Source organism: Drosophila sechellia, chromosome X (assembly GCF_004382195.2).
Source record: "Drosophila sechellia strain sech25 chromosome X, ASM438219v1, whole genome shotgun sequence".
Taxonomy (NCBI): domain Eukaryota; kingdom Metazoa; phylum Arthropoda; class Insecta; order Diptera; family Drosophilidae; genus Drosophila; species Drosophila sechellia.
In genome coordinates, this window is record NC_045954.1 from 7,258,084 (window position 1) to 7,384,876 (window position 126,793).

Below are 126,793 nucleotides of genomic sequence, written 5' to 3' on the forward strand. Positions count from 1 at the left end.
ACTCCGTTTAAGCCGAAATCGGGACGGGTACAGGCCTCTTTGGAATGACATTTTTATGATGCTGACGCGCGTTCCTCAACACGAGACGACAACTGCGAGCAGAGTCCGTGATTTGCATGCTTAAGCAGCCGACTGAAACAAGCTGGTTATGTTCCTTAGGGTGTGGGGTTTTTAGGGGTTCTGTGAGAGTTGCGGTGGAGTCAACAAGGAGTGGCCGAAAGAGGTTTCTAACTCCACCCAAAACTTCTATATCAAATTACATTTCGTTCATATAATTTAAAAAATTTGTCCATCTTTTTCATTTCTTAAAATCGATTTATTTTAGAGATTTTTTTAATTTATCATTTCATATTGAAATCCTTTAAGTGCTCCTTAAAATATTTTTCCGCTATACCTGTGTTAATTTCCCAAAAAGCTGTCACCACCACGTAAATTTAGGTCGTCCAGCCGCGAAACACGTGATTGAATGTCCCAGGAAACAGAAAAAGATAAAAGAAGACGAGGAGAGACTGACCACAGCGAATTCGATTTGGTGATGGAAAAACTCTTGGACGACAAGAGTCACACTCTGTGAAAAGAAGAACTGAAGTACGATTTGGGGGCCCCCACAATAAACAATTTGTAGCGCCTGAATGCACAAATCTGGAGTCGTTAAAAATTAACTGCAGAGCACTCCTCTTTCTCTTCCCTGTTGCTGCCCCCCTTGGATTTCAGTCCACCTCATTTGGCGGCGTTGCATAATTTGCATTTCGATTCGATTGGAACGCTCGCTGGGCTTTTAGAGGCGCGTGTCCGCCGACACTTTTTCGTGATTTACCAGGCCAAAGACTTTGACTGTCGTTCGGTTCTAGGAAATCACAATAAAAATTAACGAAATTCGTTCTAGTAAACGGCTTCGACGGCACCTTGCCAAAGCCCCAAAGACTACAGCTGGAGCTGGAAATGGAGAACTGGTACCCAGAACTCAGAGCTCAAAGCCAAAACCAAAACCAAAACCGATGCCAACCCAATTCCATGTACGTGACACGATCACTGGTTGATACTCTCTTATATTTGCTTTGCTTGAGCGATTTGTTTTGCCCTAACCTCAAGCCAAATCACCAGGTTTCATAATGGCTGGAGCCTTTGATTGATTCGACTATGGCAAATCTCTGACCAAGATCGCCGGGCCACGTCCAATTGTGATGACAAATCAATTGTCAGCGCCTGCGGTCGGTACGTGGGATCGGATCAGTTCAAATCGGTTGAATGGCGCTGTGGATGGGTTGCATTTGAATCAGACAATGAGGAGCGTATTCCAAGCTTTTGGTCAGTAGAAACACAGAGACATGCGCAAAATCTGAGCTCAGCCAGGCATACTAGCCAATCCCAACATAATCATCCCAGTCAAAACCAATCAGAGACCTATGACCCTTTTAACGACCAGGCGAAACCGAGCAGCATTATTAAGTACTCAAGCCACATAAATGTTTATCCCTTTCATTGTTCGATGTCTGCCGGAGCGGAAGTAAAAGTGTTGGACTGTAATTCTTTCGTCCTGTTTTTCCATCAATCAATTAGTCGAAATGAATTGAGTTATCGGCTAATAGGGCCGCAAACCCAACGTACACGTTGCCATCATTAATAACGCTCAAAGTGACGCCAAGTAGTTCCGAATCCGATTCCCCCCGATTTTCACCCACCCGGGAATCTGGCTGGGGAGTCCCATTCCGGCGTGGCCGATCGCCGTGGATTGAACAGATCAATTACCCGCTGACTGCTTAGCTGCTTGCCCGATGCTCCAATGCTTTTATGCGGCGATGCCAATATGTTTCCTTGCATCGATGATGCTGCGCACAGAGAAAAATCAGGGGCATATTTCATTAATTAAGATGCCAACAAGATGGAGTATATATATTAAAAATGATTTTAGGTTATACAATTTTTTTTTTTAATTATCTGTACATATACAAAACTGTTTAGTCAGTACACGAATGCGTTTTAAGTGTTGAACCTGAGTTTTCTTTCAGTGTGCGCCGCATAATCAGGAACACATAATTTTATGTGTTTTCACCTCCTGTTCGTACTTATTTTTTTTTTCTTTTGGATAAATCACGCAGGGTCCAACGGCTGAAGCAGAAACATCGGCAGCACGCCAGCAATAATCTATCACCTGTCAGCACCTGTCATTCAAGCGTCGCAGCTGCGATTGGCAGGCCCAACATGCACCTACTGGAAGTCGGAAGGGGCATCGCCAAGAGATTGGTGCATAAGCTGGGGGACTGGGAACCGAGGATGAAGGACGGAGAATGTAGATGGAACAGCCAGAGAAACGAGCCGAGTTTGCCTCAAGTGTCAGTTTGACATCATTAATCATGCGATTAGTTAAATGGGTGTTCGCTCATACGATTTTGGCCGTGGACCGGCGTTTTTGGTGCGATCTGCTGCCTGAAATCAGTTCCGAGCTGTTTAATTTGACGTTTGGACGCATGATTGCATTCTCAATTTGACATCGACGGCGACAGCATCGACAACGAACATCGACGGAAGTTGAAGGCTTCCTCCGCCGTCGCTGTCAAAATAATCACACGTACAATTAGCATGACGACATGCCCATCAATTTGATTGCCCTGGACGATTGCCAGGTAGACGAATTGATTGGTTTGCTAGGGAAATTGGGCGTAAACGATGGGAAATCAGGAAGTTAAGAGATTGTCAATGAATGGAAAAACTTAAATAAATGGGTATTGCAACTTGTTTTCATAATTTATGTTTTATAATAACAGATTAAGATTGAGTATTGACAAAATAAAGTGTTTTTTTTTTCTGCAAAACAGCTATCGGAACTTATACTCTTTTGTACTTGTGGTGAAACCAAATAAACTCAATTTTAAAGAGCTTGCTGAAATTCCTTCCCTTTGGAACACTTAACCCCAGCTGACCCCCATCAATCCGTACCTCAACTCAACTGCCGGCGAAAGGTGAATGAAAGCCACACTCTGGTGACCCCAACCCCCCTGACCAAAAATCTACCAAAGCAGCGACTGCAAACTGACAGCATTCGGTGGCCGTGTGCCCATCAATTTTGCGCATCATCATGGGCATCAGCAGGCGCGTCTAACGTGTGGACCACCAGCCAAGCCCATGCAACACCTACAACGACACCTCATAGACCATCGAAGCATCGCAGCATCGAAGCAACGCAACAGAAAGCACGAAGGCAAAAATGAATTGAAGCACGTCGGTACACTGAGACAAACTTGTATCACTATATATAGAATGTTGTGTAACATAAATATTATTTATAAAAATATATTTAAAAAGCATAGAAACCAAACAATATTTGTTTTATATATACATAAAATAAAGTATTTAATATGTATTACATATATTATATATGTATTAAACTTATTTTTTTTTTATTAATTTTTAAAAACCTCGTGTCCTCTTATTTTCCGTCCAGTGCATGGCTGCTTCGAAGCCAGCAACTTGAGCGAGTATCAAGTGTGTAATTAATGTTTTATTAATACAAGCGACAAGCGATCGCTGCCAGCTTCGACTTGGACTTCATTGGCCCTCCGCTGGGAGACAGCAAGGGGCCGGTTCCTCCAGCTCCACCATAATCCTTCCGATCTCCCCATACCCCAAACCATAATCCTCTTCAATCCGCTCCTCACCTGTTGCTCGCCCGGCAAAGATGAACAGCAGTCGAATTGCAATCGATGCGGTGAGGCAGCGGCAACCGACCAAGAGATTCATATGCACAATGCCATAAAATATGTTCGCCGGGCGACTCCGACTCCGATTCCGACTCCTCCTCCTCGTTTGCATGCCAAACCAACAGTGGACTTGGTCTCAACTGAACCGAACTGAACTGAACCAAACTGACTAGCTGGGATAGCGGCTCAGTTTCCTGCGCTTAAATGAATTACCAGATTAATGGACGGCATAAATCACATTATCGCTTCACTTGTGGACCAACTGGATGCGGTCGCATTTAGAAGCTGCTCATCATGCGGCCGGGCGGCCTTTGTGGGCGGCCCACTGTCTCTGTCCGCTTGTCCATTTGTCCGTGTCCGTGTCCGTTTGTGTCCGTGCTTGTGTCCGCGGACGGTTAATGATGCTGCCAAGTGCGTTGGGAGCGAAGAGAATTTATTGAACCATTGCCTAAAAGTCCATTCAGCCGACACCAGTCAAAAGCCAGAACCAAAGATACACTAAGCTAAATTTCATTGAATTTGCCTTTTTTTTCGCTGTTTTTTGGAATATTAGTGTAAGTAATCATATTTTTCTGTATCCATCAAAATGTTAATTCTAAAAATATTCATATGATAAATTGACTCATAAATGAACAATTTATTACTTATCAACATATCATTTTCTTTGTGTGCATTGAACTGCCTCCTGATGCATGATTCACTCAATAAAAAATAAATGCAAAGATTGGCAAGGGGAATGGCAGGGTATGAAAGAGAGCGAGCAGGACTGTGATCGGTACAAAGACAAATCACACCTTCTGCATTTGTTGAACAAAATAAATCTCGTAATGAGTTACGATAAGACGACGATTTCGACAGCTAAACAAATCACCTGCAATTGATCTTGTGTATGCAAATCGCAGAGCGAGGAGCCCTGGCAAGAGGAATGCCAGCGATTTCGAATACTGGAGCACCACCTCTCTTTTAAAGGGAAAACGGGTCTTGGGTGCTTTTGGCTTTTGGCTGGTATAGTGTGGTGTGGACAATCAACAACACAAACATGACATTTATTGACTGCTTGGCTGGATGGTATAAATTACAAATGAGTGGCCCAGGAAGAGCCCAACCAGACCATGTGCCCAAGGGTCGCTAAAGTATCGGATCGGTTCGGTTCGAATTGAATTGGATCGAATCGAACCCATCCAAAAGCATAGCAACGGTGCAACACAGCAGGACATTGGCTCAGTGCACGCGCGGAGGGCATAACTCACTTTCGCCTCAACAATTCATCCATAGAGAGGGATTCCGATTCCGATTCTCGTTCCGGGGACCAACCACAGCGATCTGGGCGAGATGAGCTGGGATTACAGCAGCAACAGCTCTCGACTTCGACTGTGCGTGCCGTTTCTCGGTAGGGGAATATATATTGCGATAATGATCATGACAGCCTATATAGTCGCTCGAATGCTGCCAAATGACATTTGTCTCGTCTCACGCGCCCAGACACACACTCTTCTTCATCTCGCGGACCTCTCGCTGTGTTTTTATGCCTGGCAAAATCAAAACCAGTGGCTAAATTGCAATAATAAGCCACCTTTATAAATCGACCAGCGCGCGCCTCTCGCCCATCCACTATTTGTCTATTGGCCAGTCCACGGAAAAGTTGGTGGGAGTGCTATTGGTGGTGCGATGGAGCTGTGGGTGGGGATCCAGAGGTTTGGGCTCGGATTCTGATGCGGATTTGGTTGTGCTATGCGAGGAACGCCCTCAGTAGGTGGGCGACTACTGATGGCTACTTTCTGATCGGGACGGACAGTATATAAAGAGGCGGTGTAAAATATGTTTGGCGCCAAAAGAGGGGCCTTAAAAACCATATTAATCATTATTAAAAAACAAAATAATACATAAATAACTTAGTGAGCTCTTTAAACGATTGTATTCATTAAATTAATACATCCTTGGCTACCTAATGCTTCTGTCGAATTTGTTATGTGTTTGTGTAACATAATGCACTTTTAGCCCTTGACCACCTGAACCGCTCCTGTTTTCGGTCTTGTGCTTGGCTTGGCGTGGTAGACAGTCAGCTCGAACTATAAATTTTTGACAGTTTGAAAAAATTGCCATTCATTGTGACCCCTATTGTGTAGCCGCGCCACCGAGCTGCAATCCAGCGATCGCTGATCATAGACCTGGAACTTGGAACTTGGACTGGGGATTCTCGGCCAGCGGTTGTAACACGAGCCAGAAGCTCCAACGTCTCGCTTCATAATGGCACTTTTGGTGGGCCAACGACGACGACGGCGATGGGGTTTCCTTCTTGTTGTTGTTCAATAGAATTGTTTGCCAGGAATTATGCTTTATTGATGATGATAATGATGTCCTTGGTGGCTCCTTGCGGCCCACACCAAGCGATGCAACACGAGTATAAGCCTGAAAAATTCCCGGAATGCCGCTGTAAGCTTCACAAAAAAAGGGGTTCGGGTAATAAAAATGCCATAAGTCAATATCAGACAGTGGAGAGAAGAGAAGTTGAAAGAGTTGGGCATGCTTGGTGTATGCTTAATGAGTGCCAAGATGGGTATTGTCTTTGGGGTCAAGTTGGACCAGTGCAGCTGCCCAACACTGAAAGAAAATACCATAAGTAATGAAATCAACATTATCCTTTAAAATGACTTTTTTACGACGTAACTTATGCTTTGGCAATTCTTAATTTTAAATTCCAGAAAAAGTTCCCAGGACACAGTATTTTCGTCAGTGCAGACAAAACGATAATGTGCCAATGCGGACACTTCGGTTTGATATCATCAATTAATGCAAAGATCTGATGCAAAGGGACGCGGGCGAGGGCGCAGTGATCGACGCATGAATTATGTTTGCTCAGCAGTTAGTTTTAATTGAAAGTGACATTTCAATAAATTGGTAAGCCAGTGCAGTCTGCATGGTATGGGTAATATATGAATATGAGTATGAATATGAGTATCTCATCTCATCGCCGATCATTAATGCCAATGATGATCGTTCCACTCGGCCTAGTGTTAATATGATCAACGGCAGCTCATCAGCATCTTAACTTTGTTTCTTTTTTTGTTGTTGTTTGACTCTTGTCAATGCGATCGTTGGATCGCCAATCGTGAGGCAAAAGGGCGTGTGAATGCTTCAATTCAATTGAGTGTGGAGAAATTTAACTTAATTGAAAATGTTTCTCGTTTTTTATTCACTTTGAGAGTTTCCGTTAGGGAAGAGGAGGCCGGAGGAGGCATGTTCAACTTGTTAAGTGATCACTTGATCGCCTTGGATATATGTACGTATAAGTCATGCGGATGCTGAATATTTGATTATGCCATGAGGATCAATTAGTGAGGCGGAGAGACAACAGCAATGATCATCGGTTAATTAGATTAGATAGGTTTGATAGTGGTTTACAGCACGATTACAACTCCGATTGTTCGGATTAACAAATGTGGGCTGAATGTGCGTTTCATTATATCGAGATATTTCATAAATTTTCAAGCAACTATTTAAAAAGTTCAACGACTAATCCATGAAATGCTATCAAAACATTCTGAATCAAAAAATCATAATATTTTACGGCCAGGATAATTTATATGGAGTAGGTTTAGATCAAGTGAGGTCGAGCCCCAAATTATATCATTAGATGATCAAAGGTTCATTGGATCGCTAATAAAGATCATCCGTGTGGCGCTAAAAAACGTTGTGTTGTCGCAAACGCCCCCAACTCCCTAGAAATAGTTTCGATGTATTTCATGGATGGAATGGATGTAATGGATGGGATATGATGGAATGGTATGGGTGTGGGAATGGCCACCAAGGTGGTCCGAGCGGCTGCCACCAGCACCACCGGGTGGTGCAACGCGGTCGTGTCGGCTGCAATTTTTTATGATTGTTTCTCTTTTTACATTTTTATATGTTTATTTGTTGCCATGCTTTTTTAGTCCAACTTGAGAAGGGGATATGGGATATGGCTCGGTGTGCCCATCATTAACCCATTAAACTTCCGATTTGCCGACAGCGATAAACGCCGCCCGACTTCATCTATCTATATATGTATTCTTCTTTTGTGTGTTATGTGAGTGTGTGTGTTTTTAATGACATATCGTAAAGATTTGTTAAATGCCGACACAAAGATCTTCAAAATACGTTGCGCTTCCTGCATTTCATGGGTTCAATTTTAGTTGATGCGTGCAAACATATCGAGAGTTGGAGATCTCTAAAGAAATGCCTGAGATACGAGGAGAATGAGCGGAAACTATACTAAACGTAATGCAAGTACTCGACTCGAATGCCACCTGTGAGTTAAGCGCCATCGAAATTGATCAAATTTTCGCTATAAATTATGGGCCGACAAATCCATAAAGAAAAACCTCAAAGTATTGGAACGTGATCGAATCGGCGTGGGCCACCCAAACGGTTAACAGTGCGTTTCATAACAAATATGAACTATTTATAATAAAAATCAATAGGAACTATTAAATAAAGCATAAGTAAATCCTTGATAAAAACATTATTTTTAATCGGTTGGAATCATTTTATGCTTACACTTCTAGCTTTATCCTTCGACCTTACACTACTGATCCTCAGTGTATCTGAACACCGAATTGATGTAACCGCAATGCTGCAAAGTAATCAATTTTGGTTTCGTTTTTTCCAACATTTTTCCGTTGTATGTTTGTTCTGGCCACGACTTGATTGAAAATTGCAAATAAATTGTATAAGCGGTGCCAGGCTAAATGCAAATATTTCTGCCCGCGTTTGCGGTGGTCCAGTGGTTTGGTTGGGGTCTCCAGTTCTTCAGTTGGTCGTTCGGTGGTGGTCAGCCGGGCAATTGAGCAATTTGCAAACGCACACATAATTGTGGCACGTTCGCCTTTAATGAGTTAAGGTGGAGCCATGAATCCGTGAATCTGAGGATCCCTGTACCCACAAAGGGATCATGGTTGGGATTCTGACTGGTTCATTTCGGAAGCCGCATACGAAAACCGCAGATCCCAACGTGATTGCCAGACATTCCTTCATATCGGCATATTCCATACGCTCATATCTATATTCGTTTACCAAATTGTCTTCGTCTTTTCAGCTGTGATCTTCTTTGGTCAAGTGTTGGATCGTTTAGCATAGTTTCACAATGACTGCCACCGGTCTTGGGTTACTTCTTGAGGTTGGGTTTAATTTAGGTTAGTTCAAAGATCGCCTTGCTGTCGCCGGTAATTTAGTTATTTTACTTTTTTAGAGACTTCTTTTAGAGACTGACAAATAATAACGGGTAATATAACCTGTGACTTTTGATATGGTCTTTGTGTAAATTAGAAAGCAACTCAATTAAGACAATTTAAGCATCGAACATCAGATTTTTATGGGTTAGCTAGCTTGTGAACCCTCTAAACAACCTATGAACATATTTGCGCAACAATAGAATCCCTAAAATATCCACGCGAATGCCATGAACTGTGATTACCGATCGGAGTGAGCTTCTTGCCAAGACCAATTGCTCCAATCAGATCTTACAGGTCTCTCAAGCCTAAAGATCTTGGTACTGGCTTATCGGTTACCGATCTATGCTGACCCTATAACTCTGGGGCCCCTAAGAGGCGCCATTGAGGGCAGGTTTTATGTGATTTTTTACACACTTGAGAGTCGATGATGATCGCGAATTGCAAACGGTGGGCCGCAACCCCAAAACAAATGAAATGCGAACGAAAATTAAATTAAAACGCCGCTGCAAAATGGTGGAAATGGAAATTGGTTGGCGTGGAAAAAGGCAGCGATCGCATGCGAAAACAAAAGACGACAACGCTAACGACGATGACGACGACGTTGAGCGATCATCAGTGGCAACAGCCAGCCCAAGTATATAGAACCGATACATATGTACGGATATAGGCACTGAAACACAAGCTGTATGTAAAATATATTTATATTACCATTTTAAAAACAAAGTTGCCACGCACTACAGGTACACCATATATAGTTTATGAAATAAATATTCTTTCATATTCATTTGCAACATTTGTATCCTACTCATATTTTTTCAAGTGTAGCCCTTAACTGGAGCTCAAGTGTGGCAAAGTCTTTTCGCAGAGCTTCAGTAGTTCCCGCTGCCTTACTCCCAGACCCCTATCATCCCCTTCCCCTTAACCCTTGGCAGCCGAAACCCCCCGTCATCCCCCTTACCCTTCTGGCTTAACCCACGGCAGGCACCCTCCCTCTTTTGGATGATAACTCGTATGTAACAGGAGACATGCTCTACTGAACATGAGGTTCGATTAAATGTTAATGTTGGTTAACTTTGGGGTTTTCCTTTGGCTTGTTTTTATTGTTGTCCGTCCGTTCGTCTAACTAACTGACGGAATGGTAGTGTTGTTGTTGTTGCTGTTGCTGTTATTGTTGCTGCTAGTGCCTTTTGTGTGACTCGGCGACCGTGTATTTGTGCATCTATTTAACTACCGAACTTGTCTACGTTCACACATAAAAATCGCATACATATCGGCCTCAGTTACTTCTTTATTGTTGTATATTTTTCTCTCCAGAGTGTTTTTTTTAAATTTTTTTTTTGGGGTTTGCTGCTTGGTTGGCTGGCGCACTGAAACGTAATGGGCGACTCGACTTCTTGCGACTGAGATGCGTACTCTCACTAGTCACTAAGCAGCCAAAAACGCATGAGAAACACCTTGCACTCAGTGCACTGACCAAAATGTTGGTGGAAACATATTTTTATCACGAAATTAATTAGTAAAAATTCTTGAACATTTTAAACGACCTATCCTATGCGACACACTGGGGAAGATTAAACACAAAAATTCTATTAAAAGCTTAATTAAGCTATAACGTAATAAAGTAATAAAGCTTTTTTTGAAGTCCGTATATTCCTTTTTTTCCTTATTCCACCACCAGACTTTTGTGTACCGTTGTAAGTCTTTTTTTTTTTTTGAGTGTACTTTGTGCTCTCCCCTTCAAAGTTACCTCCCTTTTTCTCCGCCCACACATGCGCAAGCGCCTTCGACTGCGCTTTTGGCTTTGCGCAGGTGGTTCGATGTTGGTGTTGCGATGTAGCTGCTGCTGATGGGTTTTTATTTCTCGGCTTCTTGGTGTTTTTTTTTCTGATTTTTGAGAGGCTCATTTTGAACTCGGCAGCTATTGTTGTTTGCCTTTTGCACTTCACTTCACTTCAATTTTGCACCGCTTGGATGCTCCGCTCAGTTCAGTTCAACTTGGCTCAAAGCTCGGTTCAAGTTGGTCTATTCGTTTGTAGTTTTTCGGTTTGGGTTTTGGTTTTGGTTTTGGGGGGAGTCTGCGGGTCGTAAATTTCCGTAGGCCTCGTCTGGCTGTTGCCTATTAAAGTGCGATTTGTTTAATGATTTTCTACAACTCGCTGTATAAATTTCCCATTTGAAATTACATACGAAGATGTTTGGGGTTTTCTATTATTTTAGTTTCGCTGGCTTTTTTTTTTTTGACTTCTTTTTCTTTTTGGAAATGCTCATAGAAATTAAGTGTTTTATTATGCAAAAATCAGTCGGCCAATGCGCTGATTACGCTTATAGACCCCTTTGGCCCCGCATTACCCCCATTTTTTTGAATCCACTGGTTAACTGAGTCACGGCTTTGGCTTTTGTGCTTTTCTGAACTTTGTCCAAAGTCTGGCTCTTAATTTCCATTTTGGCTTCGGTTTGGCGTCGGTTTGGTTTTGTTCGGTTTAGTTGGTAATATTTAGTGGTTTTAATTAATGGAGTAGCTAGCTGCTCTTCATTTCCGTCTTACCGTTGGGCAATAAGGTGATTTGCATTGAGTTCGCCATGAGAAATTGGCATTGCGTTGTAATAGGGCTTACAATGATATTACGCATCGCTACCACGGCCGGTCCGGATTAAACGGCGTCTCGAAATTGTAAGCCAAATGTGAGAAAACATTTCGAAATATGTATTTTGGTTACAATACATTTGAATAACAAAAATCATATAGATCAATTTATTTATTTACCCTTAAATTGTTAATTTGAATTCATCTTGAAAACGTAACCGATCTCAAAGGCTTACCAATATATATAAACCTTGTAGGCAACCCGTTCAATCAGTCAATGCCCCCGAAATGAAGGCACCATCTTTACCACCCCGCACTTTCCCCTTAATACCACTCAGGTGAGGAGTTGTCCCAATTGCCGCTATTTACCACACACATTACACGATGCGAGCAAACCAAACAACGCCAATCTATATGGCCAACAGCAAACCGATGATGATGATATATAGCTCGGATATGGGTGGGTATATACGTACGTACGAGTATGTGTTGTTTGTGTATGGCGCTTGGCTCGAAGAAGTTGGCAATCAAAGAACCGAAGCAAACAAGAACAACACCATCGTCCAATGCTAATAATTCAAAATGCTGCACATGCGACGCCAAAAAGTAGGGGGTCGGTTCTATGTGGAATAAGGTGTATAAGAAAGTAAGGTGGCAACTTCTGATTTATGCGCAGAGGGCCCATAATGACTGAAAGCAATGGAGTATGCATTATATGGCCACAAAAACCAGAAAAGAACGGAGAGATGAAGGGGAGGTAGTTCGAACCCCCAGTTTCTTATAGGCCATACATCAAGGTGGGGACCTCCATACCATAACATACGAGTACCATAGCATACCATTCCATCCCACAGACTATACCATCACAGGTCCAATCCCAACCGAGTGCCGATTCGCGTGATAGAACAATGTAAAAATTATGAACGTGTAAAATATGGGCAAAAGTTGCCATACCCCATAAATATGCATGGGATTTATAGGAAGCTTTCGTAGGGAGTGAAGTGGATCGGAGTGGAGTCGAATCTATGACGGCGATGAGACTTCTACGAAAATAATTGATAAGCCAGCGAAGAAGAAAGGAAAAGAAAGAGATTACACATGGAGTATTTTTGATAACCAAAATGATTGATTGTTCATATTTCCAATAAAATAGATATATAGAAATTGATAATCCATATATGGTGGATGGCAATTTTAAGAGAGGATAATACTTCTTTTAAATTCTTTGGAATTCTACTTTCCACATTGCAGAAGTTATGCTCCATATTTACAGTGTAGTTATGGTCCCAACTGCAGCTATAGCTATATAGATTCCATTATGATTCAACTTAATAAGCTGCACGCCCGGGTGTTGATGTGGTTGAGTGGTTTGATTTAATGGTCCCCGCTTAGGGCTGCCGCAAAGATAGTCCACCGCGTCCAGAGTCTCGAGCCACATAAAACCACGCTACTGAAAGCTGGAAACTAAAGCCACGGCATCGTCTTCGGAGCGCCGGAAAGCAGACGAGTCATGCTGATGGATTGGAAATCAAGACTGAAGCCCGCGGATTCGGATTCGGTGGTAAAGCTGTGGGAAGAACGCTGGGAAAGAGGTTTTCCTCACACACACGCTGGTGCGCTGGTGGCCATGGCCACCATAATATAATGTTGGCACACAATTGCAGAAACACTGCCGGAACCACGAGGGTTACGACTTAGGGAAAGCTTAGGTCCCAACTGAATTTAGTTGATATTAAATCCGTTGACGGAGATTACATGCACGTAGCTTCCATGGAAACTTGGAGTTTAATTTTTGAATGAATTTCAATGTAAAGATTACGAAACATTTGGATTTAATTAATAAATAAATTAGTTTAGAACTTTATATTTTATGAAAAATAATAGCGATTCATATTTATATTTCCTAGTAACTCTTGTTACATTAGATACTTAATAGTTAATTGGATTAGTAAATGGCAAAACAGCTTTTCTCATTTAATTTCTATAACAGCCATAAATCGCGCAACCATAAACTTAATTTCATTTGTTGGCATCTTAAAACCATTTCCTGTCCCTTTGGAAATTCCCGCATTTCTTTTTGGCTCAAGAAATCGGGCTAAGCCGACTTCCAAACCTCTGAATTTCTAGAACAATGGATCATAGATCATATTTTAATGACTCTCGACTTCAACTCGATGTCGTTGTCGTTGTTCTTCCGTACAACGAACTTTCAATATGAATATTTTACACGAAAAAAAAGTCGCACATTTTCACCATTTTTGTGATGCGTTACCCATTTTTATATACGTCTTGAAATCTTCTTCCTATCCATCCATCCATCTATCTTTTCATATATCTATCTCAAGCGCTCCTACCTAGCCGTCTCTGTCGCACTTTTTTTATGTTTTTTAATAATTTTTTGTTGCTGTTATTATTTTGTTTTTGTCCCTCTTGCTGCTGTGTTGTTGTTTATTTGTTTTTTATGGCCCACAACGATGGCGGCATCGTCGACGACGGCGCGTCTTTTGATTGGTTCAAGTTGAGCGTTTTTAACGAGCTCTGATTTCTGCTGCCACCGAAAGATAGAGATAGAGGCTGGAAACAGAGGCTAAAACCCGAACTGGGGGTCTGAGACTTGGAACTTGGAACTGGGCGATTATCTCGCCAACGATCAGCGGCTGGCGGATCCGAAGTTCTGCTATATATCTGTACGACTTTTATATCATAATTCACCTATACGTTGACGCGTCGCAATTAGGGTTACGCCTGGGATAAACACTTGGATTTAAGAACATCAAACAGCATTTAAATAATACTTAAATTATAAGAACTAAAACCGAAAATCGTATGCTAATTATAATTAAATAATACTTAAATTATAAGAACTAAAACCGAAAATCGTATGCTAATTGATTGGCTTACTAAGACAAAACTCTATTTTTCTTGTGCGAAGCAAGTTAAAGTTGTATTATACAAAAATATTAAACAATTAGAGCAACATATTAAGAATTTTTAAGAATGCGTTGTAATATGATAATTTTCGTTAATTTTGTGACATTTAGGCGAGTTCTGACCCCTTTTGCTTTGCGTGTATGTTCATAGAGAGACTGCGTGGTTGGCTTTGGCGACGTGACTTCGATTCGCTGCCAAAGATTAGCGGAAGCTAACTGGGATTGGCCAAGAAGTGCATCTAAAAGCGGCCAGATGGATGTACATAGATGTCAGCTGAAGGACAGCAGTTCCTGGATACATCTGGCCAGCTGATCGACACTGGTAGATAACCGGGAACTCGGCTATAATGAAGATCTCCGCCTAGTCGGATCTTATAGATGGCCTGGGAAAGTTTTTCGCTTTTTTGCAGATCACGAGTGGCCACTTAGCCGGGTCATGACTTGGCCAAAAATAATGGAAATGGAAGTAAAAACCCAAACCCGAATTATGAAATACAGAAGCAGCTGCCGAATGACTTTATTGTGCCGATCCGATCCCATTCGATCCCATTCGATTCACATTTGAATGGCACCGATGGATCGATCAAGCGATCCTCCGTTCGATAGGCAATGCCCAACCCCTCGGGGAAGTTCCTAATTACATGACACAACCGCAGGTCAAGTTACCTGGTGTCCGTTCGCACCTGTAGCTCACCTGAATGCAAGGAGAAGAGGAAGAGGCAGCACACGACCCCAAGTGGCATTTTAATTGAAATGGTTTTACTGTCTCTCGTGTTTTTGTTTTCCTTTCCTTGGCCATCGAGGGGTATATTGTTTTTCAGCCTGTCTCTCACGGCCTTTATATAATCATATAAAAATATCTGAATACGAGTAAGTACGTTTTATAACATATATTATTATGTCTAGATTATATTTCAGCGTAAAATTTCCATGTTTAATGTCCTATAAAAGTAATAAAGGGCATTTATCAAGTAAACATTGCATATTCCAAAACAACATTAAATAACAGGGTATTTTGTAATCGCATCCGTTTGCAGCTCTCATCATTTTTAGGTTGTTCTTATTTTTAGACCGCGCTTGATTGATTTAGAGATCGGCACTGACCCGCACCAACAGGACATTCATTCCGTTAAAAAGGAAGGAAACAACCACCACCACCAGTGGCAGGCACCACATCATACTAGATGCAGCACCACCATCTAGTTTCCATCAGGGTTCCTGCGTTTTGGTATCTTAGTAGTGCTGCACCTGCCTGCCCGCTGGCCAAGAAGTCTTTGGTACGGGCCATCAACTGGCAAGTCGCATAATGGAATTCCGAGCGGCATGCGATCGACACTCACCTCACCCTCTTGTTCCCCCTTTGGAAGCCCACGAAGAACCCCCGCCCCTGAACATATATTTCCCTCAACCGGGTGCACCAGTGCGATCTTGTCCGTTGATCTTTTTGGTGCATTGGCTAAGTTAATTGGTTGTAAAACAATTTTTCGAATTAACATAAAAATGTTTCATCGGAAAAAATATTTATATGTGCATATATACTATACGTTGGTCTCTTTCCCCGGGTGCAATTAACATTGGGTCTTCGGTTGGAATCGGTTCGTTTGCGGTTCCGATTGCGCCCGCATATTAGCAGGAAACTATATGGAGGGTATCTTTTGGGTAGTGGGAGTTTTTGAGTACGTTCCGGGTTATTCGGAAATGTCTATTAATGTTTGATATATGATGAATGCCCAAATGCATGCAGAAACATCGTTTGACAAACAGGAAAGTCAATAAGCCAGCTTTTTTCATAAGGAAGAACTAAATTTTAACTATTGGAAAGTTTTTTCCAACATTTTACAACCGAACGTTATTACACTGAATAACAATTGAGTTATATAAACTAAATTCGAATGCAGATCTGTTCATTATTCGGGGCAGAACGAGTACAACGGAAGAGTCGCTCAACCGTTCATTCTACCAAAGTTCGTCATCGTCATTGCGAATGCTATCGTCATCGAAACTGCAATCGTCATTCATTGTCATTGGCAGCGCTATTGTGAGATGTGTGATATGCAATGTACCGCGACTGACGAACTGCGGATGGAACAAGAAAGCCAACACCGAATGCCCAACCAGCCAGACAATTGAATTGTTTCGGCTCTCCAGTTGACTCTCTTTTTACGTCCACCCCCTACCAAAAATCCCCTCTGAAAATGTCCCTCATTCCACCCCCACTAGTGGCACCCGCAAGACCATTCAACCATGAGCTGGCCACAAATGCAAATTGAATGAAATGGGAAATGGAAGTACAAGTGTGAGTCCGCGTATGGTGTGCACTCAGAGAAAACACAAGTGCAACAAAATTTCATCTACATTTGTCTATCAAGTAAATGTAAGAATTGGATCTTAAAATATATGTTAATCATTAGCAATATTATGTAAGAATGCAAACAAACTTTTTGATAGTTTGTTTTACAATTAAACATTGGCAATACGTTTTTTTTTTTTTAAGTGCACACGAGCGCAGGCTGCGCAGAGACCCGCGCAAATAAAGACAATGGGAAGGCGACTTTTATTGGTTCCATTCGATGATCAGAGCGCGGCTTCAAAGGCCGTCAGTTGTGGCGTACTTAGTGACACCATTAACGCCGCCAGTACACAGTTTGCCTCTGTTCCCCATAACCCCTTTGAACCGCCTCTCATTTTGTGGCGGTAGCTGCTGGGCTACCAACACATCCACATCCGGCGTGCGCGCATGCGCAGCCCGTCTGTTTGATTGATTTTGTTTCAATGCAAGGGTCGCCGCTTTGCTAGCCTTTCTCTCCGCTCGACTTCGAGTTTATTGTTGGGCCGCCTGAAATGTTGAATGTTTATTGCAATCGGTGTGAAATTTCACACCGCAATGCTTAAATGATTCCCGGTCGCAAGTCGCTTCCTCTTCTTTTTCCCGATTATTCAGTTTCTTCTTCTTTTTTTGGCCCGCAAACGGCAAACAAGGCGCAAATGGGCTTAAAATACAGAAGGTGGGCTCAAAAGACGGAGGTGGAAGTTATATAAGGAGTCCACCGAGCCATGGCCACAAATTAAAAACGGGAAAATACATATTTTTGTAATACAGTCAAAAATAAAAACAATTGACAAAAATTTAATTTTTTCTTATGCGCCCCAGATCAAAGTACTCATTGAGCAGAGTAGCTGAAGGTATAACATTCCATGATCCGCCTGGTTTTTGCCGAGTTATGATCTGCCATTTATGAGCTTTTGGGACTGGACATATTAACCTTGGATTAAGGTGACCCAAAACTGGCCTTGTAGCAATCATAACTTTCTTTATTGACTTCCGATTTCAAAGTGGCATACCTCTAAAAGTTTGTAATTGAAATTTCTAAAAATCTGTATTCAAATTTTTGATTTCGATTTTTTTAAATTTTTCAGCAATTTTTTTTTTTATAAAAAATATAAAAAAAATTGACCAAAAATTTTGTTTTCTGATATTGACACCAGATGAAAGTACTCATTGAGCAGAGCTGCGGAAGGTATAACATTCAATGATCCGACTGTTTTTATCCGATTTATCATATGCTGATTATGAGCTTTAGTGAAAAATTGCCTTTGAATTAGAGTGACCTGAAACTGGACTTGTAGCAATCATAACTTTCTTTATTGACTTCCGATTTCAAAGTGGCATACCTCTAAAAGTTTTGAATTGAATTAGCTAGAAATCTGTATTTACACTTTTGATTTTGGTTTTTTAAAATTTTTTAGTAATTTTTTTCGTGCTATCCCCAAAAAAAAAAATTTTTTTTAAATTGACCAAAAATTTAGTTTCCTGACATTGACACCAAATGAAAGTACTCGTCGAGCAGAGCTGCGGAAAGTATAACATTCCAGGATCCGATATTATTTGGTCGAGTTATGATACGTTTAAGATGGGCTTCGACTGACAAATTGGCTTTGGATTAGGGTGAACCGAAACTGGCATTTTAACACATATATCTTTTGTTAGTGATACTGAGTGGCATAAGTCTTAAAATCTTTAATTTAATTATTTTTATAATAACTATAATGTCAAAAACAAACCAAAAATTAAACGAAAATTGTGTAATTAGATAATGATATTAAATAAGAGATCTTGTTGGACTGAGCTGTGAAAGGTGAAATACTCAATCATTACACTTTTAATTACCCAAGTAATGCTGCGCAAAACAAATTATGATGACATTAAGAAATAAATTGGTCCTTTTCTAAGGAGTATTTACTTGTTTCAATGGGCTTTAATATACATAGGACTTACACCGAAACTCTAAATTCAACACATTAGTGCAACAAGTGTGCACTAATATATGACCCCGTTTTTCCCTCCACAAAGTTGGCCATTCGATAGGTTCCTGGGCTGCCTGTAATTGCAAGCCCTTCAAGTGGCGAGACCCCCTTTTCCCTGACGCGCCTGGAAATGCAACTGAAACTGCAACAATTGGCGTCACGCTTGGCTGGACTATTGCATACGACCAGAATAAAGAGGGAGAGAGAGAGCGAATGAGAGAACAGGACAGAGAACGCAGAAGCTAGAACTGGGAACTCGGAATAGGAACCCTATATAAACCATATGTACATACATGTATGTATGTATGCGATGCTATGGCATAGGGCTGATTGAAAGATTATTTTGCACTGATAACGCTAAAAACGTGTGGATGGATGGCCCAACCACCAACTTGCAACTTCCAACAACCACCGAGCGCAGCAAACAAACAAACAAACAACAAAAGTCAAATAGAGCGAGGCAAGAGCGGCACAAAAATTGCTGTTCAAAAATTGTTGCGCTTTGGGTTTGCGTGTTTACAATTTTTGCATTCATTGTCCGCTGCTGCTGATGTCTGCGGTGGTCGTCATCGTCATCAATTCGCAATGCATTTCCCACAGACCAGCGACCATCATCATTAATAATATTGAAAAGCCCTAATTACGGTTAAGTGGCCCAAACGAGGCAAAAAAAAAAATAAAAAAAGAAATGAGACACAAGAGAAGGAGGACCGACAGGGGGGCTCCGTATTGAACTTTGCAAAGGGTTCGGTTCCGTTCGGTTCGGTTCAGTTTGGTTCAGTTTTGGGTTTCCAAACTCCCCTTGGCGTTACTGAAGCGAATCATCATCATCAGAACTGTGTGTCCCGCTCATTGCGTAAATCATTTTTCCCACCCCTAAGCCAAGTGAGGACGACTCACCTGCCCAAGGTGCACTAAAACTTGCAGGTGCATCAACCTTCATTCCTGACCTACGACGACCCTCGATGGTTCGCTCTCGTCTTAATGAAATCATTTATAATTTTTCTTCCTACCCTGTGTGATGTCTTGCGGTTGGGTTCGCTGGTTTTCTTCCTGGCCCTTCGGTATTTTTTCTCTTGTACCTCTCTTCCCCGTTGAGTTTGTGTTTTCCTCCTGACGCTTGATTGCTCATTTCGAGGCCCATTGATAGGGGATAGTTTCAGTCTTAGCACGTGGCTACTGGTGGATCACCTGCTTACAGCGAGTTCAGCTGCCCAAGGATCCGCCTAATGCTTGATCAAAAGTAAGAAACACGGAGCCACCTCAGCAGGCATGGCAATTTCAAGCACTTAGGCGCCTGGTAATACTTTGTTAAATATACTTTTTAAATGCTTTTTAGCATAACTGGGTAATCTTTCAGTAAACGCAAGCATTTTCATTTTTACAGTACACTTCAAAACCTACGGGCATTCGATTGACAGATAAAAAAAATTGAAAACAAAATTAGAAAACACACAAACCATACACATCATATTATATAGTTTTAGTAAACCAGAACAAGCTCCTTTCGGCCCACGTTTAAATTAATTGTTTTCGTTGCTATTACTGGAAGACCATCTCTATCCCCACAAATCCATTTCCCGAAGGAATGCATCAGAGTATATGGAGCGCGCCGCAGGTAGGTGGTTCTGGTGGCGCTTTGAAGGCCTTGGCCAGGAATGTTGCCAATCATCTGAAGCTGAACCGCAGCAATATGAAACGAGTGGTGGCCCAGGTGGTCGCAGAGCACCATACCCTCGGGGAGGTGGCCGACTACAAGGGTCACATGTACTTTGCCAAGCCGGATCGCTTGAATTTTCACGAGCTGATTGCCCAGTCCAAGGAGGCTTTCGATGATCTGTTGCTCCACGAACCGCGATCTGCGAAAAAGCAAGCAATCACGAAACGTTCGAAGTATCCGACCAATCCTAACGTTAAACTACAGATGACAGTATCACCACCGCAATTAGAAAAACCACAAAAGAAGCAATCAACTATTAAAAAGCCCGGTCTTCCAAAAAAACATTCAAGGCCAAAAATTGGAAGTCGGAAGAAAAGTTCCACCACCATTTTTCAGCTGGCGGATGCAGGTCGTCGTAGTCTAAATGGTGTAATCATTGACGAAACTCATTTGCCGCTCGATGGTGAGCAAAGGGAGATCCTTTTGCATGTGCCCCCGTCGCTAGTCAAGCGGTCCCGAAGGCGTCTCCGATCTGCCCAGACCAAGGATACATCGGAGAAATGCCCACCGCAGAAACCGGACAAGGATCCCGATCAGAAGAAGACAGGACCACAGAAGGATGGCGAGAAAATCACCGAGGAGAAGATTCTTCAAGTTCAAAAGCGTCAACCCGAGAAGAAACGCAGCGAAGAACCGAAGCCAGTAACGAAAATGCACGAAAACCACCAGAAAGAGCTGATTCGGTCACCTTCTCGCCCCCGATCGGGGTCCCCTTCGGTTCCTCAGGCCCGACGGTCTCCTTCACCAGTTCGTTCACAAAAAGTGACATCTGTTCGGAAAGCGAGCAAAGCACTTCGCTCACCACCCCACAAGACAATAAATGTCAAGAATCATGCCTTGAATCAACGCATTAAGGCGGGAGACACCAAAATGGCAATTTCCAAGCCTGCGGAAAAAAAGAAATCGAGATCGATGCTAAGAACAGTCAAGAAAAAAACATTGCCGCAAAGAAGCTACGACAAGCCGTGGATACTGAAACGCTCTCAAAAAAGACGCTTGTCGGCGGGAGGATCTCAATTAAAGAAAAATCTACAGCGACCGATGAATAGCGATGTCAAGAGAAAGGAAAAGTCCGGTAAGGGAGGGAAAATCCAGCATTCAGCGAGAAGCACCAAGGTGGAGCAAACAAAAATCTCTGCCCAGATTAAACCCACATCACATGTTGGACGCCAAATGCAAAGGGTAAACTTCCCGTGGTATACTCCATATCAATTCCAAGGTGCCGCCGGAGCAACCCAAATACCAAATGCCGGGGTCGCCATACCGCCGTGCCAATTGCTAAAAGAAAAAAGCCGCAAACTCACTCAAAGACTATCGGTAACCCAACCAATTTCCCAAATGAAACGACCCAATATCACCAGTCGCCAAAGGCACAATCTCCGTATGCGGGAGCGTTTGATAAGAGATTTGCAACGCGAAGAGGACATCGATGATCCACTAAGCAATGGATCGGGGGTTCTTCGCCGAGCCCGCGGTGGAATGCAACCATCTCAGCAAATTAAGGAACCTGAGCAACCGAAAAAGGAGCAGGATCATCGTTCTGTGGAGCGCGTGAGCTCGCGAATCAAGCGTTTGCCAAAGGGAAGACGCTATCGCCAGCCCATCGCCACCAGCGAGCGGATCATGATCCCGCCACCGAAGGTGAATAATAATAATAACAATAATAACAAATCGATGTCTCCAAGTCGCCCCAACTTCATTCCACGAGTCCGTCGAAGATTCCGATCCGTTCTGGTGGACAGCAGTCTGGGAAGTATCGCCTTAATGGGTCAGCCGGTGCAATCAAAGCAAACACTAACTCCCGCAAAACGTCACCTTACCATTGCTTTTATGAACAAGAGATCAGAACGAACCAATGCAGCCGTTCAGCCCTGGAAGTAGAACTCCTATACTCCTATTCAGCAAAAACATATTCTTTGGCACCCCACCTTTTCAACGATGCTGTATTATCTATTGATACTGTTCATTTGTCGGAGCTAATAAATTATCAAGTTGGAATGCCAATTAAATGGCGTCGTTTCCATGTTGAGTATGCTTTATAAACACGTAGTTTTTATTATTTTGAAACATGGGACCTCCGTCACATGTTGCAACACAGGTGGGTTTTTTCCTGATTAAATCTATTCTAAATGAAAGGGATTGAAGATCTAGCGACGAGGTCAGGAATCAAAACCCAAAGGCTGAGCGCTTAACCCCGTGTCAAATGTCTTTCACTCGTATTCCAATATCCTTGCCTTTAACCCACATCTTCCATCCCATCCTCCTTGAATTATAGCAATTTTTTCATGCATGCAACAAGACAACAGCGCCAAATGCCATGGGGGGTCAAAAGTCAGGCAGTCGATGAGCTCAACAGAAAACTGACAACAGCGAAACACAACAAAGTACGTATATAACGAATAAAAAAGGAAGAAATAATACGAATAAAGACTGAGAAGCAACAACAAGACCATAATTTAAGTCTCTAAAGTTTTGCGCCTTTTGTTCGCCCGGCACAAAAGTTATTGAAAATCGCGCAAGGGTTGAGTCGAAAGGGTTCGAAATTGAAAAAGAAAGCGAATGTCAGGTGGTTGAAAGTTGGAGGTTTTTTGGGTTGGGTGGCTCATTGGTCGTTGGTGTGGGTGATTTAGTGTTAAATAAAAACTTTTAAATTGCCATTTGATCGTTTGTTTAGCGACAATAATGTCGTCGTTGCCAGTCTTGTTCGCTTTTCGCTTCCATTGAATGGAACCTGGGTCCTGTGACAGGTTTATAGGTCGCTTCCTTCGCGATATTTGTGCGAGTATTCCTTTAAAAAAGGGTGAGGACTTCTGCTCGAGGTGGGCCACAAGGCAAAGGACCTCGGTGAGGGCGTCGTGACAATGACATTGTTTCGCTGACAGTTGTAGCAAATTTATTGAGAAGGTGTTCCCTGGCATTTGTTTCCCTTCGTTTCGGTACGTTACGTTGCTATACTTTTTTTTTGTACTTTTCGTTAGCTGTGTCTTCGGGAATTGTCAAAAATTTATTGATATGTTGAAATTGCTTCTTGGCCTGCCATAAAAACTTTGACAGCTCCATTTTTTCTTTACCATACCATTGGTACGCTCATTGTAGTAAATTTGACAGCAATTGTTTTGTTTGACAGTTTGTCGTCTCTGGCAAAATGATGATGTCAATATGCAAAGCAGTTTTGCGGAATTGCGAGGGTGATGCCAAAATACCCAATCGAGGGTTCTCAGCTAGAATGAATGCATGTATAAACGACTGAATGAATGGGTTATTGGCGAGTTGACAGCAGACGTTGACAGCTTGCAGAATTTTTTTTGCTTGAAAAGAGATTTCTTTGTCATTGAGTTATTGATTGCAGTAGCTTTGGATAAGAAAGAAAAAAGTACTTCTTACAATTGAACTTTAAACCATTGCCATTGAACTCTGCCTGACCAAGGCTATCCGCAATTTGCGTTTCAATTCGAAATTCAAGCACCAAAGCCACCATTTTCCCCACCATTTCCACTATATTTATGTACGAGCAAAGCAAACACAATCGCCAGAGTGGGAGAGAAATATTTTTTATGAGACTGTTTCGTTTTTCGCTTAATCACACTAGAAAATCTCTAGAAATGGTAGAAGGAAGATGGGTTAAGAAAAAACAAAAAAAAAAAACGAGGCGAGCGTTCAACTTGAAAATATGCCAAAAGACAATTGGTTGTCGGGTGGTTTGGTTGTTTGCCTGTTCGGAACGCTAAGGGCACGGCCCAGTCACCAGTCAGTTTTCAGACTTCAGGCCCCGGAGATTCGAAGACTCTTCTTCCGACTCCGGTCTAAGTCGCAGTCTTAAGTTTTCTTCAATGTTAAGCGAAGCGTGAATAGTATTAGAGAGCCCAAAGTGGAGGCTTCTTCGTCAGAGGGATAAAGGGTGGGCAGGCATTTATTAATAATTACCACACCGACTGGGAAAGAGCGAGATAGATCGAGAGAACATAGTTGGAAAATTTATTTGTTATTTATCTTTTTGGCATTATGCATGAATGGCAATAAAAAAATACACACACACTCACACATACCGAGGGGTATAGTATATAGCTTTATTCTTGCTGCTGGCATAAATAGTTAACCAGAAATATGCGGCAGCAGATCATAAAAAATTATAACAATCCATTCGCTTGTAACTCTCCAGTTCTCAGGTGTACCATCGCTGCTCTCTGGGAGTTCAGTCAATAGATTTAGATCACTTTCTGCAGGGGAACACGAGGCGAAGATGGGACACAGTCCCGGCACAAAGAGCCATAAAAGTAATGAGCTGGGCACGACGGCGATGGCGATGGCGACAATCATGATGTAGATGATGAACAGCAAGAAGTCTTAACTAGGCAGAGGATACCGGGCAGTGCGTACCATTAAAATACGGCTCATCAACTTTATAATTTAGAATGCGAACTCGCCCACATAAATATATCCAATTAAAGATATTTAAATACTTGATTTTAAGCTTTGCCCATGAATCAGTCGAAATCCCCTAATCAACAGAAAAAAGTATTTATTATGATACGCACTTTACATGCAATCACAATTCAAGAACATTTCATTATGATTTTGATAATGATGATGTGACGTATGCTAATCTTATTAACTTTCGCAACTGTACTAACCACATGTCAGATGCGAAGAAAATAAAATAACAACCTTCATGCTTGTATTTTTTCTTTTGGTTGAGCTTCCACTTATTTGCGGCTGAGGAATTCCTTATCGCAGGGCAAACAATGAAATAATTTCTATGATTCCTAATGTGAAGTGTTATTATTGTTAAGGCATTTGCTCTATTTACTTATTTGTTCGGGGGGACAACTTCCCCTTAAAAAGGCCCAAAAAAAAAAAAAGAAAAAACAAAATCACAAGTTATTCTAGGAAAATTGGCCTCATGGCTTTGGCATGCTGCGGTTAGCTGATGAAACCTAAGCTGAAGCTGAAATCCACGACATAAAAAAAAAACTAAATGCCCAGGAAGGCAATGAGTTTTCGGTTCTATATCTTATCGCTCTTACCGGAGACACATGCATACAGAGACCAAATAAACCGAATGCCGAACACCCCCGCAATTCACGCAAGCCGGGTCTGATAAGTCGAAAACACAAATGAATCTATGGCTTATCAGTACCAGAGTCCGGAAAATGTGTACCTTCTACCATCCTCTACACACCTCCCTCCCTTTGAAACAGGGTGTGTACATTGTCAGGGATCGCATTGTTCAGTGTGGAACTATTTCATATTTGCATAAGAACAACAGGTGCCAGCGAAGCAGCAGCGTCAGCATCTCGAAACTGAAAGATGACAGACGTTGCGCAATGATCATGAGATCTGGAAAGTGGACCAAGTAATATCGTAAATTACGTTGGAAATGTTAAAATTAATAGATACTTAGTATCCATTCTGCACAACAATTGTATAAATAACGGTGTAACTGAACCTTTTTACACGTTTTCCAATCAGAATTAAATTTATTACACATTAAACATTCCATAAGCTTTTACATTGCCATCCATCCACATTGCGTTCAGTTACGGTCCTCTTGATTAACACAATTTTCCCATGGAAAAAACCCAACCAATCGCACTAATCACACAATCTTCAACCGATTTCAACAACACCAAAACCCAAAACGAAAAAATCTCATCAAAAGTTTTATAAGTTTTATAAGGAAATACGCACAAGTGCCTCTCTCCAGAGTCCCCGCACTTCCCCATGGGCCGTTGCATTCGAGAAATTTCAATAATTGCGGCTCATTAAAAGTGCCCGGATAATGGGAGCCCGCCGCAAAGTACACACCACATACTCTCGGAAAACACTTCAGCCCACCTAACACTTCCGATTATGAAATTTGTTCATTTGACAAAATGCCATAAGCGAGTCAGTCAGCTGTCGTTGGGTGTTCGTCTGCTGTTCGTCTGCTGTTCGTCCGTAGTTCGACAGACAACGGTAATCACAACATGGAAATATCTATAATGTAATTACAATTACGACCAGATCGAGGTGACTGTCGGTAGTTGTTGAAGAGAATCAAGTAAAACGCTAAAGCGATCACAGAGAAAAAGGCAACCAACCAACCAACCAACCAGCGAAGACGACAACGACAGCGACTAAGACTCATTAAAACAATTTTAAAAAATAATACAAAATAATTACAATAAATTATGATTACGCTTGACAGTGACAGTGGACGCGGACTCCATGGATGGTGGTTTTTGGTGTCTCAGTGGAGAGTAGAGAGTACTGAGTTCCGAATACCGAGTACCAAGCACCTAGTGCCGATTACCGCCACAGGTGCAACCGAGAGACGGCGTCATCGACTGGTGACGATGAACAGACAACCGCCGAAGAAGCCCTGAAGACCAGAAGACCAAAGACGATGACGACGACACCCAAGAATCACTCAACTGTGGCCAAAAAGTTCGTTGTTCATTTGCGCTCGACTCCCGGCTTCATTATGCTGGGTAAGCGGAATAGTTAAAAACGGGTATATCAGGCCAAGCCGGAGTGTATTGAAGTTAGTCTATTAAATAACATTAAAATAGGGCAAAGGGAGTTGCCAGAAAAAATTTTAAGCTGTTAATATATATAAATAAAGTTAAGAATGCAAGCAATTTGTGCATGTGAAACTAATGGAGTGGAGCTATAGAAAATAAAGTATTTCCTTTTGCCCAGGGTAGGCGTACGTCGAGTTTTCCAGTCTTGAGACCCATTGCCTGCCCTGATGGTTTCTGCCATTGCTTTCCGTGTGCACTTCACCTCTTCGCTTTAATTCAATTCAATTTGGCCACAGAAATAATTACAAGCTGTCCAGGTTAACGCGCAGCGTGTGAGCGTCGCAAAGTGGCGCCGCCCAGCGCTGATGACATGTACTACCCGTTCCAAGGGCAACTATATGTATATAGTCATCCCGGTTTTTCACATCTTAGAGGAGTTCTCCAGGGAGTTTAGTAGACTACGGGGGCGCCCCGAGGAAGGGGGGATTTATCAAAAGGCCATTAAAATCAAATTGAGGAGCAGACAAGCGACAAACAAGTCCAAATAAATGAAGAGATGGAGATGTCGAATGTGATGGACTGATGGAATGATGGACATGTGTATTGGGCCCATACATCTGACGAACTCGATGCTCTGTCAAATGCATTTCTGGCGACATAAAAATCTCCTCGAATCGTTAAAAATGCATCATCATCAATTTTTGATGCATATTTAATGTAACGAGAGGCTCGCGAGTATCTTTGTATCTCTTCGATGGCATCTGTGCACTGAGCAGGAAATGTGACTGCTTTTGTAGTACTAAAATCATAAAATTTAAAATCAATTTGTTTAAATCAAATATTTTCGTATATTTCGATTGTAAAATATCAATTTATTCAGTTTTTACTTTAAATAAATTTGTTATAAAATAATTTTATCTATATCTAAAATGAAAACAAATAACATTTTTTAGTGTAACTGTGCGCTCCTCCAACATTAACTGCAAAGTGCGGCATAAAAATTGATTTACTCTCAACGCTGCGTCGGCACACGAAAAGCGAGCATACCGAATGGCTTCGATTTTGGGGCCATATCGAAGACATTATAGCTCAATTAGAGGCGTTAAGTCCCTGACCAGTAAGTGACGATGACGATGCCCCATCCCCGGATCCCCGGATATCCTAGGCAACAAGATTCCAATGATCCTGCCACTCCTTTGTCGGCATTTAAATTTCAAGGTATGTACCTGTTTGGCAGGTTGTCGGTTAACCTCAGGTCTGGTAATCTATTGAGCCTATTATTGTGTGCTTACAATGCCCCTAAATGCGACCACAACAAGTAAACGCGAAATTTCACAGGCAAACACAAATATCCGCTTCCCGGAATCCTCAGATCCTTGGGTGTTTTATTATTATGCGGTCGGTGAAAGTTCTTAGGGAATCTGTATCATATCAGAAAAATAAACTAAGCACACACTTCGATGGAAGTCCATGTGATGTGGAATCCGGCTAGTTCCATATATTTGCCTGCGAAACACTTGGCTGCTTTCCGGTGGTCTGGTCGCTCCCCCAAAAATACAAAAAAAAAACAAAAAAAAAAAAAACTGAAAGAACCGAAAACCCAAAATTAAAGTCAAGTCAGACCAACTTTCATAAATTAGTCATTGAACCCGGCAAATGGGCAGTCACAATGGCGGCGTGAAATATATAAAATCATAATAGTAATAAGCTAAATGCGAGCATAACAACAAAGAAGGGGCTCAGCTAATTTTGTTACAGTGTGAATCTAGCGCCAAAAGCCCACTAAAACAATATATGGTATCCGCATCAAGCTGGGTCTACGCTTTAATAACTTTCAGATCTTTTGGGTTCGCTACATCACTTTTGGGAGAGTACATCGGCTGACGAAGTTAGTTAAAAAAAAAAATAATATTTTAGGCAGGTTTACCGAGGAATACATTTTGTAATCGAACTCAATTCATATTTCATAATTTCATAATTTATGTATTTTTTTCTTCCCTAACAAAACTCAGTTTAAGTGCACATTCTTGGCGTTAGAATAATAATTACGTTACCATTACACATCTTTCATCTTAAGACCTAAACCTCTTACCCTATCCTACACCCCCCATTCCTGACTTTCCTCCACCATTTGCCATGGGCATTCCCCTACAAACTCTTGAGATTCCCGAAACGCTCTTGGCTCACCTTCGAATGCCCAGTCAACTGGGCCAAAAAGCCACCCAACGGCAAATGGCCCAACCGAAAAATATTTAATTTATGCAAAAAAAAAAAAAAAAAACGACTAAAACCTGGATATGGATATGGATGTGGGATTATGTGTGGCGTAGGTACTACGTGTATTCAAGGGAAACTTGACTTTTGCTGCGGGCGGAGGCCGAGGCATTTCCATTTCCCAGGGGCTACGCTAATTAGCCAAATACAAGAACCCAAAAAAATAAAAAATGCATAACTAACAATGAGCATAAAATTTGAAAAATGTTTTCATTTCTTTCCCATTTTCTATGTTCTTTTTTTTTGGTTGAGATATATATATATTTTTTTTTTTTGTTAACTCATATTAGAGGCATTCGTCCAGAAAACGAAATTCAAAAATGGCGCACACTCGAAAAAAGAGCAGGTGGAATTTGAGCAGCCACCGATAAGAAAACTTGAACTCGGAGACGCTTGGCTGACCGACTGACTAACTGGCAAACTGACTTAATGACTAACTGGCGAACTGACAAGCCGACTGAATATCTGACTGATTTTGGCTTATCCGCAACTGTACGCTGTATTTTTGGACTTTTTTGTCTTGGCTTTTTCGTATTTTCCTGGGCTGTGATCCATGACCATCGCCATTTTTATGATTTGCCAAAATAAACAGAAACTTTCTATCCACCTTAGGTGGGGTCGAAGATCCAAGAGATCGCCGGCAAGCTGCCTGGAAATCAAAGCAGCGATCAAAGTTCACCAAAAGTAATTGCTGGGCCATGGAAAGTTTTGAAGAAAAGCTGTAACATAATACAGCTTAAATGGGACTTTTATTATTATTTAATAAAAAAAATCATTATAAATTCTGTTGGCAATTTACAAAAACTCCAAGTAATAGATTGACCCATTTTAATACAAACTGCGCACCAATGAGGTAAAAGAATAAGCACGTCTTTTAATTTTATTTGATTGTCAGGTTTCTGTTTTGTGGCGCCAGAATTCAACAAAAACGGATGCAAGTCACAGGATGTCTTCAATAAGCAAATGATCTGCATCAGCATACGTATTTGTATCTTTAAATGTATCTTTGCGGTTCTGCATCTGAATTTGAAGCCGCGAGAGCATTAGCCTACAGCACACACAGTGCAATGCATTTTTAGTGTAAGCAATAAAATTTACTTTTATTAAAGAAAAACGAACCAAATTCAAAAGAATTTTTCGCGACTTGTTTTGGCGTCGACAACGACAACGACGACCACATAAATTTAAAACCACCTACACATAAATTTTTGCTAGATACAAAAAATAAACTGCAATAATCATTGCAGCAGCAACAGCAAAAGCAAGTGCAACTGTCAACTATTAAATGACATTTAACATGCCCACGAAGTGTCGCAGGGTGTAGATCTAGTGGGGTAGTTGGTGTGGGGCGGGGTGGAGTGGGGTTTTGGGGGTGGATAAGACAGGCCACCAGATTCCCGCACCACCAGGCATTAGTTTCTTAAAATATCATTTCAAATTTGAAATCAAGTCATCAACGGCACCGTCTCTTTTCGTTTCGTTTCGTTCGGCTTCCCTCCTCCACTTGTCATATATATCTCGGATTCAGATTCTGATTCGAGGCAGCGCTTTTTATCAGTCAACCAGTGTATGGATAATTTCAATTATAATTTATATGCGATCACAGTGCTATTTTTAGACAAGTGACATCTCTGCCATTTCCTCGGCTGTATGCCGAACGTCATTGCATGAGGGAAAAACCGGACTTTATGGAGAATGGTGAAAATGCCTTCTAGTAGTCCAATCTATTTTCCATTAGATAATACCCTCGATCGTGGCTACGTTCATTTTCAAAGAAAAAAGGTACTAATGGTGCTAGTTTATATGCTTACAAATTTAGAAATGTGTTTTTATTTGAACTACATTTTTTTACAAAATTTGAGGTATTACGCAAATTATTTATTAAAATATAATTTTATATTAAAGGATTGAGGAATTGAGATATTATTCCTTTTATTTAGACCTGCCATTAGAATTTTTGTTGCGTTGCTCCAAAAATTTAGATTCCTTTAGATCCAAAACACTTTGCATAAGAATTCCATTTTTCTGGCGCTCCACACGCAATTCCCTGGCCAACTTATTAACCTCCTTGGCCAATTCTTTGGGATCACTGACCTGTTCGAGGAGGGATTCGGCACAATCATACCGTCTTTTAATGGGTTGTTCCGAACCGAGAACTGTGGCCGAGATCTTCTCAGGTCCTTTTGGCCAGCATGATATTAGTTGCTGCAAATCCAGACGAAAATGTAAGTGGAATACTTATTTTGTGCTTACCGATTTCCAAACGAAATGTTATAACCGATACTTTGTGTAAGCTAAAACTAGTGCTTTACGTGTGAAAGGCACTGACTGAATGAGTGTGAAAGTTTTCAACTCGCCTATGACAGCAGGAATTAGAATGCAAGGACTACTTGGGACAGAAAAAGGTATAAGTCCCCAAAGCAGCTGGTTGAGGGGATGGTTGCTTAAACTTGCTACCATATGGATTTGCGGCTTGGTATAGAGCACGCCATATGAGCATTACCACCCCACTTTGTCCCGAAATCGGGCACATTATTCATTATTCCGAACAACTTCATCAGCGAGGAAGAAAATGACGGGGAAATTCTTGCATGAACTATTTGCCACATATACACATTCGATGAAAAATTAGATTTGCGTTTTGCATACAACTAAGGGCTCGAACTTCCCTCATACTAAAATACAAAAAATAAAGTATATATATATATATATATATATATATGTAGAAAAACATAACAGTTAGAAGTCGCAGTCGCATTTTGATTGATTTGAATGTTACGTTGAGTGCGCAGCTCAGCTCCGCCTTGGATGTGTGACTGATGATTGATGGACTTGCCAGTACCCTGCACTCCCCCAACTTCCAACTACCGATTGCCAGACGACCCTCAAAAAAAATATATATTCTCTTACCCAAAAAAAAAGACCAATGTTTCCTTCTTTGAGAGGAAAAAAAAATACGAATCGGAGAGAAAAAATAAATGTAATTTCCAGGTTCTGACAGGCATATGTCAAATTCGACGACATGCGAATTTTAATAAACAACAAATTGGCAACAAAAAAACTCAGAAAGTTTAACAGATATTAGTCAATATAGGAGCAGAAATGGCAAAGGTTAACACTAAACTATTAAACGTGCTTTAGTTACATTTTAGTATCCTAATATTATAGCTGCATGAGACCCATAGCTATCCTTCAACATTTTACACATCATTTCCCACAGAAGTTCACACATTTCCCACAGTCGACGGTTAAATCCTTTTCAAAGTGCCAAGTGTCAAGTGAATGACCGAGGCAGTGTTCTGGATATTATCTTCAAGTGATAACTGGCCCTCCTGCTATCCGATTTTGGCCTGACCCAGTGAACTTTCTCTTGTTTTCCAGTAGCTCCAGAAAGCTCACGTGTGTGGGAGCCGAAACTCAAAGTCAAGCCAAAGACTCTGACTCAAAGTCAGCTCTCTACTTCCCCAAAAGACGAGGGCCGGATGTGGTTGCGTAGAAAGAGTCGTGGTGGTGGTGTTACTGTTTGTGCCGGTAGTGGTGGAGTGGCGACCCCACCAAGTCGGCCTTTCAAGAGCCACAAAAAAAATATATCAAACAAGTAAAAAAATAAAAAACAAAAAGAACCAGAGAGCCAGCCGCTGAAAATGTCAGCGACAGCATGCAATGCGGACTTTCTGTTTGTCTAAGACCGCTCCAGGTAACTAAAATAATAACAATAATAGTACATAATACTAAGTCAAAATGCCAACTTCCGAAAGACGAACTCCGTCATTACTCCATTTTTACCACAATTAAAAGGTGGATGTTGTGTCTTGAGTGTCTGGGTGAATGTCTTTCCTATCTCTCCCCACTCTATTTCATTTCGTTTTATTTATTTTTTAATTTCCATGTGTAGACCTTTCATCTTGCCACTCTCTATGTTTGTCTTGTTGGTTGGTTTTTTTTCTTTTCTCCCTGGGCATCATCACCCAGGCTAATGTCAACTTCCGTGGAGTGAAACCAAAACGAAATAAGGGAGTGGGGCTCGAAAAGCTTATCGGAGCCAAAGGTTGAAGTTCAGATTGGTTAGGAATTAGTTTATTTATTAACAAGTCATTTGTATATATTACAATAGCTAAACAATAGTTTTGAAAAAATGCAACGAATATTTATATATCGCCTTAAAACATTGACTTAACCAAAAATCCATCAAGTGATGGGAAGTAAAATGGGGAAACACACGCATCCATGGGATAGAGATAGGCCTTCTCTGTGGTTTCCCATCGCAAATTATAAGCCACGATGGGAACCCAGCCGATCCATCCAGTCCCAGCCAATTCAATCGCAGTACCAAGTACCCAAGTATCATTCCAATCCCTGGGTTTCGTGCGTGTAAAGTTTTGCTTTTGTCGCGGCATTGTATTTCGAAAGTCGCTTAACTGACAATTTAAGCGAAAGATAGATAGAAATGGTATAAAACGCGATCCGTCGCACGCAACAAAAATGGGGGATTTTTTAAGGTGGGCGAAAAGTCTGTGGAAAGTCTATAAAAAAAAGGATTCAATATAGAAATTAATGTTGGGCCGCCTTGCCAGGAATCGCTCGACAAATGGAATGGGTAACAAGAATGCCAAATGAATTACGATAAGCAGCAGGCGGCCACCCACCGAAAAACAACAAGGATAAACAAGGAAAGTCCGAGGGCGGGAACGTGGTGAAAGAATTTCCAGGGGGCCGCCAGCGAAAGGGGCGAAAAATTTCACCAAAAATTAATAAGGAGCCGGTTCACAAAAAAAGTAAAAAAAAAAATAGACTTGTGTAACAAAATCTTCGGCTGCAAGCTGCACACACAGCACAACAATTGTTTGCCGGTGTCGGTTGCGGCTTTCTTTCTTTCTTTTTTTTAACTACAGCAACAGACGGTGTCGCTGGGGTTTGGGGGGCAGTAGAGGGTTAAGACGGCGTCAACATTGCTGGGCGGCATATTGCAGCCTTTGATTCCTTTTCATTTACTTTTCTCCGATTTTTTTCCTTGCCTTAGTAAAGGATACAACCCACAAGAAGAAGAAAAGAGAAAGGGGAAGTAAATTTTATTGTTACACCAGAAAAATAACAACAAAGCAGAACAGAACGGTGAGTGGGTAAAAGGGGGTGTTGGGCGACAGCAGGGCGTCGCGTTTTGGCTACGTTTCCGTTTCCGTCGAAGACGAAGTCAAAAGTCCAAAATCCCGAAGTCGAAGTCAAGGAATATCGAAGACGATTACTGGTAGAACGAGAAAAATGCAAACAAAGCAAAGTGGGGGAAATCCTTACATACACTTATATATATATATAAATATATATATATATAGGCAAACGGTTAAAGGCAAAAAAGGAAATTATAATAACTTTTTCTTTTCTTTTTTTTTGTTTTGCCTGCTGGTCAACTGCAGCTGGTGGCCAAGAGGGGTTAGGGGAAAACTCGGTGGGTTGAGAGGCCAGCCGATTGTTAGTCCTGCCTAAGAAACACTGTTTACATTTTTAATAATGCAAAAGCAACGGCTGAAAGAAAAAAATCGAAAGGCTAAAAAATTATGCATTGAACAGTGTTGAAGGAAAGAAGCCGTCTACACTCAGAAAAAATACTACTTATACCGTTGTTAATTGTGCAATCAGAAGCACATTTTTGTGTCTCAGAATTAGAGTTATAAGTAATATAAATTGTAGTAATTCATTTAAATAGTGCACTATTTTTCTGAGTATACGAATTATTAAAAGGAGTTCAGCTAAATAAACCTGCAATGGCCAACCCCCTCCCATCCCTTCGAGCAACTAATGATTGAAGTCTATATACCTCCCTGACTACCTTCTTAGTTTTTTTTTTTATTTTGCTACAATTTACAATTTTTATTACCCAATTTCTGAGAGTCAAATTAAAAATTAATTATATACATCCAAAGGGGATGGCTGGCAAAAAAAATAAAAAGGAACCAAAACGAAAATCAAGCAGTGAAATCTTTTTGATTTCTTGACGATTTTTTTCCTTTTCTTCAGTATTACTGTTGTTGTTCGAAATAATTCAATTAAATGACGCCACACGATGATTGCCCCAAAAGGCGGACGGAAAGGGGCGGTCGGTAATAAAAAGGGGGTGGAAGCAAGTTGATATGGTTATGGTTAGCTGCCAGTTAAAACGCACGACGCAATTAAAAACTTCCTGATTAAAGCCCCAAACGAAGGCAACAAAATAATGAGACATCGCAGAAACAAGAGTAATACTAAAAGCGCACACAGAAACCGAATCCGAATCTGAATCGGAATCGACTACTAAGAGCTACGAGATCGCCACGGCACACAACAAAAAGATATCAATTAAGTGGCCACATGATGAGTAAGTAAATGTGAATTTCGACATTATTTGAATTTGAATTTACGATGCAACTGAACTGGCAAACCCAAATCCCGCATTTCGTCTCCAGTGTCAGCAATTTGAATAATCAAGTAACTCAATTAAATTGAAGGAAGTAAAATCATAACTTAAATCGTATGATAGGATAAATGTCATTTAATTTTTTGAAAAAAAATTTGCTGTGATCCTTAATTGCAAATTGTAAGGTAACGACATAAATGTGTCTCAATTTTTAACGTTAGTATACTATACAAAATACAACACGAAGCCTATGATTTCACCATGATCCCCTTGAAAATGATTTCCGAAAACAAAATCACATGCATACAATACCTTTGTTTGTTGGAAACTGAGGCAACATTTTCGAATTAATCATTTAGCAGGTAATGCAATAACAATAAAATATTATTATTAACAACCAGTTTACCCGGCGACTATTATTATTATTGTTATTGTGATTGCTGCTGCTTTTTTTTTTTGAGCTGTCAGACAAAAAGTACAGTCCGGCCCAAAAGTCGCCTTGAATTCAATAGGCAAAGGCTTTCGGTCTTGTGGTCAGTTTACTTTTGGCAGTCAGTGTATACGGCCGAGTCATGAAAATAAAGCAAATAAGAGTGGAAAAAAGTCACCAGTTTATGACAGCAATTAAGTAATTTTTTAAACACTCTCCGCACTTGGCCAACAGCAGTAGCAGCCCAAAAAGGGGGGGAAAAAACACAAACCTCCCAAGTAAAACAAATATGGATCTGGTATCTGGTTATAACTTTTTTCTTTTGTATGTGAGTATCTTACTTAAGCAACAACATAAGCAACAAAAATTGTCATAAAACTGCCAAAAATATACGTTAATTACCTTTTAAAGGTTTTTCAAATTAAACTCGTTAAAATATGATTATTCCCTCTCTGTCTGTCCCTTTCTGTGTGCAAGAGAGACGGCAAGAAAGCACCGTTCCAAAAAGATCGGAAAGGGCCACTTCAGCAGAGACATTGCATATATAACGTGTGAAGTTAATTAAACCTGTGTACAAGTTTATTACAAAATATGATTTTAGTTCACACACAACCAACAAGAAATCTTAACGAGTGAAGGACAGTGATAGTTTAGAGCGAGATAGACAAGTTAAGTCAAAGCTTTTTAATATGGCGCACAATATGGCGGCTACCTTTGAGGTTTCTTGTTTTTACCATTTAATCAGTACGGGAATTCTGAGAAACTTGGGTGTCCAGAAATTCTGTGGGAACATTTCTTTAGTGAAAGAACAGAAAAACGATAATTAAATGCGCTAAATAAGTAATACCTTTATTACAATTCGTTTCTTTAAAAGTCACTTAATAACATAATAAACAAGTTGGTCTTTACCTAATATAATACGAGCCGATAAATATTTATTATTTACTTTGTATGAAAATATATTACAAAGGGAACGTATATGGAATAGGGTGAGGATACTGCAGGCAACACATGCACTGATGTATGAATACCAGTGTTATTAATAAATGAATTGCATGTTAACAATAAAAGTTAAGAGCGGTGGCCAAAATGGAGCAACATGGGAATGAAAAGCAGCTGAAAATCCGTGAAAATGACGCTGTGTATGGGAATATGTGTGTGTACTTCCTGCCGGGTTCCGTTCAGTTTTCGGTTTCGGGTATCAGGTTAAAGCCAACCGGCAAACAACAACCGCGAATAGTTGGTAATAATAATGAACGAGGCGATATGAAACGAATGAAACGCTTGGCTTTTGGCTCCGACTCACTGGCTCCTTGCCCTTTTTCCCTTAACGGCGGAAAAAAGTAGATTAATATCTCCCTCGAGTCCTTTTAGTCAAGTTTATACCTTATATATTTGGGTCTATATACATTTCGGTGTATTCAACTTTCTTTGCATATTAATTATAAGCGCTTCACATGTCCCAATTTAGGCAACATTGGAATCATAAAATTCATTGAAAAATTACCTTCAACGGTGTTCATTCGGTTACATTTAAATTCAAGAAATATGATCATAAATATCGCCGAAGGAAAACCAAACTAACGGGCGATCAATATAATAAAATCTATTATTTTGAACACATATTCCAGAAAAATCCCACTGTGGTGTGTCGCAGCTAAATTTCGGACTTCTTAAACAAAAGCCAACGAATGAGTTCTCACATGCAATGTGTCTGAGTTCGCCACATCGACTTTCGTCATCTATTGGTTCCATATGCAAACACAATACACCTTATGTTAATATACACACGAAATGTAAGTTTATATGCGATACATATATACATATATATAAACCCAACTATAACCGCAAACAGAAGTAGAGAAGAAATACTAAAATGTGGGGCTATCAGTCAACAAGAATGAGGATGATCTACCATATATGCCATTCATTTTTAATTCTGGCATCACATACTACTTTTAGTTAAAGCCCGAAATAAAACCCCTTGATAAACTACACCACTGATCGAAACAAATATACTATAGCCAACAAAGAAAAATGTCCCACACTGCCGTCGTTGACTTTATTCGTATTAGTTTTAAATGAAAATTAATTTATGCGAATCGATAAGCCGTCGGCTGGCCATTGGAAAAAGAAAAATAAGTTTGCGGGAGTTGTGGAAAAACCCCCTTCGAGTCCCCTTAATGGCCGCTAGGTGGCGCCACGATCATTTAGGTCGCCAACAGGCCGAACAACATTACATTTCATTTCAGGACCTGTCAACCCTTCAACCCCTGTAAATACGGTGTGCGTGTCCTGCCAAGGGAATGTTTTTTACCACCACCCCTTCAACTAACCATTTTTTGGTTAGTCACTGGTCAGTCGAATGGTTAATTGAAGTCATTTTTCTAGCCCTCGTTTTGGGCTGGCTAACTTGACTCCTCGACTGTTGCCACCAATTGGTCATGTGCATTTCATTATTGAAAGGTGATAACAGTCCTTCGTTGGACAGACGAAAAACGGGGGTGTTAAATGGGGTTAAGTCCCTGGCAATTTTGAATGCATGTCTGGGCATACCAGTCGGTATTAATGGAGGTCTCTCACCTTTCGGGCTTAAGGTGAGATAGCCCTTTTTATCACCTTAAATGCTAATTTTAGTTGAAGCTATCAATCTTAGGGAGTGAACTGCAACCGAGACAAAGATTTAAGGCATCTCCTAAAGTGTATACGAGTATTAGTACGTTTCATAGAGCTATCCCAATGTTGTTCGCTTTGTTATTAAAATTAAATTTTCTGGTTTAAAAAATCCGATTTGTGATCCAAAATGAAAGCTTAGACAATTTGAGACCAGCCCAACCCAATACTATGATTCTCCTCATTTTGCATCTGGTCCCGCAAAGAAATTATCACGATTTGGCACGTCGATCGCAAGGGACAATCGTTAACCCCGAAAATCGATAGACATAGAATGGTTTTAATGATCTCGAAATAAAAACTCATAGACCGTAGAATGCCGACACGTGCCCAAGCGATGCCAAAAGCTCGGAACTTGAAGAGTTCTGCGTAAAGATTTCCATCATCATGAGGCGATGATCATGGTGATGATGATACGTCCCAATGCAACGCACGCATAAGTCATAAGGGAGAACTGAAGTGCGGTGGGGATATGGGGGATGGGGACTTGATAAAAATTATTACACCTTTATGGGTGATCACGTACGCAGAGCGAACAATAAATTTCAGCTAGAAGAAGCAAATAAGCTGATGATGGAGCGAGATGACAGATAAGGAGAGTCCCATAGAAGTCAAGAACAAGCCTCTCCAGTCTCAACTTTTGCCCTTAATTACTAGGCATAGGGGATTGGTAGGGTATGTAATACACACACAGAAAGGTAAGTGGGGCTCTATATAAATTTTGAAGTGTAAATAAAAGTATAAATCAAAATTTATCTTAAAGATTTTTGTTTTTTCTAGCAAGGCTCTAAGCTAACGTGGCCCAAAATAAAAAATGTCTTAGTTTTTGGTTGCTTAAAGAGTGGAAGTGAAAGGTATTGTGTCACGTAATGAAAATCCTCCCCGATGGCATATGTTTAGCCAGTAATAACGTAATAAATATTCAAATTACACTATTCCTCTCCATTCGAGCGGCCATTTTTCGCCCATTCGAATTTCCATTTCTCCACCTGGCCAGCGGACAAATAGCCAAACGTCAACATTAACACAACTAAATGTATATATCAAGAGCCACATAAACAAATACATATAGACGCGGGTCGCGGTAAAAGGTCGCGGTATTGGTAAAAAGTAAGCTATATCACATTTATAGTTGCATTATGCTAATCAAATGACACCCAATGGTGGCATATCGAGTCCCCGGGCTGGACTTTCGACTGACCCCTGTGTTTTTTGTGGGACCCTCGGGTTGTACAATTTTATATATGGGGGTTGCTCGCCCGGTCGCATTTATTTTGACATTCAAGTTAATAGATCGGTTTTGGCCATAAATTAGCATTTTATATAGGCATATAGGTGTGTAAGGTTCGTTATGTACTATACGAATATAACTATATACGAATATGTGTACAATAATATATCCACCTTTATAGGTTCGTGTGAGTTGTCAAGTGTGGCGGCCAAATGGGTTTGTTCCCCGGTGGCGGGTTTTTCTTTTAATTCTATAACAAAAAAGGTATCGCGACTTGAGGGAGTTGTCGACTTTGCTGTGGATAAGCGATAATTATACCGAAATCGAAATGCGGTAGGAGTTATTCAAATTTATCATGTAATTTGGTGGCTTTTATATTAAACAGTATACTGAAGACGTAGTTTTCCTAATGTCATTTGCTTATTGATCCATTCAAAAGTTAAGTTTTGTGTCACAAATCAACCTAGAGTGCTTGAAATCTTAACAAATCGTATCCAGCTAAAGGTGTTTTATCGCCAACAAGCCAAAATAATATCAATTTAAATTATGCAACGGATGGAACCTGAAATTTCACACATTTTTTATCTCGTTGTGTGACCATCAAGTGGCATTGATGATCGCTCGGCTACCTTTATTTCACCTTTATGCGGACGAAATTCAGCTGCTGTCTGGTATTTACATATGAAACAAACTGACGAAACTCCAAAAAACTTTTCGGGTAGAAAGGAAGGAAGCAGGGATCAATCAATAAGAGTTTTGGTTATGTAAATGACGAGGAACCGAGCATACATACCAACATCACATATTTTCATTTCCATCCGTAGACCCGAAAGTCTAAAATATCGACACCGACTCAGAAATGGGTCTGCATTTATAATTATGAGAAAATCGCGCTGGCCGAAAAGCATCGATCGGGCAGACATCTGCACCCATTAGAAGGTAACAGGGACTGGCGAAATCCTAAATAAGAAATACCCAAAATAATGGAAATAAATAATATCCGCTGGCATTGATATGCAAATGATCGGCATCGGAAGTGTATTGAAATCGGAATCAGGGAAAGGATCGAGGTCGAGATTTGAGATTTGAGATTCAGATCAACCCTTACCTTGGACTTGCCTCAAGATTATGATTATGCAAATCGGACGTAACAAAAAATGCCGCATCTTTGGGGGTTGAAATATTCCCCGATAATATATCCGCATCCTTTGAAGAGCTCAGCTATTTGGCAAATTTGCCAAATCAAATTGATTGTTCGCATTGTGCGATTTGCGACAATTTCGAGTGGCATTTTGTGGTAATTGATACAAGTCCGAAAACCATTATCGAACCCATACCCAATCCCAATCCCAAACCCAAATCCTTTTTGTGCGAAAATTTGCCAGCTCTGAGAATGGAAAGTTGGCAAAACAGCGCAAAACATTTGGCGAAAGGGTGAAAGTGCCTAACCCTTTTCCCCGAAAAAGGCAATGTATCATGTAATGAGATCAACTTGGCATCGTTTACCGTCGTTTTCGGGCATTGTTTGCTAAAGTTAATATGTGAGATCCCAAGTGCCAAACAATAGATCCCGCTGGGACTGTGTCGTTTTCGGGAATTAATCTGCATTTATGTCGACTGACTTCTATATAGCAGATTAAATCTGCGAGTGGCCAATTTTAATGTGATTTTACGGAATTAACTTATTAAGCATAGCTTGGAACTAGATAAATATACTATAATAATGGAATATATATATATATATAATAATATATCATTCAGTGTATTGTAGCTATTCAACAAGATATTTGGGTATTCATTCCATGACAGCTTTGGCACTTACTTTGGATACTCATACATACTATTCTCATCTGGATCTCACCCTATTTTTGAGATTATGTATATCATGGTTATTCCCCACTTTATTTGCTTCGCTTTTATCTTTATCTGTCCGATGAGGAATGCCAGGCATTACGAGATCCTCATCTAAGATTTTTTTATTGCTGCTCTAGATGCATCCATAACCAATTTGGTTTCAAGATCATCTGTCGATAGAGAACTCTTGATGAACTCTTGAACGTGTGTGAATCTTTTCCGCAATTCAACTTTTATTGAGTGGATCAAACCAGAGTATGCGTGCGTGTATGTGTGGAGGGGTTATAATACCACCACTATAAAGCCAGGGCTATACTACGTATATCAGGGGTTCACGTTAGCTTCTGTGGTCGCAACTGTTTGTCTATTGTTCTAGACAACTCCGACTGTTGCACGAAAATTAATTTCCAACGGCAAGTGCAATGGTTCTATGCTGGGTTTCAGCGGGCTAAGGGGCTAAAAGAGGGGGGTGGCATTGTAGGGGGCCATTGCAGATTTACCAGGCACTGATAAAAACCAGACGCTAAGGCTTGAAAAGGTCGTCGTTTGCGGCTGTGTGTGCTGCATGTTGCTGTTGGGTATGGTGTTGCTACTACTGCCACTACTACTGCTAATGTTGCTGCTGTTGTTGTTGTTGGTGCAAAGTTTTCGCGGGCCGCATAGCAAAATGCACCGTTATGCGAACGGCAAACGGCGAATTGCTAACCATGTGCCCTGCGTATCTATGAGATACAAATGGGCAAAAAGGCAAGTTTACATATGTGCCGCATCTCAACTGCCATGCCTGAACCTGCTGCTGCCACGCCCCCACTGGCAGCCCATTCCGGCCGCCCCATTTTGGCCAATGTTATTTAGTAGTTAATAATGAGCATGTTGCCGCTGTCGTTGTTTGCTTTTCGCCCTCTTTGTTTTCTTTTTGTTCATTCGATTTTAGCTAGGGTATCATGGGTGATCCAAATTGCAAAGGGCTCGCAAATTTTAGAAAAGGTTTTTACCGGTATATAATGTAATGCCCAGAGTTCAATATGCTAAATTTTAAACTTACAATTTAAACGTTTTCAATAATTTATATCGGGCAAACACAAATGTACATACAATATTTCTTCTTATATTTTTAATGTGTATAAAACGCATATTTTCTGTTACTTGATAATTAGCATAAAGGATATATCTCGAATGCAACCCTGCATCGAATACCTTCAGCACGCACTTGTTGCCCTCCTTCGCATATCGATGCGTGCATCTAATGCACTTTCTCCCCCCATTTCTCGTTCCCTCTAATCCTGCTCTAAATTCGCAGGAGGGAGAGTCCTGGCCTGCCTGACTGCCTGTCCTGGCATAATGTGATGTAGGTTGTTGTTTTCCGTGTGTTTGAGTCTGTTTTGCCAGCGAGGAAGAGAGGAACTCAAGGACATGCCGCTTCTCACGGACTCACAAACTCACCTCCTGAATGGTTATGCAAATTTGGAGCACCAGATATATATAGCTATAGCTATACCCATGCCTACGATGCATTGTGCGATGGAATTCCCACAGAATAAATAGATAAAGTTGGGTACAAAATCAAGAGGGGGCCTTGAGGTTTAGTAAAAAGGGAGCCCATTGATTGGCTCACGCACTTGTTGTTCGGGACCATTAATCAATAGGCCAAACGAGATGACGTCGGTGGTTTCTTTATGCTAATGTCCTGGATTCTTGAGTTTCTGAATTACCGGAAAATAGGGCAGGCAGAGAAAGAGAGACTTTTTGCTAAATGCCAGAAAATGCCAATAAATCACATACGAACGAGAGAGGCAGTTGCGGTTTTCTCTTCGCTTCACTTGTCAGCGGTATCATTAATAATCCTTTACTTGCCCCGTAGCCTACTTAACGGCGGAAAAGTGGAGAAAAGTCTGGGTGGAAAAAGCAAACGAAAATCTAACAGTGAGTCTGAAGTGGAAGAAGGTAAATGATGCAAATAAACAAATGTCATATGCGTTGCGCATCTGCAGACGGTGGAAAACCCTTTTCGACTGCTGTCAACCTCAAAAATGTCATTAGGCAGGACGTGCTCTCTCCTTTCTCCACTTTCTCCTTGGATCCATTTCCCAGCCTTACAAGCCTGTCACACATATGCTCAATTCGTGTAATTCGATTCAAAAGGACTCGCATTCCTTGATTCGGAATTAATGCAAATTAATGATGCCCAAAACGGATCCCAACATCCTGTGTGAAATCAAATGTTTTTTTGGCCCGAGACGATTGCAAATAGTTTTTTAATGATTTCTCTTCTGGGTATTTTTCCTTTATGTTTTATAGTATTTTTGTGGCAAAAAGTTTTATGGGAATTCCTTGGTGAGAAATAAGTTATTTTAAATATTAAATATATACATTGTTTAGCTATTGAGCTTTTTCAATAGCTGTTGCGAATAATAAAAAACCGAAGAAAGTTTGTTTTTATGACGACAGTTTTTATTTTGCGAATTGTTTAAGGCAGCTAAGGCCTAAGCTAAGTCTTTTCCGAAACACGACGAAATGGCAATTGGCGGGCAGGCAGCCGAAATGCAGCGCCCAAGCTTAACGTAGGTAGCTAACAACAACAAACAAGGGATGAGAGCCGTACAGATAAATGCGTGCGAGAGCAGCGGTTTGCACTATGGGCATCGCAACTGCTACCACTGACTAATTTGGCTTAAATATTAACAAGTATGAGATTAGTCTGCACAGTTTTGGCGGCTGCATGACCCAACATACATGTTGGTGGCAACTCTTCTTGGCCTTCTTTTCCCTTACAAAATGTTCAATATCTTCGAATCTAGCTTTAAATCAACATTAAAAATTCCCCACACGTCTGCCAGCAAGTATCTAGCAATTTTGGCACTTAAAAATTAATAATCCACCTGCCATCTGCCCTGGCAACAAGAAATAAAGATCTCGAGTCAAGTACAATTGACTGGCGAGTGGCACTTAAGAGTGATGGAAACCGAACAATCAAATCTGAATTATTATACAAGCCGTAAATGGGAATTAACAGAAGCTGAAGCTGAAACTCGAACTAAAGTTGATACTGGAAATGAAACAAAAAACTCGAATGTGCGAACGTATCAAAGTCTGAGCGTACGATTTATAGTTTGAAGCTGACAATCAAGGTGGGCAAGGGAAAAATCTCTAGCTTTATTTTTGGAAGCTGAAACAATTTCAAGAAGTCCCATTAACCTCAATTAGTGACTTCGGCCACGAACGAGATGCAAAACAATGGCAAACACAAACCAAACGCAAACCAACAAAAAAAAAAGAAAATACAAAACTCGAACTGAAACTGCTAATTAAAATAATGTCAATAAAATTGTTGTCCATTATATGCCAGCCGAAAATTGCATCCGAACGCCGGAGACTTGGATTGCCAAACGCTGAGAGGGCCAAAAGTCGAACAAGTAAAAAATAACAAATACAGAAAAAATAATTCAACACAAAACAGAAAATAATCACAAGTTGGCCATAAAAGTCAAACTCAAAGTACAAAGCATGCCATAAACGAAAAACGAAAGATGAAAACAATAAGTCAACGAGTTAACTTATTTACTCACACGCCGACCACAGTGCGTGCCATTAATGTAGAGCTACGAATTCGGGGTAAGAATGAGTTCAAGTATAAGTTATAAACTAAAAATATATAATTACTAATTATTAACTATTATTTCCATTATATAACCAAACACAGCAATTTTATTTTGAACATCGGAAATCCCAAATAAATACTATTCCTAACCGCTTGAAAATCATTGTATGGTTCACCATATAAACTGAACAATCGAACAGGAAAATATTCCCACAAATTTCGTAAGCCCACAGTCTGCAATTGTGGCTGCTGGCAAAGCTAATTATTAGTTAACTTGTATCTTTAAGGTACGCGCGACTCAAGTCGCAGCATTGCTTAATAGACCAGAACTCCCCTTCTTCTTCTTGCTCGGTTTTCCTTATGCCCAGTAATAGTAATCTGAAGACCCCGAGCCCCTAACTCCGAGATTCCCGCCAAAAGTCCGTTGGTCTGATGGCTCCATTGTCATAACACGTTTCCGTGCAGTTCGTCGCTTAGAGGTTTTGTATCTCATGGATGCACACACAAAGTCCATCCAATAGTACAATTCATTGGCTTTCCCAGCACTGTCAAATGCATGATTTTCACATGTATCTATTAGATACGTTTGTATCTCTATGATTTTTTTTCCTTTTTCATTTTTTTTTTGGCGCACTGAGCGTGTCAATGCGTAGCAAACGACACAGTTTACCTCGCCAGCGGGCACGCCCACCCCTTGAACAAAATTATATAGTCCATGTACTATATATAACTGCAGCTAGTTGGTAATTTTCCAAGAAAGATTTCTCCCCTGTGGGAAGAAAAAAAGGTATCTTAAGAGGTACGAGGTGGCTCTCTAAAAGCTAACAGCTTGCAGAAAAAAAATAGGTAAGCGATCAGCGTTCGAAATTCCGAAATCTGCATAATTAAAGGCGATAGCAGGACATGGATACTTTACATTGCACAGTGGTGTGTGACTTTGAAATAGGGTAGTATAATTATTTTAGCCAATTTTCTTCTAAGAAAATACTATTTATTGGCTTAATAATTATGCTTAAGAAATACCCTTCAATATTTGGTACTTGTGTAATTCAAACGCCTTATTTTGTATTAAACCCTGTTTCTAACCACTGTTCTATGGACAAGTAACAAGGGTTGAGGGTGCTGTTGGGCAGACTGATTAGAAAAAGGTCAGAAGTGGGTTGGAAAAAATCAAACATTTGTGCAGTTGATGTTCCCGCAGGAATCGCCGCTATCTATAATGCGTTATGTCTATCTGCGATTGGCAATTGTATATACTTGTATACTCAAATATTTTAATGTTTCCAGTCGGTGGCATATGCAAGAGTCATAAATCTGCTTCGAAATGCTGATGATGAGCTATGCGTTTTCCATGCAAATTGCGACGGGGGAACGAGCGAGGCTTCTCAGTTTAATTGAAATGCAAATGCAGGAGATTGGCAACTGGCGGCCATTGTGGTCAGAAGATCACGCTTTCAAAACAATTCCAAAACGAACCCAAAACAAATTTAAAACACGATCAAATGCTAACGAAATCCGAGATCGCTGACGTTGGTTCTATGCACATTGTATCTATATATCGCTCAGTATCTCTATCTGTATCTACAACTCGGAGGCCTTTGCTTTTGTCTTCTGTCTGTTTGCCAGCTATCCAATAGCCCAGCGCAATTCGCAATTCACAATCCGCAAGTCACAAGTCCAGGTATCGGTGTCCATTGGACGTAATTAGAACGAAAAGCTCAAAAAAGATGAAACGGAAATTTAGTGTGCGACTGAAATGCATCTGGCGGATTCTAATTCCAATTAAAGAGGCGCTTACCCAGGCGTTGAAGGATGTTTACCAAAGCGTAATGCGATCTCATCTATCAGCAGCACTTGAAGAAACAGGAAATCGCAAGATTTGGAAATGGTGTGTTAACCATGTTAAATAAATACAAGGTTCAAGAAATCGAATTTTCTATGAGTACTATTGACTATCAATAAGTAAGTTATATTAACTAATAATCTTTAAATTTTCCCATAATCTTTCGAATTTTCCCATTTCCTAATTTGTAATCCATTTGTCAAGGCAATTTTTTATGCAGTGCAGCCGCGTGATCATTGCGATCGAGAGCAACGTTGCCGATTTTCACGGCAATCGAAACTTGAGGCAGCTGGCATCTTCTCGGCACCCTGACACCCTAGACTCTAAACTCGCCACCCTCCCCCCGCTTGATTATAATAATTTAAGCCGAATAAGAAGAAACCGAACCGAAGAAAGCGCCTTCAACAAAGGACAAGGAAGAAAAATTACTGCCTAGGAAGTGGAAGTGGGATGGTTTTAAAGGAGCTCCGAACTGCGCCTGCAATATGCAAATTAGCACGAGCCGAATCGAGATATGTATATATATATGTATTGTGTGTGTATGAAAATACACCCGGCTGTACGGCGGGCACCCTTTCGATTTTTATAAAGAGCGGACAAACCCTTGAATCGAAGGTGAGTCCAAAGTTCCGAATTCCAAGTGAGGCGAGTAATGAGCAAAGGTGTTTAATTGTCGGCTGGCAGGACGAGGGAATTTATTTCTTCATTTTTTATGCATTTATTTTTCAAAAGCAGCTGGATAGCAAAAGCGGTAGCTTCGCAACATGTAGCAATTGCCACGTAATGGCTAACTTTTTGAGTCGCAATTTTGATTGTGTAGAAATATCAATCGCAAGGGGGTAGATTGAATAAAGTGTCAAACGGTTTTTAATGGTCTTGGAAATGTGAGTACCTCAGTTTTATTTAGAAGGCATATGTTGTTTAAAAATATATAATAATAAACTAGATATTGCAAATGACTTAAACAAAAAATGCTCAATCAAAAGAATGCTTGTCGCGTTTTAAGGAGCACTTAAATGATATAAATTCGCCCATCTAAATACCAACGCCCGCATTAACTCTTGCATTTAATTTCACTCCATCGTTTTGGCCTGCGGCCGTGTAAACAACAATTCGCGAATCATTTATCTATTACGCAATTACGGCGGGCGCAACAATTGCTGCCTGTTGCTCCTTTTACCCCCTTCGGTGAAATTACCCAACCCTCCGATCCTTCTGGTGGAAATTCGCATTGCTAAATTTGGTGTAATTTTTTTTCGCAGCTTTTTTGTTTTCCAAACCACCAACAATGTGCAGGAGCAACAATGGCACGCACTGTTATTACCCCCGTCTTGAAGCTACCCAACCCTTTGCCCATTTTCAGGTTCACCCCTCGCTCTCGGCCGCCTTTCAACCCCTTGCAGTTGCAACACCTTTGCGTACTAGCCACGCCACGCCACAGCACACCACCCTCTCCGCCTATTGCCATTCCCCTTTCTCCACGGACTCCTTTCTCCTCATGTGTGCAATTATCGCGCATTTATTGCGAAACGATGCAAAATACACGGCAGCAACAGCCAAGGTCCAGTTCTATCAACTGTTGCTCTACGCGTATCTTCTAAGGCTCACGACTTTAAATGGGCTTAAACACAAGGAAAATGTGACTAAATGTGTACGTTGGAGAATAGCTCAGTTATTTAAGATCAAGCAACAAAAGGGAAACTAATTTTACTCCGATAACTTCTATTTTTTCTCTCTGTATATGTGTGTTATGCAATTTGCTATTCTTTTTTTTTTCTTTTTTTGGCAAAAAGGTCAAAAGGCAACCGATGTCCTGTGGCGCTGCTGACGCCGGCAGAGGTACTCCTGTAATTGCTGTCAATCTGCAGTATGGTTGTTGTTGTCGTTGTTGTTTTTTGGCAGCGAAAGGGAAAGCATTTTTTGTGAGATTTTTCATGTTTACGTCTAATTAACAGTAATTAACGCATTAAATGGGCGTTTGTATGGGTATTCGACGATATGTGTGCGTGTGTGTGCAAGTGAAAGTGTTTAGCAGGCCCTTTGAAAAATTATACAAAAGTGTGTGAAATTCAATCAGAAAAACCGCAATTTTGTAAAGAACAGGGTAAAAGAATTTTCACAACTAGAAAATATAACAAGTTCTTACCAAATAAGAAATTAAAATAGGTTTGAGGTCCATACCTGAAAATAAATAAATTAATTAAATTAAATAGAATCGAATTATTGAAAATAATAATATTCATCTGAAATATTTATAGTCGCTTGCAATCTAGTGCCGTAATCAAATCGTTTAGCGTACACTGCTCAAAAACGAATCGATTCGTTTGTTGCCCAAGAAACCCGAAAAAAGTCAAAACAAATCAAATCAATTTGCGACGCGCACACACACATGCAAGCACATGTCGAATCAGCCAACCAAAAACAACGCTAATATGACACTTTAACAGTTAGGCCAACACACACACGCACAACTAATAATAAAAAATCATAATTTCAATCAGCGACAACAACAACAACAATGAATGCCACCAAGTGAGAGGGAGTACGAGATAGAGAGCAAGAGCATCATCGGCACCTGCATATCGCTCACTCCCTTGCACTCGTGCACTCACATTGACGCAGTCGGCAGCGCAGTCAACGCAAAAAGAAATAAAACAAAAATAATAAAAGTAAAGCAAGAGCAAAAAAAATCACTCAAAATCCAAAAGCGATGAGAGCGCCTGCGCGCACCGACAGAGAATGAGTGCGAAAATGAGTGAGAGAGAGTGGAAGGAGAGTGAGTTTCTAGAGCGAGCGAGAGCGAGAGGGCGCGGTGTGAGCGAGCAAGAGGCCAGAAAGTAAACTTGAAAGCCGAAGAAAAATCAAAGCCAAAAGCTGTTCGAAAAAAAGTAGGAAAAAAAACAGAAATATAAAGAAGAGACATTCAATGGCGTTTGGTGCGAGCGAGATACAAGGAGGCAATTGTTGTTTCTCTCTCTCTTTCTATCTTCGTTATTCTTTGATATTTTACCATTAGTATTAACTGAACTATTTACCTTTGAAGGTTGAATATGTCATACAAAAATTTAGAATATTTCCCTTGCTTTTAGTTAGAATATTATTGAATTGCTTTCCTTTAAAATATTTCTTTAACTAACTAATTACATTTTTAGTCCTTTGACCTCCTATAATTACAATGCATTTTCGTTTACCCACTTTTTGATGAGATCAGCAAGATTGAAAACTATGAATTTTGTCTCATCAATTTCAACAAGTCAATGAATTACTTAACATAGTTCTGTGGTCTTATTTGTTTTATTCAAGATCAAATTTTTAAATATATAAACTATTTTATACACGTAAAAATGAAGGTACGCTGCATTTATAAATATACCACTATTAAATTTGTTGTTAAATTAAATTTTTCGATATTTTATATTATTTATATATTAATTAGCCATAACTGTTTAATTATTTTAAATTTATAGAATTATTTTATGTCAGATTGATTCATTTTGAATCAGAAAATTTTGTGATTTTGTAATTCGCATGTGTATTTTTAAGTCGATACTTAATCCATTTCAACAAATCCAACAAAACCCTTTAATTTTGCTTGTCTTAAAATTTTATTATTTAAGTTTCCTTACAAACTTTATAATTCCTTGTTGATGTTTTTAAGTTTTGGGGAGAGCAACAGATATTGGATGCCCCTCGCAGGTAGCAGTGCCGTCGACGTCGACTTCGGCAGAGCCGCACACAGTCGCACACGTGTGACATACATGAGTATGTGTGTTGTCCATTGACGTTGTCGTCGTCTGCTTTTCTGTTTTTCTGCTTTTCTTTTTGCTCGCCAATCAAATGGGGCGGGGCTTAAATCGTTTGCTTCGCTTTTTTCTTCTTTTTTTGTCAGTCTCTTGCCCTCTGCTACTGCCGCTGCCTCAGTCGGCGTCTCTGCCACGGCGTTTCTTCTTCGACTTATTATGTGACACTTGGCTATGTGTGTGCGATTTGGTTTTTATTATGCGAATTATCAAAAATCGAGAGCGGCCTGTCTAAATGAGTGCTTTTTGGGGTTTGAGGGAGCTAGTTTTAATTTATTATTTGATTAATATTATTTAATATATTTGATTCAATTATTTTCAAACCACAAATTCATCCATTTAATATAAGAACTATTAATATTACCGGAAACTGAGTCAAAATCTAGCAACCTTCTTCACTAAAATGAATTTTTAATAATTGTCCTGGAAATGTACACTATATCTAGCAAATCGAAACAATAATAGATATTTTAAAAGCAAATCAAGAACATAAACAACTTAAAAACATAAAACAGAACATAGAACAGGTAAGGTAATCAATTTTTAATAAGTTGGATGTCTTGATGGAAGTTCGAAAATATTTCGAAAACGAGTTCGAACCCCTAGCATTTTCGACTCAAAGACAGGAGAGCGAGTGAGTGAATATCTTGTGAGTATTTGGATTGAGTGGTTTCTTGAATTCCGCCGATTTTAATCCAGTTGGAATTCTGCTGGTTGGCGGACACTTGTTTCTATATGGGCGATTTGTAGGGGTCTTGAATGCACTTATAATTTGTAATATTGCATAGTTGTGTATATTTTAATATTAAGAATTTAAAAGTGAGTTTTTTCACGTCTTATCATTTTAAGAACGAATCTTTCTTTGAACTTTATAACTTTTACGAATTTCATCAGTCATTTTTTCATGAAAATTATAACAAGCAGTGATAATTTTTTAAAATTTGTATTGTATACTTGCATATTGTATTTTGTTGTATATAATCGCATAAATAATGTATTAAAGAAATTATATAAAAATCCCTTATTGGTTTCCCCAATAATATGTGGCTAAATTCCCTTACCTTTGTGGGTGGGGTTGGTGGTTGGGGGTAAACTAGGAGCAATAAAATGAAATGAGTATTTTTTTCGGGGTGAGTACATTTTTCGACGCCGACGGCGGAACCGAGCATCGTTTTTTGTCTTCGTGTAGTTGGCGCTGCCCTTTCTCTCGGCTCTCCCGTTATTTTCGTTATTTTGCAAGCCGACGACGAAGTCCCCGAGCAGATCCAAGTCCCCAATATTCTCCGTGCACCCCATTTACCAACAATTTTCCACCCAAATCCCTACCGCTTTTCAACCGATTTTCCTCTCAGACTGCAGCAACGCATCTGCGACTGCGACTTGGGTTCTCAGTCTCAGTTTAGGTGTAAGCCATAACCCCTTGGAAAATCCCAACCACATCGCCCCTCCCCACCCAGCAGAAATCATGGGGTTTAGTGGAAAAATGGTGGTGGGGGGTGAGAAAACCAAGGGGGCGGGGGCGTCTGCATTGCACTTGGCGCTTCGATACAATTTGAACTTTTCTTTATGCGAAAATCCCGCAACGGGACTGCAAATTCCAGGGGTTTGCGGAAAAACACAAAATACCAGGAGGCTGAGAAGGAGCTTACTCTCCAATTTAATATTCCATGGATTTTTGAAGAGCCGAACAGAGACAGCCAGCCAAGGGACTTAAGTTGGGAATGCAATTTAAGGTGCATCATAAAGTGGCGAAAATTTGGAAGAACAGATTGTTTTTAAAAGTTACATTTACCTCTAAAAAAACATATAAATTAAAACAAACCAAAAAACATAGAATTGTTTGTCGGATCTACATTTAGCTTTTTTTACACTTCCTATTCAACTTTGTCACTTTACATCGCTTTCTAGTATGTCTACTATGTTATAACATTTTATAAATATATCGGATGCTTTTAAGGAATATTCTATTGTTAAACTAGTTTAAGAATGTGTTTTCTAAGACCAATCTCATCGAACTTTGAGTTCCTAACTTTAAGCCTTATCAATTTCAGAATAATACTTGAATTCCAGGTAAATCCTCCCAAAACCAAAAAATATTACAAGTTTCCGAAATATCCTCAATCTCAATCCCTCCGCCGGCGTCACAGTCGACGTTGCACTCAATCCTGCGCTCAATAAGCAACAACAACAAATAGTAGTGGAGAGAGGCGAGCGCCTGGCTCTTTCGTTTCCAATAAGAAAAGCGATGTGCGAGCGGGAGGGCTCTAGCCAAAGTGTCTGTGAATGAATGAATTTCAATACATGCAACTGACATGCGACGGCGCAGAAAAATGCTCAAAAATAAGAGTAAAAAAAAAGCGGAGAAGGAAAGCGCAAAAAAAAGTGAGAAAATCAAAAAGCTATTGAAAGAAATCAAAAGCAGTGCACGGGAATTGAGTGAGATTCTCTTGCGCGGAGCGTGAGAGAGCGAGCGAGAGAGCTGCGCTGCATGAGTGTGTTGTGTGTTTGTGGCGCCTCTGTCGCTGCCAACGCCGCTGTCGGCGCTCTCTGCGGCAGAGGGTTGTCGGCGCTTCGTTAACGTTCGATTTGTTCAGTCATCAGCAGCATTCGTGACTGGCAACGTCGTTTCGTTCGTCCGTCGCCGAAAGAAATCGAGAATTTCAGAAGATTTTTGGATTCTACTGCCCCACAAGGCAGTGCAGCTTCTTCTTATTAGCCGCGGCGCGGGTGTGTGTGCGTGTGTGCCCCTCTATCTCACTGTGTGTGTACGTCGTGTGTGTGTGTGTGCAGAAGAATCCCCCCACCCACTTCATACAAAAAATTCATAAAAAATAATTGCAAAAGAAAGAATCTCGCTTGCCAAGAAGAAGAAACGTATTGATCATATTTATAAACAAATAGCACACAGCCAAACAAATCAAAAAGGACTAAACGAACGTATAATATAACTGTTTATTATTTTTTTCGAGTGCATTTTTGTTCGCTAAAATATGTGCGCGTGTATGAGTGTCAAGTGTAAACAACAACAGCAACATCAAAAGCAACAACAGCGACAGCAAACATGTGCAAAATAAGCCACATCCAAAAAGCAACAACAGCAACAACATAATGATAATGGCTTGAAAAAATCACACACACAACAACAACAGGCAACAACCAAAACAACAACATCATACCATCACCATTCAACAAACAACTACAAAAAAATCCCCCACACAACAACAAGAAGAAACCCCCTTCCAAGAAATCAAAAAATTCTTTTTCGGAACTAAAGTGAACAAAATACAAAACATAACATAACCATAATAATAATAATAACACACAGAAATTGGCTTATTTATGAATTTTTTTGAGCACGTAACAAGAAACATACTACTTAAGGTGTAAATGTGATGACTAAAAACGAAAACCATTAAATAACAACTAACTAACAAGTAAAATCGAAACGACAACAGAACATAATAATGCCAGGCCTTATTAGCCCCAAATTGGTAGAATCCAAAAACTGAAAACCCCAAACAAAAACCTAAGCAAAAACTGACTGAGAATTATTGAATTAACCCAAGAAAGCTCACGAATGCAGCCAACATTGCCACAAGCCGCTGGGACAGCCGATATGGATCTGACGGCTGTTCAATCAATCAACGATTGGTTTTTCAAAAAGGAGCAAATTTATTTATTGGCACAGTTTTGGCAACAGGTAAGAAAAGTTAGCAAAACGATGGGAAACGGTGATTGAAAGCAAGGAGTTTCGTGTTCCAAAGATAATAATGAATATAGTTCAATTGGTTTGCCAAGCAAGCGAGATTACGGGTTTTAAAATGTTCGGTGCAAAAGTGTTTCATCTTCTGTTCTTCCCTTTTATTCGCTTTGGCAAACAGTCTTACGTTTATATTACATGCAAAGTGTATCTTATTTTTGTCAACAAAAAGATGAAATTACACCTGTTATATGTAGCATAGAATTTGATACTTGCGGCTTCTAACTTTATATGAATGAAATTAATTCGATTCATACAGTATTGTGTGTATTCAAAGTGAAAAGTTAAGGGAGCGTTACGCGAAAAGCCCAAAGCCTTTAAAACGTTATATGCGAAATTAAAAACCAAAGAAGATAAATTGATTAGACTGAAAAGTCATATACAAATTTGCAATTATCATTGTAAGTAAACAGTGAATAGTTCCCGAGTTCTGTGATATTCGTTGCATTTCACTGGAAACTCCCACAGCTGACAACAATAACCCTATAGCGCCCAGCCGCCCACTTTAACCCCACACAGCCCCCATATTTTGGCCCCGCCAACTGCTTAACTTAACTTAAGTTAACTAATTGAGTTTGCGTGTCTATGGCAAATGTGTTTTTATTGTTGCTGCCCCGTTATTGTTGTCTAATTTCTTGTTGTAAATTTATTTATTTTTTCAGCTATTATTGATTTCTGAAAAAAAATTTGTTTGCACAAAACAAAAGCAAAAATGCAAAGTGCAACAAGCAAGTAATAAATGAACAGTTTATTGCTTGAATAACTTTTTTTTTAAGCGTTTTTTTTTTTGTTCTGTTTCCTACTACCAGTGAACCGAAAAAGATAAAGCCAGACAAGATCGGCCAGACGGAAGAGACACTTCAGAAGGGGGGTTTCGCTGTAAAAGGGGGCGTGGAAAATCGGGAGGCGGGGGCCAGACGATGCTGAGAATTTCGCTGGCCAAATGCCAGACTCCGAACAAATAAGGCGGCAAAATAACATTAGAGGCCAAAAAGGGGAAAAGAAAATCATCTGCCAGACCAGACATGGAAATATCAACTGCTGTATATATTTTTGAATATTTCTATATATAAAAATACTCTCTATATGGTTTGGCAAGTTAATTAGGTTGCGTCGACAGCCGGGCAAATTTTTTAATTGGAGTTTCTTCTTCGATTGATCGTGAAAAGCGAGAGACGCGCACAGTGAAAGACAGACATGGAAAAATTCCCGGAAAATCTAGACATTTGCCGTCGGTGAATGGCGTTTTTTCCCGCTCCACAAATATTTTTGTACGAGATATGGCGATGCAAACTGCAATCAATAAAACTTAAATAAGCAAAACCAAAAGCTATCCTATCGACTTTTTCCCGAGAACCACAACAAAGACAAAAAGATGAGAAGCCGCAGAACTCGTTAGGATTACTTAAAGTCAGTGGTGTACACAGGATTTTATGAATGGGGCTTTGCGGATTTCAAACAGAACCGGTTTTAATTTAATTAAATGCATTTGCTTGTTATATTTAAATATTAGATATGTAGTGATAGAACAGAGTGTTGCCGGCCTAAACGAAAACCCAAAACCCCATCTAAAGGCGCCCCTGTTTTGGGTTAATTTTTTCCTCTTGCCTAACGATCATTTAATGGCTTTCAAAAGCTTCAAGATCCCTCAACCAATGATCGATTGTGATCAATGAATCAATATTTGAATGGTTTCGTCATGCCTTCGCATGCTGATCAACCAAACAAAATTAGAACTCGATCCATAAATACCATTTCTCTGCGGCAGAAAAAAGGTTATTCAACATAATTAAATTTGCCAACCAAAAATAGAAGTTTATTAAATAAATTAAACAAACCGCAGACAGACGTCTACAGCTGTCCAAATGAGTTGATAAAAAACTTTTTATAGTATTTCACTTATTTATTTATTTACATTTCAAGAACAGAGCGCGCGCGAAAAAATTGACACAAATCGAATTCGAAAAAGCAACAATAAAAATGTGCTTGATTAACACAAAGTTTTGTCATTAAATATATAGAACGGTGGCACCGAAAAAACGATCACAAAAAATTGAAAAAAAAAAACAAGTGCAAGAACAAAGAGCAGAAGCCAAAGAAGAATCAAAAGTTAAAAAGAGCAAAATTAATTTCCGTAATGCAATCTATAAACTTGACCCATTAACATCGAACAGATTTTTTTAGCTTCTACAATTACCGAAATCCGAAAAACCAAAAACCGAAAACTAGACGAAAGATGAGGTTTCTGTCATTGATTTGTGCTGATTCAAACTAGAAAAAAATATGGAAATGGAAAGACAACAAAACCGAACTAATTGCCAAATGCATTTGCTGACTTAAAAAATATTAAAAAAAAAAGTTGAATTGAAAAGATGAGAGCAAATCGAGTTTGGGTTCCGTTTTAATCGAATTGAAACCGGTTTATAGGGTAGTCACCACCACCATAGCACCATCACAGATGCAGATACGGATATAAAATACGAAATGCGGAATACCGGGGACGAGCATTGATAGTTTATAAAGTTTAATTTTCAAAGATGGCGTCCCGGCATTTGCATATGCCGAAAATGAGCAGCCAAGGGTTGTCCCTTAAGCCCTTGGAAGCACACGGATACCTTGTACACATATACCATACCATAGATACCATATTACCAGATATTACAGTATACAGATAGAGATCAGATCGGTGGACTGAGCGGCGGCGTGTGTCGTATAATTTTTAGCGTTTTAAGTGCAATTTACTCGCTCTCTGGCAGAGAAGCCAGCTAATGAGTCACAGAAACCGAAAGGGGGGAAAAAAAGGGGTTATACCAAGAATCACAGACCGAATTCAACCACCCACACAGCACACAGATGCATACATATGTAGATATACCCACACACACACACGAATGGTATACGAAAATATTTCAGTCAGCTCAATCGTTCGATCGCTGGAAAGATATGTTAATATAATTAAATTAATTTGTCAGCACGGAAATTAAAACAGAAGCGGCATCGGCAGCAGCAGCAAAAACAGAAACAGAAACCGAAATGTCCATCACATACACATCGGTACATACATAGTATCTATAACAAAATGCGACGAACGAATCGAAACGATACTATACTATACTATACGAAACGAAACGAGACGAATCGAAATGAAAATCGAACAATTAAAAGCTTGTGGTGGGTGGGTGGAGATGCCGATCTGAACCCGAGAACCCGAGAACTCGAACTCGATCTGAACTACCACGCAACTAATAATGTGAAATAAAAAATCATTTGGAAATTATTATTAAAAATTGAGTTCATGAACTATGTGTGTCCGTCCCGTCCGTCTATGCTAACATATGTGTATCTGTATCTGTGTGTGCTCGATCAATTTTTATTATGATTATTTGCTGTTTCCCTCTCTTTCCGGTTTATGGCATTAATTATGAATAGCCATTGAAGCTAATTGAAGCCGGTCGAGTGGAGTGTCCTCAAGTAACTTGGGAACTAACTAACCATCAAGCGCACTTCAAATTTCCCATTTGATATGTTTAGGCCGTAATTAGCTGATTTTCAATCGAATGAAGCATCCAGTTAAGCAATGACCTCAAGTAACTCAGCTTGCAGTCATCTTAATCAATTGAAATTTTACACAGCACTAAAGTGGACTTTTCAAAGCATGTGGGTTGTGTGTTTGGGCATTTTTTAAAACCAATACACCAATATACTGAATTGCAAGGAGCTCAGCTTGTGGTTATCAAATAAATAAATACCTATTAAGCCACCCTGATACTTTACATACTCGTAGTAAGCACTAAAATAAGTACACATTAGTCGTCTGTCAGCTAACCTCATGTAACTCAGCTTGCTGCCATCAAATCAAACTGAAACTTCACACTCTCATATAAGTGGGAAAATGGGGGGATTGGGGAATGGATCTCCAGCTAAATCGCCACACGGCAAACAGCGACACTAATTGAGCATAAATATCATAAATGCTAAATGCGCTTTGCGTGGTGTGCATCAATTGTCATTGCATCATTAATTCCGCATCTAGACGAACGAACCGAACCGTCTTACAAAAGCTGGCGATGCCAAAAATGAAGAAGCGGCAGTGGCATCAGCGGAAAAGAAAAGATTCGACGGCTTTTGTGTACAACTTAATAACAACTAATTGTCTTTTTATATGCATATATATATGTACATACATATACACATCGGAGGGACATAGGAAAAAAAAAGCCAAACCAAAAACGATTGTGGAGCGGAAAAAAGGGGAAAGGATGGCAAACCTGTCTTGAAAATCTTTGCCTTTGTGTTTTTTTTTTTTTTTTGTGTGCGCGCTGATGCCTCTTTCATCTTTCAGTTGTCAGTAATTTGTGCAGCTCAATATATCAGTCGATATCTTATGAGTTTTTAATTTCAGGTTTCTCATGTGTGTCTCGCCATCAATTTGATTTCCTACACGGCGAGTTTTTCTTTTTCTCGCTTGAAAAGGACAAATCGTTAAAGCGAATGAAAAAAAAACCCACTGATGTTGAGGATATTGAATAAAATATCATTTTGTGCACGCCCCCTTTTCGAGAGGAAAACGAAGAGGAACTCGCCACAGAACCAAACGAACCAACTGATGATGATGAGTTTTGTGAGCTTCTCCTCTCGGGATTCCCTTGGTATTGGCAACATTTTGTGTGATCGATACGTTGAATGCAAAAAATAAGAGTCAGAGAAATATAAAAGGAAATATAGTATCTCGGCTGCCAAGTCCCACAGAGAATCCCCTCGAAAAGTTCGTTTCTTGAGTAATGACCAACGCCCGAGGAGTGCACATTAAAAAGGAATCATCATTATTGGCAGGGGGGATCAAGGATTTTATTGGCGGGCTCGCTCCATTAAGGCAAAAACAAAACACAAACAAAAAATGAGAAAAAGAACAACTCTTGATCTTTTCGCATTTTTCGTCTTTTTTAGTGAACCGAATTTTTGCACACAATTTTACATCGCTGTCCTCGTGGCGTTTTTCAGATGTTTTTACAATTTTTTATTGATGCTTTAATTAAGTTGTTGGTTTTTGCGCGCCTAACACGCCCACACCAGACGCCTCCCCTGCCAACGCCCCTGCAATATATGCATTTCGTCGTCTGCTTGGCTCTCTTTTTATTATTTTTGGCACGACATGAAAATTAGTTTAGAATTTAATTCGCTTTGACTTTTGAGTGCTTGTTACCATTTGCAATCCATTGCTCCCCCATCGCCGCAGATTTCTATGTGCACAAAGTAGTTTTATGTTTAATTTGCTGTTATTGAAATATTTGATGTGGCATAACTTTGGCTGTTTACCTTAGATTCCCCCTTCTAGTATCTAGAATCAGGCGTGTATTTCTTTTTCATCGGAATCGACAGACGCTCGATTGAGCTTTATAGTTAGTTGCACAAATGGAACGGCAGCTTGGCGAAATGTTTATATAATTAATTATGTGAAATATTCCCCCCAAGATTCCGTATCGTTTTGTGGTTTTGCACTGCGGCATTAGGATGTGCATGTGTGTGTGAGAGTTTGCTGATTATTTTTATAGGGAATAAGTCTTGAAATTTCCTCCTGAGGGAGGGAGGGAGGCAGGGGAGCTCAACGGAATTTCGGGTGCTCATTGTTTGCGATAAGGTTCAGAGTTAGTTTCTAATTAACATTTACTTGGAACTGAAGGATTTCGCTTTAAATATTATTTAGTGTGGCTCGAATGATCACAAGAAAAGCTTGACTGTACCCCAATCGTTGTCATAAGGTTTCCATTCGTTTTCCCGGACATAATTCCACGAGAAGAACTCGTTTGCAGCTCGGATCTTGTCATCGTTCGATTAATTGCATTCCCGTCGAGAAGTTGGACCTTGGGAGGGTTTCCCCGTGTCGCCTCATCTGCTGTTTGACCCTTTCACATGGGTGGTTGCTCTTTTCCGCCCGGAAGGGTTGGTATTGGGGTTGGATTGGCTTCGGTTTTTCGACCGGGCTTGGGCCAGTTTGTCAATTGTCGGGCCTGTTTCGCTATAATTTATCAGTTGGTATGCAAATGAGTTTGATTTATTCAATGAGCTGAGCACAATTCCAATTTTTTAATTCGAGAGAAGAGCGGCACCAAAAAAATCAAACGAAAATAATATATTCCTCTGTTTTTTTTTTTATGGACAGCTGGGATAAAATTCTCAATTTTTTTGATATTTTTTCGGTCGTTTTTGTTTTTTGCATTTTTTCTAGCTATGCTGCTGCAGCATGCCACAAAATGTTGCGCCTCATTGCAAGGCAACAGACGTAAAAAAGCGAGAGGGAGATAGAGGGGAGAAGAAAAAAGAAAAATATATATCTGCGGAATATGCGGCATGAATATCGGGGTTGGTTAAGAAGGGGGGCACATCCCGATCCCGATCCCGATCCCGATCCCGATTCCGATCCCGAGTAAAATAAAAACACATTTATGCATTTTATCTCAGAGCCTGCGAGTGAGTATGTGCCCCACTCAATCATAAAGCATTGGCAGGCGTAAATCAAATCAAGTAGCAACGGTTGCAGTTGCAGATGGATGTGGAGTTGAAGATGCTGCATGTTGCACGAACACCACCAGCACAAAGACAATGATTAAGTAGGCAAAATACTCTTACTTCCCTCCTCACCGATTCTTCTGAGTCGTCTCTTCTCCGGTTCTCTGGATCTCCAGTCTTCAGTTTTTAGTTTTCGGGCTACCCTTTGCCGGTTTTTCCTTTTTCTTTTTTTTATGTTTTTAATTATTGCCGTACGGTGGCTGACAAAAGTCTGCGACCAAACAGTGACAAACAATGCGCACATGTTGGCTTCCCTTTCCTATATTTAGATTTGTTTTTCCCGCTTAGCTTGCTACCATATAACTTGGTTTCCCTATTGATCACATGATTTTTTTACTGTTTGTGTGTGCATTGCCATATCGTTTTCATCTTTCGCCTGAAATGCAACTTGAACGATTGATGGAACTCAAGAACTTTGGTGGCATAACACGAACAACTCAAGAGTTCGATTTTCAGATCTCTGGATCTCAATACGCCTACATGCAAGTCGGAAAAATGCTCATCGGCCCAACGATCTGCTTTTCACACACTAATGCCCTCTGTAGTTGAGAAGCTTCTTCTACTCAAAACTCTGCATTCAATTCAAGACCCCTCATCATCCAGATAGATTTCTACTTCTGCTGACGCGGCTTTTTCAAGTTTCCTCTCATTGTGTGGATCATCATCCGTTGTTGTTGTGCCCAAATAATGCTTAAACATATGAATTACTATATAGATCAACTGCAAATGTACAGCGACAACGAGAAGACAGATCCATAGGACACTGGGAGAAAAGTTTATACTATAGCACTAGATTAACAATGTTTTCATTTGTAAGTAAATATATAAATATAAGTAAATATATTCATATTCATATTTACTATATCATTTTTCCGCTCTGCGGTCTTGCAGATTAAACTATAATCTTAATCATTTTCAAAATATTTTGCTTATCCCAACTATTTGATTTTTTTCATCAGTGTTTCAGCAGAGACAGCTACTCGAGATATTTGTTGTTGCTCGTGTTTTACTAAATACTTTGTCTGTTTAGATATACAGACACACACAACTGGCAGCCAGCGATCAATGTGATCAATCGCGCTTCAATTTTTCTTCTTTTCAAAGAAGAAAGAGATTTGGTTTGCTGGTGCTTTTTTTTTTGTCAGCGGAAATCTTTTGTGCCACTCTATATATACTGTGATGTGGCCTCAAGTGGCCGCTTGTTGTTGTATTATTAGCTAGTTTGGTTTTTATATTTCGGTTTCTTTTTTTGTTTGATGGAAATGGGGGTGTCGGTCTCCGTCTCCAACAAGTGGCAGTTGAACGGTTGCTAAGTAGCTCAGATAATGGCATAGCGTAATGCCCTCCACTCCCCACCAAGCATAAAAAAAGTAAAACATATAGACAAACACCCCCGCTCTCGAATAATTGAGTGTCAATTATACACACACATGAGCCATGGGCCTCTTGAGTTTTGGTGTTACTCGATGTCAGCTGTTGAAAATATTAGAAAAAATTATGGACGTAAATATTGTGCATTTCATTGATGGTTTTCTTTGCTTCTGTTTTTTTTTTTTTTTTTCTGTTTTGGGAAAATATATGGGGGCGTGGAAAAACAGTTTTTAATGTGCGGGGAAAATATCTTTATTTATTAATTTATGGATCTGCAGCAGGCCGAGAAGGAGAAGATAATGTGTGTGGAAATTCGGGGAAAAATTAAACAAGTCCACATATAGGGCATTCTTTCGGTGCAGCTTCTCCTTTTTGGCAAATTGATGATCTCAGTTGATTTTTGTGCATCTGCAGCAACTCAACTCTACGGTTCTCAAAATTTTCGAAAGAACAAGGAAACACAATTTCCATACATATAGACGTGCATAAAATCAAATTGCACTTGTTGGCAGCCATCGTCACTGGGGAAGAGGCTAATAAAAAATTTTCGCTGCTGCCATATCGAACGACATAAAAACTGATCGACAACGACAAATATAACTCGTTGCGGCGGTGGCTTCGTTTTGTTTCAGCTTTCTAGTACCCGTTAATACGATGGGTATATTGTATTCGTCAGTCATTTGATTAACACTGCAATATAGCGGGATCTTTACAAGCCAAGCGAATCATTCGTGCGAATCGGAAAGTTAACTTAGTTTATGTGTGAAATTACGACCTGTGGGTATGCAACTTGCCTAGCAAGAAGTACGAGGTATATCCTAGTCGTTCAATTCGACTCTAATGTTGTTTTTTTTTCGGAAGGCATGAAAAAATAATGCCCAGAGAACCGATGGTTGCCTTTTCTGGGATCGAAATCAGAATCGGGACTGGGACTATGGGGCCTGGTCCCTGGTGTTGTTGTAAATTTTAATGATCTGTCATTTCGATTTATTTTATTTTCAACCGAAAACGCCGAAAGAGACAGAAACAGATACGGCGAATGGCCAACAGAGAGACAAAAGCGAACTGACTGACTGATCGGACGGCGATCGTAGAGCGCACGTCAGCTGCATATTAAATTAAAAGGTATTATATTGTACTAAATATATATATATGTATATGTACATATATGTTTATACATCTCTCGTGCGAAAGAGTGAGGTGGTGGAAGAAGGGGGCGGGTCAGGGGGATGTATAGCGCTCTTCCTCTTTGTTGTTCATGTGACATGACGAAGTGATCTGCTCCGGTCTCGACTCGACTTCGATAAAAATATCCACACATCGATAGAATTTGAATTTGAATTTGACTTTTCTGTGTTCAGTTCAGTTCAGTTGAGTTTCGGTTTCAGTTTTTGTTTTTTCAGACCCTCCCCCCCTACCACCCGACGTCTTCCCTTCCCCCAATTTGGCATAGTTTTCGTAGCCCATTGTTGGGGAACTAATTCTTGCCGCCGTATATTTGATTCGATGGGAACTAGAGCGCATTGTACGCTTTGTTCTGGTGCCTCTTCTAGTTCACATGTCGCTACGTTATAATTTTTCCTTTTTGTTTTTGTATTTTTTTGGTATATTTTTCATTTAATTTATTTGTTTTTTGATTTCACAATATTTCGATCGGGCCAGGCAAATAAATTTTCAACCAGAATATACGAATAATACTTTTACTGGGCTTTCAGAAAAAACTGAAAATTTATTGAAAATCCAAGAGGCAGACAAAGAAAGAGAAGACACAACAAAGGAAAGCAAAGTTTGTCATAAAATTTTATAACTTTTCCCGCCGCGCTACATCTGCACATATAGTATATCTATATGCTATAGTCTAGGATATCAGTTGTGACAATTTATGGTGATTGCCAATACTTTTGCGTGTGTGGGCGATGGACCATTGTTATGTTTCGGGGATTAGTTTGCCACTGTTAATTTGTTAAAATTTATTTCAAATTGCTCTGTTTCTTGTGGTGTTTTCTTTCCCCGGTTTTTATGGAGAAGGGGGCTTTATGGTGTGTGTCCATGATAGTTGCTCATTTGGCTGGCTCATTTGGTATCGGGGCATCATAAATATTTAAGAGGTCATAAAAGCGAGGGCGGGCCATGCCCCCTCCCTCATAATTGGCAAGCACTGATAAGCACACATACATGTTTGGTATATTCCCTTTAATTATGATATAATGTTTGGCCCAAAGTTTTCCCTTCGCATAATTGCCAAACATTTTTGGCATCCGTCGGGGGCTTCCGAGGGTTTTCTGGTAAATTTCTATTGAATTCTCCTGTGCTGGGTGTGGTTGTGTGCGTGCGTGTTGTATATTTTTTGTAGTTCGAGTAAACCGTTTATGAAGTCATAATTTCTGTCATATCATGCTCTTGGCCCAGATCGGTGGCTTATGATAAGCCCTGCTTCAATAAAACTAACGAAAACAACAAGGGTCAACTGATGAATCTTAAGTGGCCTGTGCCGAAGGGTCTCGAGTGTTTAATTTGATTTCGGCCGAATCAATGTCGGCGGCACTGTTTGCATAGGTTGACTTATTGGTACTAGTGTGGCCAAGGATCCGTCCCACCCCTGCTTTAAAGCCAGTGTGGCCAGCCTCCTGTGTCATTAACCCACACACACGAGCATAGGATTTTAGAGAGCATTAACTGCTTTGGCTGTGTTTCGGTGCCAGCCAAAAACTATGCCAAAAACTTTCAAGGACACATGCAATGCACGCAGCAGCAACAACAAAAAGCAATTGGGTGGTGGCTGGGCGATGGGTGGCGGAATCATGCGTTTGCGGCATTTTCCGAGACGCGCACATGCAGCCAAGCCACCCATCTCACTCCCGCTCGCAAACTCTCTGTCTGTCCGTCCCTCTCTGTCGCCACCGCAAAACGTGCGTAATTAAAAGTGAGGGAGTGTGCGTCAGTGTTTACAGTTATACTGTAGAATTCACAAAAGTCTTTAAAGAAATAATCCTAATTATTTAAGTCGAATTTTTGACAAAATTAAAGTTTTAAGTTTTTTAAACAATATGAGTGGCCGTATATATGTACGATTTTTAATATGAAAGCGAACCGCTTCATTAAAGAATCCATTTCCATAAACTCTAATAAACATTTAATGAGCCTTGAAGAAAACTAAAAGCTTTCCATATCTAAAATTATGAAGTAGGTTAAAACCAGCTGTGACTATCTCTTTCTCTTGGTTTAAACTGTTGCTCGCTTTAAAGTTTAGACATAGGCTCAACAGCTCTTGCACACACATAGCCTGGCATATTGAAGCTCAAGGACGTGGTCTAAGTTTAAGACAGCACAAAAAAAAAAACAACACTCACAAACAAACAACAACACTAATACAAAGCCAAAAGTGCCTTGTCTTTCTCTGGCTTTGAAGCCCCATCCTCCATAAACACACACACACACATAGTACTCCACTCCCTATTTTCTACCCCCTTTTTTAGACCACGTCTTCGTCTTTTTGCTCGGCTCTTTTTGATACTAATTTTGCTACTTTGCCTGCCAGCTGTGGAAAGAGAGGGGGCTAGCGTGGAGTGAAAGAGAGCGGGCTAGCGTTTAATTTACTTGAGGGCGCCTTACACAAGGCAAGGTTTTCGTGCTTTTTTCGGAAGGAGGGATTCGTTGTAGTAGTAGGACTCGCCGGTTTTTCCTTTAAATTTAATTTCTTTTGCTAGTTTTTTGCCGGACCAGCTGACGACGTCGTTGTCGGCTTGCTTAGAATTTTCGTTATTGTTTTGTTGTCTGAGGTTAGTTTTCACTGCCGACGTAGTCGTCGTCGTCGTCGTCATCATCACCATCATCATCACCATCATCATCATTATCATCATCATCGTTGCCTCTTGGCACATTTTCCGTCTTTTCCCGTCTGCCATGCTGGCACTGTATGTGTGTGCCAGCGAATGTTTGTGCCTTTTACTGTTGGCTTTAATTAGAACATTTCACTCTTTTTTGGGGTTGCAACAGTTGGGCGGCTTTAAGCCAAAAACTCCGTTCAAGGCCCCATTTAATCGCATTGAAATTGGGCAAACAACATAGAAGTATCAAGCATTTTACTCTGATAAAACAAAATAATACGTTTTGTATAAAATTTTAACGACTCTAAGATACATATCGAACTTGTCTAATTGACATGTCTTCTTTTTTTTTCAGGTATGTGTACATCGAAGTTACTACAAAAAGAGCTTAGTGTTAAATAAAATATTGTAAGTATGTACAAGTATATCGTGCAACGATGGCAGGAAGTGAATCAGTGATAAAAATAACTACTGATTAAATGTTGATTAAATCCGAAGAATTTGATTTTTGAGCCACAGAAATTTTAATAAGAAATATCAAGAAACGGAAGCTGACTAATAGGTTAAATAATTTCTGTGCTTGCAATCGCAGTTGATTTTGATTTAGTTCATGGGCGTGAGCTACTTTGCTAAATAGTTTTCCCAAAAGTCGACACTATTTTTTACGACACCCCAATAATATCCCCAAGTTATTGTTTTTGTTGCACTTATCGCACATCTGTTGGACATAACACTTCATAGCTCCTTGGTTCCCATCTCCATCTCCATATCGCATATTCCCCTCCTTGATCCCGAGCGCATCTCATTGAATTCGTCGCACATCCCGCACACAGCCACTATACCATATATATGATATATGGGCAGATCGGAGGAGCACACCTTTTACAGCTAGAGGGAGACTCCGAAAATGAGGTCTGTAATTCCTTGAGGAAGCCAAAAATAGACAGCCAAGCGCAGCCTTTAATTGGGAGGAAGTCATTGAATCACATATTTCATTGTTGGAGAAACATAAGTCCGCATTTTGATTTATATGCACGCCCGCGCATTTAATGCTCATCTTATATTTTTTTTCTTTTACTCTACTCTTGCAAGTTAATGTTCGATCGCCACGACTTCATCTGAATAGAGGTTCAGTTCTGTTCTTATGCAAATCCCAACTCGAACCAAACCGTACTGAACTGGAGAAATCAAATTAAAGGCGGGCGAAACGCATCATTGTCAGATGCACTCACGCTCCCTTATGGCATTCAATTTTAATTTGAATTTCCGTTGAGCATAAAAAGTCGGGTACTCGGGATCTCGAGTCTCTGGGAGCTGAACGATCCGTATAGGAAATAAGGAGAGGGTCTGCGCCTAATAAATCTATAAAGTGGCAAACGCAAGTACACGCATTATTACTTTGATTTTTTATGATGAACACAGGAAGCAGCCTACACACACATGGATATGGAGTAGAACAATAAAATGTTGGGCCCGCTTCTGTTTCGACTTTTGTTTCACTGCTGATTGCCTTTGATTTTCGGGCTATTTATGCTCTGAGCTCAGCTTTGCTTTTGCTTCTGCTTCTGCTTTGCTTTCAATTTATTTTGGAGCGACTTCCGTTTGTTCTACATTGACATGCCAAAGTCGGACCCGCTCAGTTACTACTGTAGTCAGTAGTCGGTAGTCAGTCCAGTCCATCCATCCATCCAGTCGTCAAATCGAATTCAATTAAGTGTCTTTCCGCCGCCAACGTCCGGCGGTGAATCTCATATCTCAGATACGGACTCAGCCGGTAGTCGAACTTATTTACCAGTTAAACGCAACACTTTTTCTGCTCGCTGCCCGGGCAATTGATCATACTAATGATTATTATCTGGCCGCCGGACGAGACAATCCCAATCCCATTCCATCATTCCCCATCCCCCATATCTCAGTCAATCAAAAAGAAAAAACAACCAAAACCGAATCCAAACCAAACCGAACCAAACTGAGTCTGATAATTGAAGTCAACTTAGCCGAGCTTAGGCTCATTGTAAGATTGTTTAACTACCGGATGTTTTAAGCTGCGCGATCGCCATAAATGTGGCTTCGCTTCTGTGGCTCACTTTTATTTTTGTGGGTTGGCATGTCTAGATTTCTTTGATTTGTATACACATTTTCGGTTTTCCAATCATAGTTTCAATCGTGCAAAGTTTGATCATTATTGCGCAGGCAAAAGTCAAGTTACTTGAGTAGATTTCGCCTAAGGGTAAACATGTAGGTGGATTTTGTTTTAACTGAATCAATGAGTTGATCATTAGCATTTTGCTTTGATTTGTATTTGATTTTTATATAATTATACATTTTAATAAAGCAATTTGTATATGCTTACTTTGTTGTTATAATGTGTTTGCATGTTGGGATTTAATTAACCGACATATGTGTTTGGCATTATTATTCGGACTTCACGTTATCCAAGTTTTCTTGTAATTAAAAGCGAGTGACAATAGAGGGAATACCAGTGGCAAATCGCTCATAAAACCGCAGCCGGAAACTTCCTACTTCCCAGAACCCTCGAGATCTCTAAAGATTTTCAGTTATTATTGATAGACCAAGCAGGAACTTAAGCCTAAGTCAAGTCCCAGCTTCATAGCCACTCAAGTAACCGAGTTACGTGAGGTTACTCCATACGGGGCAGCCAAAAGAGGAGGCCAGGATGTGGGGAAGTGAAGATAGGGAGCATAAAAATCATCAAATAGCGCTGGCAGAGGGCAATTTATTGCCATGTACACGGCCAAAGCTATTCAGAAAAGTGCTCCAGCCATTCTAGATTGTATATAGCATGCACACAAATATCTATGGCCATATATATGCATTGCTATGTATGGATTGCTGGCCATGTATATATATAGAAAATGGCAAAAATCCTGCGCGCGCTCGAAAAGAAATAAATTCCCTTATTTTCTTTTTTTTTTTTTTATTTCTTATATGCCGCGATTGCTTTTTCTTCTTCTCCAACTTCGTTTTTCTTTCATTTTTCCTTTTTTTTTTTTGTATATATATTTTTTCTCCCGATTTTCATTTCTGCTAACGCGCGCAATCAAGAACAGGAGCCGCACACACACAAACATAGAACGAGAAAGAGAGCGAGTCGAACTCCTAGGACCTCCCAAAGACCCCGTAGCTCCTACCCAATTTCCTCCCATTTTTCCTGTCTTTTCTTTCGCTTCGAGCTTTTCTTTATTTTATTTTATTTCATTTCATTTTTTTCTTTCTGCTGCCCTGCTCCTCTGGCTCTCGTTGCTCTTCTTTTTCCACATATCGGGAAATATCCTTGAATCGGAATGTACGGCTCCTCCTCCAGTCAGCCAACCCCCAATATCCACCATATCCATCCACCCCCCGAAAGCTGGCAATCATCCCTACCGAACAAAAATCTATACACGTCAGAAAGAAAGAAAGAAAACGAAACCCGAAAGTGAAGATGAAATGAAATAAAGCAGCAGCCAAAAGTGGAGGTGGTGGAGGGTGTAGGGTGGTACTGGGTGGTTTTGCTGCTGGTTCGGTTCGGTCTGGAGGTGGATATAAAAAAAAAAAGATGTAGGGAGCGCATAAAAATTGGCAGCAGTTTGGGGCAGACAGCATCGCAGACAAGTAAACTTTTTATGCCACCACCACCCCCTCGACACACACACAGTCAGTCAGTCCCTCCGCACACAGACACAGGCACACTAATACACAGACAGGGAAAGAGACAGCAGCGAACTGTGCGGCTAAAGCTGAAGCCATCGTCTCGGCCAAAACGACAAATGTGAAAGGACATTGTCGTCGTCGTCGTCGTCATCATCATCGTTTGTGTAGTCCTCGGCAGGACCCAGTGCTTCCTCTTCTCTTCCTCTTCACTTCCTCCCCGTGGTCCTCGTACTTCTTCTTTCTCCACAACTCGTTATTACGACGAGTACGAAGGACGACGCCTGCACTGGGTATCCTCTTTTCTCTTCTCCGGCTGTCCATGTCCGTTCCGTTCAGTTCTGAGTGCGTCGACACTGACTCCCCGAAAGACCCTACCCCATATATAGGGCCTCCTATAAAAGTCCCATCCTTTTGGTCCTTCAACACACCCTTCTCCTCACAATCGGAATCCCTCCTGCCTTCTAAAGACCTTGCGGGCATGCCTCTGCAGTCTGTGGATGGGTCTCTCAGTACAACGCCTTCTTTTTGTATTGGCAGACTTCGTTTATGGCCATGGGGATAAAAGAGGGATTTGTCTTTCGTATGTGTGTGGGTAAGGGAACTCTTGGGCAATCGGAAACCAATCGGAATCGGTAATCGGAAATCTTAGGAGGAAGCGAAAATCTCTTGGAAACTGAAGCAAAGTTCTAGTCGTAAAAATGCATCAAATGAGGCAATGTAAAAGGCAGCAAAGATTAAACAGCTTTTTCCACCTGTTTATGAGTTAGTAAGGATTACGTTAGAGGAATAGCAAATAGATTAAATAGACTTATATGTCATATATTTCGAAACTTTATGCTAAATTTTAGCCAATGGTTACTTCAACTAAAAAAAGTACAGTGTATTTGCACCAACTCCACACATGGATGTCCTTTAACAACAACAACGATAAATCGAAACCCAACTAACAACAACAAGTGGTGAACACATATGTACCTATATATATGTATGGCCAACAAACGGAGCGAGTCCTTTCTCATTTTTTACTTGTCCCCTCAAATGTGAGTGTGTTTTTGTGAGCTGGGAGGGATCTACATATGTACGAGGCCAGCCCCTTGAGGCCCCCCCTAACGTGCCATTTTCGTACGTTTCGTTTCGATTCGTTTTACTCGGTATTTATCGACCAATGATATTGGAAATATGTCAGATATGCGCACAAGGAGCCGGCATTTGCTGCGCTTGGACCTCGTGATTTTTCTATGAACTTCAGTGTGGCTTTGCAAGGGGAATGGGCGTGATTGCTGCAGTCAGTTTGAGTCTTCAGTTTGATGTACCTTCGAATATCCCTTGTCAATGCATACATTTCACAACCTCCCTAAAAGTTGCTTTAGTGAGGCTGCACGTTGTTTTAAGTGTAGATGCAGCTTGCATTTTTATTTACCATTCAATCCATCCCTTCGACAGCGCCGGTCGTTACCATTTTTTATTTTCATTGTGTGCCATTTTGATTGGAAAATCGTACGCAATTGGAAATTTTTGCCATTGGCTAAGAGTTCAATACACACTAACAAACAGACAGACGGACACACACACACACGTGAGCGCGAGCAGCGCTGCCTCTGCCGACGTCACTGCCTGGGGTTGGATATTATGGAAAATCAATCAGTGAAAAACAGAAATAAACAAAAAATCTGCGAGAGAACGGATGAGAGAAGAGGAGAGAAAATTTAACGGAGAGAGTGCTCTCTCAATTGCAACCAAGAAACTGCACTTACTTATTTGGTTTTTTAGCTTGATTTTTTCAAGAGACTGTGAGTGAGAGAGAACACTCAAAATAATGCTCAATACGCTGCGAATCATTGAGTGAAACTGCCACAGAGAGAGACGGGGAGAAAACGCCCGCTCATACGAGTGTGGCAGAAGGAGATAAGCAGAGTGAAAGAAAGAGGTTAAGAGGGACAGAGAGAGTACGCGAGCAGTTGCAGCTGATAAGACACACACATACAGCAGCACTCGGTTCAATGTGTGTTCGATAACCCAGAGCAAATGAATGAAAGAGCAGAAGCGTGGCGTCTGACGAGGCAGTGGGGTGGAGGGTGTTAGCCTGCAGTTGAGTCCGTTTTTCGAGAGGGGTCTCTCTCGCTTTCTCACTCTCTCTCTCGCTCTTTCACGTGTGTGTGAGTGTGCGGACATCGACTGCGTCGCCGTCATCATGAACATCATATATAGATAGATTTTTAACAAACCTGATTGGACGTTATTGACTGGCGCACACACACACAAGCACACGGCCGATGATTCGTTCGCTTTGCCTGACTGGTTTCAAATCCACACATGCCTGTGTGCCTGTGTGCTTGTATCAGCAATCGACAGGCGAACCGAAAACCGAAAAAGGTGGAGGGGCCAATGGACGAGCGGTTCGAACCACATACGATATATCCACACATATGTGTATCGTCCCGATTTAGAACCGAATCCCATTCCGTACTTTTGCACTAAGATCTCTTACGTGCTTGACCTCTGATTCACGATCGATAATTGGTTCATTTTCAACTTGAGCGCGATAAGCAGTTCCCCCCTGTGATTCATTAATTTGGCTATTTTTTTATTTATTAACCATGGACCAAAGTGCTTTGGGGTTTGCATTCATTGCTCACAGCTCATGGGTTTTAGAGCACAGGCGGTCCTATCTTAACTTTGACTAATGCAATTGGCTGTTTTTTCCAAATAAGCAAATGGAAATATATTTATATGAAATATACTTTATTTTATTTAATAACTTAAAGATTAGCAAATTTACACGCCTGCTGAGTAAGTTAATTATTTTTGGAAATATGTGAGGCAATGTGCTAAATATTTTAGTGACTAATTATATGTAGTTGTTAGGTATTTATAGATTTACTAAAACCAAATATAGGTTCTCAATCTACATCTAAAATCTACAATGTATTACTTTTCGAATCCCTTACTTGGCCACTTCAAGGAAAGTTTCCAACGTAATCAAAAGTCCAGCTTCGTGGGTTATAAAAAGCATTGACATCCAATTGCAGCTCCCTGCTTTGTTTCATTTCAACACTGAATAGCCCACGTAAGACCCTGCCAAAGTTTCATCTGGTTAGCTCGAGCAGAAATCGAGTTACTTAGGGTCAACTACTGTGGGAATACATCAGCTACCCCTGCCTCCCTATATACTCGGTAGTACAACGTATATGTGTGCTTGTGCCGCTGCCTGTGCGGTGAAAACCAATCACAAGTGGGGCCCGAAAGGCGTTGCCGATATGTATTGAAAGCAATCCATATATATACGGTGGGTATCTCTGTGTGTGTGTGTGTTTATGTGCGAAAGGTTAACAGCTTTTCGTTGTCGCTGACTGCGCTGCCAACAGCGCTGCCCTTTTTTCCGTTCTTTCTTTCGCTCCCTACACACACACACACACGCACACAAATCCACTCGTGCGTTTCTGGATTCGTCCAATCGAATTCAATTGACGCACAAATTTTTATGTGGACAAAAAAAAGGAAAGCGAGGGAGAAAACCAAAAAACAAAAAAAAAAAGAAAGGAGAGGAAAATGTTGTGCTCCTTCTCAGTCATCTAGACACCAAGTCACCCTCCCCTAGATGCCAATACACGACATCCATCCAATCACCCAACAACCAACCCCCCTTGACAAAGTTCTACACCCACTTTTTCCCCCATAAACCGAACAGAACCGAACCGAAACTGAAACCAATCCAATTTGGTATTGCCCGTATGGGTTCCTTTTTTTCGAGCCCCCCCCCCCCCCCCCCTCCTTGCGTTGGGAAAGGACCTCCTCTCTTGCTCAGCACTTGCTGTTCCTTTCTATCTTGGCACCCGAACTCGAAAACCGAAGCTTTGGCGCTATAAAAAAAATAATAATATAACAAGAACGTAAAAATGAGTGGAAAAAAAGCAACACACAAAAAACCAATGAAGGGGGGTAAGGGGATTCTTACTACCAGACAGCTATAAAACACAAGGAAGAACCAGCATTGGGTGGAGGGGTGAAGAAAAAAAGAAAAAAAATACAAGGCGGCACTTTCACTCGACTCAATGCCGAACATCGTTGAAGCCTTAAAGCTGTTACCCAAGGAATATTGTCAACCAGGGCCCACCCAAAAAAAAAGTGGAGAGAGTACAAGAGAGAAAGAGAGAGAGAGAGAAAGGAGAGCGAGCAAACGAGTGAAATTTCTATTTTAGGGTGGTTAGGTTAAAAAAAAAAAATCCGAAACGTAACCGAGAAAAAGGAGCGAAATACATACGAACATCGATTTCGATTGGGAAGCCATCAACAGCTAAGGCCCTGAAACGGGAGGCTGCCACCCACCCCACCCAGAGTTTCCACCCAGCACCGCCTACCCTCTTCTGAGCTACGCTTTTTCGAGAGGAGCTTCGTACGCTTCGTTTTTCGGTTCGTGTTCGTTTTCCTGTCGATGGCGATGTCGCTCTCTCTCAGCGCCCTTTAAGCTTCGGTTCTTTTTTTCTTTATTATTATTATTTTTTCCAACCACCTATGCAACCCCTACTACTATCAGGGGGGTTTTTTTCGTGCGTTTTGGGGCATTGAATTGGGGTGGGGATTGGCTTTTCGGGGGTTTGGGTTGACAAGTTCCCAAGTTTCAAAGGCGCCCAACCAGCGTTGAGGGGGGTTAACGTCAATATATATAATATACATGTGTAGGGAGCCAAAGGAAAAAAAACCGAAGGGGGATAAAGAGAAAAAGAGAAGAAGCAGAAATGTAATCAAGTGCACACACACAAATACAGAATGGCATGTATGGGTGTGTTGGTGGGCAGCCTTGTTGTTGTTGAGTGGCGAGTGAAAAAATAGTAGCATGCTTTTAGGTGCTAAGAAGCGTACTCAACGAGCGGCAAGGAAGAAAAGCAGGTGTAAAGAAAGGAGGTTGTCGTGTGCGTGTGTGTTATTTATGTCATTATTGAATATGCGTTCGAGGCGCAGCCAACCCAAATCCAGCCCGCTTAGACATGTGTATAGAGTATATCTTGTGGATACAGCATCGCATCGGCTTATGTACTCAGGACACACACATACGTATCCTTATGGCATGCGTTTTTATGCTTATTCGATTTTATTCGAGTGCTGGCAACTACAGAAACATCTACACAGCTACGTATAGGTGTACACACACATATATGTATAGAGTCGTACGTGCACACAGCGACAGAGACAGATACAAATACAGATACAGATACAGATGGAGCATCAGGATTTGCTGGATGCTGAGGCTTCCTTCCACCTCCATTTTCCACCCCCTCCCCATTTCCATTCGCATTTCCACTGCCATTCGAGCTTCAGCTGGCTCCGATTTCTTTTCACTTGGCAGATTTTTCTTCTTTTGCTTTCCCATTTCTCGTTTCCTTCATTTCTTTTCGTTTCGATATTTTTCTTCTTTTTTTTGCCACTTGTGCTCCGCCCAGTTTTATTGTAGGGATTTCGCTTGATACATATAGATATATAGATGGGCAATGTACATATATCAGTTCGCTCGTTTATATATTCGCCGATTGTGTGCACAGATAGAAGCGATATATACCATTTTTTGTTCCTGCCCGTGTTTCATTGCATGTCATTTTAGTTTGCTTTTTCATTTATTTTTTATCTTTTCGATAGTTGACATATTATATATATACAGCTTCACAAAAGACTGTACAATACTTTCAATAGCAAAATATGAAAATCATACAAAATAATAGTATATGGATTATTTGTTAAGATCAGTTTCGGTCTAGTGGTGTTATATCAAAAACCTCCAGACGTCAAGAGCAAATACTCCAAGTAGCTCAAGGTTTCCAGTTTTTCACACTTTACTAACCAACTGACGCCATTGCCTAATCAGAGTGCCACATAGTCACATCGCCTAATATATATCTGGCCGATTTCTTACAAATCACTATATGATGGCCGTATAGCCCTACCATAAATCTTTCAACATGTTTAGCCAACAACTAAACAATTTATGACGATTGTCTCCGCCATGCGGGCGAATCTTTCTGTAAGTATGAGTGTATGAGTATGTGTGCGACTATATGGCCCACCGATTAACTGATATCTCGGCTATATCTATGGCTATATTTCGAGCTCGTCAGGCAGATATGACTGCCACTTCTTGACTTCTTATCTCGCTGGCACCCTTGTCTCGCTTTTTGTTGTAATTTGTTTTTATTTATACGCTATTTGTTTGTCCACTAAGCAGGCGAGGATATATACTATATATACTATATACGCGGCTTATATAGGCGTATACATCAGGGGCAGATAAGGTGCAGATCTTATCTGTATATGGGGCGGTACAGTATCACTCTGTATCTGTACCTTTGGCCAATAGACGAAGCTCTACTTGACTGACTTGATTACGTCTCCATATAAATATGGCAGCTATTTGTCTAGATATCTTAAGCACACATTCGACTTTAACTTTATCTGGGGCCACATATGTATATCTCTGACTCTCGGTATCTTTAGCAATACTTAAACATTGCTACACGAAATGTATGGCCTTTATAACACCTGATTCCCTGCTTCTCGGCTCGGCCACAAATAAAATTGATAAAAAAAACGGCAACAGGAATTTCATTTTATAATTATGATGATGATGATGTATTTGTTTAGAAATTGTTGCTCTTCTTTAGCTTTATCCAACTAATGCCACACAAACACACACAAAGGCAGCTTCAGTAGCTGCCTTGTGATTATTTTATTTCATTCTGGTATTCTTGTTTTTTTTTTTTTGGGAGCTTTAGATTTGATTTTATTTTGTCGTTTATCACAAAATGCTGCGGCCATTTCGTGTGTGGATACACACACACAGTCACATGTGTATTTATATGGATTTTTATATATATATATATTTGTGTGTGTATTTGTCTGTATGTCTCGGTGGGCTGAAGTTTTTTCGCGCTCAGAATATTTTGTCCAGCAAATTATCTACATCAGTTGTTAATTGCTATTTGACGCGTTATATCGGCTACCGACGTATTCCGACCGACTTGCCTGTAGCTTCAAAATATTTTCCGCCAACTTTGTGGTTATACCAATTGATTGGTGCGTGTACAGTGTTGGTATATTATATCGGTTTTGTTATCTGTTATCTTTAAAAATTCTAATGGTGATCTAAGCTAACTTGCAAAGAAAATTATCGCATTGATTGCTTTTTCTTACATTTTTCAAAGCGGAAACTTGAAGTGATTCACTCTTTACTCTGTGTCGCATAAAAGAAGATATCTTTGTAGATTTTAAAGTGAGGTTACCTAACCTTGATCACTGTTTGATATAATTTATATCAACAATTTTAACGTGATTCACCGCTAGTTATTCACTGTTCGGTTCATGATTTTCAGTAAACAGATAAACACAGATAAAAAAGAAGTGATTAATTAAACAATGAATATTATAGTTTAAACTAGTACGCCAAAACTATAATTATAAAATTAACAATAATTTCCATCTTCTCTTTTGCAGGTAATACTCCCACTCCATTGCTCTCATTCAGAATTCGTAAGTTTTCGACTCTATTTTTTCGTTTTTCCCTTTCCCCTCGACCAGACAGACACTGTGCTCCACTTAAGGTGGTGAGCAACTAATGATGTTTGTCGCGACTGGCATTATAATGATAACTACACACACACGTGCGATTGGGGGTCCTGTTTTCAGATTTCTCTTTCCCTCTTTTATTTCTGCATACATATTTTTCACTTTTTTGTGCTTTTTGTTTGGCCGTGTTGTGTGTGTGTGTGTTTGCTGCCTTCGAGCCGCATTTCATTCATTTGCGTTTCATTCATGTCGTTGCTGTTGTTGTAGTTGTTGGCGGTGATCTCCTCTCCATCCTCCTGCAACAAAATATGTCAAAACTTGTCTCGTCTGTCTGCCATTAGCAGCAGCAGCAGCAGCGACAACATCTTGGCAACAACAGCAACATCAGAAACAGCACGGCAGCAACATCAACAGACACGCCAGCAACATCTCGCCCACACAAAGTGGGCGCAACAGCAACATCATCATGCTCATTACCAGATGATCATCAATTTGGGTACCAGTTTTTGGGCTTTAGGGTTTCCCTTTTTTCATATTTTTCAAGGTAAAGAGGGGGTTACTTCACCTTAAATGTAATTTATGTTTCCAGTTTACAATAGACTTATCCTGGGACCAAAAGAGTTAGCACACGACTTGATTGCAGCTACTGTGCATGAAATGCCTCATTCATAAAAAATAAAAAATTAAGGCAAAAAATAAAAAAAAGCCCCGAAGCCCGCAGACCCCCGAAGACCCCCTTTATTGAACGCCCCCAGTGTGTCGCCTTCATTATATGCAAATTTCAATTATTTGCACAAATCAGACGCTCAAGATCTGCCAGATCCAGCCACGACCAGGCATTATTATCAATCCCCCGCAAAAAAGGCTAAAGCTTAAGCTAAAGCCCAAAGAAGAGAGCGAAAAATATTGTTCAATTTCGTTCTTCGCTTTTTTTTATCGGAGCAAACAGGAAGAGCCATAATATAATTTATTGTATTAATGCTGTCCCGCATAACGTCAGCATCATCATCATCAGCAACATCATTATCGCCATCAGAGTTCGTTCAATGGGCAGCATTTCATTGATACCCTTCTTATATTATAAATACGTATATACATATATGTATATATGTGCGTACCCTGTTCTCTTGTATTATTATTAATTTAAACATAAACATGGATTTCCTGCTTGCCCTTGTCGATATGCAAAACCAAAAAAAAAAAAAAAAAGAATTGGTTCAGCTTTTGAGCGATTCTTTGTTGGGCTTTTTGTTTTTCGGCATACAAAATGCTTTCGATCGAATTTCACATTTTGTCTGGAGGAAATTAAATTAAGCGTTCGCCTCGCTTCGTTTCGGTTTTGTCGTATTTTTTCTTTGTTGGAAAGATCATCATTAAGCATTCATCCATTGAATGCGTGGGAGCATTCGATTTTAATTTTGATTTTGATTTCACATTGAAGGTCACGCCACTCATCGTCTGCTCAACCGTTGAGGAATTGATAAAAACATTAAAAAAAAAGTGATTGAAGGAGAAGGAAACGAACTGCAGTTCGCAAAATACCAACTTCAGGGAAAATAGATATCCAAGTAGGCAGGAATTTATGGGAGGGCGGTCTCGTAATCTTATCTACTTGAAAAAATTAGTAGTCTAAAACAAAGTAGATACCAAGAAATAAATCACCGCTCCCGTTTATTATCCCTATTAACCTCAGTTTGACATTGAAAAGTCATAGGCCTCGGGTGCTCCCCAAAAAGCAACGAACTCGGAAATTGCCCGCCCCCTTTTTGCGAAAATACGCGCAACCTGCGCATGTTGTTGACATTGCGTTGAGTGTGGACAATGTGTGTGAGAGTGGGTGTTGGGTGTGTGAAAAGTGGGTGGCCTGTGGAATGGGGGGCTGGTGACATCTCCCAGTGGCCACTGCAATTGACACAATTTCGCAGGGAGACAAGGCCGGCAGTCAGTCGGCTGGCATTGACCAAAAGGCACTCGCACTCGTAATCGCAGTCCAGCATAGCACAGCACAGCACAGCACGTGGCCAGTTTGTCACTGTATGGGTTAATATCTGTGTGCGTCTGTGTCTGTGTGATGTGCAAATGATACACTCGCTCACACACAGTCAGAGACGCACAGTCACCGCAGCATACACATGCAATTGATTTGTACTTTGGGGTCAGAAGCATACCAAACATGCCAACGCAAAATGCCGAGCAACAGTTTGTCTCTACCCCTCTCGTTCACTCGCTTTAAAATCCACAACAGAAATACCCCCCACCCAAATGTTGTGCGTAAAAACCGCAACATTTGCAGACTCTGAAACCACCCACCTATATTCATTTCCCCGATTCTGCCTCTCACTCTCGTTTGGGCTGTATTCTTTTTTCCTTTGTTTATCCGCGAATTTTTTCGAGGGGTTTTTTTTTGCCAAGTGGCTTTAAGTCGGCTAAACAGTCTCGAAATCAGGTCAAAACTAAGCCCAGGATTGAGAGCATTTTGAACGGTTGTAGGAAACAGTGATAACTGAAGGTTGCAAGGAAATCATTCTAATACACCATTCGAAACTAATATTCAATTATGAAACCGTATTGATACCATGTTCTTAATCACCCCCAATGACATCTACAGATCCTAGACAGAGTAAAATTCGTTGCGCTTCAATTCTTCTCGCTTTGCCTGCTCCGTCTGCTCTTGTTCTTCTTGTCAATTAGTGAAAATCGAATTAATATTGTAATACTTTAATGAAATAATGCATGCATCATGCCAGACAGAGCAGGCAAAGAGATAGAGAGAACGCGACAGTTATTTATGCGGAACGACAAGATGAATCTGAATCTGCGAAATGTCTCTCCATTCCTATATTTCCTCTCACTCTCTCTCTCTCCTCTGCATCGCGCCCTCTCTTTCTCTGTCTGCCGCATAATAAGTGCAAAAAAGCCCAAAAACTAAAGTTGATAAAAATAAACGAGAGCCACACATCGCAGACGTGAAAATTCAGACGATGAAGGAGCAGTAGAAGTAGAAAGGGACATTAGGGGGGCATCAAAAGGAGTGCGATGTCTCGTCTCTTTTTCCCTTCATATCCCCATCTCTTTCGGCAAGCCTTTGTGCAACTTTGTCAATTGTTAGGGCGGTGACACTTGAATTCTGCGGGGGTTGGGGTTCCGGAGAGTGTGTGAGGGGCGGTTGACTAAATGGCAAGGTGTGGAATGCGTGTATGACAAGAATTGATATAAAATATGCTAATTGCCTTCTAGAGATGGAGGAACTGTCGCACTGAATGAAATCTACGGGGGAAGTTGTTTGAAAAACGGTTGCTATTGCTATCGATCGGCTGGATAACGTATATGCTACTTTTGACATTATATATTCTTTATATGTACAAATTTGGGTCACTTGCCAACTTCAATTTATTATGCACAACGAAAAAATTAAAATTCCATTAGGTTAATTAGAAACAAGCGTTTGATGAATAATTAGCATTCCATTGACTTCATTAATTGGTTGGTTAGCCCTCGAAATCATTATCTTACCTGAGAATACCCAAGCTCATTGAACTGCACCCATTGCCTTGCATTAACTCATCATATCAACTGAATGACATTTCATTGCAAATACTTGACTTCATTCCTGCTTATCCAATTAAAATCGCCCATTAAAATAGCAATGCTTAACTCTCTCCCCTTTTTCTTGCATTTCAAGTTGCAACTAAGTTGCAGTGTGTCTTTCGTCTCCTTGAAAAATAGAAAACAATTGCAAATGTCTTTGAGAGACGGATCCCGTTCGCCATTTATGTGAATTATTGGCAAAAATGCATAACGGCAAACAATTGAAAACGCAATCAAGTGTTGGCCAAAATGCCTCATCAGTCTGGTGCTGCTGTGGCTGTCTCTTTCTCTGTCCCCTCTCTCTGACTCTTTCACTCGCTTTAGCCAACGACGGCGGCAACATTTGCATGCCCCAACAACTACAACATTAGCGGCAAAAACACCAACAACAGCAACAACAACGTTGCCAATTAATCAAGAAATTCTTAAATAATTATTTGCCTATTTTTATAGAAGAGTCGAGGGATATGAAGACAGACACATATATATATATATATATATATATATATGAGTGTAGGTATATATAAATGAGCGCATATATATCAGAGGAATATGGGACGGAGGCGGAGAGGGCGGGACTGCATTATAGACAGCCGCTCTGGCTGACTGAGTGACTGGCACGACGACATCGTCTGTTGGAGTGTAAATTTGTTGTTGCCCCAACTCTCGGATACAAAGTATATAGTATGTTGATATACATATACAGACGCAGATATAGATGCACCGTAGAAAAATGTTGACCATTTCAGTACATCAGTAAATAATAGTCTCAGTTTGTATAACTATTTTGTAACGTAAGTTTTACATTGACTATGTAGATATGGTTTGCATAATTAGATGTTACATGTTGATAGCTATAATACCGTGTCGATGACCTACATATTTTTTTATCTGTATAAAAACATATGCAAATATATCGCATATGCATATTTGTGTCTGTTCATTTGCCTGATATTATATGGGAGAAGCATGCACTTTTCGATTTTCATTTCTGTGATTTGTGCTCCCTCTCCCGCTCTCCATCCCTCCATCTCACTTGCTCACGCTCTGGTTCATTGTTGTTGTAAAAATAAGTTGCCCGCCAGCCAGACCCCCCCCCGTTAACCCCCCAGCCCCCTTAACCCCATAATGCTCCCTTTTCCGATACGTTCCTCCGGCCATACAAACAAATTTCTATGAAGCATTGCAGTTAGATGAGCCGTTTAGTGACAGTCAAGTCGTTGAGGGGGGTAAAAAACACAAATAAAAAAAACAGACAGGAGTAGGGTGTTTGGGGGGGAGGGGGGTTCAGCCAGTGCGAATCAGTGGCATGCATTTTTATGCAGATATATAAGCACATATATAAATCGAGTGTTCGCTGGCCGAGTGCATTGCCATCGCCATTTGCGGGTCGACTAATAATAATAAATATTTTTGCAGAAATTAATTAACAGCAGCAGCAACAACAATAGCCAACAAAGTGTTAAAAGAAGCGAGAGATATATTGAGTGCTATATGCGGACTGACATTATCTTTGCAGTAGTTGTCTGAGTCAGAAAGTTGCTGTTAATATGTATATGAAGAATAGATTTCTCTGTTTTCCAATCGGCGGAAATAAAACTTTAAATTTAACCCAAATAAAACCACTAAAAACCGGGCGAACAAAGCTTTTGCAAGCGAATTCTCCTCCTTGGGCAATTACTCAAATTCAAATTAAGTGGCGGGCACCCACACTTACGCACACGAACACACATACACGAGTATATGTATAGCTCTGTAGACCGAAACCCACCTCCCCCAACTCCGTTTGGAAAATTCCGAAATGCCGCAACTTGTCTCGTTTTGTAAATAACAAATCAGGCATTTATAAATGATGTGAGCATAAAATTTTGGCGCCACCACCCAAAAGTTCACCCTTAACACCCCAAGAATACCCCCACACAGTCCATCGAAATTTAACCCACTAAGCTCCGCTGGCAGCACTTGAAACAAAAGCAACTCTTTGGCAGCTGACACGCGCTGTTGTTTCATTTTGCCAGCAACAAAACTGTCGTCCTTTTCCCGATTTCCCGCCTTGATTTTCTCCCCTCGCCCCTTGATTTGCCGAGGGACAACGTCTTGGTTCGTCGTCGTCGTCTTCTTCATACGTCTCTAATAAGACATGATTGTAATTAATTAAATTAATTCGTTTCGGTTTTAATACACGAAATGTTTTTCGATTTTGCCAGGACAGCATCAGAAGCAACCCCAAATTTCTCCCTCTACTCGTAGACTTTCCTCGCTCACAAAAGGATTGCCAAATGAAAGCGAAAGATTTCTGATTTACGTTCTCAAATATTTGTTTGTCACACACTCTGCGGGCTAAGCCATCGAAAAAGGTAAGGTGAGGTCTTCTCATCTCTATAGAGAACGAACGGAGCCCCCGTCGAAAAACCCCCAAACTATAAAATGTTGTCGATTTTGATTAGGCAAAACTTGACAGGCAACTTTTGGGCTTCGCTCCATCGTTGTTGGCGTGGCTTTTCATTAAAAATGCCAACTGAGTTTTGTCTTCGGGGTTGCTTTAGTAGCAGAATTTTAACCAACCAACCCCAACCATCAAATTTGGTTGCCGTGGTTGTTCAAGAGATGAAGAAACTCGGCATAATGAATTGACATTGATTGGAAATTTTGATTGAAAAAGGGTCTCGTCCTGGAGCAAAGAAACTTCGCTATAAAGCGCAAATAATAAATTGCTTCATTTTCGGTTTAATTAAGAGATTTTTCGAACGGAGCTAGCTTAGGCATTGCTATTCCAGCACCCAAAAGAATTATTGATTCTCTAGTCTGCGGGGCCTTAAGCATTAATACGTTCATTTATATTAATGCTTTGGTCTGATTAAGCCCAGAAAAGATTCACATAATATTTAATTAGGTATTCACATTCACATGCTTCGTGCACAACTGTACCACCATCGAGGAAACTGAAATCATTAATTTCGCTTAGATTTTAAAATGTCAAATTTTAGGTAATGGACAACCCTTCGGCTTTCCTTTTTTATCCCCCCTGAAAGCATTTTGCGGCCCGCATAAAAATGTCAAAAATTACAAGGGTTTAGGGGCGGGGCTTTCTAATCATTATTTGTATGGCCTGACCGAACACACACATCCCCCACACCCCAAACCCCAACCCCAGCCCCCTTTAACCCACACAATGCCCACATATGAGTTATATTTATTTGTATTTGTCTGGGCCCGTTTTCTGCCTTGACTTGACCATTCCCACACCCTTTGCTTTGTGCTATTTGGTCAGTGTAATGCTTAATTATTTACTTTACAAAAAAGAGAGAAAAAATACACACAACAAAAATCCTGACCAAAAAAGGCCTACCGGAAAACCTTGGTTGGGATGGGGCAGACAGAACAATGGGCTCACCCACCCACCCACTGGATCACAAAAAAGGGTCATCTAATACACACACATGTATGTCCAGCGTTCATTTTTGATGTACGATTGGTCCTGTTGTTAGTGGAATGAGTATTTTTGGGGCATACAAAAAAAGGTATGCATACGTTATGTAATAATAAGGATAAGCCAAAAAATTATTATTACTTTTGGTCACTCAAAGCGGGAAGGTGGAATTCCAAAAGGGTTGTTAAGAAAACGGAGGGGGATTTGCAATGCCCCCCCGTTAATCAAAAACGGCAGCAAAACTTGGCTTGGTAGTATTTGTATTAGGGAATCAACGAGGTAATTTCTGAAAAATTCCCGTAATCTTCAAACTAACTTTAAGCTTTTGATCATCGATCGGTTTCACAGCAATCCGCCAGTTGTACTTATTTAACTGTGCTCTTCTAACCTCTTAATTTCCCTCTCCTCTATGCCTATGGCAATTATAAATCCTCTAATTTGATGCCCACTCACACTCACACGCATGCCTTGGGTATTATGAATACTGTAACTGTATCTCTCAAGCGTAGTACACACGCACACTTTGACACTTTTTGGCGTAGTGAAAAAACTCGTAGGAACTTGAGTTTCCACAATCTCTCTCCCACATATAACTCTTTTTCGCTGTCATGTGACGCATTAAAAATCGAAAACCCCCACACTGTACATTTTCGCCAAGTCTCGTCTTCTTCTTGCTTTGGCGCACGCATTAATCCTTTTTTCCAGCATCTTTTCACACAAAACAGACACATATGCAGGGCACGCGTGTATATAATCCTTTTTTACAGGACCCCAACCCGAATATCACGCCCCATCCATTCCTCCCCCCAGACTTTTCTCATCTTCGTCAGCAGCTTCGCATATCAAAGCTAATTTATATTTTGTATAGCATACATTTGGGCGTGCACGCAGTTTTCAGTTACCAACAACCCCCCAACCTCAAAAAAAAGCATAAAACAAAATAAAATAAAAAAACACCAACCCCTTCTCAATGCCTTTTGCCTGATTTTTGATAAGTAAATAGAAAATGTTATAAATTTACATACGTGTGTGTGTGTGTGTGTGTGTGTGTGTGTGGAGAAGGATGTGTGGGTGAGGCGCACACATACGTGTATGTTCGTTCGAGGCAATAAAAAAGAAACAGAATTTTAAATTAGAAAATATTAGTTAGCCAAAAGAAGAGGAGGCACAAGAGCTCAAATCTCCAACGGTATCTCAACGAATGTACAGTTATGTATTTGCACACAGAGCCATATCGTTCTCTATCTCTCTCTTTTCTTGTTCTTCTACTCCTCCTTGTCTTGTGTGTGCGAGTGTTTTTTATTTGTGTGCAGACAGGATCCCCATATCATCGCCCTCTCTCTTTCAGCATCAATACATCATTTTCGTCTTTTCTTTCCTCTGCATGTGTGTGTGTGTGTGAGTGGTGTTTCCTCTGTGTGTGTTGATTTTATGGCACTCTTTCCATTTCGTTTTTTTTTTTCGGTTTCTGTTGCAGTTTTATTTTTTTTTTTTTTTGCGATGTGGGGTTTGAACTCGTTCCTTCTGTGTGTGTTTTGGGGATTTTTTGTTTAATATTTAAATAAATAATTAGCAAAAAGGGATATATATGTTTGTGCACATGTGTGCGTGTGTATTTCCCACAACCCCTTCAAAACCTCCTCTGTGTGCGTTGCTAATGATGTTTGAAATTGTAAAGCAAATGCAAAGGCATGCCCCGAATCTGAAGAATACTTTTTGAGGGGGGCAACAAAAAGTGGGGGTTTCGAGCAGGAGTTCCTGGAGTATTAAGTCGAAAAGCAGACCGAGCAATTAATGGATAACAGTTGAGCTACTTAAATGCGCTTTGGACTATGAAGAGGGATTATTAAATCGCGCGAGTTTAATGCTTCTTATATTTATTCCTTATTTTTATTTAATATTATGGAACTCCTTCGATTTCTCGGAACTTCTTTTAACTAAATATATATATGAACGCATATGTATGTGCTCCAGTTTTCAAGTATATATATCCTTATTTTAGCATTTGTGGCTGTCAAAGCAAGAGCTTAACCTCCATTTCCGTGTTTTTTACCCTCCTCCTTTGTCTGCGCCAAATGTCAGGCTACAATAATTTTCGCTCTCATTAGACAGGCACACACATATCTATATTTAACCCCTTGTAGCCATCTTCTACTTTTCTGAAGCTTTATCTTTGGCTTGTGCTGTTTAATGTGTGTGTAATTGTAAAAAACGCTTTGGGTTCTTCGTCGTCATCTCCTCGTTTTTTATGGGGTATTGGGGGCACAGCATTTTCCCCATGACAGCCTGTCATGTCATGTAGGCGTTTAAGTGGCAGTCATGGGTTAAGGGAGGGACTTTCAAGAGTCCTTCGACTTTTGCAGCTAACTAGGGAGTAGGGTATACTGGCTTCAAAGAAGTAACGGCGTGTGCCACCTTATCCCCCTCAGGATCCCATTCCTTTACTCCATCTGTTGTTGCATTGATTTGCTTTGATTTATTGTCCAAAAACCGCACAATGCAGCCTCGCGTGTTAACCCTTACCACGACCAACGATGTAGCTACCCTTTTCGGGCAACAGGGGGTTGAATATGCCCCTGGAAAACCAGGAGAAGAAGATGAAGGCACTCGAGCTTAAGTTGAAGCACAATTCATAACATTGCCTTCGTACTAATTACAAAAAGTGCTCTCGCCCAACCTCCCTCCTAAAAAAAAAGAAGAAAAGTGCGGGAATCGTGAAATACAGAAATTCAGAAGCTCAGAAATCCTGAGGTCCCGAAGTCCTGACAGCAGCTGCTGCGCTCCTTGCAAAAGAGAGAGAATTCCCCGTTCACGGGTCTTGAGGCAAACTCACTTCAGACAAACAGCTTGAGACAATGCCGCATGCTGCAACTTCAGAGGGTGTGGAAAATGGGTATTGTAGAGGGGCAAGGGGGTTTCTGGCGAATGAGTTGACATGTGCCAAGCACACGACAATTGCGAGCAAACAACTCAAACACACACACGGCTACGGACACACAAAACATTATAAAGAAAAAAATAAAATACAGAATCTGAATCAGAATCAGAAACAGGCGCTCAAAGTGGGATAAGGACTTTCAAGTTGGACTTGCCAATAGTTGATACAATTGCAGTCTGCGAACGAAACAAATGAGCCATAGAATTACCAGTTGAATTTAATCCACTTAAACCTAGTAGTACCGTACTTTTCTGAATATATATACGTATATATCATTTAGCCATCCATAACCATTCCCAATTTCAATTCAATTTGTAGTATGACTGGAATTTTAACAGACCCTTAGACGAGGGGCTAACATTTCACTTAACATTTTTGGTTCGCACGCGAAAGGTTTTACCCGTTTCTCTTTGCAATGATGCTTATATATATATAAAAATTTATATATATACATACATTTTTTTTTTGGAAAGCTCCTTTGAAGTGGCAACCGGCAAAATATTAAATGAAACCCAAAAATAAAAGGGGAGCATGGGGCACGCTAAAAGGGTGCTCAATACGAAAAGCCTTGCCTTGCCATAAGCTGACCACACACACGGGCCAAAAGGACGAGAACGAGAGCCATTGAAGTGGGTAAAGTCCCGAAAAAAAAAAAAAAACAGAGGAAAACTCTCTCCAACTGGGGGCAAAAAAAAAGGAATGCCCGGCAAAGCCACCCGCATTTTAGTTAATTAACTCATTTGGTTGGTAACTGCTGCTAAGCCGAACTCAAAGTGGGCCAGAATCGTTGGACTGGCTGGCATTAATTGATTTGCCCAGACTACGAAGAGTACAATTTCCAAGAAACTATTTTGGCGAGGTAGAAAAACTGGACACCAACAAGTGCTGCCTTTCCCACGGGGATTGCTTTTCAGTTTGATCGATTTTGGTGGTCGTTTTAGTCCAGCAAAAAGTCAGCGAAAGAAATGGAAACCGGGAATGAAAATGAAAACGGAAAAGTATCCTCTACAGCCTCTCTCTTTTGGCCATTATGAAAACAATTTTCAAGCTTAAGCAGCTCACGGGAAACGACAACCGGCAACAACAAGACAGTGGCATCAGCAGCAGCCGCCGACCGAGGTCTTAAAACAGAGCAACCACTGAACCACCGAGAGAGGGAGAAGCCACCCAACCGCCCAGAAACCACCCAAGCCCACCACCTTTCCAGCTGTCTGCCAGTGTGTCTGGCATTCGAAAGGACGTCGGACGAAGGACAAAACTGCACCCAACCACTTGTCTGTTGTTTGTACTTAAGAGCTTTTAAATATCATAAATATATATCTATGTGAGTCTCCACTCCTTCCTTCGATTCCCCCGTAATGAGGATGATGATGTTGACAAATATGCCTGGCAGGGCAAGAAAAATGATTTGCTTTCTGCCATTCGACATTCGCTTTTCCCAGGGATATTGTCATTAAGCGTACTCAAAATCATCGAATGTCGAACGATTTGTGGTTTTGGTTCTAGCCATTAGGGGAAGTTCTATAAGGGAAACTTACAGATATAAAACAAAATTCAGCTGTTGGCATTTTAAAGCCGAAGATCTGACCATTTTTCTTAAGTGATCTGTACTTTTCAAAGTATTCAGAACAGCTTAAATATCGTATTTACAACCCACAAAACTCGACTATCTAGCACCCTTTACCCACATTTCTATACTCTGTGTAACGACTTCCTGCTTAACTTTATTCGGAAAATTGGAGGCAGAAGGACCTTCATCGATATGAAGTAGTACAATTTGGCCAAGAACCAACGGCAAAGGCTTAAAACTCACACCAAATAGTTTTGGCAGCAGCAGCAGCACTAGCTCACCGACTAATTTCCAAAGTTCTTTATTGCCTGCAACGCCCACCGAAGTCCTGCTTTTTTGCAAGCTTCCGGTATTTATACAAATAAAATTGCACAAAAACCCCAAACCAAACCGAACAAATCAACGGAAAATCGAAGCAAAAGTCATTGCCATTTGGTGCTTGGCTTGGGCTTAGGCAAAATGGAATGGAAGCCTTAAAACTTGGGGGAGATCCTGATTCTGGTCTGGGTCCCAGACTAATTTGCCAAAAAAGTTTGCACCGCATATTTTTGTAACCTTCTTTGGGAGTTCTGTACTCTCTTCTCCTTTTTTTCCTGTTGTATTGCCCAATGCTTTCTATTTTGTTGTTTTAATTTCTCATTTTGGCATTTGAATTCAGAGAAAGAGTCTTGCAAGCAGGCAAAACAGTCGAAGGTCAGGTCACTAATAGCAGGGAACATTTTCAAGTTGGGCTTATCGATACCGACGATAAACTATAAATTTGTTGGTCCTGGCTCTAGATCCTTGTTGTTGTTTTGGTTGCTAATGCAGACGGAAATACCCCGGAATGTTTTTTAAGCCTTCCGTCTGACTCCTTTTGGCCTATTTGGCGTGTGATTGTGTGTTTGGAAGAACTCTTTTTGGTGCTGGCATTTTGGGGGCCGACAAAAGTTTTTGCAACGTATTAATTTGGCTAAATTTAACCCGTAATGACTTTAAAAGTAAAATTAATGAGGGTCGATAGTTGGCAAAGTCTGAATGAGGCAGGAGTGTAAAAGGGCTAAGCAAACTTTTAGCTTTTTGTTCGTGTTAAAAGCAACATATGTGCTTTATGTTGCTGCACAGCTTTTGAAAGGGGATGGTGTTGCCTTCGAGTCGCTTTTGTACAAATATAATAATTAAATTATATGTATTCATATATCTGTTTAATAACTTATTTATTTATTTTTTATTTATTATTTTTTTTCAGCGCGCAACCCTTGCCGAAAAGGAAGTGAACACACTCAAAGAGCAGCTATCCACCGGCAATCCCGACAGCAACCTCAACAGCGAAAACAGCGATACAGCGGCAGCGGCAGCAACAGCAGCAGCAGTTGCAGCAGTTGTTGCAGGAGCAACAGCAACAAACGACATCGAGGACGAGCAGCAGCAACAGTTGCAGCAGACGGCCAGCAGCGGCATTTTGGAAAGCGACAGCGACAAGCTGCTGAACAGCTCCATTGTTGCAGCGGCCATAACGCTGCAGCAGCAGAACGGCAGCAATCTGCTGGCCAACACAAACACGCCGTCGCCCTCGCCGCCGTTGCTCAGCGCCGAGCAGCAGCAGCAGTTGCAGAGCAGTTTGCAACAGAGCGGCGGAGTTGGCGGCGCCTGCCTCAATCCCAAGCTTTTCTTCAATCACGCCCAGCAGATGATGATGATGGAGGCGGCAGCCGCGGCAGCAGCGGCGGCATTGCAACAGCAGCAGCAACAGCAATCACCCCTCCATTCGCCGGCGAATGAAGTTGCGATTCCCACAGAACAGCCAGCGGCAACGGTAGCAACAGGAGCCGCTGCTGCAGCAGCCGCAGCAGCAACACCGATTGCAACTGGCAACGTCAAGAGCGGCAGCACCACCAGCAACGTCAATCACACCAACAGCAACAATAGTCACCAGGACGAGGAGGAGCTGGACGAAGAGGAGGAGGACGAGGAGGAGGATGAGGACGAGGATGATGAGGAGGAGAATGCCTCGATGCAATCGAATGCTGATGACATGGAGCTGGATGCGCAGCAAGAAACCAGAACTGAGCCAAGTGCAACAACACAACAGCAGCAGGATGCAGAGGATCTTGAGGAGAACAAGGATGCGGGGGAGGCTAGTTTAAATGTTAGCAATAATCACAATACAACCGATAGCAATAATAGTTGTAGTCGAAAGAACAACAATGGCGGCAACGAAAGTGAGCAACATGTGGCCAGTTCGGCGGAGGACGATGATTGCGCCAACAACAATACAAATACCAGCAATAACAACAATACCAGCAACACCGCCACCAGCAACACGAACAACAACAACAGCAGCAGCGGCAACAGCGAGAAGCGCAAGAAGAAGAACAATAACAACAACAACGGCCAGCCTGCTGTTCTATTAGCTGCCAAAGATAAAGAGGTAAGTTTCAACTAACCGGAGGTTAAGTGGAAATAGTCGGTTGACAGGTGGTTACAAATAAAGTTCATTTCGGTTGAGCAAATATCTTACTCAGGCCATGGAGCCTACGAAAAATGCATCCCAGAAGTAAAGTTTAAGATGAATACATTTAAATGTTATTAACTGGAGGTTAAAGCTTCCTGTTAAGTTAGTGCAGATGTTTTAAGTTTAAGTCTACCTTTTAATCCCTCGTCAGTTCAAGTACTAGGGATTAAACACAACCCTATTAACATAAAACTTCTCCAGTCTGCTCAGTGAAAAAGACCAACTTTAAGTGACTTTTTAATTTAATAAACTGTAGCGGACTAAGGTCGAATATCCTTAAAATCCACCCAAACCACCGCCAGACAATTACCCGGCGCAATGAAATGTAAAACCGTTAAGATTAGACAAACGTCACCGCCCACACCGGAATTTCGGAATGTGCAAGTGTGTATTTGGGGGGAAAAGCGGTTGGGAAAGGATGCCGTGGGCTGCCAAAAGGAGTGAAAGAAGCGTAAAAAAGTTAACCGAAGTACCAAGGAGAGGAATTTCAACCGCAGACGACGACGCACGACTGACCGACCGCCGTCCTCCCAAACCAGTACGCACAATTGAGAAAACACTTGCACAAATAAACAAAACCCCCCTCACTTTTCCAACCACTCGGCCACTTTTCTTGTAATTTTCTAGCCAAACAGAAAAAATGTTGCCCGAGTACGACGAAACCGAAACCGGGAAAAATAGAAAACAAAAAAAGTATACAAGGCAAACAAATGAGCGGCGGGACTTTTGACTTCTTCTTTACACGCCCAAGAACAAGAAGAAGCAGCAAAAAGGGACAAACTGGCTAAAAAAAAAAAATAAAAAAAAAAAGCGGAAAAAACCAACATACAGCCAGGGATTTCGAGCCTTTTCCCTGGGACAGCAATTTCAACCCAACATCAAGCCAAGGGAAAAAGTTAGAAGGAAACTTTTGCGGCAGGCAAATAAGGACGGGGTCCCAAGGACAAGGACCAAAAACAGGGGGTGTAAAGTGATATCATTAAAATATTGACAAGACAATTTTTACGCCTACAAATTTGTTGAATGCCTTTGTTTACACAGTACCAAATGGGAACAGAAGAAAGATGTCGCGTCGAGAAATGGGATGAGATAGAAAAAAACAATGAAGACTTAAAGTTAAGAGCTTAGGATGCAAATTATTGCAGATATAAATGTCAATATTCCTTAATCAAACACCGATTCGTTTTACAAGGACCATGCCCATTAAATGTCCCCAGAAATCTACCAATTTCCCTAATGCAAAAATAAGACGGCATCCTTCTCCTGCTTCTTTTTGTAATGCGCACCGCATTGAATGATTGCTTATCCAGAAAAACCACCCGTGAAAAGCTTTGACTTGAAGTGTTCCGTGCGGCTTTTTGTGCTGATTCGAAGATGTGCACTCGGGAGTGGTGCACATTGCATTTTAGCATCAATCATTATCATTTGCCATTAAGTGCAACAGCAGCAGCAGCAGCGGCTTCTCTTCCATTAGCAACCCCTAGGTGTTGCCGCATAAGAAGAGGGCAAAAGTAAAAAAGGAGAAGCGCATTTCTTTAATGTTTTATCACTTTACTTGGCCAGACATCCAACCACCCACCCAGAGGCTTGCATGGGATATTGGCGCGGGGGCTTAAAGAAATCTGAGTGGTTTTCAAAGAAGAAACACATTATTTGTAGTATAAGAATATACATATGTATAGTGATTTCATAGTGGGAGGAAATATCACTTAACCTTTAAATTGTAATCGATTTACATAAATAATTCTCACTGTGCACCCCTGGAATTCTGCGTGGATTTGGCTTTTAATCTGCGTTTTCGTGGCGTTTTCTTATTTGAAATCCATTTAAAGCTATTTTTGCCGCCTGGTGGTGGGCCCAGGCTCATTAGTTTGATTACTGGCGCCCGGGCGACACCTCCCCAAGCCCCCCACCCCCGAAAAAGACACCCCTCTTGCGATGCATCACACCACCCCCCTCCCCCTTCCTAAAACCAACGTCCATGCACAGCTGTGATAAATGCACTCGACTGACAACTAAATCACTTATGAGCGCTGCTGTGTGCGTAGTTTCAGATTTATCTGTTACACATGTTCATAAATATGCGACAATATTTTTTTGTCCTCGAAGCGGCGGCAGCCAAAGATGATCGACAGGAATATAAACGGCGAGGCGAGGGATATATCTACAGTTGTGGGAAGAATAATAGTTGTCTTGGATACAAAAATGTTGGCACACACAGAAAATATATGCAAAAGGATATTCTCGAATTGGAATTACTTGATCATTGCTTTATAGACTTTATTCGAGTGTGTTCAGTCAATTTCAGAAATGCATTTTGCATTTCCCACTACTATTATTTTCAACACATTTATATGGGGCGCGAGTTTTTGCCCAGAAATCATGTTAAATGGAATTGCAACAGTTGTTTGTTGTTAGAGTCGAAGTGCAGCAGCTCCTCTCACTTGCTGTGCGTTTGTTTTGGCTATGAGGCATGTGTTTATTTTTTCGCAGAAGTGCATTTTTATAGACAAAGTGCTTTTGGGCCGCGTCTTGCTTCCAAAAATAAAACGCATCGAAAAAATGGGAAAATATTATCAAAAAATAAGAAACAAAAAAAATGGAGAAGAAATACGAAATGCTTCTTGACAGAGCAAACAAATGAACAACAAATTAGCAGCCAACGCAGCTTCCGCTTCGATTTTGTTTTGTTACTAATACTAAGCACACAATAATTTCAAACAAAAACGACACGTACGGTGGAAGTTTGTTATACTTTTTTTTATCACACGCCGCAAACAAAAACAAACAGCATATGCGGAAAAATCCAGCGGAATACAAGAAATGTATTTATTAAATAACATTCACGATTTCGTTTTTTTATCTGCCCCTACAAAAATGTGTATGTGTATTACACATATATATTTATAGAATTTTTTTATCGACATTTTTCGACATATTTATTTTATGCCCCAAACCGAAATCAATTTTTTATCTACTTTGTTTTGCGGCTGGATTTAGTTGTTTATCCTAACACTATGCCGTAGAAGGAGAAATAAAAATTAAACAAAAATATATCTGATTAGCAGTGTTAAAAACCACAAGAGTTTATAAGCTGGCCCATTATTAATACGAATCCATTGATAAGGTTTGAGGTTTTTCAATGTGGTCCCATACATTATAGTTTTCTCACAGAGCTCAAACAGCAAGTAAAAAATATATTTAAAATAAATATATTTTAGCGGCTATTTTAAGAACCTTTCAAACAAATTTGACTGATAACCAACACGATTATTGAGCACATAGTTTTGTGTCCCGCATCTCGTCAACACCCATCCATTGACCACCATAAAACGACATCTGGGACGTGATAGATAATCGGTTTAGGAATAATAGAAATAATCATAATTTTTCATGCACAAATTCGATTTGTGCTTATCATCGCGTGACTGCGATCCCCATTTAATTCGATCCCACGATGGGCGCTCAAAAATAATATAATTCTAATTCTCGCGTTGACGGATGGCTTTCTCGGCTAATTGGAATTGGAGTATACGTGTGTATATACACACATATATATATATATATATATGTATATTTGGAATAGTTATTTGCCCAGACCGTCTACGTCAGAGGCAAAACCCCGAAAGGGTTGGCTCGCATATATTTTTATTTTATATATGTGCCACAGTTTGGCTGACAGACTTAAATATTTGGATACACGTTCCAGGCAAAAGACAATGCCAGTGTGTTATTTTTAAATGCAAATCGAGCGGAAAATCCATCAAATGTCTAACGCAAATGGTGTAAAATTAAACGCAGCCGGCAAGCAAGGCAAGAGAGCAAAAAACCAGATCAACTGTTTAAACAACTCATCGAATCGATCCCCCTGAGAAATTTGGTCGCACTCCCCTACTTCATTTCTCTGCCAGTCTCAGTCTCTCTTTTTCTAATCAAACAACAAATAATAATTGAAATTCGTAATCTTTGATTCAAGGCAAGAGCTCAATTATTTTAGATTTTTTATTAATTTGATTCTCATTAGGTTTATTTGTTGCTTTTCGCACTTGTCAAATGTTTAAGAATTGAAACGAAGCAAACCAAATTATTGGCGACTATTCGAATTTAGTATGAATTATTATGCCAATCGAAGCAAAAGTTTGACTACAAAAATTTATTCGGTGCGCTGCTCAGAGAAATATCATGAAACGGGTGAGGGCAACATTTTCGTATAGGAATAGTGGTTTAGTTATTGAAATGGTCTCTATCCATCTCAACATGTCATTAGTCTCAATTCAAACACAAAAATGAACTGAAAATGTACAAAAAGACATACGGCGATACGAATAACAATAATAATAATGCAAATACAAATACAAGTCGCACAATTGCAATTATTCAATTCAAATCAATCAGCACACAAATACCAAAGCACATGGATTACTGGAGACATTGAGCTTAGTTTAGGACTACTAGTGCCTGCAATCATTGCTGCTGCTGCTGTATGATGATGTTGCTGTTGCGCTTATCGTGGCTGTTGTTGTTGCTATTTGTATTTGCTGATTAAAGTGAAAAACAGTCATTATCGTATGCAGTGGCGTAAGAAAAAAGGACTTTCGATAAATAAAAGCAGGCTTCTTTTGAAATTCCAAAACTAACAGCTAGCTTCTTCGACTGCTTACTTCTATTGCTGATGATCTGAGGGATTGAGATCATATATGCCTTTGTAGAAACCCATATGCGATCCCCATTGCAGTACGCCACTGATCCAACAACACACAAACATACTTGCGAGCCTATACACACCAACCAACCCCCTGGCATTTTCGACCAATTGCGGATAAATTCAATTTATTTATCACATATGGATTCTGATCGGCGAGTGTCTGAGCAGTCCGGCCATAGAGATAGTCCCTCTCTATCTGGCCGGACAGCCCTTTCTGTCGCACATTGACTGATTGCCGTAGAGCAGTGTTGTACATAGTATAGTTTTGTGCCGGGTAAATGTGTGATTTTGATTTTTTTAAATTGATTATTTCCTTATTTTCGTTCGCTTGGGCTTTTGTTGTTGCGTGAGCTAGTTCAGTTCAATTTGGAATTTAAAAAAATTATTCTTGATGCGGCGACGGCTGTTGCATCAGCATTATTGTTGGATTTATCAACTTTCCCGCGCCTCATTAAATGGAAAATCTCTCCATTTTTTTCTTCTTTTTTTTTGTATTTTTGCCACTTTGTATATTTAGAAACATGCACACGGCTCTACCTAATTGGAGGCCATTAAAACGGTGACAAGTCGAAAATGCAATTGGCCAAAAAGAAAAAACGAATTCGCTCGTGATTTATGGCCAACAAATAATCGGCTGAAGAAGGTGGTGTTTTGGGGTGGGTGCTCAAATGAAAAATCTGCCAAGTCTTGGCCCAAAATCTTGTAGCCATTAATATTTTTCGGTATTGGGTCTCCGAAAAACTCACACACAAAATCACTGGCAATTTCTGGCAATCTGTAAAATTGTCAATTTCGATTCCACATCGCACCTCTGGGCCTCCAAGTCAATTACAGGCATGAACGGAAATTTAGCATTTCAATTAGCAAAAGACGACGAGACTCCTTCACCTTCTCCTGCTCCTTCATTTTGCCTGTCGATAAATCAAATTTCATTTCTTTTTATTAATTTACCATTAAATTGAGTTTGCAAGCAGTCGGAAGGTAGCAGCAGCACAGCAGCAGCACAGCAGCAACATGTTGCTCTTTTGCTGATCCCACGGCAAATAGCAAACCTGGCAATTAATTAACTTTGCATTTGAATTTATTATCTTGAAGATAGTGGCAAAAAGCATACAGATATTCAAGCAGTCATGGTTAAAGTTGCTGTTGCTGCCTGATGTTGCTGATGTGTTTGATTAGCCTCCGTTGGCGTTTTTGTTTGCTAACCTTCGGCGATGTGTGTACGTGTGACAGTCCAAAACGATTATTATGATAGATAGTCAAGTACAAAAAACAAGACCAAGAATTTATGCAATTGCCAAGATGCGGTAGTAACACGCGATTAAATATGGCACAAAGAAAAAAAAACCAAATAACGAGAAAAATATATTTATCTTGCTTGGTTTTATGTGCGGAAAAGCAAGCACCTAGATTAAGCTAAGCAATTAACTACACAATTGATTTCAAATTAAGAACAGAACAGTGGCTCAAACACATCCCGATGAAATGCCATAAAACGTGAAATATGTCATTATAGCGCCTTATGCTCTGCATTTTAGTTCTTTTTGGGCTCAGGCCCATCAAACGCAGTGCCAAGTCCAATTCAACGAAATTCGAACAATTAAAAAAGGCTAAGCATAAAAATCATTCAATTTGGGGCGGTAAATGCCTGGTCTTTAATTAGTTTGCTATGCTGTCGCTTCAATTTTGATGCAAGTTAACCGCGACAACGTCGCCGTCCCCATCTTCAATTCCCAATCTTCATCGCCATCTCATCTGAACTCATCTCATCTCGACTCATCTCCGTTTTCGTCGTCGTCATCATCCGCATCCGAGAAATCTCCAACTCAACGCAAATTAAGCGTCGTCAAAATAATTGCCGTGGCTCGGTCAAAATGCGACCGCAGACCCAGACGCACAGTGGGCGTTGTGGGGTTAATTTAAAAATAGTAACACTTGATTTTATTTTTCCCTGGTTGTTTTTGCTTTTCCAACTCAAGCAAAGTGTTTTGTGCGTGGAATATTTCCTAATATCCGATGAATTACCATCACTTGAATTAACATTCTCAATTTTACCCACCGTTGCTTAGCCAAAAACTCCAACCAACCAATTTCACTACCATTTCCTTTTTACCCCACCTCTAAGTCAAAACAAGGCGGGCAATTAAAATAAGCTGGCCATATCTATTTTTCCCGACTTCTTTTTCGGTGCTTTTTATGCATTTCCACTGGCATTTAGCCCTCCAACTGCCGACCGTCTAATAGGAATGAAATTGTCATCAAACGAAGATTGAGTTTAGAAGGAGACGCAGGCGAGTTAATCGATGCACAGACAGCGATGAGGGGCTGAAATTCAATTAGAAGTTGACGCTGATGTTCAAATCAAATTAGTGTCCCGTCATAGTACCGCCCCTCTGCCTGCCACGCCCCCGAAAAAAAAATAGAGAACAACAAATTTTGCGGTGACTTTCTTTGGATCGAAATACATTTTGTATTTGCTTAGCGGCTCTTTTGATTGCATCGATATCTTACTCTTTTCACCTTTATTTGCCAAACTTGCAGCTGCTATCGTCGAATGACTTTAACCTCTTGACAAGCCCCCGGACTTCCTCCTTTGACCCCTTAAGTAGCTTTGTGTGTTGCAATTGCAGACACCTGCTTAACCTCCTACTTTTCAAAAATTTCACTCGAAACACACACAAAAAGCTAGCAAAAAGGACAACTGCAAGCGGAAGGAAGTTGAAACCATTAGAAATTGGCAAACCCCCCATTTGGAATTTTATACCCGTCCGTTCTTCATATTTTCATATATCCATTGAGGGCCAAAACAAAAAAATAGCCGAAAAAATATGAAAGCACACACAGAAAACAATGACTGCGACCAGGAGCGGCAGGATCATCAGACAGGATGGAGAGGACTTTCGGTTCGAGCCTTACGACTGTTTGCTCGAGAGATGTTGATTGGCATTCGAGGGTTAAGTGGGAGAGGGGGCATTCCTCCATGCGGGCAAAGGACCAAAAACAGGACCAAAACAACAGGACCGAGAGATGAGCAATGTGCCGTGCTCATAAATTATTGTCTAGACTATGATTTTAACGTTTTTTGATTATGAAAGACCACTCAAACCCACACCAAAAAAGAGGAAAAAAAAACCTATATAATAAAATTTCGCTGGCATACACAACCTTTTTCGGATTTCCCTTTTTTTGTTTTGCGTGTGCAGATATCATATCAATAAGCAAAAGGATTAGACATGTGACTGGGCCCCGAATAACCCATGGACCACCCATCTCATTTCGAGTGCTTATCGACAAAAAATATATAAAAAACTGATTCTACACTTTTTTTGGCAATATAAATAAAAGTCAAGGGGTTTTTTTTATGAGCCAGCCAGACAATTATTAAGCAAAAGTTTAACGAATTAGAAACAAAAGTTTGAGTGGAGTGTGAGTTAAGGTGGGCAACTTTGATTAAAATTATACATATGTAAGGACGTTTGGGGGTTAGGACAAGCAGTGCGCCCACTCAAGGGTTAAATAGAGGCAGGGGAAAAGGCAGCGGCACAAATCCTTGTCTTCCCTTTCTCACGCACAAAATGGCAGACAATAAAATCGAAACATAAATCGAAAATTGTAAAATTCTAATAAGAAAATGCGCGGTAAAGAAGAAGAAGATATTTGCCCCCTCATATTTTCTGAATGATAAGGTGGGCGATATCGGGGGGTCCTGGGAATTGTAAAGCTGTCAAATTTTAATTACAAAACTTTATAATCCAAAAAATACAACAACATCAAGGGGGATAGCAGAAGAAGAAAGGCGAAAGACGAACGAGTTGCGAATTGCGTGCCCCCAAGGGGGAGCTTCAAATGCCATTCGCAACCCCCCTCCCCCTTTGGAAGCCCCCTTCAAATCAATTCAATAACTCTGGAACTGTGTGCGTGTACGCGTAAATAAGCGAATGAACGAATGACTGACTGACTGAATGACTATTTGACTGACTAACTGACAATCCCCCCTTTTTAGCCACCAAAACCCGCGTTTTCGTGCCAACTTCAACTTGCAAAATGTTTGATTTATGCCTTTGAATTGTTGTAAATTGCCAGGTCCCCTCGAACTCGTACCCCCACATATACATCGCCATCCCCCTGAAATTTTCAAAACCCATCCAGAACCCCCCGGCAATTGACAAATAATGCAAAAATTCTGGGGAAATTACCTGCGATTTGAGGTCTTTAAGTTGATGAATTGTCTGTCAGTGGGAATGAATTAGGCGATTGAGTGAGTGAATAAGGCCGTGCAATCAAAAGCACGGGCCAAATATTCAATTGAACAGTTCGTTTAGGATTACAACTCCACGACTTCAAAGTGCTTTAATAGGGCTAAGTGTGATACCTCGGATTTTCCGATAATATGTATTTTTAAGCTCGCCAGAAGTAAACAAAACGAAAGTATCCTCATAAATATCATAAATACAGAAATCTTCCAGATGAATCATTTTCGATGGGATAAAAGTTGAGGGAGGCTGGGTGCATGGGTGGCGGGGGCTTGCTTACTGTAGGGACTCTTTCCATATGTGACCTCTTTCGGGGTCTTTGTTTCTGCTTTGTATTTATGTTTACTTTTCTCCGCTTTTATTTTTTGTTTTCACTCTTTTCTTTTATTATTTTTTCTTTCGTTTCTGTTTGCGCTCTCGCTCGTCATATTCTTTGTTATCTTTTGTTGCAAATTGCCAACTTGGGCATTGCCAGTTGCAAAAATGCAACATCCACAGCGATACAAACAAACAAAAGCCTTGGCGTCAAAGCTCTGGGGTGCACTTGGCAGACTTTTAAGCTTCCTCCCCCGGAAAATGCCCCTTTTTTTATCACTCGAAGGCCCCTCACAGCCCGTCGAAACATCGCGGACCATACTCCTTTGCCAACACTTGAAACAATCAAAAATCAATGACAAGCTGCACGGCAAAGAATGATCACTGAGCGAAATAAATAAGCAACTAGCTTATGGGCCTTATAACCGGATCACGATTTTTCTCTCCGTGTGGCACATAAAATTCAGCAAGGAACGCCAGAAAAAAAAAAAAAAAACAATTGACGACATTGAGACGAAGCTTCTTCTCCGGCTGTTGCCTTTTACTCATTTGTCTTTTGGCTTTTTGGAAATTAACAACAGAGTCAACCCCCGGCCAGCCTCCCAAGCCCCCCACCTGCCACCTGATGTTGATGTTGCTGCTGGCAAAAGTTACCCCTTTTTTATATGCGCTATCTCTATCCATCACTCCACTTTCGCTTCTGCCAGTCATATATATATTTTAAAATTTTTATGCCCGAATGAATTTTAATTCCTTTGACGGTTTTTGCCTTTGCCATTGGCAGCTGACGGCCTAAAAGTTAAAAAAAAAATACAACAAAAAACAGAAGAGAATTATTTTATAAGCAAGCCCTGAAGAGCTTCGTTCGGTGTGGCTGTGTGTGTGTCTTTGATTGCTTATTGTTAATTTGTATTTGTAGATTGGTGACTTTGTGTGTACATATATGTGTGTCTGTGTGTGTGTGAGATGCTGCTGCTCACTGATTAAACCCTTTTTTTACACCCCCACCACCACCCACTCACTATGCTGAAAACCCTTGCCTCATGTGGCATATATATATGTGTATGTATAGAGACAGCAGACTGAGGCATAACCTTAATTCCTTTTGGCATTTTATGCTTCCTTCTGTCGCACTGAAAAAAAATAGGGCTCATTTGACTTTTAAAACTAAGGCTTCTATAAAAGCTTGTCACTATCGATCGTTTAGATTTCTGCCCTAATCAAAACTACTTTAATGGTCTTTATTCTTACTCGGTTATTTTCGCACTTGAATATATTTCCATGTGTAAGCGAAACTCCTGCTGCCAATTGTGCGACGTTTCTCGTCTTTTGCCTTCGAGTGTTTGTTATTGTTGTTTCACATCCCAACCTCCCCCCAAAAACCCCCCATATATGTATATTGACTGCTTTGTCAATTGTTATGCAAAGGGTAAAACGAAATGCGGGAGAGAATGGGAACTTTTCGGCTGCTTGGCAATTTTGTTAATTACAAATCGTTTGCTTTTCGCTCGCTGCTAATGTTCCACATTCCCGTTCTATCAATTTGTTGTCAGAAATTATTACCCAAACTAAGGGAAATCCAGCAGCAACAGCTCTCCTGTCCAGTTCTTTTGTCCAGCTTTTGCTGTCGGTTTAGAGTGGGTCGGGAAAAATGTAAATTTTCATAATTTCACAGTCAATACAGGAGGCAAAAACCAACACAGGAGTCCTCGAATAACCCCCCACCCCGCTCAAAAGTATTTGTTATAGTTTGTTTGATTGCTGTTAGATGTTACATATATAATGCCCCCAACCCCCTGAAGGACCCACCAGTTTGCAGCCTCATCAACCACAGAAGGAGTTGCAGAAAGTTTGTGCTCAAGGGTTGAAAATGATTTCTGCTGTCTGTGTGCTGGAAATCCAAAAAGTTGATTTATCGTTTTAATATTTCTTTTGCCAGGGCGTTTTTCAAAAATTTTGTGGCAATGCAAAAATCGAAATGACAGTTTCGCCCCTTAATTTTTGGCTTTCAATTTGCATACGTTGCCTGGGCATTGTTGCCAAACTTCGTTGTCATTTATGTTTACTAATTAAGTTTTTCACTTATTGTATCAGTGCAAAGGTACCTCAAAGAATCGCATAATGAATACACAGATCCTGCGGTACAGTTGCCACATGTGCGACTGACTACTCATCCGCGGGGGGACACATGCCCTTAAATGTAAGATGAAGAAAATCCATTCGAGTGTTTCCCCGCGACTTTCGCTAATTACGTTTATTTAAGAAAGCTGAAAAATTTCATTCTCCCAAAGAAGGGGGGATTGCGAAGAGCTCTGAGCTTCGCTTGTCTGCCAAGCCAGTTGGCAATTAGAAGAGCCACCCCCTCAGGACCTCAAAACCTCCTGGCTTACCGCACCCATAGGATTTTTATGCAATTAATTTGAGTCGTTTGTCGTCTTGTCATGTCTTCTCCTTCGAAAGGGTGGCTCGTTCAGTAAGTTTGGTATTCTCCGTATCCCGTATGCTAATGAAAAATCGAACACGCATGCCAACATATTCGTTCACCCCATCCGGGGGGCCATACGAAAGGGACAACAACCAAACCCAAGCCGCTTCACATGTCCTGGATCCTTTGATTGATAATAGAATTAACCGGCTGGCGGCTGTTTTGCATTTTTCGCCATGCCACATGGCAATACACGCATGTTGTTGATGCTTTTTTAATGCCAATTATGTGCTATGGTTCTGGCCCATTGTTTATGGCCAATAATCATCAGCGTTCGTTCATGCCCATCCACAAATATTGATAAAATAGACACATGAAGTGGGGCTTGGTTTGGGTTGTGGTGTTCCCATGTTGATGAAATTATTGTTTATGCCCATGTTCGACACAAATCACGCAATGACACGCAAATTCGTAGTTAGAATTATGTTGATTCCTCAACTTATTTATTTGCATATGGGTTAAAGTTTACTCATTGGAACAGCTCGATATTGGTAGTTTTCCTTCGGCGGAGTTATACATAGTTGCCGAAAAGCATTAAAGAAACAATTATGTGACTAGTTTACTAATCAATTTAAATAAAGTCTCCTGGTTATACAATTAAAACTCTTGCCTTATGACAAAGTCACTTTTCATCATCCGACAACCGAGAGATCGATATATTCCAATTTTAGCGTGCGGACAAAGTTTGGTCATGGGACCCGTGGCAGATGCGTCAATTAAAAACCGCGCCGTAAAATTAATTTTAATCACATAATAACAAATACACACACACACACACGCGTGTGTGAAGGAGGATAGGGGGCGGGACACGCCCACCTGCCTGACATTAAAAAATTTCGTTGCATACCACACGGCGCTGTCGAAAAACTTTATCTTGTCAACTTTCACCAAGAAAAGGGGCGTTTTTAAGAGTGGGGGTGGCACGAAAACGAAAATCAAGAAGGGATGAGAGTTTGTGTGTGTGTTGTCGACGCACTTAAGAAAAATTCCCTTGTCAAATTTGCCAATTATCATATTTTCATCAAACAAACAAAGTTCCAAACAAAGCCCACATCGGCAAAGCTGGGGGCGGAATCTTCGTTTGTTAGGCGGCTGGGACTTCACTGTACCTGGCGGCATTTGGCGGTTGGGTGGTTTGTGCCGCCATCACCCATCACTCCCTGACAATCACCGCCGAGCGACATTGACGTCGTTGTTAATTTTATTAAAAATTATTTTATAACTCTCGAGAACTTTTCACGCACACACCCTCGAACGTATGCTCATGTGAGGAAAATGTGTATTTCCCTGAAGGTAAACGATGAAATCACAAGACAACAGCTATCGATGGGAAATGGCAATAACATTAGGAACTTAAGTAACTAAGGAACCCTTTTAAAATCAATAAGAATCAAGGTCTAATCGAAATCTCTACTTTGTTTATTCTAGATCAAAGCACTTCTGGACGAACTGCAGCGCTTGAGGGCGCAGGAGCAGACGCATCTGGTGCAGATCCAGAGACTGGAGGAACATCTTGAGGTCAAGCGTCAGCACATCATTCGATTGGAGGCACGTCTGGATAAGCAGCAAATTAATGAGGCGCTGGCCGAGGCGACCGCTTTGTCAGCTGCCGCTGCAACCAACAACAACAATAATACCCAGAGCAACGACAACAATAAGAAGCTTAATACCGCTGCAGAAAGAGCGATGGATGCGTCATCATCCATTGCCGATCTACCGGAGTCCACAAAGGCTCCAGTTCCGACGGAGGATGACGAAGAAGATGAGGATCAGGCCATGCTGGTGGATTCCGAGGAAGCGGAGGACAAGCGAGAGGACTCACATCACGATGACGACGAAGATGAGGACGAGGATCGGGAGGCGGTCAATGCCACCACAACCGATAGCAACGAGCTCAAAATCAAAAAGGAACAGCAGTAAGTGTACAACTCAGGGGAAAACAAGGCAATTTCCCTTTTAACATTAAAATGCACTTTACACTTTCAGCAGTCCGCTGGATCTGAATGTGCTCAGTCCGAATTCGGCCATTGCTGCTGCAGCTGCGGCCGCCGCTGCCGCCGCCTGCGCTAATGACCCCAACAAATTCCAGGCTCTGCTCATCGAGCGGACCAAAGCCTTGGCCGCAGAGGCGCTCAAGAATGGTGCCAGCGATGCCCTCAGCGAAGGTAAGTCTTGAATTCTCGTCGCAGGTATCAGCTGGGTGGATCGATTAGTAAAATTGAAAGAAACATTTAAAAATAGATTGGCAGAGTTAACGTTCTTCTTTTATTAAGAAATATATTTTTTGATCGCCTAAAGTGCATTCTAAGTCGACTTATAATCGATTCACCCTAGTGCGTACTGTACTTCCGGTTTGTCTTGCCTCTACTTCTTCCTTCCTCTATCCTGCTTCCTCCGCTTGTCCGATATTTCTTGGTTTATCAATCGCTTTGATTTGGAACCGACGGCGTCTACATGCTGTATTTCTTGATTTATTTTTTTTATGGTTTATTTGACCGCTTATCGCCGGCGGAGGATAAACCGTCCGGAGAAGAAGGAGCATAATTATTTTATGGGGTGGGGGCGGTGAGATGAGGAGGGGTTTCAATAAAGGCAGACGGCGCCAGATTTTATGGGCTTAAAAGGCAAACAGCTCTCGTTTTCTTTTTCCTTTTTACTTGCCTTTCATTTCCACCTCTGACAAAATATTTGCATCGAGCGAATGTGAGCGTTCGATGGTTATTGTTGCTGTTGTTATTTTGTTGATATCAATGTTATCGTTGTTGTTGTTGTTAATGAAGTTGATGTTGTTGTTAAGTTCTGCATGTTTATCGATAGCAGAACGACACACTCCATCTCTCACATCGCTATTTTCAATCATAAATCGTTTTAATATGTCATATTCATATATATATATATTTATACATATATACTCCAACACACCAGAGATTCTTTGTTATTTTGTTGCATTAAATTGGCAAGAAAAAAATCGAGAAAACAAATTGATAAATACAAATTTCGCTGTGAAAAAAACAAAGAACTGGCTAAAAACAAATTTTGATTAATTTTTGGCGTTATGTTCCATGGATGTTGTTGACCAAATATACAATAAGAAACATATGCTCTTGCTTTAAAAAGCAGCAACAACAAATAGCCCCATTTGTTTGTTGTTATCCCCAGAAACCAACCGAAATCATGAAGACGAAGACGAAGTGTCGCCAGCAGCAACTGCAACTGCAACACTCGCAACGCCTGCAACAGTGGCAACACCAATTGAAACACTGGCCACCGATTCGGAAGCAAAAGTCAGCAATGACATGGCGACCAAGCAGGAAATCGAAGAAGTGGATGATGAGGATGCCACCGACGAACCGGTAATCCTGCCGGAGCAACTAGTCAACGACTATTGGCGACGGGGCTTTGTCGAATCAGGGAATAACACTAATACGAGCACTGCTGCAATGCCAGGGAGCAAAACGCCAACAATTTATCAAAATTTTAAGGTCGAGCAGCAGGCACAGTTGCTGCCGCCACCGCCGCCGCCACCACCACCCCCGCAGCAACAAAATCAACAGCAGCAACAACAACATCTACACTTTTCACAGCAACAACAACAACAACATCAGCAGCAGCAGCAACATGGACCATCGTCCACAGCCCTGCTTAGTCAACTGGTTAACTCAGCATTTTCCAACTCTTCCAACTCTTCTCGCCTAGATGCCCACCATCAGCAGCACCACCAACAGCAGCACCACCACCAGCAACAACACCACCAGCAACAGCACCTCCACCAGCAACATCACCATCACCTGCAACAACCAAGCAGCGGCAGCAACAGCAATCCAGCGAACAACGACCACCATCATGGACACCATTTGCATGGCCATGGCTTGCTGCATTCTTCGGCGGCGCACCATCTGCACCACCAGACGACCGAATCCAATTCGAATTCGAGTACACCCACAGCGGCGGGAAATAACAATGGTAGCAACAACAGCTCCAGCAACACAAATGCTAATAGTACCGCTCAATTGGCCGCCAGTTTGGCCAGTACACTCAATGGCAGCAAGTCCCTGATGCAGGAGGATAGCAATGGCTTGGCCGCCGCCGCCATGGCGGCTCATGCCCAACATGCGGCAGCCTTGGGACCAGGATTTTTGCCCGGCCTGCCAGCCTTTCAGTTTGCCGCCGCCCAAGTGGCCGCCGGTGGCGATGGACGGGGTCATTACCGTTTCGCCGACTCGGAACTGCAATTGCCACCGGGTGCTTCGATGGCCGGTCGTCTTGGAGAATCGCTCATACCCAAGGGTGATCCCATGGAGGCCAAGCTTCAGGAGATGTTGCGCTACAACATGGACAAGTACGCCAATCAGGCGCTGGATACCCTGCACATTTCGCGACGTGTCCGCGAACTGCTATCTGTGCACAACATTGGCCAGCGACTATTTGCGAAATACATACTGGGTCTGTCACAGGGCACCGTTTCCGAGCTGCTGAGCAAACCCAAGCCGTGGGACAAGTTGACGGAGAAGGGACGCGATAGCTACCGTAAAATGCACGCCTGGGCCTGTGACGATAATGCCGTCATGCTGCTCAAATCGCTGATACCCAAGAAAGGTGAGTGGATTAGCCTGTAAGCGGGGCGGATATATGTATGGTATATTTAAACGGGCTTTGCAAGTTGGACAGCTGGGCGTGGCGCGAAAGTTGCAATGCTGTCCAACTTAATGTAGCATATACATACATTCATACATACATATATTACTATACCTATTTTATAGAACCTTCTATTGGACTGGATATTCCGTATTATCAGTTCATTGAACTAGTTTCAAAACCACTATGGCCCGATTGAAAACCTTAGACTTTGACCGATTGAAGAGAATCCTTCAGCTCGAACTTCAAACGATGTCCTCTCTCCTTTTTTAGCTTTCTTATTTTTCTCATATTCCTGCGGCTTTTGGCGTTTTTCATTTCGTTTGGCCGGCGGCCAAAACATTAAATTGTGAAATTTTAATTATTTTTGATTTTTGCGTATAATCAACGTGCCAACAGCAGCCACACAGAGCACCAGCAGCAGCGACAACAAACTTGACGACGCCATTTTCTGAGGAGGAGGAGGAGGATGGTGGTGGCGGCGGCGGTATTGGAAGCAGTGGTGGCCCAGGGGGAGGGGGGCGTGGCGGACCAAAAAGAGACATTTGCGGTGCAGTTGGAGCGGCCATTTGGCTGTCGCCATAAATTTCGGCAAATTCGCACATTAGGCGTGAAAATGAACAGGAATTCGTTTCAGTTTGTCTCGTTTTTCGATCTAATATTTTTTGTGTTTAATTTTTAGTTCTTGTATTTGTTGATCATGTCTGAGCATAGCTAAAAGTAACAACTTTTACTTATTAAATATGCCATTTTAAAGTACACAAAAAATTTGTTATTTCCCGCAACATGTTAGCTTATTTAGTATCACTTACCCCAATGTCTGCTCTTGTTATCTAGTTGTCTTGGTTTCCCGCTCCCTTATTGATTAGTCATCAATTTTATGTCCGTAAAACTTTCTGGCAGCGCAAAAAGCGAAAATATGTCAATGCAAAAGTATGTTTAAAGTGCTAGCACGCATTCGGAACCCCCTTTCGGTCGACGCCCCTTCCTCACCTGCTGCAAAGTTAATCAAATGTGTGTGACTGTGCGTGTGTGTGTTGGTCTAAGTGCATGCAAATGTTGACAATTAATTTATGACGATTACTCATGGCAGCTAAACTAACTCTGACTGTTTATAAAGAAGAATTGCTGATGGCAGGGCGGGGGTTTAAAGTTGCCCAGCAGAGGGTTAAGAGTGAGATGAGGGGTGCGGGATCCAAAGGCTAAAGTGCAACCGAGGTTATTTGACTTTTTTTTCAACTTAACGTTGCTAATTATAGGCAAACATATACGAAGAGTTGTGCCAGAGGATCGTAGATTCTCAAAGATTATTCTTATTCAATTAATTAGCATTTATCAACTTCATCTTTAATCGACTTTTTTTCTAAGTGAACTCTCTCCCCCCTCTGGGCATCCATCTAAGCTCCCTCTCTAATGTGCGCCCCTGTCAACTCTGTTGGCTAACAATACTTTGAAGTCATTGTGGCAAAAGTTAACCCAGGATGCGCGTCAATGAATTTTGAATTGTAATTGTTTAAAGCGCGTTATGAACGAAACCGCTAAAATAGGTGGACATAAGGTGCGGTTTGGGGGAAAGTGGGTGCTAAAGGTGGTTACAAAAAAATGGGGAGGAGGAGCTGGTTCGACGCGACGACTGCCGTGACAATTGGTCTGTGAAAGGCTTAAAACAAAATAAAACAGAAAAAAATGGTAAAAAAAAATAACCATACATATAGCGAACAACGTGAAGTTAAATTAAATGTAAACAACAACCAGCGATGACGACGACAACAACAACAACAACAACAATAGTAATAACAACAACAGTAACAACAACAACAAATACCAACTGCAACGGACTTCAACGAGGCATGCAAAACGTTGACGTGCCGAGCGTTTGAAGTCGTCTTTGTGGCTGGCCAAAAAGAGGGTGGTACTGGGTGGTTGTGGGTGGCATACCACTGCAGGGTAGGCATAGCACCACTAGCTCGAAGCAAAAGTTTTTGCGTTTTCGGTTTGTTTTCCTATTTCTTTGCTGGCTTCTATTTTTGCTGTTTCTTTTTTTATACATTTAACGACAATTGTTGCATATTAAACTGCAAGCGCAGGGTTAACGTTTTGCGGAGGACGAGTTGAAATATCGATAATGGGTTAGGGCTATAGAATTCTATGATTTTAAGCTGGGCCAATCGAATATTAATACTTGTATTAAGCTGCTTTCACATAAAAAATAAGATCAATAATTAACAAACGGTTTGATTTTTTTCCGTGCTCCCAGGTCAATTCCCTTTTTTCCTTCGTTTCTTCCCCTGCGAGTAAAGTTTGCTTAAAAACCACAAACGCACAAAAACTGTTGACAGGACTTTGGATATAGAAAAAAGTAGCAAAATAGGATAGACCGGGGGAGATTTAAGTGCTCAATTGAAACTCGTTTAGCATGGCGCTCAAAGCCAAGGCAAATACAGCGCAAAAAAAAATAGAAAGAAAGAAATTACGCGGCGTATACGTAATGACAAAAGCGGAGCGTGGAGTTCAGAGGAGTCGAAAGGCGGAAAAGAGGAAGGCAAACGGAGCCATTATAGCAGCTAATAATACTAGCATATTAACACATAATTTTCAGCAGGCACCGCCGTTGTCATTTATTTGCTTTTAGCCAGGCCAACTCGGGCCAAGACAAAAAAAAAAAGAAAAGCAAAGAGAGTGCGAGTGCGAGTGCCTAAGAATAGAACCAAAAACACAACGCACACGGTATTCGACAAAACAAAAGCATTCCAAACGCCAAAAGATGCGGCTGAGTAAAAACAAAAAGAAAAATAAAAAAGCTAGGCAGACTGCCACACATTCATTTGCGGCCGCTTCACAAATTATTTGTCACAAGCCATAAAGCGGGCTAAAAGTGTGTGTGTGTGTGTGTTGATGCCACACGAAGAAAATGAAACAAATGCTGGGAGATATTGCTCTGACTAAGTGACCAACGGGGCGTATCAATTCCTTCGCTTTTACGCGATTCTTGGCCCCCTCTCGATTGTATTTCATTTTATTTGATTTTATTTATACACATTAAAGACAGGTACAGTGCTAGGGATGCGCATATGCCGATAGGGTGGTTAGCACTAATATATCGAATATACCATTTCAAAATACAAGAATATGTAATATATCCATTTGTATTATCGAAACTATACTCAGCTAGCGATCTTTTAGTGACATCCCTAATGCACTAACACTTGGCAATGCAGCCATTAAAATATTGTTCATTGAGTGGCATCGCATAAGTGTGGCGACTCATTGCGGTAACAAAAACAGACAGATGAGGTGGTTTTTCTTTTGGGGGGAGCCGTTGGATTTGACTGCGTGGGCCGGCCAAACAATATGCATAAATTAGCATAAAGCTCGCTCAACAATTTTTATAAGTCTGACGATCGCCAGCAACAACAAGAGCAGGCAACGAGTAGCGCAGATAAAATTTATTTTATTTTGAATTTCTTTGATATCTTTTGTGATGAACGAAATGAGGCAATCAGGAATGAAAGAGCCGCGGCCGAAGAGTAATGGCCTCCGATCAGGGAGTTCTAATAATTTGATGAGGACTAACCGAAAAATACTGTAATAAAAAGATAAATAACAGAAAAAATAAGCAGACAAACGGAAACTTTTTAAGCCCACCGCCACACACTCGCACACACTCACACCAACCAACCAAATTAATGTTGCACATGTCGTGTTCGTGCTTGATTTTTGTGCTTTTTATTTTGCATATAAGGCAGCTAATTACTTTGTAATGAACTTTGACAACAGCAGCGAAGGATGGTGGCCAGGGGAGTGGTCTGAAAGGTGGAAGAACAAAGCGAAATCATGACGAAAACAAATTAAAATGCAAGACAAAGTTGCTGCACGTTACCCATTCCATCCATACATCGAATTCTCCTGGCTGCTGCCGCCTCTGCCTCAGTCTCAGTCTCTCCCCCCGACCCAGTGCCCTAGCCTTCTCTTTCGCACCACCCTCTGGCTGTCTCTGTCTCTCATATTTTCTGCCTAATTGCAAGACAAACAATGAGTGCGAAGGTGCCATTGGAACGGGTTAAATGGCAAAGAAGCGTTTTTTATTTTTTGATAACAGGTGACGACCCTGTCTCCATACTCTGCAGTGCGAATGGGCCCACATTCGTTCGTATACCCCGCTTCCTATCCTGTCGAAAATCTTCAATTCGCCATGCTACGTTTGGTTTCTGCTCAGCTAGAAGAAGAAGCCTCCAATTTCGTTTCCAATTCCATTTGAAAGTACTTCCTTACCCTCTCCAAGCCCCACTTGGCCTTGTCTTCAGTTTTTTTTTTTTTTTTTAAATTGACACTTCTGCTAATACACAAGAGCAACTGACAAAGTGCGGGGTGGCGGATGGGGGTTTTCGAAAAACGGGGCCCAAAGGAGTCACTGAGTGGGGGAAAAGGAAAAACAAATGACTGGCATTTTAATTAGAAAATTTTTCTTGCAATTAATGCAAATTGCGTGCGTGTGCCAATTTCAATGTGCCGTTCAATTCCGTCCTCCTATATTTTCCCCCTCATATACATATTTATACATACATAACCCTTTCAGATCGACGCGACATGTTGAAGTACGATTACATATTTGTGTGCTGGCAAATATTTATTGTATTAGAATAAAAAACAAACGAATCAACCCCAAGGCTCCAAGACCTTCTGGAGCTGAAGCAGCCACTTCACTCTACTGTCTGGGCTCCTGCTCCTGGGTTCTTCGTCCTCTGATTTGTTATAAAAGGCAAATATTCATCAAGCAAATTGCGAGGGTGGGGGTCAGAACGAGGAAAGGGAGGGGCACAAAGATGGGATAGATTGTCATATAAAAATATACGATATATATATATTTGGTATGTGCTAGACAAATATGATAGCTCATATCTGGTGCGCATATTTCCCCCGTCCGATTGCCGGTCCGAAATCCCTTTGAATGACAATTTGGTCAACATGTTCCTCTCTAATAAATTACAAAACAAAAAATCCAAACAGCATCTGGGGAGGGAGAACGAATGGTGTGGGTTACACAACACACAACGGAAAAAATAATGTAAATCGCAGACAAAAAAGTGGCCAACGGTAACGACAAATATATATCCATATCTGCTGCCTCCAACTACCGAAAAACCTCGCTATCTATATCTCCATATATATATATATATATAGTAAAAAGTTGAATGATGGCCATAAAGGATGGCAGCGAAAGTTGGGCCAAAAAACTGCGGGCAACTTCAGGAATATAGGATGGTTTGGTTGGGGGGCGACAGCTTTGTCTGCTCAGCAAATGAAATGCGCCACGTGAGACTCTTAAATTTTTGCCAAAATATTAAAATGATGGCTATAAATAAAAATGGAAATCGGGTAACAAATGCTCGGGGTTTCCTTATTGGCGTTTGGCTGTGTTAAATTAACTCCTGAGTTCGAAAATGAAGCAAGACATAGTTTTAGAAAAAACAATTTCCCATACGTAGCCCAGCTTTAAAGCAACCTACTAGAGTAGCAGTAGTCCTTCCAACACATCCCAAACCACATTTATCCAGCTGGCCACAATCATCCACTAAGACCGCTTAAGCTGTCTGTGTCTGACCATCGCCATACCATCGCTTTGTTCGATCCCATCTCTGGTCTGGGTCATTCCAGGTGTCATCAATGTCATCTTCGACTTTATAACACAAAAACACTTTGTAATCCCCAAATGAAGCGACGACAAGGAGTCCATACATAAAGAAAAAAATTCCCACAAAATCGTTTTTCCAATTTTTATTCCATGGAAACGAGAGCAAAAACCAAATGGGAGTGGAGTATCTATTGTAGTTGGCCATTTTATCGCCCTTATCCATCTACTCTCGTATCTGGGGAGTTCAGGCCCATACTATCACCCTATTTTTCAAATCTCTCGCTTCAATGGCTGTCAGCCAGGATGTTGAGCGGAGGAAAGAGGAAACGTTACCCGGTGCCTGGACATTTGTCATTCATGTGTTGATTTCCGTTTCCGCTAGCGTCCGATTCTTGCAGTTTTATTTGCGGCCAAGTGTTTGCTTCTTTGGGCATCGATTATGCTTGGCAATTGTAAAGCGATTTTCAGTTATTTCATTTCGCTGCCCATTCCCCAGCTTCAGCTCTCCGCATTGCGTTCCATTCCGCTGAACGTGTGCGGCTGATTGATGTTTTTGCTGTGGCAGCCACAAAAACATGCCGCAGGACATCACACAGGAAATTCAATGGTCCCTGCTCGGGCGCCACGCCAAGTCCGGGTTTGGGTATGTCCCTGCCCGGTCGCCATATCAAAGTATCACAGTGTGCATGTGGGTGGCTCGAACCACTTGTGTGATTATTTTGCAATTTACCACTCGATTCTCTGTCACGAGAAGCAAAAAGTCAAAAAGCAAAACGCTTCTCCATTTCGTTTTCAATTGAATTTCAGCAAAACAATTTTCAGTTTTACAATTTTTTCAAGCCCCTCCCATTCGCACTTTTTTTTTTTTTTGCATTTCCTCCGACCGCTCTCAATTGCAATTGAATTCATTCATTTATTCATTTCGTTTCGTTTATTCAACTCCTGGACGCTCGCTTCGATGAGCATTTCCCTGGGTTTGAGGCCAGGCGCGTGCCAAATTAGCGCAACGCTTTTGCATCGAACAACTATTTGAGGTCCAGAGTTGGATGGGAAAACTCAGGTTTGGGGATGTACAAAAATAAAATAACACGAATTTACACGAATATTTTTTTGTACACCATTCATGAGCACCGTTTGTGTTTGTGTTTGTGCTTGCTTGCTGGTTATAATTGAGCCGCCCCATGCCCCTTGGGGCATTCGAAATTTCTGTCAGTGCATTGGCTAGGCGGTTGGGCAAGAGGCGTGGCATTTGGTGGACACTTGGCGGGACCCTTTCAACTGCAGCGCCGCTTTATGGCCGCAAATTCGCTTTGGCTTTTTGAACGCTTTATGGCTTAATTGGTTTCGGTCTGGTTTGGGTTCCAGGTCCCACGTCCCAGGTCCCAGGTTCATGTCCTCTTCCACTTCCATGTCTATGTCCTGCCAATCGAGCGAGCATACCCCATATAAATGATCCGGCTTGGCATAAATTTTTACAGCATTTAATGGGCTTTACGAGCATCTACCTCCTACTAATCTGGAATATCATCCATCTTCTTCGTCTTTGCAGATTCTGGACTGCCGCAGTATGCTGGTCGTGGAGCCGGCGGCGCTGGCGGCGATGATTCCATGTCCGAGGATCGGATAGCACATATCCTCAGCGAAGCCTCTTCGCTGATGAAACAGAGCAGTGTGGCCCAGCATCGGGAGCAGGAGCGTCGCAGTCACGGCGGCGAGGATTCACACAGCAACGAGGACAGCAAATCGCCACCGCAGAGCTGCACGTCGCCGTTCTTCAAGGTGGAACAACAGCTGAAGCAGCACCAGCATCTTAATCCCGAGCAGGCTGCTGCCGCTCAGCAAAGGGAAAGGGAACGCGAGCAACGAGAACGGGAGCAGCAGCAGCGACTGCGGCACGACGACCAGGACAAGATGGCTCGTCTCTACCAGGAACTGATTGCACGCACCCCGCGTGAGACGGCTTTTCCAAGGTATGTTTACTCGTGGTTTTTAGAGTATAAGACTGATTTTCATTTGTTGAACAGTATGCAAAACATTAAACTGGTGTATCTGTTTCTCCCATAGCTTTCTCTTCTCACCCTCGCTATTTGGAGGAGCCGCTGGCATGCCAGGAGCAGCCAGCAATGCCTTTCCCGCCATGGCCGATGAAAATATGCGTCACGTCTTTGAACGTGAGATTGCCAAGCTGCAGCAGCACCAACAGCAACAACAAGCTGCCCAGGCTCAGGCACAGTTCCCCAACTTCTCGAGCCTGATGGCTCTGCAACAGCAGGTCCTCAACGGAGCCCAGGATCTCTCGTTAGCTGCCGCTGCAGCCAAGGACATCAAGTTGAACGGTCAGCGATCCTCGTTGGAGCACAGTGCCGGCAGCAGCAGTTGTTCAAAAGATGGCGAACGAGATGATGCGTATCCAAGTTCCCTTCATGGTCGCAAATCCGAGGGAGGTGGCACACCCGCACCACCTGCCCCACCATCTGGCCCAGGAGCCGGAGCAGGAGCCCCACCCACAGCAGCACCACCAACCGGGGGTGCCAGCAGCAATTCGGCAGCACCCAGTCCGCTAAGCAATTCAATCCTTCCACCGGCATTGAGCAGCCAAGGTGAGGAGTTTGCCGCGACAGCAAGTCCTTTGCAGCGAATGGCCTCGATCACCAATTCACTGATTACCCAACCCCCGGTGACGCCGCACCACAGTACGCCACAGCGACCCACCAAGGCGGTTCTGCCACCGATCACCCAGCAACAGTTCGATATGTTCAACAACCTTAACACCGAGGATATAGTCAGACGTGTGAAGGAGGCCCTGTCGCAGTACTCCATCTCCCAGCGATTGTTCGGCGAGTCCGTGCTGGGTTTGTCGCAGGGATCGGTCTCCGATTTACTGGCTAGACCCAAGCCATGGCACATGCTCACTCAAAAGGGACGTGAACCCTTCATTCGCATGAAGATGTTCCTGGAGGATGAGAACGCGGTGCACAAACTGGTGGCCAGTCAATACAAGATTGCCCCCGAGAAGCTAATGCGAACGGGCAGTTACAGTGGAAGTCCGCAGATGCCACAGGGATTGGCAAGCAAAATGCAGGCTGCATCCTTGCCCATGCAGAAGATGATGAGCGAACTCAAGCTGCAGGAACCAGCACAAGCGCAGCACTTGATGCAGCAAATGCAGGCGGCGGCCATGTCGGCAGCAATGCAGCAGCAGCAAGTGGCGCAAGCGCAGCAGCAGGCTCAGCAGGCGCAACAGGCACAACAGCATTTGCAGCAGCAGGCGCAGCAGCATTTGCAGCAGCAGCAACATCTCGCCCAGCAGCAACACCCCCATCAGCAGCACCATCAAGCAGCCGCTGCGGCTGCCGCATTGCACCACCAAAGCATGCTTCTGACCTCGCCCGGACTGCCACCCCAGCATGCCATCAGCCTGCCACCTTCAGCGGGTGGAGCCCAACCAGGTGGTCCTGGTGGTAATCAGGGTAGCTCAAATCCCTCAAACAGCGAAAAGAAACCCATGCTGATGCCGGTTCATGGCACTAATGCCATGAGAAGTTTGCACCAGCACATGTCGCCCACCGTTTACGAAATGGCCGCTTTAACCCAAGATCTGGACACCCACGACATCACCACCAAGATCAAGGAGGCGTTGTTGGCCAACAATATTGGCCAGAAAATATTTGGCGAAGCCGTTTTGGGACTTTCCCAGGGATCCGTATCTGAGCTGCTGAGCAAACCGAAGCCCTGGCACATGCTCTCCATCAAGGGCAGGGAACCCTTCATCCGGATGCAATTGTGGCTCAGTGATGCCAACAATGTGGAACGATTGCAGTTGCTGAAGAATGAGCGACGCGAGGCCAGCAAACGAAGGAGGAGCACGGGCCCGAACCAACAGGACAATAGTAGCGATACCTCCAGCAATGATACCAATGACTTCTATACCAGCAGTCCGGGTCCAGGATCCGTCGGTTCGGGTGTCGGTGGTGCTCCGCCGAGCAAAAAGCAGCGTGTCCTCTTCTCCGAGGAGCAAAAGGAGGCACTTCGTCTGGCATTCGCCTTGGATCCGTATCCAAATGTGGGCACCATCGAGTTTCTGGCCAATGAGTTGGGCTTGGCAACGCGGACGATCACCAACTGGTTCCACAATCATCGCATGCGATTGAAGCAACAGGTGCCACACGGACCTGCCGGTCAAGATAATCCGATACCGAGTCGCGAAAGTACCAGTGCCACGCCCTTCGATCCCGTCCAATTCCGCATTCTGCTGCAGCAGCGTCTACTGGAGCTCCACAAGGAACGAATGGGCATGAGCGGTGCCCCCATTCCCTATCCGCCGTACTTTGCTGCCGCTGCCATTTTGGGCCGCAGTCTGGCGGGGATTCCCGGTGCGGCAGCGGCCGCAGGAGCAGCTGCAGCAGCCGCCGCAGTTGGCGCCTCTGGCGGTGATGAGTTGCAGGCCCTGAATCAGGCCTTCAAGGAGCAGATGAGCGGTCTGGATCTGTCGATGCCCACCTTAAAGCGGGAACGCAGCGATGACTATCAGGACGATCTGGAACTGGAGGGCGGTGGCCACAATCTTAGCGACAACGAATCGCTGGAGGGTCAGGAGACGGAGGACAAGACCACCGACTACGAGAAGGTACTGCACAAATCCGCTTTGGCCGCTGCCGCCGCTTACATGTCCAATGCAGTGCGGAGCTCACGACGAAAGCCAGCTGCCCCACAGTGGGTCAATCCCGCCGGAGCGGTGACCAATCCAAGTGCTGTAGTTGCAGCCGTTGCTGCGGCCGCAGCTGCCGCGGCGGACAATGAACGAATCATCAACGGGGTGTGCGTGATGCAGGCCTCCGAGTACGGCCGCGATGATACTGATAGCAACAAGCCAACGGACGGCGGCAACGATTCCGATCATGAGCACGCCCAGCTGGAGATCGATCAGCGTTTCATGGAACCGGAGGTGCACATCAAACAGGAAGAGGACGACGATGAGGAGCAATCGGGATCGGTTAATCTGGACAACGAGGACAATGCGACTAGCGAGCAAAAACTGAAGGTGATCAACGAGGAGAAGCTGCGAATGGTCCGAGTTCGCCGGCTGAGCAGCACTGGTGGAGGTTCCTCTGAGGAAATGCCAGCTCCCCTCGCACCACCGCCTCCTCCACCAGCAACTTCTTCTTCTATCGTCAGTGGAGAAAGCACCACCAGCAGCAGCAGTAGTAGCAGCAGCAACACCAGCAGCAGCACACCAGCGGTAACGACTGTAGCTGCAACTGCGGCAGCCGGTTGGAACTATTAAAGTAAAACAATTAACAGAACTAAATATGAATTCAGTGCAATGTGTAGAGAAGCGGAGATGAAAACGCGTTTACTTGTGATTAAGTTTGAATGTTTAAGCGATGTGAGGACCCAGGAGATATGCATACATACATATAAATAGCACTTAGGCTTTAGAAAACTATATTTTTTTTTGTTTTTTTTTTTATTAAACATTAACTACTAAATATAGGCGTTAGTTGTAGCCGTTAAGGTAGCCTTAGGTTGAGGAGTTGTAATAGTTGTAGCTAAAAGTTTAGAGACGCTATGCGATGATGATAATTATGATGAGAGAGCAGCGCAAAAGTATTAATGAGAAAATAAACCCCATTTAAGAACCCCGACTTGCCGAAGAACTTTAACCAAAATGTCGAGATCCGATTGATAGTGAAAGATTTGATCTTGCAAAGATTTTCGATTTCGATTTTTCGATTTGTTTCTACTTGAAGACTGTAAGCAAAGGCGGTAGGATTGATAACTACAAACGTAATTCTATTCTACATACATTTTTTTTGAGAAACTATTATATAATTATTAGCAGTTTAGCTGGTTAAGTGTATATAAATAATTAAATGAATGATGATGACGATTGATGGTGTACATAGATTTCTCGCGAGGCATGATCTTGCTGTCGTTCTTCCTAAAAAAAATCCTACCTTCTACCACCCTCAGCAACCGACTTGTTTAACTATCTTTTGATCTCAAGCAAAAAACAAAACAAAACTAATACGAAACGAAAAAAAAACAATGCAGAAATTGAAAGGGAAATGTGGAAGGCATGGAGTAAAAATCCAAAGTAAAAGATAGTTAAAAGAAAGCTGAATTGCAGCGAGCAGAAAAGTTTTCCCCTATTTAGTTGCCCAAATTAAATATAAATATGTCGATGAGGAAAGGAAAGGCAAATCGAGAAAAAAATATATAACAATAATCTTTGTAAATTCTGAATTTACATAAAAAATCACACACATAAAATACACCTACACAACAAAAACAAACACACAAATTGAGTAATTCATAATTATAGCAAAAATAAACATGCAAAATGCACTAAATTATTTATAATCTAATTATTCTATACATAATTATATATGATTATACATATGCATATAAAGCGAAAAATGGAAAATTTATCAACTTAGCCTAACGGTAATTTAAATTTGCATTAAACCCTAGCATAAATAACAACAATTTTTTTCTGTGAATCTAAAATATTTAAAGATACAAATTAAAAACACAAACCGCATATCGTACTAAAGGAATTACACAAAAGAAAAAATATAAAAAAAAATAAGAAATCGATAAGCTAAGACAGCCAATTTTTTTTTGCCTAGATCTTAAGTTTACAACGTAATCGTAATATTAAATAAATTACAAAATAAACAAACAAAAAAATAAAAAATAATCTGTTTTCCTATATGAACAAGAGACAACATAGAAAACCAAGAAGAGCAAAAAAACAAATTTTAAGAAATATTTAAACCTTTTTTTTCCTAGGCTAAATGTTTAAGCTAAACAAAAAACAGATTTCTCAAACCAAAAAAGCTAAATAAATTAAAATTACACGAAACCATTTTTGCATAGGCCCAAAATTTGCCGCGTTATTATTATTATTATTACATACATGTATATGAGACGAGTAATAAAGAGAAACAAATTACCAACATATACCAAACACATTTCAAAAACCTTAAAAAAAAAACAATTTGCGAAATTTATACAAGAAACAAAACACGAAACAACTAAAAATATTTTTAAAAAATATGCAAACAACTTTTGCCCGCTGTCAGCGAAATTTGTTACGATCTTCTTAAAATTATTATTATTTTTATCTTTTCCTCCTGTTTGCGTTTAAGTTATCGAGTTAAATACTTTGCATTTTCATACGCTTTAGCTAATGAATAAATTACATCTATATGGATATGAGATAAACAAGTAATAAATAAATATATATAAAATATATACAAAATTTGGATAAAAAAAAGTTGAGCTGAGACAAAAACCGACACGACACGTTGAAATGGTTCGCAACTTTTAGTTTTAATTATTTCTTAAATACAATTTTTTTGTCTTCGTATTTTTATTATTATTATTATTATTGTAATTATAATATAAATATTATAAATATATATACCTTAAAAGAAGGAAAAAGCGAATACACAAGCGACAACATACCAATAATACATGAACATGATCGAAACTTTATCAAATAAAAATGTTTTCTTAAACGAAAAAAAAACCCATCGATATCCTTTTTTATTTTCCTACAACAAAAACCACCAAAATCGCAGAAAATGCCGCTGAGGAACGAAAGTACTCGCAATCTCTTGTAATCCCGCAATCTCGTGACCCCGAGAACCCAAACAACCCATCTCCTACTACTCCTCGCCCCACGGAAGACCCATCACTTCCCCCTAAACAAGAAAAAATAAACATCAGACACAGAAACACTCTGAAATTGTATAGCATACTTTTGGGAGTTCCGATTCGTCGAAATACTCCCTCGCCACCCAGCCGATAAAAGCCTATATAGGACCTAGTTATATGTATGCATGATCAGCATTTTTATACAAAACATTAATAGTTATATTTATTAACAATATGCGGTGCTAGCCAAGTAAAGTAAAACGTACAGATATTGATGAAGAAAATGCGCTGACCCGCATTATATGTATACATAACAACATACATACATACATACATACATATGTTAGTAAAGTAGGCAGTGGAAATTTTTTGCATAGATCCGTACTGCTCCAATAAAAACATACGTAATTAATTTTAAACAAAGCTATTAAAACGGCAACGTTAATTGATTCAAATCAAAAGAGTTGAGCTGTAAATACGAAATATATTTAATTATCCTTCCAATTCGAAACACACACTCATACATTTTTTATACCGACTAAGAAATGATCTGTTTTTTTTTAGACCTTTAGACACAGATATCTGAATATACATGAATATAAATGAATTTAAGCCCATGGTGATATGCGCACACACTCGACTCACTTTGCCAATTGTCCTACCTTTTCTTCTTTTCCACCCACTACATATTAACTGTACATACGAAAATGAAAGGCCGAAATATAGAGGAATCCCAAATTGATGGATCAGAAAGTTATAACATGAGAAAACAAAAACCAGACCATATCAATATTATGTTTAAAGCATAAAGAGTAAGAAGTCGAAAGGATATACAAGCAAGTTATTTTAGCAGATCCAAAAACAAGTAAATAAAAACAGACTTGAAATAACCATATAGTGTTAACCAGCAGATATACATATATACAAACGTCTCTATATAACGTAATAACATATATGAAAAAAACATGCATTCAGTACTGTTGAATGATGATGAGATCCAGAAGAAGAACAAGAAAAAGAACCGTAGTTAACACATAGAACAGATCTATTGAACCGATACCAAGCCGATTCCCTTAGTTTTTCAACCGACAAAGATCTTGATGAGGACAGCCAGCTCCGTTTTTCAGTTTGAAATCCGCCCAAAAATGCAATGAACATAAAATAAAGAAAACCAGAACAAAATAAATGCAAAGCGAAGCGACGAGAGTAACAAAAATTAAGGAGATTCTTAAGCAAATTAGCAAAATGTGCCCAAAACAAACAATTGAAAAAGAAAAAGCAGCAAAAATATCAAAAATATACATATAAACAAAGTAAATAGAAAAACAAAAACCACATATAGTTATATATATTATACATAGATATTAAACTTAAGCACATACAATTTTTGGCAACCTCGAAATCATTTTCTAAGACCTAAGCAGAAGCGAAACGTAAAAATTAACAAAAATAAACTTAAAAGAAAATAAACAAAACAAAAGCAAACATTTTTTTGTAGCATTTCTTGTATAAATGCACACGAGCATAAAATTAACAACAAACCAAAATAAATTAAAAGGTAATGAATATTTTTTTTAATTAAACTAAACTGTAATTGTGTTTTTGATTTCACACTCATTGAAAACGTTTTTCCAGCAAGCGGTTTGCAAAGAAGACAAAACCAAAGCGAATTAAAAAAATCAAACGAGAAAAGGAAACAGCCACGAAAACAATTATCAAAATATGGGAAATGTCGCGAGAAATGAGAAACACGAGATAATGCGAATATAAATAATAATAATATGATTAATAAACTAGTTTATATAGCATGTAAAACTGAACAGAAAAATCAAATTCAATAAAGACGAATCTACTGTATTCCAATACTAACGTTATATTTCATTTGGGGGAAACGAATAAAACTGAAGTTAAAGTTAAAAGAAATCATACAGATCATACAGATCATACAGATCTTTTTCAAAAGCGTCTTCAGTTTGAATTTAATTTAAGCTGATTGCTACGAAATTGTTTTGAGATAGATGGCGGTTTCAAAAAGCTTTAAGTCTAGGGGTGTGCACTCGCTAAATCGAGTTGTTGTCTTTGCTACTTTGGATGGTGTATTTACTTCGGTAAATTTGGAAAAAGTAAAACGTTTAAAAAGTAACGGCTTTATAACTAACCTAACAAAAATGTTTATTTATTGACTATAATTATAAAAAAGGATCTATTGTAATGTTGATGAACACAAATCAATTAAATAACACATTCATGTACTTACCTTTTCTATTTTTATTGTTTTTGTTGAAGTTTGTATATGTTGAGACAATTTCCATTTGAAAATATTTCACAAAATACTTTTTTTTATTATTTTACACAACCGGGCAAGTTTTATATATGTATTTATACCATTATGCCGAAACCGATTTAGTAATTTTGCGTCTCGCGAACATCTTTTTACATATAAAAGTTTTAAAAGTGTTTATTAAAACCTCTCACCGACGCAGGAGGTCATTTTTACATGCAAACCGACGTGATCGAAAACTAAGAACGGTAAACATGCCAAAATGAAAGCGCAAAAGGACGACGGATTAGTCGGCAAGTCTATATTGCGAAACAAATTTCCGTTGGTATCTCGTGAACACCTTTCTAACTATTATTAAACACTTTTGGGGCACTTTAAGCCGCCTGCGCACCAGCGCAAAGGATCTGTCGACCCAAAATCGAAACTGCACTTATGCACATAAAAAAAATACACTTCACACGAAAACGGTAAATCAAACGGTACTTCATTCCTTACCGACAAGTGCAGCCATTTCTCCGGGCTTTTGTACCTGCGAACCGACGGGATCGAAAACCGAAAGGCAACTAAATGGCAAGCCTACGTCGATTCCGGAGAGAGCGTGCAGTTATGAAAGTGGAGATTACAAGGAGGTGACAAAGAGAGTGAGTTTACGGTTTTCAGGTTGGGCTTGCGAATTGTAATGTTGTGGCATCTTTGGGACTGCAAAACTGTATCCAATCCTTTATTGTTTTGTCTCCTTTTATTAAGCGCAGTTATGAATGCGGCAGAATAAGCGGAGAGAGTTGAAGGAGACGACAAAAATAGCGAGTTTAAGCCTCTTTAGGTTGGGTTTACAAATTGAAATTTTCGTCGTCTTTAAGACAGCACAACTTTGTTAAAAATAGTGCGATTCTAAATCGCAATGGCTCCCCTGATTCAGCTCGTTAAGAAATTTAATCTTATTACAAAACATTTATACAACTTTTTTGATAAATTTTTCGTTATTTTTGTATCATTCAAAATTGCAAAGAGGAAATCAAAAAGGTAGCTGAATTAAAACACTATGTGCAACATTTTATTGATATTTCGCAATATATATAAAACGAAATTTTAATTTAAATACTTTTCCACTTCCCACATAACAACACGCTATATTGCGAAACAAATTTCCTTTGGTATCTCGTGAACACCTTTCTAACTATTATTAAACACTTTTGGGGCACTTTAAGCCGCCTGCGCACCAGCGCAAAGGATCTGTCGACCCAAAATCGAAACTGCACTTATGCACATAAAAAAAATACACTTCACACGAAAACGGTAAATCAAACGGTACTTCATTCCTTACCGACAAGTGCAGCCATTTCTCCGGGCTTTTGTACCTGCGAACCGACGGGATCGAAAACCGAAAGGCAACTAAATGGCAAGCCTACGTCGATTCCGGAGAGAGCGTGCAGTTATGAAAGTGGAGATTACAAGGAGGTGACAAAGAGAGTGAGTTTACGGTTTTCAGGTTGGGCTTGCGAATTGTAATGTTGTGGCATCTTTGGGACTGCAAAACTGTATCCAATCCTTTATTGTTTTGTCTCCTTTTATTAAGCGCAGTTATGAATGCGGCAGAATAAGCGGAGAGAGTTGAAGGAGACGACAAAAATAGCGAGTTTAAGCCTCTTTAGGTTGGGTTTACAAATTGAAATTTTCGTCGTCTTTAAGACAGCACAACTTTGTTAAAAATAGTGCGATTCTAAATCGCAATGGCTCCCCTGATTCAGCTCGTTAAGAAATTTAATCTTATTACAAAACATTTATACAACTTTTTTGATAAATTTTTCGTTATTTTTGTATCATTCAAAATTGCAAAGAGGAAATCAAAAAGGTAGCTGAATTAAAACACTATGTGCAACATTTTATTGATATTTCGCAATATATATAAAACGAAATTTTAATTTAAATACTTTTCCACTTCCCACATAACAACACGCTATATTGCGAAACAAATTTCCTTTGGTATCTCGTGAACACCTTTCTAACTATTATTAAACACTTTTGGGGCACTTTAAGCCGCCTGCGCACCAGCGCAAAGGATCTGTCGACCCAAAATCGAAACTGCACTTATGCACATAAAAAAAATACACTTCACACGAAAACGGTAAATCAAACGGTACTTCATTCCTTACCGACAAGTGCAGCCATTTCTCCGGGCTTTTGTACCTGCGAACCGACGGGATCGAAAACCGAAAGGCAACTAAATGGCAAGCCTACGTCGATTCCGGAGAGAGCGTGCAGTTATGAAAGTGGAGATTACAAGGAGGTGACAAAGAGAGTGAGTTTACGGTTTTCAGGTTGGGCTTGCGAATTGTAATGTTGTGGCATCTTTGGGACTGCAAAACTGTATCCAATCCTTTATTGTTTTGTCTCCTTTTATTAAGCGCAGTTATGAATGCGGCAGAATAAGCGGAGAGAGTTGAAGGAGACGACAAAAATATCGAGTTTAAGCCTCTTTAGGTTGGGTTTACAATTTGAAATATTTCGTCAGCTTTAAGACTGCTTAACTTTGTTAAAAATGGTGCGATTCTAAATCGCAATGGCTCCCCTGGTTCAGCTCGTTGAGTACTTTAATCTTATTACAAAACATTTATACAACTTTTTTGATCAATTTTTCGCTCATTTTGTATCATTCAAAATGGCTAAAAGTCGTTCAAAAATTGTAACTGCCTTAAAACTCTAGATTTAAATGCAGTTTTTTAGAAAATTTAACCACAAAAATGTGAAGGTATCACAATTTAAGATTGGAGTCCAATCGTCATATTTATGGGATCGAGAATCCCAACCAAGTTTTAGTGCATAACTATCCGAGTAACTAACTTTCAAAATCTGGTATTAAAGATAAATAAAATATTTCAATGAAAGAACAGCCAGACGACGGATTTGCTCGATATCAACAGATGGGTGGAGAGTAATTTATTTATTGTATGTTCATACACAATTCGCTTATACACAAAGATACAGGCCCAAAGATCAGTCCCAAATCGGTTTCGCACTTGGTTTGCTCGTC

The 126,793-nt window shown here is 40.8% G+C and overlaps 3 protein-coding genes and 1 long non-coding RNA gene across 6 annotated transcripts; 3 read left to right on the top strand and 1 right to left on the bottom strand.

Moving 5' to 3' along the window:
* Nucleotides 1-20,065: 20,065 nt before the first annotated feature.
* On the top strand, nucleotides 20,066-22,432 carry LOC6618995 (serine/arginine repetitive matrix protein 2). The gene has a single exon (XM_032726223.1). It carries the CDS (start codon nucleotides 20,316-20,318, stop codon nucleotides 22,326-22,328), a length of 2,013 nt encoding a protein of 670 aa, XP_032582114.1. The 5' UTR covers nucleotides 20,066-20,315; the 3' UTR covers nucleotides 22,329-22,432.
* An 8,699-nt stretch (nucleotides 22,433-31,131) lies between these two features.
* On the bottom strand, nucleotides 31,132-31,764 carry LOC116802054. Its single transcript, XM_032725098.1, has 2 exons — nucleotides 31,728-31,764; nucleotides 31,132-31,461 (listed from the first exon to the last, which is right to left on the bottom strand). Exons 1-2 carry the CDS (start codon nucleotides 31,762-31,764, stop codon nucleotides 31,157-31,159), a joined length of 342 nt encoding a protein of 113 aa, XP_032580989.1. The 3' UTR covers nucleotides 31,132-31,156.
* A 4,430-nt stretch (nucleotides 31,765-36,194) lies between these two features.
* LOC116802267 lies at nucleotides 36,195-38,032 on the top strand. Its single transcript, XR_004362636.1, has 3 exons — nucleotides 36,195-36,370; nucleotides 37,674-37,838; nucleotides 37,898-38,032. It is a non-coding gene; the product is annotated as an uncharacterized LOC116802267 (long non-coding RNA).
* Nucleotides 38,033-53,648: 15,616 nt separating this feature from the next.
* On the top strand, nucleotides 53,649-120,807 carry LOC6618996 (homeobox protein cut). 3 transcript variants are annotated; one of them, XM_002043205.2, is made up of 7 exons: nucleotides 53,649-54,741; nucleotides 90,526-91,707; nucleotides 104,978-105,465; nucleotides 105,536-105,714; nucleotides 106,709-108,145; nucleotides 115,366-115,786; nucleotides 115,881-120,807. In XM_002043205.2, exons 1-7 carry the CDS (start codon nucleotides 54,619-54,621, stop codon nucleotides 119,098-119,100), a joined length of 7,050 nt encoding a protein of 2,349 aa, XP_002043241.1. In that variant the 5' UTR covers nucleotides 53,649-54,618; the 3' UTR covers nucleotides 119,101-120,807. The 3 variants fall into 3 exon arrangements, with proteins under 3 accessions (XP_002043241.1, XP_032580307.1, XP_032580308.1); XM_032724416.1 differs by having other exon boundaries at nucleotides 107,246-108,145; XM_032724417.1 differs by lacking the exon at nucleotides 106,709-108,145.
* The last annotated feature ends 5,986 nt before the right edge of the window (nucleotides 120,808-126,793 follow it).

Excerpts from the sequence above, each read along its gene's own strand:
- LOC6618995 (XM_032726223.1), top strand. The coding sequence starts at position 20,316 with ATGCATCAGAGTATATGGAGCGCGCCGCAGGTAGGTGGTTCTGGTGGC.
- LOC116802054 (XM_032725098.1), bottom strand. The coding sequence starts at position 31,764 with ATGAATAATGTGCCCGATTTCGGGACAAAGTGGGGTG. Across the intron at positions 31,462-31,727 it reads TTTCGGGACAAAGTGGGGTG|TATTCCACTTACATTTTCGT; the intron begins GTAATGCTCATA and ends GCACAAAATAAG.
- LOC6618996 (XM_002043205.2), top strand. The coding sequence starts at position 54,619 with ATGCAGCCAACATTGCCACAAGCCGCTGGGACAGCCGATATGGATCTG. Across the intron at positions 54,742-90,525 it reads TGGCACAGTTTTGGCAACAG|CGCGCAACCCTTGCCGAAAA; the intron begins GTAAGAAAAGTT and ends ATTTTTTTTCAG. Across the intron at positions 108,146-115,365 it reads ATCGCTGATACCCAAGAAAG|ATTCTGGACTGCCGCAGTAT; the intron begins GTGAGTGGATTA and ends TCGTCTTTGCAG.